At 40.6% G+C, this 121,896-nt stretch overlaps 7 protein-coding genes and 1 long non-coding RNA gene across 18 annotated transcripts; 5 read left to right on the top strand and 3 right to left on the bottom strand.

The window, feature by feature from the left end:
• The first annotated feature begins 1,108 nt into the window (after positions 1-1,108).
• On the top strand, positions 1,109-54,846 carry nfatc3a (nuclear factor of activated T cells 3a). 2 transcript variants are annotated; one of them, XM_034557963.1, is made up of 10 exons: positions 1,109-1,684; positions 15,995-17,177; positions 21,401-21,563; positions 33,608-33,807; positions 34,286-34,458; positions 34,964-35,104; positions 38,780-38,835; positions 38,974-39,100; positions 41,010-42,104; positions 51,614-54,846. In XM_034557963.1, the coding sequence occupies exons 1-10, from the start codon at positions 1,594-1,596 to the stop codon at positions 51,688-51,690; spliced, it is 3,306 nt and encodes a 1,101-aa protein (XP_034413854.1). In that variant the 5' UTR covers positions 1,109-1,593; the 3' UTR covers positions 51,691-54,846. The 2 variants fall into 2 exon arrangements, with proteins under 2 accessions (XP_034413854.1, XP_034413865.1); XM_034557974.1 differs by lacking the exons at positions 38,780-38,835; positions 38,974-39,100.
• A 2,271-nt stretch (positions 54,847-57,117) lies between these two features.
• esrp2 (epithelial splicing regulatory protein 2) lies at positions 57,118-78,540 on the top strand. 4 transcript variants are annotated; one of them, XM_034529244.1, is made up of 18 exons: positions 57,118-57,197; positions 57,371-57,523; positions 58,084-58,212; positions 65,037-65,150; positions 65,637-65,751; positions 66,034-66,129; positions 66,708-66,762; positions 67,267-67,377; positions 67,852-67,984; positions 68,178-68,220; positions 70,142-70,443; positions 71,068-71,301; positions 71,779-71,977; positions 72,872-73,073; positions 73,172-73,370; positions 74,368-74,496; positions 74,950-75,050; positions 77,110-78,540. In XM_034529244.1, exons 2-17 carry the CDS (start codon positions 57,392-57,394, stop codon positions 75,034-75,036), a joined length of 2,280 nt encoding a protein of 759 aa, XP_034385135.1. In that variant the 5' UTR covers positions 57,118-57,197; positions 57,371-57,391; the 3' UTR covers positions 75,037-75,050; positions 77,110-78,540. The 4 variants fall into 4 exon arrangements, with proteins under 4 accessions (XP_034385135.1, XP_034385133.1, XP_034385136.1 ...); XM_034529241.1 differs by having other exon boundaries at positions 57,121-57,523; positions 67,270-67,377; XM_034529242.1 differs by lacking the exon at positions 74,368-74,496 and having other exon boundaries at positions 57,120-57,523.
• A 1,859-nt stretch (positions 78,541-80,399) lies between these two features.
• LOC117751377 (C3a anaphylatoxin chemotactic receptor-like) lies at positions 80,400-82,063 on the bottom strand. The gene has a single exon (XM_034563205.1). It carries the CDS (start codon positions 81,971-81,973, stop codon positions 80,888-80,890), a length of 1,086 nt encoding a protein of 361 aa, XP_034419096.1. The 5' UTR covers positions 81,974-82,063; the 3' UTR covers positions 80,400-80,887.
• A 1,068-nt stretch (positions 82,064-83,131) lies between these two features.
• Positions 83,132-84,383, bottom strand: LOC117751722 (leukotriene B4 receptor 1-like). The gene has a single exon (XM_034563694.1). The coding sequence runs from the start codon at positions 84,191-84,193 to the stop codon at positions 83,132-83,134; it is 1,062 nt and encodes a 353-aa protein (XP_034419585.1). The 5' UTR covers positions 84,194-84,383.
• A 793-nt stretch (positions 84,384-85,176) lies between these two features.
• LOC117749043 (E3 ubiquitin-protein ligase AMFR-like) lies at positions 85,177-93,428 on the top strand. Of its 2 annotated transcripts, XM_034559248.1 has the most exons (14): positions 85,178-85,374; positions 86,581-86,877; positions 86,971-87,063; positions 87,186-87,350; positions 88,914-89,069; positions 89,526-89,566; positions 90,187-90,319; positions 90,589-90,722; positions 90,862-90,972; positions 91,216-91,412; positions 91,517-91,620; positions 91,769-91,903; positions 92,011-92,201; positions 92,583-93,428. In XM_034559248.1, the coding sequence occupies exons 2-14, from the start codon at positions 86,647-86,649 to the stop codon at positions 92,737-92,739; spliced, it is 1,848 nt and encodes a 615-aa protein (XP_034415139.1). In that variant the 5' UTR covers positions 85,178-85,374; positions 86,581-86,646; the 3' UTR covers positions 92,740-93,428. The 2 variants fall into 2 exon arrangements, with proteins under 2 accessions (XP_034415147.1, XP_034415139.1); XM_034559256.1 differs by lacking the exon at positions 86,581-86,877 and having other exon boundaries at positions 85,177-85,374.
• Positions 93,429-94,632: 1,204 nt separating this feature from the next.
• On the top strand, positions 94,633-98,438 carry gnpnat1 (glucosamine-phosphate N-acetyltransferase 1). 5 transcript variants are annotated; one of them, XM_034559295.1, is made up of 7 exons: positions 94,633-95,090; positions 95,578-95,730; positions 95,920-96,081; positions 96,184-96,246; positions 96,488-96,615; positions 97,234-97,295; positions 97,475-98,438. In XM_034559295.1, the coding sequence occupies exons 3-7, from the start codon at positions 95,928-95,930 to the stop codon at positions 97,620-97,622; spliced, it is 555 nt and encodes a 184-aa protein (XP_034415186.1). In that variant the 5' UTR covers positions 94,633-95,090; positions 95,578-95,730; positions 95,920-95,927; the 3' UTR covers positions 97,623-98,438. The 5 variants fall into 5 exon arrangements, with proteins under 5 accessions (XP_034415186.1, XP_034415179.1, XP_034415158.1 ...); XM_034559288.1 differs by lacking the exon at positions 95,578-95,730 and having other exon boundaries at positions 95,917-96,081; XM_034559267.1 differs by having other exon boundaries at positions 95,578-96,081.
• Positions 98,439-99,047: 609 nt separating this feature from the next.
• On the bottom strand, positions 99,048-104,432 carry styx (serine/threonine/tyrosine interacting protein). Its single transcript, XM_034529571.1, has 11 exons — positions 104,239-104,432; positions 103,837-103,869; positions 102,372-102,425; positions 102,168-102,265; positions 102,023-102,083; positions 101,883-101,919; positions 101,763-101,802; positions 101,558-101,608; positions 100,778-100,850; positions 100,174-100,267; positions 99,048-99,622 (listed from the first exon to the last, which is right to left on the bottom strand). Exons 1-11 carry the CDS (start codon positions 104,296-104,298, stop codon positions 99,549-99,551), a joined length of 675 nt encoding a protein of 224 aa, XP_034385462.1. The 5' UTR covers positions 104,299-104,432; the 3' UTR covers positions 99,048-99,548.
• Positions 104,433-105,871: 1,439 nt separating this feature from the next.
• LOC117725960 lies at positions 105,872-109,230 on the top strand. Of its 2 annotated transcripts, XR_004608954.1 has the most exons (4): positions 105,872-106,620; positions 107,590-107,907; positions 108,050-108,188; positions 108,717-109,230. It is a non-coding gene; the product is annotated as an uncharacterized LOC117725960 (long non-coding RNA). The 2 variants fall into 2 exon arrangements; XR_004608953.1 differs by lacking the exon at positions 108,717-109,230 and having other exon boundaries at positions 108,050-108,451.
• The last annotated feature ends 12,666 nt before the right edge of the window (positions 109,231-121,896 follow it).

The following is a 121,896-nucleotide window of genomic DNA, read 5'->3' as shown; positions in this document are numbered from 1 at the left end:
TAAAGTGTTAGAGTGCAGCAGCCTCTGTGTTGCTTACCCAATAAAGATTGACCTGAGTAGATTGATGCTTTGGATAGGGCCTCAGAGGAAAGGCGGTGGAACAGCCCACATACAGATGGATTCACCACTGTTTTATTCTTGCCACAGATTAACTCTTGCTACCCTTTCTCTGGTCAGAAATTCTAATGAACTGCATTGTGATATACAATGTGAGTGAAAGCAAAACTACTCATTAGCTGTGACCTGCAAGTGACAATTGCAGGTCTAAGGAGCAGCTTAAAAACATGTATATGACTAGCCATGTAGATTTACTTTCGACATTTTGGTTGGATCACAATATATTGATCTCCTCAACTTTTGGCCAATATGTTAGTGTAGTGTCCTGGTAGGAAATACCCACTCAGTCCCACCAAGTGCAATACCCTGTAAAGAAAAATACCATTTTAGGAGGCAATAAGTGGAGAATATTTCAAACTTTCCTTTCAATGGCCAGAATTGATGTGCTATTTAGGCTGCATCATAACATAAATAATCCAAAAAGCTATGCTAAAAATCTTCCAGTACAGTCCCATTCACAAGACCACATTGTTCTGATTAGAGGCGAGGCGGGAGGGGATCTGTATAATGTCATTATATTTACCAATCCTGGTTTGGATTGGAAACACACAAAGAGGCATAACGTTGAGCGCCAGGTGCAATCGGATGTAATCTACTGATGGGTGGTTGAAAGAAAATAGAGGGTCAATTAAATAGAGCAAAGTGTCTGTAAGACCTGGTTGTTGCAAGGTCAAAAGGTTTGCCATACGCAATTTCAAATGTTAGTACACTTTGTTTTGCCAAAACAGCGTATGAACACAGTGATAAGACTATATCAAAGATATGATTTAAACATTTTTTAATTTTTTTTAATGTTTCATATGTAGCCTATTCTATGGGTATTATTTTTGCTTCACGCTGGACAACACCTTAAAAAAACAGTAAAGGCTATTTCAGGCCTGTATATTGCCTGTAGCATTTTCATAAACTGATTATTAACTCCATAGCCGAGGAGCGGCGCGTGTGCGCGTGTGTGTGCGAGCCCGTGTTGTGTTGTATCTGCTGACGTCACCGCTGGAACAGCCTTGTCACGCGGTGTTAGTAAAAGTTGGGATCGGAACTCCGGCGAGAGCGACAGAGAAACCGACAGGAGGAGAGATAGAGAGCAAGAGGGGGACGGGACAATTAAACGGACAATTCATCAGCTTTATAGCGGACATTAAACGCTGGCAGAGAAAGCGCTTCTTTGTTGTTTACACATTCGTCTGACAGACAGAACTGTGAGGAAGAGACACAGGACTTTTCTCTGAAGTTGAAGCCACAATCTCACCAGTCAACTGAGGAAGAGGAGCTAACGACCTGTATTTGGGATCTTTTTTTGTTGTTAGTCAAACCAGGGGGGGGGGGGAATACTATTTCGTGCATGGCCAAAACGCGTATGAGTTAAAATAACTAAAGTTGAAGTTTGGCGTCGTGGCAGTCGGTAAATGTTGTGACATTTTAGGAGAGCATACGTTGCTCCAGCGGTCGACGGTCGACCCCGAGCTGTCAAACCCGATGACGACTGCGAACTGCCCCGGGAACGAGGAGCTGGACTTCCGACTGATTTTCGGAGAGGACGGGCAGCAGCAGCCGTTAGGCCCCGCAGGTCAGTGGGTTTCCCCGTGAATTGGTAGTAAACTTGTGACACAGTAACGCCGAAGTTACTCACCCAACCGAGCTAATATTACCGCTGGCTTAATTTAGCCCGGCAGCTTGATACTGTGTGTGTGTGTGTGTGTGTGTGTGTGTGTGTGCTCTTCCTGTAAAAGAGGAACCGACCCTAATACGAGTGTTTATTTTTTTTAATTTTTTTTGGAGAAACGGAGATATTCAAATATCACGCTTTCTATCGTGGTGGAGCTGCAGTCCACAACACCAGCTGTCATTAGCTAGGCATGCTAGCAGGTTAGCACAAGTGCAGTCATTGCCATGTGCTAGTTAACTATGAACTCAGTTAAAATACCTCCTGCAATGTGTGCGACAGATAGCTTGTCGACTGTAAACGTGGACGCCGTGTGTGGCGGGACAGTTAGTTTGATACGTAAGTGGGGAATGGTGTAAGGAAGAAGACACCTCTTCAATGTCACTAATGCACGTTTCTCAAAGAATCTCATGCTGATATTGTCATAAGCTTTATTCACTAGTTGTTCACACAATAAACAGGACAGACGTTGTTGCGACGTTTTAATAACCTAGTCTTGCCATTGAAATAATGCGTTATTCACTGTGACTGCTAAATGTCAAATGTAAGGGACATAAACAAAATAAGGATATGTAAAATCACCAGGTAGTGATTTAATCTGTTGGAAACCATCTTTTTCTCACCCTCAGGATATGTTATCTTTAATGTGCTTCAAGTTCGAAAAGTTAGTCATACATTGCTTTGATTCAAAGTGCCTCAAACTATTTGACAATGCAAAACACTTAAAACAGTCTTTGTCCTGGTGGATCACTGCTCTCAGACCGTGCTAAATGTGTATGATATATATGAGAAATATTCATATTAATTATTAAGAACTTTAGTGCAAAGTAATAACATGTTCAGAGAAATTTTTCAATACTTGGAATTTAGTATGCGCTTGTTATTATCAACTCAGATGACATAATTGTGTATCAATATATATGATTTCATCACGATATGATTCCATTGAAAGATGATAGTTATCGTATTAAATTATCGTCCAATAAGACTATTTGTGAATAACAGTTTTTTTATCTGTTACTTTAATAGACTGATTATTAAGGTTTGGGGAACAAAATCATCACAACCATAAAAATGGTTGGCATGGATTTTTTATATTTCACTCACTGAAAGTGTATTATAGAGGCAGTGAAGTGATGGAACAAGCAGGTATGAATATGGAAAGCAGTTAAACTTTGTCAAGAACATAATGGTACCTGTTAATGGGAAAGTTTGAATTTTTTAATTTATTTGAATTCATGCTGTAAAGAAACTTGTGTTTTTGGTTGGAGAGAAAAAAAATGCCAAGCTGCTTTTAGTTTCTGGCAAGGTATTGACAATTACCAATATTGTTGGACATACAAATGGTCACATCCCATTAAAATAAGCTAATATGTGTCGGGATGCTTTATATATTGGTCATTTAACTGGTATTGTCCAAAAAATGCTTGTAATTACATTATGGGTGTCAGGACTGAAATCAAAATGACTTCAGATAAAGGTTATTCATCATATTTAATATGTGGATCAAGTAACTTGTTTTGTACAGGCTCATGTTTTCATTTAGGCCAAACTTGGCAGTTCCTGTTTAAGCATAATGTCTCTCACAAAATGCGAATGGGTAAAGTTGATATGTATTATGATTGACAGCGGCAGGTCTCTTGAGGTAAACAGGATGACGAATGAATGACTAATGGAAGGACAAAATGTTAACTAATTAATTAAGTCAGGCAATCATAAAGCATGAGTTGGCAGATTTCTGCACCAAACATCATAATGGCAGACATTATGGTGACAAGTCCTTGGTGGAAACTCGGCTGGTTTTGCAGGCAAATGAAACATTTTGGAAGTGGTTTTTCCATGTATTAGTTATCTGATCGCTAAAAAATCCTATAATATCCAGAGTTACTTCTGTGAATGACAGAAGCTGCAGCTTTTTCATGTTTGGGTTGTTTATTCATTTAAAATGTGATAATAGGTGTAAAATATATGATTTAACAAAGGTCATGAGCTGATTGGAACTAACTAATTCATTGAATAAAGGCATCTGTTGGTATTTGCATGGATGCTAAATTCAGCTTCATTGGTTTCTGTCTTTGGCCCATGACCATTGAAACATATGAATTCTTCAGCTATGTCCTTTTTATGAAACTCTGGGAAAAGTAATGACTCCATGAAGGTTTGGCTTGTGCAATCTTAAATCAAATTTTCCTTTGATTAAAGACAAGTTTGATTTGGAGATGGGACAAGGGGGAAAAACTGCAGTTGGTATAAGTGTTGGAATATAAGCACTACTGTGTAAGTGGTTTTAATCTGGTCCGGATCATATAAATTGGGCCAATAGGGGGGCGCCTGTCCAAATTAATTACGGGAGTGTCATACAGGATCACACAGCCAGAGTAACAGTGCACACTCATGAGTTGGTCTCCTTCTCTGGAGGCAAGGATCAAGTCAGGGCTTGTTTTTGTAACAACCAACTTCTAATGTGAATATCTAACCGTGTTTCACTCCACTGAGATTCTTATTGTTGAATGCTGCTTGAACTGGGCTGTGATGTTGTGAAAAGAAAAGGGAAAATCTCAAAATTAAAACAAAACATCATTGCCAAATTTCTATATCTCCTTTTAGCAGAAAGTTACTTTACAAAATGGTCCTGTCATGGTAGCTGGTTGCTCATGTTTACTACACAATTCTTTTATATCTTTGTTTGAGATATTTTATTTTTTAATGAACCTGAGCTGAGTAGTGAATGTTAACTTCCTACACTTTTTCTCTCAGCCCAGTCTTACTTATGTGAATGTGATTAGAACTCTGTGTAATGGTGTGGTACAGTGTAATGCCCTGCCTCTCCATCTGTCTGTTTTTGTGTTCTTCTCTTCTCTGTCTGTTACTTTGAGTGTCTGTGACTTCATTTTCTTGCTCTCTCCTTGTTGCTCAGAAAACAGCAATCTCTTTGAGGTGAAATATTCCACTGTTCTATTCAGAGGCATTGGGCAAGCTAACTGTAAAGGTGTTCCCCTGATTATGTAGAGTGCCAGCTGAATAGAAGTCCCTCTCTGAATCAGTGCAACTACAAAGTGAGATTGGATCCTTTAACATTCAGTACAGAAATTTTATAGATGCAGGATTTAGTTTATTTCTATAAAACCAACTATAAAAGGTCCTGCTCAGTACATATATTCTCACTATATTATGTATTGACAATCAAAATTACAGGGTTCTCAAAATATTTCTTTATGTTGTATGTTTGTGTAAAAAAAGAAGCGTCGGTCAATATATTGCCATTGAGATGTTACATTCTCAAATATCAATATTAGTGTTGGTCACATAAATTGGTTCAGCTCTAGTTTTCTATTCGCTACATTGTGTGATAAAAATAAGTTAATCAGTAAGCGGGTAGCTAAAGGTATCAATAATGTATTGTTAATGATGGCAGCTCACCGCTGTGTGGTTAGCTGAGTCACTATCACTGAATGTTATTTTCTACATTTTGCCAGGGTTTACAGTCCAGATAAAGGTAGTTCCTGTGGTACCCAATTATCTTTTTTTAAAGTTGGAGAATAGGTGGTGCTGTCTGAGCAACTTCTCAGTGGAGTGGAACCATTAAACAAGTAAAGTGAACTGATTGTCATCAGTTTTAACCACCGTGCAGTGCTTTTTCAGTCCTTGCCTTTTGGCCACAAACAGCCAAAAAGGACAAGTTCCTCACTCTGTGTACTGTGACATCAAGAAGCGACTCTGGAAAAATCAGAAAAATAGATACAGACCCAGGAACTCCAGTTTCTCTGCAGTCCTTTTGTTGAACTTCTTTTTTAGTTTTAACATGTTCAACTTGAAAGGGTATTCTTACCTGCTCCTGTACAAATTGTTTTATTTATTAGTGGTCATCAAATAACAACAAAGACTAAAGTTAATTGTCATGTTGTATCCGCCTTGTTCTCAAACAAGCAGCAAATTGCGTAATACATTGGTGGAATTTCACCCACATCCTCTCAAATGCCACCCAACTAAACTCCTGTTTCCAGGATGATTAAAATGCTCGCTCAAGCTTCAGCTAAACTCTCTTTACCCGCAAAGAGTGGCTGATGGGTACTGTGCATGTGCAACTCGCAACCAAGATGAGAAGGAGCGAGACAGTTCAAGTTTCACATTGAGTTTATTTATAGAGAACATTCAAAAACAACAAATATGGGCAAAACAGTCGTAGAGTTATGTCTTTTCGTTGACTTAGTCTGGTCTGTTTGTACCATAAAACAAGCAATTCGAAAATGTCAGTCTGGGCCATGAGAATTTGCGTATGGTCACGTTTCACTATTTTCTGACAATTTGTAGATAAATAAAATAAATTTGTCATCCCACCCTTTTAAGAAACTCAATTAGAAACTCAACTAATTAATAAACTAACTATACAGGTATGACAGACTACTAATACATGGCTATTTAACAATTAAGTAAAATTCCCTGTGCTAAAAAATGTTCAGCCAGCGACACACTGTGTTATGTTTCCATTTTGCTTTAATAACATGTCACTATTGCTTGTTCTCTTGTTTCAGTCATTTTTTGCAGCACTTTTTCTTGTGATAATTGAGCTCAATGCTGTTTTCTTCTTTTAATTCGTCATTTTTGGCAGTTGGAAAGAAAAAACTCAGAATTAACACAGGCAGGGGAAACCACGTGTTAAGAGGTTTGTAAGTATTGTTTTAGGTAGCTTTATGGACAACGGCCATCAGATCTTTTCAATTTGGAGCTTACAGCTAACTATTATTGTGAAACAAACGGCACTGAAAGTGTCCGTATTAGACACGTGTGTGTACATACTAATTATAGAACATATATCCCCTTCACTGTTTTCTATTCTAGTTTCATGTACAAAAATAAAACAATCCATCTTACAATATGTTGGGCTTATCCATTAAAGTACTCCATTTGTGATTGAGTGTTTAATGTGAAGTGGTTGCGTGAGTGGTGGAAATAAGTCATGGGGAGTGAGGATTATGCAGGTGGCCGAAGAAGTGGCCTCATTGGGCGTTAGAGGTGGTATGAGGAAGGGGGTAGAAGTGCCCTTTATGGGTGGCAGAGTAGTAGATCCAGAGTGGAGGTGGCTTTCGGCCCAGACATGCCATGTGGGGTTCAGATGGCAGGGTAGAACCAAGGGAGAGGGGGCACACTGCTCTCTAGCTGCTGGTAAGGTGAAGATGAACAGCTCTTATTGTCGAGGCCTTTCTTTTTTCTTTTTCTATGTAACCCATATATATATATATTGACTTTTTAGTCCTTGCTTTTTGTTGTTTTTGTTGTTTTTCGGTTGCCACCATACCAGCACAGCACATTACCACCAGGACGACTGAGGATTCTTTCTTTTTTCTCAGGATGTGAAAGAGACCACCAGTGACATCAGAGAGACTGATCTAGGCTAATGAAATCTCCAGATGCCAGCAGTCACCACAGCCACTTAGTGACTAGTCAGGTTTGATTTTGTTCTGTTAACATGCTGGAACATTTCTCATACCTGTAGGATTAGGATTGTCTTTGTCATGTTTAGAAATGAAGACATGTCAAGGCACATTTTTAGCATAATGAAAGGATCAAACTGAGCAGCTAGTGGAGAACGAAATTGTGCCAATGGCTATATTGTTGTCATTGCTCTGCTTCACTTAACCAAGAGCACGATCCTCTCAGTCCTTGTCGTGGGAAAGACTGAAATTACATCGCTCTCATGGTGGACTATTTTGAGCTCCCAAAGAGAGTGGCAGAGGGCAGGCGGCAGGTTCTAGTGACTCGTTTGTACTTAGTGCAGGAGAACCCCTCTTGTCTCAGAACGTCTGCAGCCTTCAACTTTTCACTGCTCAATCAATTTGCGATCTTACCGAGGAGAGGAGTGGAAGAATGCTGTGCGCTACATCGCCAGGTGAGTGTGTCGGCACTCCCGGACTCTAGCCAGGTGTGTTTGTGTGCGTGTGTTTGTTTGGACTTTTATGTGGAGGGGTTGGAGCCACTACTCATACAAGCAGCTGTCATTAGAGTACATTACATCTTCCCTAAATTAACAACATACATTTTTGCTCGATAAGCGGTCTCCAGTGTAAAGTTTACATTTATTTAATTTTTTGGTAAACTCTTATTGAAATTATTTCATTTTGTATTCACTGCACTTGGCTCCCACTTTGCTAATGTGCAGTAAGCTTGGGTCATTTTTTGTCCTCTTGATTATGAAGGTAGACGTATAAGACATGTACTGTTGGACATTGATGCTTGTTGGTGTGCATAGGTTATTATAACAATGTCCCCATAAATGATATTCAAAAAACGGTCAAATGGAAAATAAAAGAAGAGAGGAAAACATACAAGCACAGCGAGGAGAGTGGAGTTTGACAGTCAATAAAGACTGTAAGTGTTATAGTTTCAGATTGAGGGCTTTATGTATCAGGAACAAGAGAGTTTATGAACCTACAGGTTCTAATACTTCCCTGAAAATGTAAAAGACAGAGAGGTCAAAGGTCAGACAGTCATGCATGAGGTCCACATGTGGGACTAGATCACCATGTGGGTTCCCCCTAACCCTACTGAACTGAAGGGGTCCCAGCACCCAGTGTGATGAATGAGCCGTTTGTTTCCCGGGGCGAGGCATGAGTAACTATGTGTGGCATCTGTCTAGTTTAAATTTAGTGTAACTGAAGCTACCGCTGGCTGCGCTGTATCAACATGTCAGAGGCTGCATTACACCAGAGAGAAAGCTGTTGAACGCCTGCATCTGGTTTTCTTTTTTTCCCTTTTACTATGAGGCATGGCCTGCTACCCAGAGATTAGTTTGGTTTGAATCCTATTTTATTTTAGGCTACCTCTCAATGCCTTATTTCAGTCAGGCTAATGCTTGGGATTGGCACCTCTACCCCATGATGTTTGTCTTGTCCCACTCCCTTTATGTGTCCTATGATCAGGTGGTTGGACACATTAGTGATTGTTGTAAGAAGATATTTCAATTCAACTTCAGTTTTCACTTTTAAACTTGTGATGTATTAGTTAGATTTTCAAGGGGATGATGGGACACACTTCACTTGTTTGAGTGGACCCTACTACACGGGTCAAAATTGGAATGTGCACCATGTGGACTTTGACAGCTGGGTGGAAAGGGCACACTAATTGTGGATAGAGGTTTTAACAATATGAACGGCTGATCACTTAATGCACCCAAGCGTGTAAAACATGAATTGGACCTGTGCTAAAGAAATTCTATTGATCTTCTAGTCAACATGTATGAACTTTTAGAGCTGTGAACAAAACATAGTGAAGGTTTTCTTTCTTCCATTTATGTTATTGGAGAGGAAATTGCTGTCTTCCTGTTTTTTCCTTTCATTGTTTCCTGTTAGTTTTTTTCAGTTGTGGCTGACTGATTTCCAGAATGATAAAGAGTAGCGTGGCCGTTATGAGGCTCTCCCCCAAGCAGAGCAGATTGACCCTTTACTTGAGGACACTGCATTTCTTTTTACCACCTCACCATATCCTCATCATTACCCATGCTGCTCAAGCAACACAGATGATGTGAAGTGGTTCTGCTGGTACAGTTTAATCAATCTTTGTGAAGGTGGGTCAAGTCCAGGAAGTTAGGGTGGCCATTGTTGACACGCGGAGATTAGGAAGGTGTACAGGTACATTTAAAAACAATCAGGTTTAAACACTTATTTCTATAACTAGCAATACTTTGTTGCTTGGATAATCCAGGAACATAGTATATACAGTATATAGAATAAGAATCTGTATGATTTGTTATGAACTTGGTTGGAAGATATTGGTTGACACACTTGTGCATTCATCAGTGGTGTGTATATACTGTAGTCTCACTACTAAGACCCGCCGTGTGTAAATGTCTCTCTCTCTTGTCGCTCTGTATTTCTCTCAATCACCTTCTGTCGCTCTCGTTTTCTCTCACACATAAAGGGAAAGAGCTCTGTTTCCCTGGATGTCCCACTCTCTTGCTCTGTCTCTCCCTCCCCCTGTCTGACTTTTTTCAGGCTCATGCACAGTCAGCCCTGACAGATTGTTTAAATGTCACCCCTGCTGGCAGTAGCTTCTGATGTTATCTGCTCTGGGTTATTGCAGGCCGTCAAGCAGCTCGTGTTCACCTTTAAGCCAATACTGTCATGCACTGTAGCTCTCCTGCTCCGCTGACAATAAATACATAACTGAAGCATTGGAGACATTGTTGTTTAAATGAAATGAAATGAAATGAAAACAGGTTGTTAAGAGAAGTTGGGGGGGTTGCAGCATGCATTTTGTTTGTGTTTACATGGCGACTGGCTCAGTGATTGAGCGAGTCGCCCTTCCGATGCAGTTCGATCCCCGACTCTGCAGGTCCATGTCAATGTGTCCTTGTGCAAGAGACTTAACCCCAAATGGCTCCTGTTGGCTGCGCCTGCGGCGTATGAATAAGTGTGATTGTTAGTTTGTTCCGATGTGCCGGTGGCACCTTGCATGGTAATAGGTCAATTTAAAGCTTTACAAAATGACTAATCGGCAAAATAAGTTGACTAAGATCAAACTGAAAGATTAGTCAACTCAGAGGGGGCTGCCCTGTTTCTATCAACCTTATGGAAAGCTTGATTACCATCAGGAATGTGGCTCTAGTTTGGTTTTGAACATATCTGTCAAACATGTGTTGTGTGATCCTTACGGGGAATATAATCCAAAGACACGTTGAGTTTATTTTCTTTCAACAATCAGCTGTACGCCTTGATAGACACTTATGTGACAGACATATGCAGTATATGGTGTTTGTCTTGTATTAAGTGCTGGATGTCTGAGAATTTTCAATTTCCAATCCAGCGATCCAGTGTGAATTACTAGTCCTAGCTCTTCCAATTTTAGCTTTGTTAGTTAAGACTTGCCCTTACAGGAAGTTTCTTAACTGCATTTTCCATTCATCTTTGGTGTTCAGGCCCCCGGGAAGTGGAACTCCATGTCCGAGGAAATCAGGCATTCACAGTCAGGGCCCTCTTTTACATCTGTGCTGAAATATCATTCTCATCTTATAGCATTTTAATACATCTAATTTATTATTCATTTTATGTTGTTTCAATTCTTTTAACACTTGTGTTTTACCTGTTAATATTAATTTGCCTATTATAGTTTTTAAAGTATAAATGACATTTAAATATAGCTAATTTGTAGGATCAAAATACAAGTACTAATCTTTGATATCTGATATCTTTTTTTAGTAACCAAATTTGATGCACTGTAATGGCAATTAGTGATGTGTTTTGAAAGGGGTCTTTGTGCATTGGTGGGTATTTAGTTCAGGTGGTTACTTGGCGCTATGTTTATCCCATAATGTTATCTCGGCATGAGATTGTTAATTAGGAGCTTAATTTAGCTGCCGGCATATGTTAACATTGGCTTAGGCTGCCATTATTAAGCCTCTGCTGGCTGGTGAGTCTGCTGTGACGGCACAGGAAGGCTTTTTGATGTAACAAAACATTGGGATAAGACAGTAACAAGGCTCTAGAGATTCAGGTTATACTGAGACCCATGCTTCATGATTCTACTGTATATGTAGTACTATGTACCTAATCACTCTAGAGAAATCGAGCCTGCCTCTTCCCTTAATTTGGATTTGTCTCTAGCTCACTCTCACTTTTAGTACTCTAACCCAACAACCTAAACAGACTGTACAGGGATCATTGGAAGGTTTGGCACAAGGTTTACAGCCACAGGTGTAGGCCAACCCTTACAATACGTGTGTGCATGTGCGTCACAGGCTCTGTGTTTAGAAACGTAGGGAACTAGCCAGCCGCAGTTCTTGGAAAACGCAGGAGGAAGGAATTAAATTTGCTTTTGTGAGCTCTGCTGGGACTCACTGCAAATATATAAATATCAATCGAAATACATTTTTCAAAAAGGGTTTTAGGACCTCTTGTGCTTGAAATTAGGTTATTGTTGAATTATCATTAATTATTTAATGTATTAATCAAGGTATACATCCTTCATCAATTTTATGATTTTGCTTATAGTTTGACGATTCATAAAGTCAGAGCAGGCCACTGACTCAGTTTTGAGTGTGACAGCAATCCTTGCTCTGGTGTTACCTTACCTACAAATTAGCCCAAATAAGAGAGACAAGAAAGTAAATAAGTGTTTATTATAAACAGATAATGTACAGTCTTAACAGAGTCTTGACAGAGTCGTTGGTGCTTGGACTCTTTGCCCTGAGCAGCAAGAAGATACATCACAATGAAATTGTGAGAGAAGTGAATGCCAGATGTATGAGAATTAAACAACAGGCATAGGCATGTAATAGTGTAATCTTCCTGACTGAACTTACTCTGGAGGTTCTCTCTGAGAGACTGCAAAACGTGTGTCTCTCAGAGTCGATGGACTGACTTTTTATACAGACCACATAATACAAAAACGTCAGATTTACTGTTTTTGAGTGTGTTCCTTGATTATTTGTCTGAGGTGTATACATTTTATCTCATACTGTCCATGACGTGTTGTCACACTTGTGCTCTGGTCTGTTGGTCAGCAGCTCTTGAGGAGGGCTGAAAGAGGAGACTGGGCTACACACAAAGCCTTCTGTACTGGGGATGTAAGCAGAGCCGGCTCTAATCAACCTGCTTGCCCACCACAAAGGGAACCCTGACTAAGGTTACCCTCTAGCTCCAGCAACACATGGCGTTGGGGCTACTGGGTAACAACCTAAGACAGTAATATGTGTTGGGGTGTACACACATACATATACACACAAACACTCACACACACAAGGGTACACTCACATATACCCATACAGTAAATGCAAAAAGACACATGAAGGCACAGAGGTACAACCACAGGCACAAAGGAACACACATTCAAATGCCACCCACACTTTTATACCCAAACACATGCACATGTTCACATAAAGAGAGGTAGACAGATAGTGGGCGCACCAGCAGGAACCAATGAGCTTTTCATCTTCTCTGGGAGAGATAAATCCTTCTCTCCCTCAGTAGTACACTGGGCTTTCTCAGAATGTGTCACTGCCGGTCACAGGACCCTGACACACTTTGTGTACAGTGGGAGTAGGAGGAGAGAGGAACAAAGTCTCTGCGGATTATCCCCACAGCGAGAATCCCTAGGCAGTGTGATGGTCAGCCAGAGGCTTGTTGAACTTTGTGTCAAGGAGCCAATGTGGATGCCACCATCGCCGGTCCCTGTGGTTACCACGAGAACACAACGGTCTTACAAAGACGGGCCTCACTGAAACATCTCCCAGTGAGGCAGAGCTATTATTATCTTAGGTACAGCAAAGCCTCTTACAGATCTTTATTTAACCAGATTGGCTGTCTGATGTATGGATACTTGAGGAGTGTGTGACGCACCAGGCTTTCAGGAACAGTGTAGGGGCTTTGCAACCAAGGCCATTGACAAAAAACAATACCACTACTCCTCTCTGACCTCCTGTCCTAAGGGGACTGGTGTTTGGCTCTGACTGGGGGGGTTATACCACTGACCGTGAAGGACAACTCAGCAGAAGGATTTATCATCTGATATCTGAGGAGACAGAAACAGACAGTACAGAGACAAGTTACTGCTCTCATTACAATCACTCGGCCAACGCAGATGTCTACTACAAGGTCCAAGACTCTCACACACATTTAATCTCTTTACCCATTGCTACTGGCAGTGCACAACAAGCATGTTAGCAAAAACTGGGCCTTCTTCACAGTAGTACACTAAACAGGTTGTTTAGCTGTCACCACAGGCTACAAAATAGAACACATTTATAGCACATTTGACAACTCACCTGATCCAGCAACTGAAACATTTCGTTTATTTTTTTCTTCATACAGTCACAAATTCTAAATCGATCATTAGTTGATTGGTAGCCAGTTGGTTAGTGCAGCCCTCATGAAACTTGCATCAGAAGTACTTGTAAGCGTTGGTTGGCATCAGGTGCTTCGATAGACTTGAGGCTCTGTGAAGTTTAAATTGCCAAAGCATATTAATTGAATATTCCATTACTTGTGCCAGAAATGACAAAAAAACAATTGTGACCGTTTAATCTTATCTTTTAAATGTGACAATTTTATTTTATAATATTCAGTTGTAATAAACGAGCTTACCCTCAGGGTAAGCTTCCCTAACAAAAGAATCAAATGCACAAATCAAGCCTCAGAAAAAGGAAAATCTAATGTAAAAATACAGTTCCAGATTTACTAACATAAAAGTTCAGGGAACAATTTGCTGCAACTTTAATTGGCTTGTAAGTAGTACCTAATTTACTAAAGCAGCAGCTAAACACTGACTACTGGTACCTGCCCTGAATTAACCATAATTCTTTTAAATGTGATTCATTCTCCAGGGCTAAAACAAGCTTGTCAACTTGTGTTTTAGCGAAGCAGGAACCCACACTTTTTTTTTTCTTCTCGCAACTTCTTCCCTTCCTATCGACTCCTTCTCTTGCTCCTCGTCAGTCCGATGTTGGGGTCAGGATCCATGGCTGGGTCTTGTGACAGGCAGGCAGGGCAAGTGTGAAACAGGGCAGCTATAAATAAAGCTGCTGCTACTGCCTCTGTTGCTGCTGTTGGGTAGAGAGGATAGGAGGGCAGACATCTTTAATATCTGATTTTACAAAGCTTTCATATTACTGGGATGTGGTTGTCATTTAGTTGGAGGAAACAAATATGGGAACTTAAATTAACTTCCTACCAAGCTATAGTCTATTGATCTTACTGTGCTTGAGAGTTTTTCAATGTAAAAAATGGTATCTAGATACAGATGAAGGTAGATACATTCAAGGAATATGGGAAGTGCAATGATTTCACAACATTCTCCCGAACAGGCTACACTGTGGTTTTAGCCTAGCGAATCGTTTATTGAATGCTTAATCTCTATGGCCTATATTTATTACTTGGTCATTTAGCAATTTTTTGAAGTATATTAACCTTTTTTAAACATTTTTGCAGAAGTTGTATTTATCATAGCTTAAAGGCCAAATACAGAACATGACAGGAAGCCTGATGTTACACAATGCTTGCTTTAAGTATTTTTAAGCTTAGTTTGCTTTTACAAATGACTTACATATGTATAAATATATTTTTAATGTAAAAATGTCTCTGCAAGTGAAATGAAGTTTCACATGTAAAGCATTGGGTTACTCCTAGTGAGAGCAGCAGAGCGTATCCAGTGTAGGTTTATCAATAACCTCTAAAAGAGTAGTGCCAAAGCGGACAGTGGGCTCTTGTCTATTTGTTTGTTTGTGTGTGTGTGTGTGTGTGTGTTGACCTTTGGTATAAATAGCCTGCCGGCGCTAGCTGTGATGACAGCGGACAGCACGCACCGTTGTGTGAATTTGTTTCCTGAGTAGTGCTGTTCATTGGTTATCCCTCTTGGAACAATGCCTGTATGACTGCCTGCTACCCAGCAACACTCTGGCCTCTAATTTCCTGAAACTGGGCTCAATCGCAAGCGCAAACTCAAGGTGCAACCGTATATGGGTCTGCGATCCCATATATATATTATATTTTTTCATGCAATTTTGGACTCAACCGTAGTCCTGGTGACGATGAATACACCACTCGAATGTAGTATCAGCAGGTTGACTTATAATAATGACAAATTACTTCTTCTCCCATTATCCCTTTTAAAACCATGTTTAACAGGCCTGGAGGAGATTTCAGACCACTGTGTTCTGCTTCAGGAGTGCCAAGGCACAAATATACAGCGACCCAAACAGTAATATCCAAATATGCTTATTTTGGCTTTCATTATCTTGGCTACCTTTGCGTTGCCTTTTTTGGATCCGGTGTGTCGGATTGAAGAGCAAACCGAAGCTCTAATCTTGGATGAAAATAACCTCAGTATTATGTTTTACACTGTCTATTCCTGTCAGCCATTCTGACTGATTCAAACTGTGATGAGGATGATTAAAGGCTTGGTTAGATGCAAATGTATCAACTATATGCCTGCTAGTGCTTTGTGATAAACGCAACCTTAGCTGTGCCTCTACAACCCTCAGTAGCTATCTCAAGAATGTGGCTTTAGGAGCTGTGACACAACTAAAGTGAAGTCTTTAAACTCTGAACTCTATTTTATTTTAATCCAAAGTATGTGTTACCAACATAAGCTTTTAAACGCTTTGATTAGAGTAACTCCGGATGTTGTCAAGTCAAGCCAAAGAAAATTAAGGAAAAAGAAACAGTAATAAGAAAATGATGTCCAGATTGCTGTTTCGTAATCTTCCCTTTTGTTTTCTTCTCCTAGATCTGGAGCCTGATGACAACACGTCGTTTTACATCCTAAATGTGGGCCAGCCCCAGTCTATGGTCACCAACCACCAGTCTATTGGCCTGCCTCGTCATGGCATGCAGTCCCACTCCCAGATCATCAGCACTTCCCAACGCCTTCACTCACACAAACCAGGATCTGAACCTCCGAGCTATGAGGCCCAGAACTCCAAGTACGGCACCTCCCCTCTGCTGCCCTCTGCTCCTGTGGAGGCACCAAAGGCCTTTGAGTGCCCCAGTATCCAGATCACTTCCATCTCCCCCAGCTGCCAGCAGGAGATGGATGCCAATGAGGAGGATCTGAGGGCCAATGGTCCTGATGGGGACTACCACGGTGATAGGCCCCTGTCCAGAGACCACCTTTATTTGCCCCTGGACCACTCATACCGGGACTCTTCGCTCAGCCCTAGTCCATGCAGCAGCCTCTCCTCTAGGAGCTGGTTCTCTGACGCCTCCTCCTGTGAATCCTTCTCACACGTCTATGACGATGTTGACTCAGAGCTAAATGAAGCAGCTGCCCGCTTCACCCTGGGTTCCCCTCTTACTTCCCCAGGCTGTGTCTCCCCTCAAACCAGTGGTGGGGTTTTGGAGGAACAGACCCACTGGCAGCACCACCACCCAGCCTTTGTGCACCACTCTCACTCCATCAGCCTGTCACCTCGACAGTCCCCCTGTCACTCGCCACGCACGAGTGTCACTGACGAAAATTGGCTTAGCCCGCGGCCACCTTCAAGGCCTTCCTCACGTCCCACCTCACCCTGCGGCAAGAGGCGCCACTCCAGCGCCGACATCTGCTACCCCGGCTCATTGTCTCCTCATCACTCCCCCACACCCACACCAGGACCTTCACCTAGGGGCAGCGTGACAGAGGACACCTGGGTTGGCAGTCCTTCTGTAGGCATGTCACCCTTCCAGTGTTGCCCATCTGAGGCAGACATCCCATCGAAGACAAGGAAGACCTCACAAGACAGAACGTCTATAAAAACTGGGAAAGGGGAGCTGGGGCTAGATGACCAAGGAAATATGTCTCCTAATCTAGACTCTCCTTCAGACGAGGGCTTGCACAGCCTGAAAAAAGATGGGCCCGGGGAACAGTTCCTTTCAGTACCCTCTCACTTCTCATGGAATAAACCCAAACCTGGTCATACCCCTATATTCAGGTAAATTGGCTGATGTTGCAAAAAACAGTGAAAGATTTGTACTAATATTTTTTTACTAATTTCTTCTAAATCCAGCTTCATCTCACAGATGCAGTCACCTAATTTAGTTAAATATTCATGCAGATGTAGAAGAGTCAGAGGAGAGGAAGTGACCGTAAAATTCCAACGTTTTTATCTTTTCAAGTCAGCGAGGACTTTCTCAACTGGTTGAAATAACTTTCTGTTGCAATCCATTTGTTCTTTTCTACTTCCTGTTTGTATTTGAGAAAGACTTAGTGACAGGAGTAGTGGTGTTCGAACTTGAAAGCATATTTAACTTATATTCAAAACTAGAAAGTGGTGTGGTGATAAGTGGTGTGGTGTTTGTATTTTTGTGAAATATTAATGTAATCCTGGCTTGGCAAGACAACAATTATCGTCAATCTTAAAAGCAATCACTAGGGCACAGCTAAACAATAGACCTCAGTGTTAAATGTTTTTTATAGAGTGTTGTGAGGTGTCATAAAGATTGGAAATCCTTTTTGATGTGCGAGAGAAGTGACAACACTGCAGGGCAGTAAATGTTTATCAAATAGCACGTTAGATAAATAAAAGGCTCGTTGATGGGGTGCTCCAGACCAATGTTCAGTAACAGGGGAACCTTGAGCTTTGTATCAGCAGTATACATCTGATTTAGAAACATTGTATCTTAATACAAGTTTATTGGTGCCGGAGAGAGGATCACAGAGGGCACACTACCAACTTTTTCAAGCACACACACAAACACACTTGCACAATCTCCACATTAAAGAGTGACGGGTGCTATCAGAAACTCATATTGGAGTTGTGTTTGGGAGAGGAGTCTGCTGTCTGCTCTCCAATGTGTGCAGCAGATGAAGACATGGCCTTGTTTGTGTGCACTAGCCCCTAGCAATGTAAATCAGCACAGGGCACATATGGCAAGGGGGCCACGACACACACACACACACAAACACACACACATACATACACACATACATACACAAACACGTGCATAGACATAACACAAATGCTTGCTCACATAGACCTCACATTCCTGAAACAATAACAAGCCAGGGTAACAGGGTCAGCTTTATGATGAGTCACTATTTGATATTTGCATCCTTGTAAGTCAAATGTCCTAAGACCATGGCTAAGACGGTGGCAGAATAACGTTTCCATTACTGTAGAGTTAGGTGGTTGTTGAGTTGCTTGTTGAGTTGTCTTCATGCATGCATGCATATCTGGTTTTGAACAGATGGCCCAGGTGGAATTGGTGGGATTGGGTTAGTAGGTGTGGGTTAAAAATTGGTGAGGTGTTCAGGCACTTGCTGTCTGCAATGAGATATTAACGGCACTCTTATGAGTTGGCTACCAAAAGCTTTATTTATTAACAAAAGGCCAGCATTACTCTGTGGCAAATACTGTAGAGCTCCAGTCAGAAAGCAGATAGAGCTGAGCCTCAGGTAGAATTGGTTAGCAAAATAGAGTCTAACCTTCTAACCACTGGTTTCACTCATATTCTGGACCTTAAACGCGGGAGAGACAGAAAGAAAAACATGTAACTGAATGGGAGTTCCTTTGTGACAAGAAATGCAGTTTTAGTAGCAGAGTTTCTGATAGTATAATTGGTTAGCAGTTGTAACTATGCTTACTGGTATACCACAAGGCAAACCAGTTTCCAGGTGCAGACTATAAAGATGCAGACTATAAAGAAGAAGAGATTAGTTGTGGGACTGGGATTAAGCTGGGAGCCCCTGCACCATGCCGTAGACATTTGAGAAAGGTTATGCTCTGTGTTAGGACAAAGGCCACCGCTTCTGCTCTGCTCTGTCACAAAGCTCATATTTCCTCTGTCCTCCTCTACTCCTGTTACCGTAGCAGCCATGCAAACCCACACTTCCTGGGTGGTTCTGTCATGGCTGTTTTAAGGAAAACATAAGGGTCTGCATCTGTTACACTGTGTAATATCTGAGAGTAATAGCTGCTGTCAGTAGCAAACCTTGTTTGAAAATCAAACTTAAATGGCACAACAACAGACTATACATTCATTATCACATTTAATACAGTGGTTTTAAAGCAGCATATGATGTCAACAATCATGGCAACTATTGGTGGTATATGTATAGATATATAATCTCATGTAATTTGCTCCACCTGGCCAGTTAGTCTTTATGTAACAAGTTACAAAACCCAAGGTGGTTTTAGCTGACATTTTCATGTCATTCGTGTGTCACATCTGTAGAATGTAGCTCAGTTAGATTTTTAACCACAAGGCTGCATTTAGTTGATCAAAACCTCTATAAAATGTCAGACACATGCCTTTTCATTCCAGAATGCAGTCTCTCCTTTGGATTCAGTGCCAGTCTGTAAGGCAGTTTATGAAATGAAATGGCTCCACTGAAAGCCTGACTCACATGTCTTTAATTCAGTCTGATCAGATCGGTCTGCATGTAGCCAGCTCTTGACAGGCGTTTGGAAAGGGAAGAATTAAGGGAGTCAGCAATGTTGGCTACAACTTTAAAATCTTTCCTCTAAGAATTATTTGTACTGTCAAAGATCTATCATGCAGTTTAGTCTCAGTGCGTTTGAATGCTAGGAGCCTGTATCGTCTTGTGTAGAGCCAAATAAAAGCTTATGCCACCGTGTGACAAGGTGCACAAAGAGCCTACAGTGGCAAACACTGTGGTAGAGATCAGTGTGTAGCATAGGTTGTCTTATTTCTGGCCCATGACACAGCATATACTTGCAGCTGCAGTCAATTGACTGACTCAGGCCTGACGTACACAGCCATTGAAATAGAGACACACATGTATAGACGCAGTTTAATTTATGATTGTGTATTCTGCAGTGCTGACAGAAAACAATGTCACTTTGTAACTGCTGCCAGACAAATCACCCGGATGACACACATCCAGCATACATACATGCAGCTTGTGCTGCCTTTTGTATCATGAATAATTCATTGTGTACACAGTCAAGATGCGACAAAGGTTGACATTGTGACTTTGGCTACAATTCAAGTACCTCTTCAAGTTAAACTGTACTTTAGTATTTCAGTACAGATATTTCAGACAAGAAGTACATTAAACATAAACATAGTAAACCATTAATCTAAAGAAAACTTAACAAACAGAAACCAAACTACGGAGGAACCATCTTATGGAGATTTGTTTTGGTAAGATTTTAAAATATATTCTTGGACCAGATTATCATTTCAATATGGGGCACGATACTCCTCACCTCTCAACAATAGATTCAACAACATTTGGAAAAGGTTACTGCTTGGTGGTTGTTCATGGTTGATGTCAATGTTTACAAAGTGTTTTGGAGATAAACTCCTACAATGTACTCAGATGGACAGACCCCGTTCCTCTGTGGAGAAGGCCATGGAGGGTTTTATTTGTTAGTGCAGCTGTTCAAATATGATTGTGGCCTACACAGATTTAAAAAAAGAGGCAGCGAGAAAAAACACAATACAGACAGACACACACACACACACACACTAATGTACTCACTGTCTGACACACACACTCATCCTACCACCCATTCACACTACACTCACAATAAAGAAAAAAAACCTTAGAAAATGATTCAACCGTAAACGTCTGAACCTGACCTATGACAAGTGTTATGTTTAAAAACAGGATTAATGCATGTGGGCATTCCAATGATTCACTGTCTGGTGGGGGGAAGACAACTGCATGTTCTACCCCCATTTTACACCTATTATGCTGTCTCAGACTATGAAAGGGAAATACTTATTTTTCAGCTTTTGGAAGTTTTCAGACAGCCATAAGATTGTCTTCCCCCATAATATAGAAAGAGGGGTTGTTTTTGGTAAGAGAGGTTGTCTTGCTTAACCCACCCTTTAACATTTCGAAATATGGTAAATGTGAAGGTGTGAGTATCCAAGCGGATTTCTTTTCAGGTAAGTGTTACTGTCAGGGTTGTTAAAATTTTCTTTCTTCATCATTCATCAAATTCTGTGCGTTCAATCTTAAGTGCCACTGCATTTTTTACCAGTTACTACAACTACAAACAAAGCACTGTATGTGATAATTATTTCATACCAAAGCTCTAATCTACTCTTCCTCTCTGTGTGTGTGTGTGTGTGTGTGTGTGTGTGTGTGTGTGTGTGTGTGTGTGTGTGTGTGCATGTGCGTGTGTGTGTGTGTGTGTGTGTGTGTGCGTACGTACGCATGCTTGTGGTATTCTCTCACCAGGACCTCTTCACTGCCTCCACTAGATTGGCCACTGCCAAGCCAGTTTGGCCAGTACGACCTGAAGATAGAGGTCCAACCCAAAGCCCACCACCGAGCGCACTATGAGACTGAGGGCAGCCGGGGAGCCGTCAAGGCAGCATCCGGAGGCCACCCAATCGTCAAGGTAACACACTTTTTTGGTACTTACAGCAGCTCCACCAAAAACCTCCACCATTAACCTTGAAAGTGTGAAGACCATTACCCAAATGCTAACAAGCTTGGTAGTGAGAAACCTTTGTGCTGACATTAAGTGTAAACATGACTAAAATCTCTTTTACAGAATATTAACTTTTGGAGCTTTTGGCTCCATCAAACAAAATATGAGCACTGCTGTCTCTGCCATATTGAGGATTACATTACTGTCTGAGGTCAGGACTGATTTACTCTCTGCGTTGACATAATGCTAGCATGCATGCATTAGTTAAGCGAGGCACTGAGCGCTTCTCATTCAGCGCCCACTGCATTGACCACACAACCAAGTCCTCAACTCGTCTAAACTTTAGTGATGAAATCCAACATGCTTTCTGCGTGTGAGTGACATTTATTCCATCCTCACAGTTTATACAGGAAAACATCTTCTACCTCCTCAAAAGTTGCACAACTCCAGCACCCCCATGTCATCTACTGATAGCTGTTACTATGACTAATTGGACTGTAGATAGGTGATTGGTCAGCCTTATTACTTGTTGTTGGGATGTGGATTACAGTCAGGGTTTCATTTTACAGATTTGCCTGTGGATTGTCACGTGGATCCTCCCCCACAGCAAGACTGACAGTCAATCTGTTGAGGCAGGGAGACAAGCAGGCAGCCAGGAGAGTTGCCACTATAGCCCAGTCAGCTGCTTTGTAATTCGATAGCACCTGTGAGAGACTAGGTGAGCCTGCACAGAGCTTCGGCTGCTTTTCTCTAGCGAGTGAGAGAGAGAGACAATGATAGACAGAGAGAGCAATAGTGGAATATTTCAGTCCCATTAATATTTCAAGAAGACCGTGACAAGCTTCCTTTGTGTGTATGATTAGGATATGGCCGTAGAGCTAGACCATGACCGTATCGTGGAACCCGACAATGGCTACTTTAGATAGTTCGGTCAGCTGTTCAATCTGCCTAATAGGATTGCCACATGCTGTCGAACATCCTTTGTATTTTCACACCTGCATCTATACTCTACTAGCCTTGCAGTGACTTGTAGAACTTAATAAGCATTTTGTCTTAAAAAAACAAATGTGTAGAAACATTTTTACCGTCATCTTGCTACCACTGTTGAGTTTTGTTTGTTCATGGCTTTAAATAGAGTATATTATTAGTCCACCATAACCCTTCAGGAAATCTGTAGGACTAAATATTCTTGAAAATGCTATATATTCTTCCATGGTAAGATAATGCATTGGAAACACAGTCTAATTTGTGAATACTTCTTGTGATTAATAATGGTTTTGTTCTTATTGGTTGTGGGGAACATGTGTTTTCCTTGCTTGGGACTACAGATGGGAAAGTTAATCCTTAGGCAAACTCAGTCAACACTCATCATGCACAATACACACAAGATTATATAAAAACATTTGTAAAATGCAACAATCGAACAGCTGTGGACACAATATTTCCTGAAAGGACCACGAAGCCAAAATGTCTGCCATTTGTTGCTTTAGAAACAGCCTATGTCCTCATGCATTCAGTCATGCAGGCTCCCTCTAGGCCAATCATTAACCATTTCAACCTCAGTTAGACCAAGATTCTATCCTGCCATATGTGACGATGCATAATTTAGCTGTCAAATGTTTTCAACCAAGCGTTTGCCATGCTTGCCCTCATTCATCACCCCCAGAGGGAATTGTTTGTTGTTATGGCAGTGCATTTGGTCTTACTGCACTGTGAAGACAGCTTACTCTGATTTGTTTACTCCAAACATTTAACTTTTTGAAGTTGTACGTTATATTTTTTGAAGTTATTCATTTTCGTTGGGATACATCTTGACCAAGATTATAATCCATCACAACTCCAATAACATCTAATCGCTCTTTAGGTCAAGGTGGCAAAACAGATGATAAGCCACAAGAGACGATACGTTTACTGATACTCACATACTTGTTTTAGATGAGCAAGGTTTACGAATAATTGTTTTCTGTTTGCCAGACAATACTGTTTGCTTGGTGCCACTACCGGTGCTGAAAGTGTAAATGTATTTCTGCTGAAACGCACTTTCACATGAGCAAACTGCTTTGTGTTGTCACGGACAGAGCAAGAGAAGCACACATACAGCATTTCCTTGTCATGAGCAGCAGTTTGTGGAGAGAAAACATGGGGCGCAATGACTTTTGTGTGGGAGGGAAGAGAGCGCGAGTGATTGATTATATGGTATATATGATATAAAATCTTTACACCATTCTGTATTCAGCTAATATACTTATCACACCACTCTTTTTGGTGTGGTGGCAGTTAATCGTTTTAATACTTCAATATTTATATAGTAATTAAAACAGACATTACAACAGATTTCCTCTGTATTGAGCATACTGCTCTTATCTTTTATAGAAACCTTTATGCTCCAAAATAATGTATACAATGTCACAAAATGATACAAGTGGTCTGGTACACATACACACACAAATCTGTATAATTGTGACTTGAGCTCTGCAATGGGATCTCCTCAGTGGCTCATTTGCCGCCTATTTTCTGCGGCTACACTTCTTAACAGCTCCTACATCCTGTGTCTGGGGCCAAAAACCACAAGTTAGAAATCACTGACCCTAAAACTGCTTCTCAACTGAGCCAATAAATTCTACACAGACGCGCTGAAAAATTCACAAGACACTCAAAAACAATCAACATAAAATGAACAGCTGGCTTGTGCTATGTGATAGTATCAGTACATGTTCAGCAGGTCTAACAGTCAGTTTTTGTTTACCAAATACAGAGTCCTCCATTGTTGGTGTTCTTAGCCTTTTTGTGATGCTCTGTGCATTAAACTACTATAGTGAAAGGTCATTTCGTCACCCTGTGATATCATTATTGTTACAGAAACACAAAAACCAACACACACATTGTGCTTTGTGTTATAGTTTGTTTGAGGTTATCAGAATAACACAACTTGACATGCTGGATATACGGTCAGAGCTATGGTTGACAATAAAGAAACACAACAAAGCATAAACAACAACAAGACATCGAATAACATTGGAAGTGTCAAAGTTCTTCAGCCACTGTTTTGACCCAGTATTTGTTGGATGTAAGAGGGTCAGAACACTTACAAGTGTGGACATGCTTGCACATAACAGGTTTCCCAGGTGCACTGTAGGTGTGAAGTAAGCTCTTCCCCGCAGGCCAAGTGGCACTGGCACTGGTGTGAATGCAGCTTACCTGCTGCAGAATTGTAATACATAGATTGAACATATTTTACTATATTTCCGGTAGAACATTCCGGTCATTAACAATATTGATGGGCAACCTAACTGTAAGAAAAAGCTTTTCTTTGTTATTATGTTAAATAGTGGTATATAGTTAGAGGTTTAGATCAGCTGCCGATACCACATCAACTGCCATTGCTACAGATTGTACTTCTACGACTTATCATTCTCCTTGGGTCTTGACTCTGGTAGTGTGATGTCACCAAATGACGGCATAGCTGCCATCTGGACATGGTGAGGACTTCCTTTTGTGGCCATGCCCAGATCCTTGCACCACTGAGCTTCTGTGTTAACAGAAAAAACAGCACAGACAACTAGTTTACATGTTTGAGTTGCTCAGTTAGTGTGTAAGAGGAAGACTAGTGAGTTATTACGATGTCTTCTCCATGTAGTTAATTCATATTTTTTCAAACACTATTTGTTATCAGGCAGAATAAGGGCTGTGTCTGTTTTGTCTCTGGATATATTTGAATTCATCATCTGGCCTTTTTGAAGTATGCAAACGAGGATCACTTGGCACAGACATTTGTGTTTTGGTACAATATCCTACAAGTACACATTTAGTGCAGGTGGAGTCTTCAGTAGCAGTTTGTATACAGTTGTCTGTGCATCTTTACATGTCACAGGTGGTTAGAAGGATCGAGGTCACTTCTATGACATGTTTCCAGGTTTCCTCCTTGCTGAATGCTCCTCTTTGAAAGTGCTCTTGTAGCTGCAATGCTAAAAGTTTTTTTCAAAAGTTCAAGTTTTGGAAAGTTTACTTCATGGACAGACGCATCGCTGTCAAAATCAACTGTGTGCTGTTACTGTTGCATTGCATCCATTGCATATTCGTCAAAGTAAGCAGCTTCTTGGGGCACCTTGAAATGTTTCTGGATTTAAACTAAATAGTTCTCTTTTGAGAGGTGTGTATACTCTATTTTGAAGTTCACACCGATCTCCTATAGCAGGTGGAGTACTGGCTTCAAGTACTGTCTCACAGTAACATAATCTGTACATGATGAGGCATTTGCAAACTGTTGCAAACGAGCCCAGGCTTTGTCTACAAACACAAGGATGTCTCTTTCCTGCCATGTAGGCACCAATGCCTCGTTTTGCTGTGTTCGGCCAACTGACTTTTATCGCTTAATCCCTTTTTGGTGGGAGTCCCAACAGGTGTTTTATTGATCAGATTGTGGTCAAGCGACCTGTGAGACTACTGGCTACTTGACTTTGTGCTCCGTTTGCGGCCAGGTTTTGAAATTTGATTACTGGAAAGCTACTTTCAGAATGTTTTAGTTTTTGGCTTTAAAGAAGCAAAATTAAATAGCAGGGCTACAAGAATCAAAAATCAAAAAGGATTTATCTCATCTTGTCTTCAATAGCGACAATTAGACACACACACACACACACACACACCATACATACTATACTCACAATGAACAGTTTCCCTATATGAAAACAACCCCCTAGAAATATAACGGTGCATTCGGAAATGTTAAATTGATATGTTGGTTTAAAGTCATTAGGAATTCAGTGCTTTTTGACAGAATTGTAGATTGGTATATCATTTTACTCTATTTCTGTGAGAAGGACATATTCCCATTTCTTTTAGTGTCTGTTTAGGCGCCTGATAGCTTCAGTATCAAGCAGTTAGTTACTCATATACCTCTCACTTCGTGGCTCTCATCCAGATTTCTCAGGGAGAACGGTCTTGTGAATTTTTCAGCGTGTCTGTGTAGAATTTATTGGCTCAGTTGAGGAGCAGTTTTAGGGTCAGTGATTTCTAAATTGCGGTTTTGGGCCCCAGACACAGGATGTAGGAGCTGTTAAGAAGTGTAGCCGCAGAAAACAAGTGGCAAATGAGCCACTGAGGAGATCCTATTGCAGAGCTCAAGTCAGAATTATATAGATTTTGTTTTAAATGATTATTGTTATACTCCAACAAGCTGATGAGGTGAGCTGGTACTTTGTATGAGTGTGTGTACCACTTGTATCGTTTTGTGACATTGAATTGCTTTCAATGTCACAAAACGATACGAGTGGTCCGGAGGATAGTATGTCGGGCAACATAGCATACTGCCTTTGAGTTCTCTGTCTCAGTAACTTGTACTAAGATGAGACTGCATAGTGTTGAGCGTTTGTCTGCTAATACCAATAAGACTTGAGGGTGTTGACCAGCAGTGGTTTAAAGAGAGATGTTTGTCATAAAGCCTTGACTAGCTATTGTCATAGCAGCCAGCTCTTTTTCGGTCTGTATGTACGGTAGCCAGACAAACAAAGGCCACAAAGCGTGACAGTGTTTACATTGAATTGTTTTGACAGACATGTTTCATAGGTCAGGGTTCTGTGAGGAATGCTGTTTATTCCTATGCAAAGACTAACACTTGGGGCCAATCATATTGTAACTAGCCACAGAGTAGAAAGTCAGCGATGTTTATGAGGCTTTTATCCATTAGAACAATTTCCACTCCTTCTTTTGTAAAGCATAACAAAATGGCAAAATAGGAACATCTTTGATGGTTGAAAGTTGTTTCTACAAAATACATTCTACAAACTTGAAACAAGCATTATGGTTTTGATAAGGATATGTGCAAATGTTAGAAACATTTTGGAAGTTATTTCTAAAAGATTCCTAATTCTTTCTGAATTTATTGCAATATGATTGACCACCTGACCTTTTTGAAATGATTGTACATTGGCCGGCCACCTCTTTGCCGGCTGACTAGTTGTTTTAGCCATTCCTCTGGGGCTAGCTGCAGACCATAATCGGTACACCTGTTGCTAGGAGACATGTAAGTCCAAAGCCTCTCTGGCTTGCTGAGGTATCCTTGTCCGCATTTAAACAGCTTAATTGAGTGCTGCTGCACCCACACAAATATAAGGAGCCCCTCTGGTATTACCTGCTGCTACACATTGAGGCAGCCAGACACAACAGAAAAAGGCTGTCAGATACAGTGAAGAACCACATGCAGTACACAGATGAATACGCACCATCCTGTTGCAACAGTAAATACAACTGATTGAAGCCATGGTTGGTAATAAGGATTTGAAAGAGAATATGACAGAGGCTATCCAAGATTTCAACTGGCTTAGATGCATTACATGATTTCAATCCCAGCGCTTAAATGCATGTCCATGACCCCATTGGTGTCTGTCTCTGTCGTTAACCCTCACATTTTCAGTGTCTTTAACCCTTGTCTTGTCTCTTGCGATTGCCTTGACAGGTCTCACTCATGCTGACTTTCTCATTAGACTGGCAGCCATAATTGGGAGACACATAGACAACAATGCAGATTCATGCGGTTTGCACTGTGTGAACTGGCTGGAGCTAGTGCTGCTTTGCCCTAGAGATGTATTTCATATAAACATGTTGAAAGCTTGGCTCACATTTGTTGTAATCAGGCTTAGCGCACAGCGAGGGGTAGTGAGAGGGGAGGAGAGAGACAGAGGTGTGTGTGAGAGTGTGAGAGTGTGTGTGTGAGGGTGGGGGAGGAAAGAAATAGGAATAAGAAGAATTGAGTTTGGACCAGTCTAGCAAGGCCTTATACAGCCCTTATGCAGTATACAGTAAACGCTCCTGTGTGTGCGCATGTATTGACCTTGTTTAAACAAACAGTCAACCGGCCCCCCTGGCTCTCTCTGCCCTCCCCAGTGTGCTGGGCAAACAGCAAGCCTGTGTGAGCTGCGCTGTGTGTGTGTCTGTCCATAGATCCCAGGTCGAGGTGCCACAGTGCTACAGTAGGGAAACCAATGCCAGTTAAAATGGGCCTGTGACCTTGACCACCATTGCCCCTGTTTTTTCATTTGCTACTCTCTCTCTGTCTTTCTCTCTGTCTCTCTCTCTCTCACACACATACACACACACGCATACACACACCTAAAGAAAACCTAAAGTTAGTGTGCTTAAAACTACACATTCTCTCACAGTCACCATCCAACACAAGCTTCAGGGCTGTAGTTTACATCAATGTGATTGTACGTAGCTGCTTGCTAATTACACACAAACACACACACACACACACACACACACACACACACACACACAAACACTCCTGCATACGCACAGAGGGTCTCACCATGGCAACAGTGGAGCAACACAGGGAAACAACTTGGCAGAGTCAGGCGCTCGCTGTGAGAAAGTGTCGAGTTACGGCAGAGGGCTAGAGCTGAGGTAGGTGAGAGGCGAGGACAGGGACAGAGAGGAGAGAGTGACACAGGGAAAGAGATGAACAATGGAAGTTTAGGATAGGATAGGAAGAGTAGGAGAATGAGTGATGAGGAAAGAAGAAATACAGTAAGGAGAGGATAAAATGAGAAAAAGAGAAACACATGAAATGATTGGGAGGAGCGATGCTTGCAGGTAATTGTTGCTGAAACACAGTGAGGAGAGGCAGTGTTTTGCTGCAGGGAGCAGGTGATGTGCTCCATCTTAGCTTTGCTCCTGTAAATACCCCATTATCAAAAGTCCTAAAGAGCACAGATTAGTTCTCAATAATAATAATACCGCTGTCATTTTTGTACTCTATTTGTAAAAAATACGTTAAAACACTGGTGTTTGTATGCATGGTTGCCTGTTTATGTGTGTGTGCAGTGATGGGAGATATTTTTCCCCTCGGCTTGCTAGCCTTATTACTGGATCAGTGGAACAGATGAAGGCCAAAAATAGGTGGGGACTTTATTTAGTGGGAGCTGAGAATGTAACCGTATCCAGTGGTTTTATTTTAAGGGAGGGATCCTAAATTTGATCCACAGTCAGAAGTCAGTTACAGGCTTCAACGAGCCCTGGGACATGTGACCGGCTTTAATGTCAGTGTGGTTTAATATAAGAACTGATCTCTATCAGGCCACAGTTACTTGGGCTGAACTCTGGACAGGCAGAAAGGTGAGGAGTTAAAAGTGAAGAGACCACCCTCCTGTGGTATTTCACACTCAAGTATAGATTTAGGAGTTGGCGGAGGGGGTGACACAGGAATGTGAAACGAGTCAAGGGTGTGTGCCGTGTGCATGTCACTGCCGCGATGCCTCTGCCAGGACCATGGTACTATCCATGTGTGTTTGTTTACATGTCCTGCCAATTTCTGAACTGACGGTGCAAATAGGCCTCTGAAGTGTGCTTGGATAGCTATTTGAGGAGCTCATGGCATCATTTGCACTCAGCATTTGTTCCACTGTTTTAATGTAGTCTTAGGGTTATAAAGTGTATTGTTCGGGCTAGAAAGCTATTACATTGATTTGAAAATGTGGGATGAACTATGTTCTTGGAGAAACTGGTACTAGCAGCTTCCCACCTGCTCGGAGTAAAGTAAATGTTATTCTCTGAACCAGCCACGTGTTGTAAGGCGTACATGTGTAATTGTTGACTGAATGTTGACTTGTTACTTTTTACAGTTTACATTTGTAAGCTACTCAATTTTTTTTCCAATCATCTAAATTAATCATATTGAAACCAATCGAGGGAACACCAAACGGAAAACATTTGTGTTGTGACTGTGGCAGAGTGACTGAATTAGACCGGCTGTGTGGTATGTTTCTGTGACGGTTGATTCACTGGGACTGCTAAAGTGAGCTCTTTCTTTCTGGCCCTCTAATCAGGTTTTCCTGGTTGATTATTTGATATGAAAAGAACTTCTGGCCTGCCAAGTGTATGTTTGTCAACACTCTGGCTCCACACCAAAGCCCTTATGTGCAGAGACGGAGAAACAGAGAGAATACAAGAGGACACAAAGAGTCGGAGATGAAAGGGGAAGAGCTTGGTTTATACTCGTCGTAGCGAGGTGTGCGCACCAGAAAGTGACTTCATCCAGGCAAGGGTTTTACAAAGATGGATAATTTGCTTTTAAATGCTTTAGAAATTGGAGGTCTAAAAAAAAGAAATATTATAATGCATTTAATGGTTGGATTAATTCTTTACAGGACTTGTATATGCATACGTGATGCTGTATACGCTGTCAATGAATATGAGTTTACAGTTAATTACAATTCCTCCTTCCTCCATTCCATTGTGGGGTTTCTTTCGTGGCATTTCGCTGGAAACACTCGCCTTCCCGTGCTTCCGTTTGTTGTGTTCTAAGGTCAAAGCTTTTCAGTGTTTTACATCCTTCTCTTCTCTCTTACAGATACATTCCTCCAGAAACTGTTAACTCATTCTATGCTGTCTGGAACACACATGGTGCTGTGAATAAACATGCCCTAATTTATTAACACACACACACACACACACACACACACACACACACAGCAGTGTGCACACTCTGTGTGATAACTTCCACAGTGTGCAGAAATTATCATAAAACAAGCAACACAACCAACAAGCCTGTTGATTCATGTGACCCAATGTTTCTTTGAATCCAGAATAATGGTGTCATTTATAGCCATGGATCCATTCAGACTGGAGTGCATAATTACCCGCTAGCTTGTTACTTGCTAGATTTGTACTTTCATGTGGCTCTTATGATCTAATGCGGTTTTCAAAGATGAACACATTACTGGTTGTTATGGGAGACTCGTGCTGTTTCTTGGTGCAATTTCCTTCGGAATACATTTCATGTGCCACATAAAGCAGTTACATATCAGAAACACACTGTCTACGTAAGTTTGTATGTACTTTGTGTGAAGAGGAAGCTTCTCTCTTTTGTCGTCATCTTTGGGGTTAGTGTGAGAGGTTTAATTCAGCCTCCTCACAGCACCCTCTGCACTTCAAGAACTAACAGCAGTGTCCAAAGCACAGAAATGCAAACACACACCCAAAAACATAGTGGATTACTGGTCATTCATTCTAATTCAGACACGTCTTCATCACTGAGCAGGTAAAATACATGGAGGATGTTTTGGAAGAGTATCAACGTACCATGGGGATGGAAGTTTTTGCATCAAAACAAAGACTGGGGGCTGGATATTACATTTTAAAAGCCCCCACCCCTCCCCACATGGACCTGCACTTCTCAGTCCAGACTGTAGCCTGAGACACAGGGATAATCACACTGGAGAGGAATATGTCCTCACTATTTGTTAATAGTTGATAATCATTCGTCTTCAATCTGGCAAAATCATAGGCTACACATTAATTAACACATTAATCTAGTTATGTTAAGATAACCATTGGGCTCTTAACTAACTTGTTGTTAAGTAGTAACAACAACGTGTGATTGTGAGTTTGTTTACTGGCTAGTCATAGATTTTCCCCTGTACTATTTTAAATTCAACCATCTCATGGGAACCAATGGGTCTTTAATGAGCTCAGTAGCTCAACCATCTTAAGATACAAGGTTTTTATTCAGTTGAACAGTGAAGCATTATTCAGATTTAAGTATCTGCCTCTGGAGGCTCGTCCTCTCACATAACCTGCTGTAAACACAGAATATTTCAGTTTTTACACAGCTCAGTTCAACAAAGGTGCCCCATACCTTAACTTTTTACACCACGGGGGGCCGTCAAGGAAGTAAGAGGGAAAGACGGGGAGATACAATCATGACCACAGACGACCAGTAAATCCAATGACAGATGTTCCCGTGAACACCAATTAAACCATTGATTTCAGTACACCTTTTACCAATGTTGGAAATAAGTTGCATTTAATAATCCTGCTGCAAACCAGGAGAGTTTAATAAATAAATAAATATATTTTTAAACCAAGCACACATTTCTTCGGTAGTGCTTGCTCACTGTTTTTCTCAGGTACATATGTTTCCAAGGCCTGATTGTGACCAATTTAATCCTTTTTATTTTAGCTGGTTTTGGAACAGCACATGACAAATCCCAAGCTACACCCACTTTTTCACCCACCACAGTTTTGTACCAAACATTGACTGAGTGTGTGACGCAAAGCTGCTGGGAGGAAAGGGTCAGTAGCCGGCTGTGGTAGGGTTGAGGCTTGGCAGTTTCTGGGTTGAAACAGCAATGAATGGACTTGTTCTTTTCTGTTAAACTCGATGGGCTTGCGAGGGCAATATGTGCGGGGGGAGGAAAAGGAGGGGGATGGGGGGGTCTGCCAAGTACAACATTATAACAGTGGTGGGATTGTGTGGCCTGTGTTTTCTGTCTCTCTGAGGAGGAAAGGTTCTGCTCCCCTTTCCATCTTCCTCTTGTCTCTACCTGACACGCAACACTTTTCCTCCATCCAACATCTCACCTGTGTAAGTGGAAACCAGGGTGGCAGCACTCAGTGACGAATGGGGGGCCTTTTGTACTGTCCTTTTTTTAAATGTTTTACTTTTAGCAACAGTGTATTTTAAAAGCCTTTTATGTGTACGAGAATTAGTTAAAGATCATGTGAATTGTGCTTTTTTATAATTCAACATCTATTTGTTGTTAATTGATATGATGAATTAATACACAAGCTATTTGTTCTTCTCAGAATCTCTTAAAGTCAACTCAGGTCTCTCAGTTAGTTTATTTTTTGGTAACCACTGTAGAACAACTTTTATTTGGCCTCGGAACAAATGACCAAAACAGGTTTAGGGCTCTGGTGAGGTTTGTGGGGGTAACAGTGCACAGCATCCTGTTAAGGGACAGCCGTGCAAGGGGAAAAGATTATAAGTCTATTAGTTGAAAACATCAGTGACGAACTGGTTGGAGGCCAAAGTGGCAGATGAATATCCAGTGGTCCTGCCAGAAATATCGCAACACCCTCAACCTGACATTTAAATTCCCTCCAAAAAAAAGTGGCCTTCTGAAGGCAGTGGAAATGAAGAGAGTATTCCTTTGTTCACACCTCTCATCTGAACCCCAAGAACTCACATCTGCTTTTGTTTTGTTTTTTTCCATCACACTCTTTTCGTTTCTCAGCTCATTGGTTACAGTGAGAAGCCCATCAACCTGCAGATGTTCATCGGAACAGCAGACGACCGTTACTTGAGGCCGCACGCCTTCTACCAGGTGCACCGGATCACCGGGAAAACCGTAGCCACAGCCAGCCAAGAAATTATCGTCTCCAGCACCAAAGTTCTCGAAATTCCTCTCCTGCCTGAAAACAACATGTCAGCCGGGTAGGTGTCGGAAGCACTTCACGGTTACATTACTCAGTTTTTTGCTTACCAACACGAAGGAAGCCCTGTTTATGGTCCTATTGGGCAGTTACATCTTCAAAAAGAGATTTAATAGGTTTTCCAAATTTAAACAAACAGGAGAGTCGGACACAGAGGAAAATCATACTCATGGAGCAATAAAGCAACCTTTATTCAAATATTTAAGATTATAAATCATCAGAATGTTATATATAATATTTAATTAAATAAGATCTGGTTTCATTACATTTGAATTCATAGGAAGGATTTAGACTTTCTCATTTATAGTTGTAATACCTTATATTCACAGGCATTTTTTATTTTGTGAATTCAACACTTAATTTGCTTCTCATTGCCAATCCCCTGCTGGGCTTGTGGTTGATTTTATCACTCCTAGGCCTACTTATGCATGTCTTAGTGATTTTCGTATGGGGCCAACTATTTCCCCTCTACCTTGCAGTATCGACTGTGCTGGCATCCTTAAGCTGCGGAACTCAGACATAGAGCTACGGAAGGGGGAGACGGATATAGGAAGAAAGAACACGCGGGTTCGCGTGGTGTTCAGGGTGCACATCCCTCAATCCAACGGGAAGGTGCTGTCGCTGCAAGCAGCCTCTATTCCTGTGGAGTGCTGTGAGTGTCAACTACCCAGTGCACACATGCAATCACACCAAAACATATTCATTCAGAAAACTTCTCACACACACACACACACACACACACACACACACACACACACACAAACCTTTCCACACTTCTTTATGTGCAAGCTTTCAATCTGGCTATTTTATGTTGTTTTAATCTACTGTTTACTCTCATTGAAAGTCACTTTAGATAAGAACGTCTGATAAATGTTAATAATGTTAATGCGCTCAGTTTTGTCTGTGCCATAACTCTACAATGAATACTACCTTTTTTGCTGAGGCTGTCAGAGAGAGAGTGTTGATAATACTCGGTGGTCATTTTTGAGGCCATATATTTTGACAATTTTGTATTATAAAGTGCTCTTCTTAATGTGTCTGCTTATATTGTCGTACATCCATAGTCCACCCTAACAAATAGACTGCAGTGTGAATATACATAGCTCAGAAAATGATCATCTTCCTTTTCCCCTCAACCCCTTCTGCGTCTCTCCCAGCCCAGCGCTCGGCTCAAGAGCTGCCCCAGGTTGACAAAACCAGCCTGACCAGCTGTCTGGTCAGCGGGGGAGAAGAGATGGTCATCACCGGCTCCAACTTCTTCCCAGAGTCCAAGGTCATCTTCCTGGAGAAAGGCCCTGGTAAGTGTTGTGTCTTCACAGCAGCTTACCCTTGAACCACCTCTGCAGAAACAGCTTGTGTCAATTGTAAAAAATCATGTTTCATGTTTGTCTGACAGATTCTTTCAGAGAGGAGTCTGTGAGTTAAACATGACACGTGGCATTCATGTAGTTCATTGCACAATCGTGTTCTTTAGTGTTGCAGATTTACATACACTTGAGGTTGGAATCAGAAATGTGTAGATCTGGCAAATGTTGCAAAGATCTGCATAAGGTTATGAAGATGTTATAGTAGTCATGGCTGATACGTGTCTGCAGGGATATAAAAAAGACATGTATCATTATCTTAGCCTCAACAAGTCTCCTTTTCCCACAGGGCATTTTGTCGAATGCAGAACAGATTTATGTCTGCTAGTAATACTGTCTGTCAAGCAGGCATGAGGCAGTAATAGGCACGTACTGTAGAGTGAGGCAAAACAACAACAACAAAAAACAAAAAAAAGGTACATATTTTTGATTATCATCCACACTTAGTTTACTTACTCAAAAATGTCATTAAGAACATGCAAATGTGTTTGTTTGAAATAGTTTAATTTACAGAAACATGTATGTAGAAAATACAATATACAAAGTGCAGGAAGGCAATTAGTTTGTTATGTCATTGCTATCCAACAACCACAATCACAGACACACATTTAACAAGACAGGCTAATATGAAATGAAATACACAAAACAGATGCATGCTTTCTACTAAATTGAGTATTTGCGACTTTAGAAGATGCTTATATCAGTTTAACAAATGCCAAGGCTGAAGAGATTACTTAGTTAAACTCCATGTGCTAGTCATCCGGTTTCACTTAAGTCTCTTGTCTTTCTCTGCCTTATCTTTTTTCACTCTGTAATCAAAACACAGAGATGGAAATTTTAAATGGATAGCATTCGTTGAGCCAGTCTCTGCCTGCCTGAGCTACCTTTGTGATGTAGAGCAACAGAATCAAGTTCACACATGGCAGAAAGTTGAGTGGTGTTGTCTTTGCGAGTGCGAGTCATTCTCTGGGATTTTGTAAGGGGGAAAAAAGCAGCGCGGAGGAATGTCTTTAGCTCTTTCATGTGAAGCATGGCATAGAAAAGCAGCACGGGTGAAACAACTCGCTGATGGTCAAGTCTTTACAGCACAGCAGCAAGTGGAAAGCTTTGAGAGGTGCATCTTGGGTAGGGAGGAAAGCTGGGCCTCATGCTGCACGAAGGCAGCGGACTGTGGGAGGAGACAGAAAGAATATTAAAGGAGAGGGGAAGAGGATGTTGATTGGGTTTGTGTAAAAGATCCCCCTCATCATGACTAATCCGCCTGCTTTAGTGCAATAAAGCACTGATTGGAGTAAGTATAAGGAATGGAAGAAAAAAAAGAAAGAGAGGCAATGACAGATATGTTTCCACCATCTCATAATTGAACAGTAGATTCACAAGGAACTGGAGACCGGACTATTGTTGCTAGTACACAGAAGAGATTATTGGATGGTACTATACATTACTTTACTATATAAAGAAATAGAGATCCTCGCATTTGTTCATCTGAGATCCTATTTTTAAGCACACCCATGTCAAACTATAATGCAGTAGTTTATGTTTGCTATTTCTTGGTGTGCATAGCATTGTAACCTTTACTTACGTCTTCAGGATTGTACTCATGGCAAGTGGATAATATGCTGAAAGCGTACTAACTGAAAGGCCTTTAACAAAATAAATACGGTTTTAAAATCAGTGATAGATGTCTGTTTTCCTCACTTTCTGTATTGCATAGTCTTTACTTAAAACTAAGATTAGTGTTTCAGAGTTACTAGACTCCATCAGACATTAAAATAGGTCCATAATTGGTATAAGTATTTCAACTTTACAAGGATGATTGTTTATATAAAGAGTGGACTTTAAAGGCAGTACCACTGACCACCCTGAATAGTGATGAATACAGCATGTGTACTCTGTACAGCCGCGGGCTTTTACAAAGATGTTACAACATAAACAGTAATCACCCTTCTTTTATCATCTGACTGGCCAGCGCAGGGTGTCTCGGTGATCCGAGACATTGTCTTTGCGCGGTATGAGGTCCCTGTCGGTGCTTATTGTCTGACGGAGCATGTGGGGCCCTTGCTCCTGCCTGTTGAATGTCAACAAGCTGCACTGCTATAATGCACTGCTGTCAGCTGCAAAGACATTCAAGGTCACTTGCTCATTGGAAAAAAATATATTCTCTGTCATCTTCACAATAGAGAGTGTCTCTTTACGGTTATGACTGCCTAATGTGCCAGGGGATTACTATGACGAAGGATAATATTAGGGTGAGATTAGAACAGGTAAATCACAGACTTAAAGTCTTACAGACTTACAGTAGAGTGTGGATCTTGGTAGACCGCTTAATAGCCTAAATGTTACAAGTCTTACAGTTGAATGCTTGTTAGAATCTACTCATATAGGCCAGTCCTCTGCAGACGTGTTGAAGATGCCTGACTAGTATTTGGGAGAATCCTTTGGGTTTTGAGGAAGAGGCAATGCAGGTGCAGAGTATACTTGCACCGTGGGCACACCATGATATAGGCAACTGCAAATGTGTTAGACTCCACTAAGAAGCTGTCCTGTCCAAGTTAGTTGTTATTCTTCTCGATGCTGAGATGACTGTGATTTCTTCCAACCACACGGCAAACCTGTCGCCGTTTTCCCCCCAACTGCTTCGCTCCAAGCAGCTGCCCCTAAGATGTCTGGCCAGACCATTAGGTCCCTCATAGGAAAACTGGAAAGGATGCTTTCTAGCCAGAAACGCGGAAGTGTCTAAATGCATTTTAATTACAATTATTCCACTGCTCTCTCCATAATTTTAACCAGGCAAGACAAAAAGCAAGATATTTGGACATTTGATTGCTATTTAATAGCTGCAAGGATTTTCTCCATTCGGCTTTTAGTTCTTTAAAAATGACATCATTTGGATGTCTATGGTTCCCCAGAACAAAATTAAATTGTGTGCTTCACTGGACCCTCGTGTGGTTCTGTCTGTTTGAGAAAGCACTGTACAGAGAGTGCAAAGAGAGCCACTCCGGTTGAGGAAGTTACTTTAAAAAATAGCTAACTATAATTCGAAAGGGGTCTAAATGATAAAACTGTAGTCATCAGTGAACCTGTGTGGCCTGGGTTTATAACTGCCTCTGTGTTCGTCATTCATTTCAATTTTCACTCCATTTGTTGGTTTTGGTTGGCCTATTTTAACAGTGTATTTTGAAGTTGCTTGTATGAATGATGACAGCAGGTTTTGTGTTTGTCCAAAAAACTGGCTAGTACATTATGTGAGGATGTGATACAATGGTGATACAATGGTGATACAATGGTCCTGTATTCTGCTTCATCACCCACTGAGCCCTCAGTTCATTCTTCATTGAACAGACGGGCACTACTCTGCCTGTCTTTAGCCAGACCTGCACTCCAGAACTGTGAAGTCTTTTCTGATCTCTTCGTCTGTCAAATGTGGCGATTTTGAGGTTTAATGTTAAGAGTTACAGGAAGGATGACAGTATTTCCTTAAGTATCTAGAGTAAACGTTTCAAATTGTAATATGTTGTGCAATATACAGTATGTTTCTGCCTGCTTATGGCAGTAGGATTATCATTGGCTTATGCAATTAGCTTTTTTATTCTTTACCATTCCCCCTAGATGGACGACCACAATGGGAAGTTGAGGCAAAAATATTACACGAGAAAACTCAAGGAGTAAGTTGTCAGTTATTAACAAATAAACATGTCTGTCGTACATTTTTTGTGCTAGTATTTGAATTGTTGGGTATGCAAATTGAATTGTATTTTGATGGCAATAAGTGTGTATTAATAATGTTCAATGTATTTTTGTAGTCGTGCATCATGGTGGAGGTCCCTCCCTACCACAGTAAGTCTGTGGGCTCAGCTGTGCAGGTGCAGTTTTATGTCTGCAATGGCAAGCGGAAAAGGAGCCAATCCCAACGCTTCACTTACCTTTCAGGTGAGATGAGAGGTTGTCATGACTTTTAGAAATTATCGTTGACCATCAATAACAGGCTTTTTGTGACGGCTGGATTGGTGGGGCGAGGGTCAGATTTACAACTGCTCCATTAAAAAAAGTCTAGGGTACAAAACAGGCAAGGCCTGCACAATGTTGCTAATATTTTATATATATATTTTTTTTTATTGCTGTTTTTAGGTGCTAGTATTATTATATTAAGTATTTGAGATTCTAAGTAATTTTTCTGCAACTTATTTCACAGACATTTACACAAAGAGATCCTCTCAAGCTTTACTTTGCATTCCTTTGAGTGTACTGCTTCCTGCTGTTGTTCATCTCCCGCGGTCATGACATGTGTTTGACTGACAGCAGAGGCAGTTGTAGCGTGTTCTTCATGTTGCACACTTCTCCTCAGGCGTTTCACTAACCCTGTTTCTCTCATGCTCTCGCCAAAGGAAGCATTGCTCTTCCACAAACAATAACATTAACACCTGCAAATTGTTTATTTTTGTGAAGCCTACAAAAACTACCACGCCAACCTTTTCTTTCTCTCATTTACTGTACATGGGCTATTAGGATGCTAATATATTGCTATCCAAGAAACTTTTACTATACATCAACCTTGTGTTGTGGTTTGATATACATTTTTTAGTAAGGAAACTCGGCATGATATTTTGGAAGTTTTCTTCCAAAATGTTTTTCATTAAAATCACATTCTTGCTATTTGATATTGTTTTGTTATTTTTCTTATGAAGTCAAACTGAAAACACCGTTGGCAGAATATAATGAAATCTCAGCATTTTGTGCAACATATCCAAACCACAACTTGTGTATGTTTATGTGTGTGTACGCACAACGGCAGCCTTGCCCCTCCACCCACCGAGCCTTTCTCTTTTGCAAGCACGCCCACTCGGCACTGACAGTTCCTGTTTTCAGCATTGACAGATTAGGGCAGCCAATCAGAGCAGAGTAGAGTAACCCGGCTGTCAGTCAAGCTGACACCACTAGTGTCACCACGGACACCGCCTGCTTTATTGTGGCAAACGGAGAAACAAAAAGGTTCATCGTGGGCTGCAGAGGCCCTGGCCCCATTTAAGGATGCATTCTGAGAAAATTAGCTTTTTCAAACATAAGGAGTTCTTTGTTGAACCTCACATATTGTAGTTATGATCAATTTTGTTACTAAATGAATGTTGAAAATGAAAACATCCACACTTCAATTATGTTCTACGTTTTATTATTCATTATGATTCCATTTTCTTACCCTTGATATCCCTCTGGCTCCATTTTTAGCCAGAACTGACTTGACTTAAACACTGTTTGGCCTTTTCGTGCCCTCTTCCCTCTCATGATGGCGTGAGTAGAGGGCATGAGCATTGAACTTGTTTGCTGTCCGTCTGATCAAGGCTGCAGGGCATTCAGCTCCTCTTCCCACATAACATTTCACATGATGGCACCCGGACGGACAACATATGCTCCCCCTCTAATTCAGAGCTGGATAAAAATAAAACCCACTGTCACAAGGCACCAGATTGGGAAATAGGTTACCGATTGGCAGAGCAGGGCTGTGAGCTTTCACAGTAAAAGGGAATGGCCCCATTTACCATCACAATGTCACTTGCTTTTTTGTTGTTGTTTTTTTCATTTGAAAGGAGACCCATTTCATACATTTCAGATACTATTTTCTCATGACCTCGTTTTACTGAAACATATTTAAACTTCAAAGCTACAGATTCAGGGAATTACTGGGGGTTGAGAATGAGGAAAAACTTAGCTGGTTGAAGTCACCGGACTTCTGTACCTGAAGCAAAAATAGCAATGACACTGTAAGTTTCTTTTTTTTCTCTTCAGTATTTTATTGATAAACGTAACTGACTTCCTCTCTATTTGTAAACCTCTCCCCTTTTAGTCATGGTGAAACAGGAGCACAGAGAAGAGCTGGACCTAGGAGCAGTACCCCCTATGTCCATGCCCCTGGCACATGCTGCCAGTCTGGTGCGCACCCAGCTGCCTTCTCCTGAGCAGTGCCACCCATCGGAAAACCTTCTGTCCAGCTCCCCTCATGGCCTGGCCACCGGCTCCGGACCTGGCCTGCTACCCCTGCAGACCCCCTGCTCCTCCCTGGGCTCCCCGTCTTTCCAGCACCTGCCTCACCTCCAGGGTCGCAGCTTGCACCACCCTCCTGCAGACTGCCACATGACGTTCCACCCGAGCTCTGACCCTGATCCTCTTCCTGCTCCTCCCCGGCCCTCCTACCAGTCTATGCAGCACAGCCACAGTCATAGTCATAGCATGCCCTTCAATGGCCAGTCCAGCCTTCCTCCTCAAGGCTACGAGAGGATGCCCTTTCAGCACAGCCCCAGTGCAGCGTCACACCCAATAAGCATGGGAATGGTGTACCCTTCCTCCCCTTGCTCCTCACCATCAGCTCCCTCCTCTTCAACCACCAACCATATTGGTGGGTCTCCCCAGAGCCAGCAACCCCTGCTTGCCCCCTCATCCCCACACCTGCACACACTCGGAGGCTATCACTGCTCCCCAAATCCCACCCGGGTGCCCTCTCCTGGTGGCCACCCCCTTGTAGGACAGCACTCTTCCCAACTGCATAGAGCTATGGGCTACCACCCAGTAAGTCAAAGGTCTGCCTCGTGTCCCACACCGTCCAGCGCCCCTGCTCCAAGGATGATCCCCTCTCCCCACTCGGGGCCTTCCTCCCCTCAGCTCCACTCGCTGCCCTACCACTCTCCCACCTCATCCTCCCCCACCTCTGGAAGCAGTCCTCTGGGTCTCATGCAACAGCAGCATTCAGGACAGCCCTCTCCTCAGGCTACAAGCCCGGTCATGGCCAGCCTGTCCCCGGTGGCAGCAGGGCCTCTGGGTCACCCTCTAAGCCCTCAGGGGCCGTTCCCCTCGGACGAAGAGGGGCTGACCATCAAGCAGGAGCCTGAAGAGAGGGAGCCCACCTTCCGCTCCATCGGCCTGCAGGACATCACGCTGGATGATGGTAAGATATTTATTTACAATATTAATCTCTGTGACATTGAGAGCAATGCCGTCAACCTGCCGTTTTACTGCGATTTGTCAGTTTGGGAAAAGAGACAAAGAATAGCACAGTATGTCTGACAAGTCAGAAAAGGCAAGGCCAAATACTTCATCAGATTTGGTTACAAACACCCTCAAACAATTCAAATGAGAAGTTGGCCCTTTGAAAAAGGTATGGAGTGAATCTTTTACTTTGTTTTGCTTTGTCTATGTAATTACACATTTCTTTTGTTTTTGCTCTGACACTCATTCTCCACTTTTTTGTCACTACAGTCTTGCTGCTCTCATTATTACATTTTACTTCCTCGTCCTGTCCTTTTGCACAATATATATATACACATCACACCCATCTGTGAAAAATCAAATTTTCAGTCTAAAACAATGGACCACTAAGGGAATCAATGTACCCTACAAAATGTCACAAGCAAGATACATTTGTGTCTCATGATGTAAAACAATACCAGTAAGTGGATGAAACCTTGATGCCTGATTATGGTGATAGCCAGGTTTATTACTGAGGGGTCCTGTGACTTAGTATTGGGTAACATAGACACAAGAGGACTGATAACTGTAGTATCATATTAAAAGGCATAATGGTAAAACTGCTAAGCATCTGTATCTTTGGCAGCAGTTTTTGGAGGTTAATTACACTTTGCATTTGTTGGCTTCTTGGAACTGGGGAGGGGAGAGGATTGCATCATTTTGTGCTACTTGCAAAGACTGTAGCTGAAACACAGAAACTACAGTTGTGTGCCTCTGCATCCTGTGTGCGCTTCTGTGTATGTGAGCGTGTGTGTACACGCATTAACAACTCTAATTAGCATGCTAAGCAGAACTCGTTGACTTAACAATTGGCCGTGAAGTCAGCACATGTTTTCAGCAGCTTTTGTCTCCCTCACATGAACTCTACATTATTTTCTTAAAATATGTGTGCCCAAGCTATTACCAATCATCTACCTCCTTATCGGCTGTTCAGGGCCTTGCTTGGGTTTGTTAACCCCAGTGCCATAATCAAATGAGGGTCCTAAAGATTTAGGGTTAATAAATAGCCTGGCGAGGCTGTCAGGGAGGTGTGATATTGTGTGCTAGCAAGGGTCAGCCTAATTAACACAGGGCCATTGTCAATAAGTCATGTGTGAAAGGCCGACAACCAGGGAGGTTTATCAGTGCATAATACTTATGCATACACACGCTAACACACATTTAAACATATGCCTGGGGAAAAGAAAAACTCTTTTCTGTCTTTCCTCATTATAGGCCCACATGTGCACTCAGAACATCTGATTACTCAGAAATGTTTTACCCAAAACTGAAACTCAGATTTAGTCGGCCTCTCCCCATCACACATGCACAGACAGACACACACACATGCTCTGAAAGTAGCTGGCTGTGCTCTCACCAAAAAAAGTGTGAGAAAAGTTTGTAAATGACACGGTTCAACTGGGAATGTAACCTCCCCCTTTGAGCCAGTGGCTAAAAATAGCTTTCTGTGCCAGCCAGCTCTGTAGGTCATGTTTTGAAGTAGCAACGCAAAGCTTACACCCCAGTTTTAGGAGGTCACACTCTCTTAAGTAGACCATATTCAGCCCAGTTTGACAGACAGACTAGGATAGGCATTAATGCATAATGAGAGAGTCATATAACATAAGTACACGCATAAATCACACAAATACAATACATAGCTATTATGTATAATTAACTTTTTAAGGCTAATCTTTGTGATTATCTCTGTTAACAATGTGTTTAGACCATGGGAAATCTGCTTTCTGCTCAACAATAAAGAGCAACTGCCCTTTAGAAGTTTGAGAATGATGTTGCATCTACCTTTCACCCTTCAGCTCATGATTTTCACTCACTCAATATTATTTGATTATTTCTACTGTTATCCACTATATGTTTTACTTTTTTTGTTTCGGAAAACGAGTTTTCTGACCTTTAGAAAGCTGAGATTGAATTATTATTTTTATCTTACAGTCTTGATACATGAAATTAACGACTGCAGTAGAATCACAGACAGCCAGAGGACGGACAGCGAAAACTGCTCTGGTTAGCAAGCAGATGGCCCTTGTGACGCACACCAGAGCATGCTTGAGATGTGTGTCTTTGTGTCTGTGCGTTAGCTAGGGTATTGTGTTTGTGTCTATCTGTTTGATGTTGTGGTGGTTTGTGTGTGTGTGTGTTTGTGTGTGTGTGTGTGTTTGTGTGTGCGCTCGCGCGCGCGCGCGCATGTGTGTGGGCAAAGCAGGAGACACAGGGGGTGAGAAGACAGACTGACAGACAGATGGACAGACAAGGTCAGAATCCAACCCCACTGCAGGGTGAAAAAAGTATAAACCATATATTTTGTTTTGTCCGTATAGATCAAATTAGGTAGTGTAGTTACCGTGTAATTTGCCCTTTTACAGATATATAAATTATATAGAATATATATTCAATATACAATAGTCTCTTTGAAATCACAGCAGATAGACAGCAATACTTTATTTGTATTAGATTTTGCAGTGAACAAAAGGAAAAGAAGATGTTAACAATGAAATTGAAAAAAAAAAGGGGAACTTTTCAACGAAGCAGCACAAGACATAACTGAATGTTGTTAAGATGTGCAGCTTTGTGTATTTCTACTGCTGCGATGTCTGAATCAGAAGAGTACAGTTGGGTGTGTCATCATTACACGTTAGTAAAGACAGGTTTTTCATGGCCACTGTTTTGCACATTCAGTGAAGAGACCATGGCGTGTCAGTACCTCAGTAAAATAATTACAGGCTATTTTCTCTTTGTTCTTTAGTACAGGACTTAAGAATCAACAGTTAGAGATGATTGATGGACCTATTATATATGACTATATATATAATATTCTTATAGTAATTAATATGAATCCCTTGCAAGATCATCAACCATGGAGCCAAAGCCCTGTAAAGTGTGTGTTTGGCCACAGGAGATGAACAATAGGCCCTCCTGTAACAATGATTACAGCCGCCATGGTGACAGAATATGAAGCCTCTGTCCTGCATTTCAGCAATTAATCAGCATGTGACGATCTCCATGTTTACGGATCATGGGATAGCATGTGTGTGTTTGTCTCTGTGTGTGTCTATGTGTGTGTGTGTGTGTGTGCATGTGTGTGTAAGCAGTTACTGGAATGTTGGTAGTGTGCGCAGTGTGTTCACATCAAAAGCTGGTCTTTTGTTGGCCCTGCTCAAATCCACAGCTGCCTCAAACTGTGAGCACGGCATGGAGGGTTAATAATAATCCGGGCCCTGCCGCCAGTACTCCTTATGAAAGACACAGACTCAGCAATGACACACATTAATACACACAGATACACACAAGGAGTGACAGCATTAAAGATGTCTTAGTTGCATTGCTGTTACTATCAACACTGCTTTAATTATCATTATTATTCTACCACATCTGCTGCTGCTATTATTAGTGGTAGTCGTAACTTTTTCATCGTGCGTACTACTCTCATTATATGAATCACGTCTGTCATATGAATATGAATTCAATGCGTTGTTCATTCTATACACATGTCCTCTGGCACTTCTGATCCCCCCTCTGGGGGGGGGGATCAGAAGGGGGCGGGGGGCGTATGTGTACAGATAGTGAAGCCCTCTGAAGCAAATTTATAATTTTATAAAAAATAAATTATATTATTAATATATTGTTAAACAGGTGCACAATATGACCATCGCTGTGATCTAAAAGTGTTAAAATGTTTTCCATTCATCTCGTCATAAGATACCAGACTGCAGCTCGTCAGCGTTGCCTGTCCCACTGAGAATCAACAGTCTTCTCAGTTGGAAGTCTCCTTCAGCTCTTGGGCAGCTGCTTTCTACCCACAATCTGACTGCACGCTTCCTGTATGTTGCAAAATGGCAGAGAGACGTAAATGAGGAAAACAAGTGAGTGCTGAGGAAGCCAACATCTAGCAATCCAAAAAAGACTTGGATATATTTCTCAGGAGTTGGCCGGCCAGACCGGGAAAAACGCCAGTAAATATTGGATTTACCTTTTGACAGGTGCTGAGAAATACGACTCCAAATGAAATTATACATGAAATTAAACTTGTAAATGACCTTTGGTTTTTCAACTACCTTTGTAAATGATCCTGGAATAGCCTGAAAAGTGTATTTGAACTGGCCCAATTGTTTTTGTACTGATAAGGTGTAACTGCCTTATTTATTGTCATTTAATAGCTGCCATCGCAAAGATATACAACCATCATTCAATGTGTGTGTGTGTGTGTGTGTGTGTGAGAGTGAAACAACCAGATATAAATCATATTGTTGTTGTTTATGCACACAGACATGTGTATATGGCACCATCTCATTCGGAGGCTTTATGCTGCCATTAACAGAGTAATAACACAGAGCTCGTGATTCGATGGCATGAAAAAACAACCGTGGAAGGAAAATATGTTTCCATCAAATGCTGCTGCTGCTCGTTAAAAACAATGGCAAACATTTGCTGGTCTTTTCCACTGAAACAAGTGGAAACGGACTTTCTGTGTCATCTTTCCATACAATTAAGGTCTTAGAGAGTGTAATGCAGAGGTCTTGGCAGAGGCTGGAGCCTGCTGCCTCTTTCTGTGGACAGAAGGAAGGGAAGCCTGGAAATCCCTCAGTGGGGATGAGAGCAACATATTGACTTTGAGTTCTTGATTCTGACTATATACTTACCAAATTATTATGAAGATTAACAGCGCCGTCTTCAATTTAGCCAAGATGTTGTTGGTTACATAGTTGGCTTCTCCTCCTGAGTTGATTTTGTGCACGTCAGCCAAACTATCGGTGTTTGACTGGAAAATATATAACTTCTCATGGCGCACAAGTCAGGACATGGCAGTGTAGTGAAGGATATTTCACTCTCCCTACTAAATGTACAGGGGCTGAAATGTGTGGATAAAAGTTTACTATTATAAACACAAATACTAATAATTATCTAATTTGAACTACTCAAATGTGAGGATGTGTTGCTTTTCTCTGTGATAGTGACTTATATCTTTGTAGTTTGGGCTGGAAAAAAATGCTTTTTGAAGACACCTTGGGCTTTAGGACATTTTAAAAGGTATTTATTTTAGTATTTTCTGACATTTTGTTGACCAAACAGTTATTTCAATTATGAAAATAATTGTTGGTTGCAGCTCTGCTGCTGTATACGTCCCTCATGCAACAGGAGTAGAGGGAACTTTAACCAAAATGAAAAAACAAATCTATTAACTTCGATGGGTTTGCGGATCCTGACCACAACCTATTAAATGGCTGGAAAAGCTTTCAAGTTCTGATGTTTTTCTCCCAGAGACTCATCAGCTTCGTGCCCTCTGCTGATAAGACCTACAGTATGTCCCATTATTAATCATTGTAATGAGCTTTGCTCCAGTGGTTTCCTTCCTGAAGCCCAGTCCTGTGCTCATCGGCTGAGTGGAGCCACGATTCTGTGTCCCGGATCAAAAGGCGCAAGTCTTTTGAATCACTTACCGTCGGATCAAGATGGGAAATCCAGCGATGATTCACAGGAATGAGTGACTTTGAGAAACTTTTTAAAGATCTATGTGCCTTCACCCACTCACTCCAAAAGTGAAATTAAAATCAAACAGATCACAGAGCAGCAGCGGAGTTAAACGAGTAAACCAGAGAGAGCTCCACTGAGTCGATTTCAAGTTCCACCAAATGACCGTTTCTTTCCACCGTGTGTGTGATCGCTTCTCGTTTTCGCCCGTACCTGGGGCTTTGTGAAGATGTGGACTGTGCATGTCATTACAGGGACCTGCAAATGGAAACTGTGTGCTTTGATATTCCCTCTTGCAGGCAAACCAAAGCCTTGCCTCTTTTTCTTCCCTTTGCATAAATGTTTTTCCATTGTGACATGTTGTCTTCATTTGCTGGACTCAAGGATCAGTCAATCTTTGAGTTGTTCGCTTAATATGCTCTGCCAGAGTAATGTTTTTTCAAATTTTTCAATGTGTCATAGAGGGTTATGATAATTACCCAGTTTCCATTTGACAGCAGACATGTTTATTGTACTGAATGCCCATCTGCTTATTTCACTTCTGTTCTGCATTATGGAAATCTTTTCAATATACCTTCTTTGACATGCACTTTAGAAATTGAGGCGCGAGATTACCCAATCACAGTAGTCTCCTGTGAGATGTTGAACTTTATTTAGGGAAGATTAAAGAATCTCCTGACGACAATTCATTCAGCATATGTAGATATGACCAGATGTTTATTTCTCGAGCAACGATTTCTTTTTTTTTCAACTGCAAAAACTGTGACCGTGAGGCAATGATGCTTAATTCAACAAATGACTGTAACTAGTCTAGTTTACAGAGATTTAAGCCTGTCCTTGTTGTCCTTGCATTTCCTCTGAAAACCTGAAGAAGCCTCATCCTGAAGATTATATGAACATTTAAGATTAAACATTTAAAGCACACTACAAGAAGCAGTGTTGACACATGACTGCAGGGGGAAAGAAGTACACACATGCAGCATTTAATGCTATTAGCACAGAAAGGAAGGATCCATCTGATGTGAGCCTACGTTAGAGTAGTAGTAGTAGTAGTAGTGAAGGTTGGCTGACTGCAGATGTATATTCTGATTAGGGAGCCCCCCTCTCAGTCATATGCAGAGGATCTTCCTCACGCTGTCATGACTAATACCAGTAAATCTGCTAAAACACTATCAGCATATGAAACTCTTCATAGGCCAGGCTCGACTCAAATTCTCTTTCACTTCTGCATTATTGATATGTGGACGTAGATTATTACTCACTGATATAGGACAATACACCGTTGTTTCATGTAAAATACTTATATATATTATATATTGCTTGTGTATTTTGTGTTTTATATTTTGTGTCTTTATTCCCACATTACACAACACTTATTTACACAACACTTATTTACACAACACTTATTTTTTTCTATTAGGTCTTCTCCTTTCCGTTGATTGTTTTGAGACTGAGATGGAAATTCAGTTCCTGAAATAAGATTCAATCTTTCTCCAAGCGGTTCCAAATCAAGTAGTCCAGATTTACATAGAGCGCAGCCGTAATATCAAGAGTGAAGCCCCACAAGAAATGTTTCTGACAGATTGTGTGGGGAAACCTCGCGGCACATTTTTTGAATGCGAAAACCGAGTGAATCAAACTGAGAGGAATTTAAATAACGACACACTTGATTTAGTCACGGGTTTTCAGATTGTTTTATGCCAACGGCACTCGTGTCTCCCGATTCATCAGACGATAGGTTCACGTTTGCCTATGCAACATTATCTAAACAGAACAGCGGAAAGTGAAATGTTTTCGGCAGACGCCCACTTGGTCTGTCGCACTTCGCACGATGTTGCTCATATTCCTGTGGTGTTCGAGCAGATTCACTCCCGTGTATCAACAGAGCTACACAGTTCACCACAGAACACTTCAGCTGTGCACGAGTCTAAGACCCGTAAACATCGCTCTTTGATTGACCCACTCGTTTTATTTATTAATGTTTAAATTAGAGCAAATGGTAGACTCATTTATGATATGTTATATATTTATTCTGTGTTAAAAGAAGTCAAATCTAGAGTATAAGAGTGAAATCTAAAGCATTTCCCAGTTACATTTCAATAAATCGGTGTGGCGCTTGGACAGAAGAAGCACAGTTACTGTGCCAGCTTTTTAATTTTATGTATGTATACAGCTGCTCTGAGGGTCCTTTGACAGCAGTAAGATGCTCTTTATTTCAAGCACAGTCGCACCACTTGTCTTTCGAAAGGTCGTGGCCTTTAAAGGAAATCTGTCGTCTTCCATCACGGTTTTATTTCAACGATGGAATACTCTGACCAAATCAATAAACTGGCCAACTTGTTGTATATTGTACCTCAGTGTTATATATACAAAGGTAAATGTTTGTTTTGATATTCACATTGTAGTCGTGTGTGTGTGTGTGTGTGTGTGTGTGTGTGTGAACATGGTTGACATGGGAAAGGAAGAGCCTCCCACGCTAACAGGATGATGTGAGTGATGGTGGCCAGACACAAAAGCAAGCAGTAAAAAAAACACAAATATAACAGAATGTAAATGTGAAAAACAGACTCAGAACGCACTGTAGTTTGAGGAGATTATGGAATTGTGAAACAGATATGAAGGTAACACCACAATATGAGGATCATTAATGAAACACTCTTGGCTGGGTTCATTTTATCCCCTGCCCCTAGTTTCTAGTTTATACATGTGGTTATCATGGCCTGAGCATGGTGCGCTTTTAAAGTACAGTTTTGTGGACTGAGGTCGGTGGAGGAGAGAAGAGCTGTCATGTACAGACATGTCGACGTAGAAGTCTCTGCTACACCTTCCCAAACCAGTTTGCCAAGCCTGTTTCTGACCCGTCAACAGCAAATTAAAGACAAGAAAAATCACACAAAGGAGTCGCAGGACAACAACTGAATCGTTTTGGTAAAGTGAGGGGAAAAAAGAACGTTCACTTCACATTTTCCATGGATAGCTTCTATCTGTCCTTGTGTCTTCCTCACCACTAAGTATTTGAAGTTGATTTACTGCACTTTTTACTAGCTCCCTGCTGTGTCTCTTGTGGTCCCAGTGTGAATACTGAATGGAGGCAGCAGATGTAAAACAATCACACGCGCTGGCTGAAAAACAGGCAGCAGTGCAGAGAAAGAGTTATCTGTTGTTGTTTTTAAATCAGGCTTTAACTGAGTCAGTGGAAGCCCAAGTGCCACCCCGGGCTCCACAGTGCCTTTTTAACAATTAATTGGTTTTACTCGGGGAAACGTACTGAACCACCTTTTAAGCTCTAATGAAATAACGGACAGCCCCGCTGGTTGGCCGGCCGTAGAGCACTGTGTTTATAGGAGGACTGTGGTAACTGGTAACATGTCTTGGACTCAGGCTAAGGTTAGACATGGCACATTTATCGAATGGAATAATTTCTCTCATTTGATATGTGAGGAGTGATTATATCTCATGTCAGAGCTGTGACTTTGTGACCTTTGGGTCCGCCAGTTTGTGTGAGTTGTTCCACTTTGAGCTCTGTTGAGGTTCAGTTTTTGTGAGGAACTCACTGTGGAACAACATCGCCCTCTGCTGGCCAGGAATATGTACTTCAACTGCACTTAATTTCTCGTGATGGGCAGATGAAGCCAGTGGCTTCAGGGCTTTCTGTCAATTTGTGCCGAACAGATGTGGAGCTTTGGGGCTTGAAACTCAACTTGCACAGCGACATCTGGTGTTTTTTATAAATCTAATAGCAGCACTTCAAGTCAACACCTCATTGATTTTATATAATGATTGGAGATTGGTATTCGTTAAAATTTTGCTTTTATTTCCTTATTATTTCATTGTACATCGTCCTTTTCTTTATAAATCATTCTCATCTGTCATGTTTCCACCAATGTGTGCATCACTTGAATATATTTGCTTTCTGAAGCACCAATGACATTTCAACTCAAATATTTTGTTATCTCTTCACAGTGAATGAAATCATCGGCAGAGACATGTCTCAGTCCCCCAGCACTCATGGTCCTCCATCAGCACACAACCAGTCATAGCCCAGCCCATGCTCAGGCCCTGACGCAGCCTTTTGAGTCATGAACCACCGAACCCAACCCCGGACCCCGGTCCTGGTCCTGATCCTGATCCTGATCCTGATCCTGATCCTGATCCTGGTCCTGGTGCTGGTCCTTTTTGTGATAGGACAAGAGGGCAGGGAGAGGCCAGGAAGGCCGTGGGCGAAGACAGAATATGGTTGCAGATTCTGTTAAAGCCTCATGGACCTGCTCCACCACAGATTGACAAGAAGACACTCTCATTTGTCTCCTCTGATTTCATTTGAAACTATTTCTATTATTGAGAGATATAGATACAACCCACACAGATTAAAGAGAAAGGTGTGCAGGAGAAGTTACAGCCAGGTTGAAATGGTTGGAGAATAAGATGTGACCCGCCCCTCTTCATCAGGTGTGTGCCTGCCCTGTCAAAGCACCGCTGTCTTCCTGACCAATCGGCTCTCCACGACTGTGGAGCACTGGCTTTTTAAATAACTCTCTCTGTAGTGGAGGCAATGCAACAGTGTCTGTTGTCGTCCCTCTCTCACCAGCATAGACCTTCATGAACGAAGATGTCTTGAGAGATATAAGAATGAGAAAACAGCATGAGTGCACAGTGCTCTCACAGCAAGCCAGAGCTGGGATCCCAAACTGTTGTGAAGGTTGTTTCAGTCCTCTGCAGTGAAAGAGGCAACACCTTTTGAATAAACTTCAGGACACTAAAACTCTACAAAACATGCTGGGTTTCTCTGAGCGAGCGTCAGCAAAAGTGTGGTGTGGCAAAACGAATTGGAACACTTTGAAGTTGGAGATGAAAAATGAATTATTAGTTGTAAATTTGTATTACCACATTCAGATCAAACAACAATGAGGGATCAGAATTTCAATTATCAGTAAAAACAAAAACAACAACATTTGAATTTGAATATCTGGTTGAACTTTCCAATCCCAGTTTTTTCTCTCCTGGCTCCTTCATGACAACATTGTCCACTCCTGGATCCTTTCCCTTGTTAGATGATAAAATCATTCAGGTCTGGAGTGCAGGGACCCGGCAGGGAGGTCGTGCTCCTCAGACGCTGGTCTGGGATCTGCAACCTGCAACATTCCACAACTTTTAGTAACCTTGCAGCTGTGTAGATATCTGTACATGAATCAACTTCTCTCTCTCTCTCTCTTTTCCTTCTTCTGTCTATTCTGTTTCATCACTTACGTCCTCCCTCTCCGGTATTTTTTTTCTCTTCAAGTTGAACAAATGCCTTATTTAACACTTAGCAGCTTTGAATGGTAGCTAAAGCTTTTTGTTGTTGTTGTTTTGCACAGCTGGCTTGGTGTGTGATGATAATATTGTTCCAGAAAGATGATTTTATGAATCCTGATGAGGGTTGGATGGGTTTCGGTTTTGAGTTAGCCTTCTAATTTGTATTCAAAGATATTTGAAGATGCCCGTTATTTCCACGTTACAAAGAAGTGTTTTTATTAACCCACAGACGTCATGCAATAACTCCCCATATCTCCCAGGGGCCCTTGTGTGCCTTTGAATTCCTAACAGCCACCGTACCTGTGAAGGTATGACATTTAATGGGAAAATGATCTGACTAAAGTTTTGAAAGAATGTTATACATAAAGATGTTTATATATTGCATATATGTATTGTTCCCCCCTCTTTAATGAACAAGGTAAAACAAAAAATATCCCAAAGTCGAGAGAAGAACATCTGGATGCACTTTCCCTGTTTGCAACAATCAATGTTTTCTTTCCACAATCAAACACTTCTCCTTAATGGTGTCTATTCCCAATGATGTATTCAGATATGCAATAACACCGTCTCTTCAGGCAGGTTTCGTGGATGTGAACAGACAGATTTCCATTGGCTTTTTAATTTGTTTGCCTTAAGCTTGACAATGACGCTCCTCCATATGAGAGCTGAGGAGTGTCGCTTATGACAGTTTGAAGTCAGTTTCCAGGTGAAAATGATTCTGCTATGCATTACAATTTCTGCCTAATGCCTTTAAAAATGAGGAGGAGAAAAAAAAAGACAAAAAATAAACCTTGATGCCTCTAGAAGTAGTGTAGATGTTGTAGATGCTTGATTAATTATGTTAGCATCCAGGAGTTGTCCACCAGCCAATCTGCCTTGTTAAGGACGCAGTGCAGTGTGTGTATGTATGAGAGTGTGTGTGTGTGTGTCTGTGTGTGTGTGTGTGTGTGTGTGCGTGAGTGAGTGAGTGTATGGTTGACGTTTGTACCAAATATGCTGTACAGAAGACAGGAATTGAGTCCTATTTTCAACAACAGATGCAAACACACGTATTGAGGCTATGCAAACTATAAGAGCAGCAAATGTGAGATGACATTGAAAATGAAAAAGAAGATTACAAACTATTTGTAATGTTGCTTATGAAGAGCAGAAAAAAAACATTCAGATGAGAGTATCATGTCACTATGTAAAACTATTAGAATGCCTTAACTCTTGTTCGAAAACCAGTTTGTCAGTGTGTCTGCTCTGGGTGGATTTATTTTTTGTTCCATGACTAAAGACATAAGTCGGTAACTATTGTTATTATTTTCGTTTGTATTTTTTGGGGGTGGGGTCGGGAGGGACACATAGTGGACATCTTCTTTTTTTTGTGCATATAAAGCTGGTTCTGCAGCTTGGAAGACTTGAGTCAACAAAAAAACTAAAACAAAACCAGCATTGACAGTAAACTCTGGCGGCCGTCTTCGTCTGTCACAACCAAAGACTGAACAATATGTTCCTATTTTACATTATGGTAAAGCAAACAGAGACTGTACAACTCTATTTTTGATACTTTGAAATGGATGTCATTCCGAAAAGGTTGGGGACATATATGAGTGTTGAAAATATACGTGTGTATATATGTATATATGTGTATATATATACATATATATATATATATATACATACATACATACATACGTATATATACCTACATATATATATTTGTTTTGTAAAATAAAAGGGAAATACAGGTTTAGCTGATGTTTACCGAGCCTTGTATGGTCATTTCTTGTATATTTTGTATGTTAACATTTTTGTAATTTTTAAGACTGCAGTGCTTTTTGAAATTATTCAAAGGGAATACCTTGCATCATACTGTAGGCTCTAAAGTAGTGTATATCAATAAAACAGAAAACTCAGCTATTGCTTCATGTCACTTTTTTCCAAATCTTTGATGCGAAGGCAGCGTTTTCTTTGCTGCGAACATGAAGTCGTGTGTCACTGCGGTGTGTAGAGGACACCGGCTCGGTGCAAAGTTGTGTCACTAAAAGGTGATTTGGATCATCTTCAGCAAAGACGGCTTCTATGAAATGGCTAATATGCACGTATGTTTAGAATATGAAAACATCTGATTTGGCGGCCTCTAGTGGTACTATCAAAGGACAAATAGCTGCGGTAAGCGATGGAACTTTGTTCAAAGTCTGTGATGTGTTGTCTCATATCAAACTGTAAATGTATCTCTTTTGCCTTTGAAACCTGCCTTTGCATTTTTTTGCAATCAGATTACTGTAATCCCTTTTAATGTAACCCAGACTCGAACCAGCCAAAAGTACACCACAGGACGGGACCTGCCAAAAGGAATGACTGAGCTTTGAATGCTGGTTATACCTAAAGGTCACTGAGAAGTGCTGGTGGGCACGACCGCTTTAGTCACTGACTTGTTAGAAGAGTTGCAAACACTACTAACAGTACTGCAGCTGACACCGAAGCTAAATTGCCTTCTCAATTGTACAACCTTTTTAGCAGTTACACCTGCTGAAACAAAGAGTTAACATGCGATGTTGGTGCCACAGGCGTGCATAAGCATGCCTATGTTGATGCCATGGAGATAAATGTTCTTGTTGTGGCGGAATATCATTACGTGTCCAGGGTTTTAGCCGAAATGTCTCCCAGTTTATCTCTCAGCTAATCAGACTGGTTCAGCTGGAAAGAATCATTTCACTTGAGGATGGAGACATTGAGAATTACTCTTAGGATTTGGGGGATTTAAATGAGTGAAAGGAGGTGATGAGACAAGAAGCTTTGCATTCACTCCAGTCTACTAGCCGATAGCGAGCAGAGATGGGAGTGTCAGGAGTAACAAAACATTGCATTCTGGGAACCAGGCCAAAGACCAGGCCAGTAAGAACCTGTGAAGTTAATCAAAACTCCAGGTTGTATAGTGTTATTGGTGCCCAATTGTATGTCAATATCAAAGCTGCTCATAGATGAAATATAGCAACACAAAAGAGTGTGAGACTGCATAGATCTGATCAGAAAAAATATATATAATAATAATAATAATGCACAGTAAATTATAATCTATGGATTTTTAGAGGATGAATAAGGATCGCTTGAAAACGCGTAAGAAACAATCAATTAGATGCTACTTTCTGTGATGTACAGGCTGATTCTACTATTCTTTATGTGTCATCTCTGTCTCTCTATGTGTCTGTGGGTTTGTTTCTCTTTTTGGTGAATATTGGCCTGATGTGGTGCAGGTGTACAGTTTGGCATCTACATAACATTAGTGAAAACTTAAAGAAATAGATGGTTTCCAACTCCTCTATACCAATGAGTACTTTAGACTGTTGCAGAACATTGCATTGAATAAGCCAGAGTTGATATAGAATCAGTGTACAAAATGCTAGTTTAATGTTTAATGCAGCTTAGTTGCAATAAAACACTGCTGCCGGCTCCCACAACATGTAGGCATAGTTTTTAATAAACCCCTGATATTCCCCAGCTATTAAGTTATGTTATATATATATATATATATATATATATATATATATATATATATATATATATATATATATATATATATATATATATTGGGATACAACGTGTGTGTGTGTGTGTGTGTGTGTGTGTGTTTATGTAGCCTACTATTTTTTATCAAAAAATTGTAACCTTCACATTGTAACACAAACAAAAAGCTGGGTCAAAAAGGATGGGACAGAGGACAAATATTAACAAGCTACACAAATGTGACGTCTCCGACTATTTACACAAGCTCAACACATCTGCAATAAGAAGTACAAAACTAGGCTAATCAAACCTTCTAAAACACAAACACTCTCAAAACACTTTTTTTAAAAGTCGCTGTATGTTAGCAGGTGTTTTTGCTTTCATGAGCTCTGTTCATTTACTTTCCCCTATCAGTGTGAGTCATAGGTAGGCTGCGTGCCTCATGGAGGTACTGCATTACCGCCCAGTTTTGCTCGACTACTTCCTGATTCAAAAGCTCTGACCAATGAGATTATAGCACTCGCCACAGCCTCCCACCCTCACCTTTCCGGACCAGCCAATAGAAGAGGCCCGTTGAGCTCCCTCGCGCAGAGGACGAACCACACAGGTAACTCAGAGGGAAAAAAATAGAAAGGAGAGGAAGAAAAAAAAAACCTCCAGGGCTTGTTATGGAGTTCGTGTGAAAGAAACACGGATTACCAGCCTTCTTTACCAGTTAAACCAGTATCTCTGGATAGAACACACTCAAGTACTTCAACAGGTAGAGTCTCTGACCGCAAACTCTTTCGTGGCTCCTCTGAAAATAATCTCCCACCTTTTTCCTCTCTCCGTTTACCTCAATTGAGTTTCCAGCCCTTTTGTTCGCTCTTCTTATCACTTGGAAAAAGGTGAACCCTCGTGTTATTTTTATTTTAATCTGTGCTTTAATTGTAGTTTTTACCCTTGTGGTCCCTGATGGCTTCGCACAGTGATACTCTGGTGGTGTTCTTTGGGGCAACAGCTGGTGCAAATGGGGGTAAACTGGGTTCGGATGAGAGGGAAATAATTCTCTTGGTGTGGCAAATTGTGGATCTACATGAGAAAAAGGTACGGACTTTTCTGACCCGCTCGTTCGTTGTTACGGTTTCTTGTGTATCCAGAGTGTGTGTGTGTGTGTGTGTGTGTGTGTGTGTGTGTGTGTGTGTGTGTGTGCGCGTGCGTGTGTGTGTGGCCGAGTGTCGACCTGTAGTGGACCAGTTAGTTTGACATCCAAACCAACATGGTGTGCTCCCTGAAACCCTCCGCAGCCCGCTTTTCTCTCACGCTAGCTTACCGCTGCTTCAATTCTCCGTGCAGCCGCCTCGTTAGCTCACCTTTTCACAGGTGTGCGGCCAAAAAAATGTAACTAGCAGGCGAGGACTTTTTTTTTATTTTCAGGAAAAAAAACACAGCGTTTTGGTTTGGCATGTCAGCTTATTGATATAAACACCGCTTTATTGACAATTAAGTGCATTTTTACTTATTATTTTTTTTTTGCAACTACATTGTCAATTGTAGTTTTTTCGTAAGAGTTAATTTCCTGAATGTGGGTGTATGAGTCTCTACTATTGCCTTGAATTCAAACGCGTTTCACGCTGCATTCTGCGCCACGAACCGCTGAATCACAGGTCGGGAAGCTTCACAGATGTCTCGTCAAGCCGGACACGTTGGAGCTGACGGATCAGTGTAAAGAGGACACCGGGCTGACTGCGGAAGACCTCGTCGAGGCTGAGCCCCTGGACAAAGTGCTGCAACAGGTGAGTCTCCACGGGAAACTCGAAGTGAGGTGCAATTCCCCATTAGGGATATTTAAGAAGGTGGTGTACTCCATCAATACCTCTTCAATCCATTGGCACACATAAACGCACACAGGACCTGTAGACCTGCATTATTGTTCTGGAGAGATGAGTGATTGGCCAGCAATAGTCTGGCGCCTTGCTTAAGGGCCCCTCGGCAGGTGCCAGGTGTTGTACTGGGCAACAATTCAGTTTATTGCAATGGAATCATATCGAGATATCATGACACAGTTTGTTGACTAAATTGATGGTAACAAGCAAAAACTAGCACATTATTTTCATAACATCTGAGTATTTTAATTTGTCAATAGTATACAAAACCATGTGGTTATTTCATATACCCTATTTATTTTAATTATTTATTGAATTACTAGGAACATATGCGATATCATGATATATTTTATACATCTCGTTATCGAGATGTGAAATTACCGACATTGGTTAGAGGATTTCGGCCATATCGTCCAGCACTACTCAGGATGTCAACTGCCATCTCTCCAGCTACCAGTCCTCAGTTCATTCCTGGCATTGAACTAGCCACCCCCGAGTCCCCAAAGACTGAGCTACTAACGGCCCTAAAATCCTTCCCTGTGTATGATAGACCTTGCAAGGCCGTACATCATGTATAAAATCTCTGTATAAACTCTTTATTTATACATCATGAAAATCACAGCAACAGCTTATAAAATCTCTCATCCCTTAGTAACATGGCGAGAAATTCAGAGGTTAATTAAACGACTTTCCTCCTGACGGTTAATGCCCAGAGCAAGATGAGACGTGTCAAGCCTGACTTTGTTTTGAGCTGTAAGTTAATGTGAGGTGTGTCAAAATGTTCAGGTGCCCTTTAGAAAAATGGTTCTCCACCTGGTTGAGATATGTCATTGGTTTGGCTCTGACAGTCAAACTCTGCTGACAGTTTGTAGAAGCTAAGGGGGGGGGGGGGGGGGGGATGGGCAGAGCCCGGGGCATCTGCCGATAAGGAGGAGTCACAGGTCTAGTCTTGTTTCGGCCTGATGCATGCTGCAGACATCTGGAAGGCGGAATGTTTACCTGGGACCGCACCTCCGTTTTAGGCTGCAGGACAGACAGGAGGGCAGGCTTTTCAGATCTTAAGCTTCATCCTTCTTTTTTGCTATATTTGCGTTCTGGTTCCTCCCTGTTAGGAGGTGTGTTTCAACGGAAGAGTTGCCAAACATGTTTTTCAACCACCAGCTCAAGAGTGTTTGTTTCCACTGGTTGCACCTTTCCCATCTCTCTAATGTCATTACCATGCTGGACCAGAGTGTTTGGGTTGATGGTAGCGCTCCTGTGGTCTAAAACCTTGCATACACAATGCGTTTGTTTTCTTAAAAAAAAATTCTGAGGCTATTTTGCCATGATGCTGCTGGGGTTATGACACTCAATGCATAGCCTAACACAGTTTACATTTCATTGGAGTTTGATCCGAATGCTGAAGCCATTTATTCCTCATACGGACCTGTTAACACTTCAGCTCCACTGTAGGTTAGTTTGTGTGCTGAAGCTTCAAATATTAACCCAAGCAATCAGTTTGTTGTGGTCATACCCTTTGAGTCATCAGTTACTTTCTCTCGCTGTTGGTCGTTCTAAGATACATTTAGTCTTTATTGATACAGAAGTAAATGAAATGGCCATTTAAAAAATTTTCTTTAAAAATGTCCAGAAGGGTGTGTTTTTTAGATTGGGTAGCCTATTGTAACTTATTTTCCAATAATAAAACAAGCAGTTGTCTCTTTTTGGTGGTGCTTGTCATAATGACCTGTGTCGTCAAGGACATCTGTTGGTTTTATTTGGTGAACGATTTATTTATTTATTTACGTATTACCATTTAAAAAAACTGGGGAAATAATTGTGATTGTATTGTGTTTTAATGCATTGGTCAATTGTCCTACTGACATATTTTGGCCAATGCTTTTTCCTTCCACAAACTGATCCACAATATAATTTGACATGTGTGTCCACTAAATATTTATGAATTGCTGAGCAAGAGCAACATTTGCCAATTTCCATGTTGAGCCATGTTCAGTCCCATTCCCTCCCAGCTCAAGTTTACAATGCCGTAAAGATCATACACTATAATATAATGTCTGCAGTGATGAATACCAGAAGCTCCAAAGCTTTTATTGTAATTAATTTAATAAACATAATTTTTTTGTTCCTAGATCCTTAGTTCCAGTACATGAAACCAGATAAAGAACAACCCAGCAATATTCCATTTTGTAAAAAATAAATAACTTTTTAAAGCCATTTTAATGTCAGGGTTTACTGTTGGGATCCACAACCTCTGCAGTTCTGCTTCCACTGAGTAGAAACAATATCTAATCTGTCTGAAACTATTATGATACATGTGACTACACCCAATAATAAATAAATAAAATCTATAATACTAAATCGCATGTATCGGAGCGCTGTCTCAACATATCAATGTGTTAGATGATGATTATAGGTGACATGCTAGTACTTGTTTTTATGACTAGCTGTGAAACATTATGGGGTGTGTCATGCCTGCAGTTCAGTTCCTGGTCGTGAGCTGATGGATGGTTTAACTGTTGTCAGGCTGCTGCTGACTGTACAGACTTGGCGTCAGTCATGAACACTGACAGCATGTCGCAGCCTGTTGGGAGCTGCATGTGATGTTGTTGTTGTTGTTGTTGTGGGCCCGGCTACTGTTGTAGACCACAGTCAGAAATACGGACTACTGGCTTCAGCATTACGTTAAGATACTGCTTTGGTGCTTGCCAAAGGGAAATTTATTGTGACATGGAAAACATGATGAATCGCATCTAAAAGAGATTCACATAAGCTGGATTTCACAACTATGGCAAAAAGTTGGTTAAAGATGACACACAGACTATTGACTCTGATTAGAATGAACCCTGAGCTACGGTGATGTAGTTATTGTTGAGTGGGTCCAAAGAATCACAAGACCAAACCGTAAGTTAATGCCATGTATACAAAGAAAGGAAGCTCATAGAAGATGTTTGGTGCCTTTTGCTTCTAGAGATCAACCGATAGTGGATTTTTAAAGGCTGATATTGTTGACTGTTTGGAGCAGGAAAAAGCCAAATTAATCAGCAGTTCCTCCCATTTTCTAACCTTATTCCCAGATCTCAAACTTTCTAAATAATTCATATTGAAAACGTAATACAAAAAGTCTTTAAACGTTGTTTAGATTATTATTATTATTATTATTAGGAGTTGATCGCATGCCCACAGATATTTGCAGCAAATGGCATTATTATTATGTGTATGGACCCTCTTAGTTAAACGGTGCCAGTTCCGCCGATAGTGATATCTTTATAAAAAAGTCCAATTGGAGACAATTGATCGGCCAAACCGATTAATCAGTTGACCTCTAGTTGCTAGAATGAACGTTTACATTCACACAAGAAAAGAAAGTTATTGAGTTATACTTTATACTAAGTTGTACTTTTTGTCATTTATCTGTCATCTGTGTAGATCTTTGCACAATTGGAAAGGATTCTGAGCAACATACAACACTTTAGTGTTGTGATATGTGCCAATGTGCTGCAGGCAGTGTGTGTGTGTTGACTTTAGGTGCCTTAAACGGCTTCCACAGGGACTGCCCCGACACTCCCTGCTGCTCTTATCGGAATTTGCTTCAGCCTTCTCCACCCCACCCCACCTCACCTCTGCATGCAAACAGTCTGGCTGCACTGGAGAGCAAACTCTGATAGGGCCATGTTCAAAGGCCACTTCCTCCCCCTCATTTGTGGAAAAGCTTTTCAGAGGCTATAGTGAGACCAAAAGTTGGTTTAAGAGAGGATGTATGGGTCCTAAAATATTGAAATGGGAAACGGGTGATTTTTTTAATTGAACTCGATTAAATTAATTTTTCTTCTTTTATAGTAAGATGGCATTATCATAGAGAAGGTTGTGATATGTTAAAATTTAGCAACAGGTTCCAAAGAATCAATAACGGAAAATCGTGGAACACTTTGCTCATTAACCTTTTCATGTAAAGACCTTTATTTACCACTACTACACAGTAGATTATGTTTATGAGCTGGGCTCAATGGCCTGTTCTCTTTACCTATATTTTATTACTATGAGATTTGTCTTCTGTTCAGCTTGTTTGCTCAATTTACAGTGTGGTTTTGACACAGTGGCGAAAAGGAGTGGGTGTGCCGCTACGTCATCTAAAACATTTGCTTTATCTCGGTAATCCGGCTTTAGTAATTAGCCAAGGTGGAGCTGTATGCACGGCTATGAGCAAACATTAGTCCTGTTATCTCTGTAAACATGAAATTGTGCAGTGTGGCGGTGCTTACAATGTGCTGCTTAATCTATGCAACAGTGGAGTATCATAATTTAGAATTTTACTGTTCGAACAATGAACGTTTCATGTGTTAAGTTGGATGAAAGAAGATACCATATTTGTTTTATTGCTATTGTGAGCATTCAGAACCATGCAACTCACTAAGAAGAGGAAGAAAAGCAAATGTATGCACATTCAATGAAAGAGGGAATTAAAACTTAAGGACTTTAATTTCCTCAATTGTGTCCTTTCGCCCCTCTTGTTTGCCACTTGCTTTGACTCTTAAAACTACGTCAGTGTCTATCGTTGCAAAGGCTTTAATACAAGTTGTGCTGCTGAGGTGGTTGTTGATACTGTGGTCAATACTCTGGGAAGTGTGGTTACATCAGCAGTATAAAATGCTAATTGGACTTGATTTGGATCAAAACATGAAGGGGCGGCTAGATTTGATGTTGCCAAAAGTTAAATCTGTTTTGTATTATGAGTTTGATAATTAAAGCAGCTGGAATAGGTGTGAGCCATAATATTGTGGTGTAACCTTTTTCTAAAATGTACCCGTTTCTTTCACATACAGTTTATCATAACCGCCCTTAATACAGAAGATAATTATCTCTGGGATTCAAGTGACTGCTAACATAGCAATCTGTCATTCAAATATACACTGTTGTATACCCATGGCGGTCATGTCCAGTAATAACTCCTGTTTCAGATCCGGGTCACTACGGCAGCATTTCCTTATATAACAGCTCTTAGTCTTATAACCTGTTGTCCCCAATCTGAAATGTGTGTTATTGTAGGATGTGTAATTCCTGCTACAAGGACTTTTATACTTTAAGTTTTAAACAACATAGTATATCCATGTAATGCTGTTTGGCAGCTAACATTTTAGAGCTTCCCACCGCAACACGTTGACCCTCTGCATTTCATGTGGCACACTCACTTGTAACCATGTAAACCACCATTATATAACTTTTTGGTGTTTTATCTGCATATGTTGCTGCTTTCTTTCTGAACTGAGCAATGGCAGCGTTTTTGGAAATTGAGTTTACAGCTTGCTTTAGTTTTCCTGTTTTCACATGACGTGACCCGTAAAACGGCAGACACATTTACGGTGTTCAAAAATAACTTTTATATACAGTAGGAAGACAACATAGGGAGTTCTGCACTGGGTCAAGAAACTTGAGGGTTCTTCAGGGTAACTTTTATGGATCTTTTTTAAATTTTTATTAGTGAAGTGACCAGTGATCTTTTTTTTTTTGGGGTAGCTGTAAAGAAACCTGAAAGAATCAGCGATGTGAGAAAAAAAATAGCTTGCCATTTTCAGGGGGCCCATAAACACCCACCCCAAAACAACCGTAATCTAACCCAGTAGCACTTGTTCCCTTGTCAGCAGTTGGTTAGCGTGCCAAATAGCCCTGCATTTGTCTCTGACTGTTAGGTAGCATGCCTCAGCACGCACCTCTAATACTTTCTCACTGTCTGGGGATCAGTCACACATAGCCAGTGGCCATGTGAAACAAGTCGGTCATTAGGTTTTAGCCGGCCTCACACGCAGATGGTCTAATTTTTCTCTGAGACGAGTGACTTTGAGGATTCAGGAAAGAACAAAGGAGAAACTAAAATAACTTTCTGGAGGCAAAAATTGTCAGTCTTGCATGAGAACATTGAGCAGCAAATTAATACGAGCAAGATTGAAGTCGATACGCCATCGGAAATTATGGAAAGCAATCTCTCGGGATGTGATCCTACATTCCCCTTTTATGTCCACACGTCCTCTCCAAATAACCTATAACAGCATAGTTGTTGTTTTTACTTGGCTGCACCTGAGGATTAGTCATTTAAAATCATAAGAAAATGATGTCAAACATTCTCAAAAATGTACTCATCACTGGGCGTTGATATTGAGGTCATGGCCTCTGACAGTTGAATGCTGCCAGTGACAGGCCTCGGGGCTCATTGAACATGTAAGTTATAAATACACATGTACATATGTGGGAGTTGCTGGTATTTAGGAACCATCAGAGTTTGTCAAATGGAGGCAGGCAGGTTAAACTTGTATGGGTTGTTTTTCCTCTTGTCTGGCTGTGCTCAGAGAAAACTGTGATCCTGATGATTAGTGGGGTGATCATTCCTCCTTTGTCTGCTCCCTTCCTCGCTAGGCAAACACTTAAACCTGTTGGACGGGCCTCGTTCTTAATGTGAAAGAAACGCACAACCAAATGTCAAACAACACCACCGTCACTCATTCTTACTTTCATCTAGTATGTGGTGTTTGCACAACAGATAGTTGAACCATATTTGATCCATCTATCATTTATGCGAGAAAATTAATCGGTAAAATAATCCAAAAGAGAGAATTTTAGATATGTTATGTTCAGATTTAATAATGGATTTCCCGCCTTTCTGTGATGGGTAAAATGTCTACAGTATTCTTCTGGAAATCCACTTTTAATTTCCTTTTCACCTTTCTCTCTGTTTCATTGTGCAGTTCCAGCAGTCGGTGTCATCAGAAGTGAAATGCCTCGGCAGAAACTCCTTCACACTTTGTGTCGACAGTCCCCATGTCATCCGACAGGCCCTCCACCCCGAAGCTTCCAAAAAGGTAACGGCTCAAACTGCTGTTTCTGCTTTGTTAAACAGAAAACAAAGTCACGTAAATAGGTGTTTTTCCACCACGCATTTCTTATTATATTTTTTTACACTAGCATGTCATGCTCTGCCTGAAAATACCAGTAATCCCTTTAAATAAATCAGCTATGGCTTCCTCCACTTATGGCTCGAATTATATTATAGTGTCCCATATGGAAACCTTTAACATAACTAGTACTTTAAAAAAAAAAAATGTATGTCCTTTATTTAAATGCTTTAAGGGTAGGATTTGTTTCCGTCATGAATATGGGCATTGACTCACATTTAAGAAGTAATGCATTTCTTTTGGATGATCTTTTCCTCCTTTTTGGGTTCCTGGTTATAAGATAGTGTCGGCATGTGCATACTTTTTTCTTCTGAATTCTATCTATTCCATCTCTTTGTCTCCTGGTCTAATGTGTCATACTGAATATTGTCCTTTTGTCTCTTTCTTTTTTAGAATCTTGTCCTTCCTGAATGTTTCTTTTCATTTGTGGACGTGAAGAAGGAGTTTCACAAATGCTGCCCCAATGCCAGCCCTGTGCAGAAGCTCACATTCACCTCCATGTTGGAATGTATCCTTAACTATTAGTCACATTTCATTGATACTCTATGCTGTAAATACTCTTTTTTTAAATTGTATATGTCAGAGGAAATGCAATGATAGTGTTAATGTTTAGTAAGCAGAATTGTATTTACAGAGTTTATAGGTGTTTCTTTGCTGATTTAGATTTACTGATATGAGGAAGATTTACTGATGTAAGGAAGTTGGCACAAAATCCTTGCAGCATGACTCATCAGCAAAGTCAAAATAACAGGCCGCTTTAACAGGTCAGTGTCCTTAACTATGTGTATAGATGTTGGTCTTCCTGCTGTGTCAGAGCAGTCAATGGGGGAGATGGAAGTGAGCAGCATGGTGCAGCTGACACTCCAAATCCTGGCTGAGCCCTACAGTAAGCAAACCGCCACACTTTCTACCTGAAATTATCTGAGCTGATCTTCAATTCTGAATTGCCTTTCCGGAGGAAGCGAAGAAAGGCATATGACCACCAAAGAAGTAGCATGCACTGTTTGCCCCGGTGACTTTGGTTTATAAAATTAGCACTGTAACTGCAAAACTGAAGTCTTTGTATTGTACCACTACCGTTCTTGCCTTTTTTGTTATTGTATGGAAACTGGAATGAACAGTAAAGAATATCTCAAGTGTATTATTGCTAGTTAACCAACCAGAAATGCCTAAATGTCAGAACTTTAGATGATTTACTGAAGTATGGATGGTTGTAAAAAGACTCCAGAGATGTTGCAGTGCATATAAATCTAACTTTAATCAGACATCTTCTGTCTTGGTTGTTGCAGTTGCCTCTGGGTCTACCCTGTTAATAACAGCCATGTATGTCTTTGGGTGTGACAAGTAACAGGAATGCACATGACACAAAACACACGCTGCTCGACAGGGTGAACGTGTTCACTGCAGTAAAGAGCATGTTGTTTTGGACACTCAATCATACACTTATTTTATTTTTTTTCTCAGACCACAAGTTCTCCTGTGTTGAAACTGTGAAGTACAAGTTTGATTCCGGCACATGGTATGTATGAATTTTTCAATAGATGCACATGTATCTCACTCCGGCTTTGTTCCCACCACACCTGTCTGTTACAGTCTGTTAACCCTCCTCTAACCCTCCTCTAGCCACACTCGTCTCTCAGACCTCAGGCCCTTAGCATTGATTACAGCAACAAGGAAACCGCAAGCGTGTCTTTAAAGCTGTCCAACTTTGCCATCAAGTGCTTACCTGGCTATCTGGTAGCAGAACACCAAATCCTGCTGCTCTTAGGCAGTCAAAAGCCTGTCACCTTGACAACCTCCTGACATTTAATCATAGGAGTGTGTTTCTGTGTTAAGCACTTACTGTGAATGGCCTCTGTGTCTGCAGTCGGTGGAAAATCTGTTAAAATGGAACAGAATCGATATTGCTTTTTCTAAAAGCTATAGTCGTCTGTGGGGATCTTTTTAATAATTACTTCCTATTATTCTTCCTGTCTAAATATGGTCAGTATGTCGTTAATGTTTTCTTTTTGTCCTCCTTCAGCAGCAAGACGGAGCCAGTGGACAGTGAGACAGTGATCCGAGCGCGAGGGCTCCCATGGCAGTCCTCAGACCAAGACATTGCTCGCTTCTTTAAAGGCCTCAGTATTGCCAAGTATGTTGAACTTGGCCCCATTATACTTATAATGTGTATTCAAACTTATATTGCAGCAAAACTTTTCTATGTGATTTTTGGAGCTTTCAACCTGTTTGGTCAGGGTGCAGATTTGACAAATTGTTTGTAGATCAAGTTCTCTTTTAAATATCAAATGGAACCCTCCAAGATTATATGTAAATCTTAATGTCATTGGTTTAAATGCTCTTATCATTTTCGGCTAGAATAGTCATCACAAAACCTCAATGGGATGTATTAGAAAATGATTGACACTCTGCTTTAACCTTTTATTAGCTAAAATATGATACTAAATCAAATATTAAATAAAATGTATCATAAGACAAGTATTTGAATTCAATATAAAATTAAATGAATCATATACCTAAACAATAAAGGCTTTAGGGGGCTCTAGTCTGAAGTTGTATCATTAACTGTGTTCCTAATCATGAGTGTATCTGTGCACCTGTGTGTCAGGGGTGGCGTGGCCCTTTGTCTTAACGCTCAAGGCCGGAGGAACGGTGAGGCCCTAGTTCGTTTCATCAGCTCTGAACACAGGGACCTGGCCCTGGAGCGTCACAAGCACCACATGGGCAGCCGCTACATTGAGGTGAGATTCAGCATTAACCTCGTGTTCATTATGTTAATTGTTTTGTGTGTTTTGAACTTGTGCCTAACTGAACACTAGACTCGTCTTTAAGTCCTAAGGTAGTTGATGTGAGTCTGTAAAATGTCTTCTAAACTAAATGACGATTACATAATGCTCTTCATGGCTAAACCCAGTTTTCCTCTTGCCTTTATAGGTCTACAAGGCCACAGGAGAGGAATTCCTCAAGATAGCTGGAGGTCAGATTTCAGATGTTTTTTTTGTATGTCTTCTCTCTCTTCTCGCCGTGTTTGTATGAGGACTCGTGGTGAAAGGCTTCTGTTGGTGTGAGGTACACTTTTATTTCATGGCTTTCCCGCATCTTTGAGAAAAAACTAAAACACATTTGTAAAAGAGCCCCCCCACACACACACACACCCTCCCTCCCTACCTACCTGTGTCATTGACTCATCCCAGCGACTCTCCAGCAGCTTATGTTGGACTAATGAAAGACTCTTTGTGAGGAGCTCCCCCCACTGCCCCTCATCTCTTCCTCACCTCCCCATCCCCTGCCCAACTTTACGGAGGCCTCTGGGAGAGAAATTTCACTCTCGGCTAACAGCAGCTTACCTGTTCAGTTCAGCCTCGAGCTGCACTCCCCCTGAGGGAGAGGCGGCTGCTGGTCGGTGAAAGGACCTGCTCAGTGTTGATACAAAAGGGGTGTGAAGAGACAAAAGCAGGGCCTGGGGTCTGTGGAGCACAGAGCAGCAGCCACTAGTAACACAGGACAGAGATAGCAGACAAAGAAACAGTCACACAGAGCAGATAACTTACAGTGGGCCCCAGTCTGACTGTGGACTTTATTCAGATGCGTTAAGATCAGTATAGATTGACAGCACATTGGACTTTAAGCAGACAAGTCGGCTGCATTTATCAAAAGAAAATGAAGCAGTTCACCGTAAACTTGTACATGAAAGTATAATCCAAAACATTTAGTCTATCGACATCATTACTGTTTTGGATAATTACATTAGTGTTGTAGCTGTTAAATTTGACCTTTTACAATATAATACAATAAATACAAACAATAAATAGGTGCTGGAGTCTCCTGGCTAGTTGTAGAAGGAAAAACCAAATAGAATCTCTTTAAAAAATGTGTGTGTGTGTGTGTATATATATATATATATATATATATATATATATATATATATATATATATATATTCTGGCTATTCAGTTTAACAGTTATTCATCTGAGCAGTAATAAACAAACCATGAGCCCCTGAACTTTATATCCAGAAACATGTATTAACTTGATTACTGGATAACAAGTCAATAATTATATGTTGATCATTAAAATGCTCTTAATGTCTGAACATGTAGTTTGATTTGTTGCATCTACTGTTTATTTTACAATTGTTAAGAAGCGGTTTTTGAAAGCCATTTAGGTGAAGCAACGCTTGACTAACCATGGCACTTTAGGTAAACATAATGTCTGTTTACATGTCTGTGACCTGAGATCAGTTTAAGGGATGAGGATAGTTGCAAAATGCAGGGTTGACTGTGAGATGGAACAAAACAGTTTTGTTTTTTTTAGTCCCTGTTTGCTTGTTCATACATGTGAACGTATCCTCTTACTTTTTGCAAGTTTCACAACATTGGAGAACAGATGCAGGTGATTGTGTGATGGGGGTCAGTGCATACAGCTGTGTGAAAAACATCTGACTTGGTTCAGCTGGCTGGGCGAAGCCAATGTGACTCTTTGGTAGCAAATCAGCCATTTAATTTGCTGGATTAACCAAACAAAGGCCAAACAATATACTGTGGGATGCCAAAGGGCTGGTTCGTCAATGAATCTCTTTGGTTCAAACTGAGATCGCTCAACAACTATTGGATGGACTGACCATTGAAATTTATGTTAGTGTTTTGCTGAAAGCTCCACTGTACTTATTTACAGCCTCACAAGCTGCCAACAGGATTAAATTATTCTTTAGATTCTTTCTTGTTTCAATAAAAATGTTCTTAACGCAGTATAAAATAAGATTCATCCTGATGGATGATTTTAGCCATATCGCCCACTGTGAGTGATGTGGTGTTGTTTTGAAAGCGTCAATGAACTGTGATCACTGGGATGGTCCTAAGATGGCCAGGTGTTTAATCATTGCTATCCTCTTGACCCTAGGTACGTCTAATGAGGTGGCCCAGTTCTTGTCCAAAGAGAACCAGGTGATTATCCGGATGCGGGGGTTGCCGTTCACTGCCACACCCCAGGAAGTGCTGTCCTTCCTTGGATCTGAGAGCCCAGTTACAGATGGTGGTGAGGGTCTGCTCTTTGTCAAGTACCCTGACGGACGGCCCACTGGCGACGCTTTTGTCCTCTTTTCTTGTGAAGAGTACGCACAGAACGCCCTGAAGAGGCACAAGCAGATCCTGGGGAAGCGTTATATCGAGCTGTTTCGGAGTACTGCAGCTGAAGTGCAACAGGTAAATGATGTTGTTTGTGTGGGAGAAGTCTTTGAGCTGTACATTTGTCATGATGTAAAAAAAACAAAAAACATGTCAAATTCTTAAGACTTCTGCTGGGAAAATGTGCTTAAATAAATAATTTAAGAACTACCTTTTGGTGGCGTTTATGTAAGGAGGTGGTCCCGTAAAGGAAACGTTTAGTTTCCAGCTCCCCTGTGCAAGATGCTTTATACATGTAGGTTTGTTGTGTAATTTCTGTTAAGACATTAACATTAAGACTGAAAATATGAAGATGGGATCTTGTGACTTTGGCTTTCTATTTCAGTCAAACATGTTTTCTTTGGCACAGTACTTTTTTTGGAATGTCTTGGAAAAAACAAGTTGTCATCAATGAAGTAAAAAAAGTTCCCTTTTTTATTTGTGATACCAGTCAACCTGGACTGACCACAACAGAGAGGTTGCTAAGTCAGATTGTTGAATTTGCACAACTGAAAATAACAAGTGTTTCTTATCATATTTTTTTATTTGTGTACATTTTGGTTTTAAAATGTTGTGTCTAATTTGCACATGCAGAACATTTCAGTGAGTGCAGTCAAGCTTTCTATTGACACAGCAGTAATCAACATCCTCTTTGTTTTCCAGGTCCTTAACCGCTATATGTCCGCACCTCTGATCTCCACACTGCCCCCATCACCCATGATGCCCGTCTCCGTCCTCACCACGCCCCCTTACCTTCCAGCGGCAAGCAGCACCCGCGACTGTGTCCGCCTCCGTGGGCTGCCCTACACTGCCGGCATTGAAGATATCCTGGAGTTCATGGGAGAGCACACCGTTGACATCAAACCCCATGGAGTCCACATGGTCCTCAACCAACAGGTCAGACTGGTGGACACTCTCAGGCTGTAAAGCACCATGTCTTAAAACCATTAAAAAATGTCATCCCCCTTCACGTCTCTTTATCAGAAATCACGAGACGGACCATACTGTCGTATAAGTATAATAGAAAAAAACAAGAAATTTGGAAAGTAGCCTACTTTACTGTTTTAGAATTATTGCTTTCCCAACAGATTTCTTTTTTTTTCTTCAGACAAAATAACACTGACACTGTTTAGACTTTCTAACTACCACATGACTGCAGCATTATAGTCTGAAGCAATTGGGTTGTATTGCAAAGGGTATTGAAGATCATACAGATTATATAGAATTGACTTGATAGCTTAGCCCTAAACTACACAAATGTTCAGCCAAATGCATTATTGTTTGGCACTAAAAAAATAATTTGAATTGTTGGTATATTTTTGCTGTATTCTTGTTCTCATTGTCTTTCACTTATTCTGTCCGTCGTCTCTGCAGGGTCGGCCTTCTGGTGATGCTTTCATCCAAATGAAGTCCCCTGACAAGTCGTTTATGGTGGCCCAGAAGTGCCATAAAAAGACCATGAAGGACCGTTACGTCGAGGTTTTCCAGTGCTCCACAGAGGAGATGAGCATTGTGCTGATGGGAGGAACCCTAAACCGCAGCGGCCTCTCTCCTCCACCCTGCAAGCTTCCATGTAAGTGAACGCTAAACGGTTTATCAAGCCAACAATTAACTCTGCTCTCATTTTGTCGCTGTATTTGTGATTTGGATTTTAGGTTTTTTATCATGTATTGGGAGACTTAATTTAGAAATGCTGCCTGAGCTAGCAGCAGACATATTTCATACTTGAATCATGCCACTGACCTCCAGTCAATTTGGGTTTAATCTTCTCCTCTTTCATATCCTTGAAGTCTGTAGTTGCACTACACAGTTACGTCTCTGCCGCCCTTTGAATCAATGATACCAGTTGAGGCTGGACTGAATGTAACTGTACTTTGCTCTGTTTATGGCTCATATCTGTCTTTGGCGCTTGAGATTAGATTAGGATTGTCAGTCATTTTATTTGTGTGTGTGTTTCTTTTTATTGGTAATTGTTAAACAAATCTTTACCCTTTTTTAGATTAATAGTTTCCTGAGAAAGGAGCCTTTAACTTACTAGAATTAGAGTGATGGTGATTTATTTTTGCATATAGTTTCAACCTGACTAACCTGGAAACACTTGAGCCCCCACAAGGTCAGCAGTGATGCGTGTCACTGTGTTGGCACCGAGGTAGACCACAGCTGCCCACAGCCTCATGCTCATAGTGTCTGTTTGTATGTAAACACATACATATTGGCATTTTAGTGTGTTTACATTGTAGGTATGACATCCTGAAGGACACAGTTGACGCAAGTTTGGGACTGTATTGGTAGTATAACACAAGGCCCATGGGTTGTTTGTAGCCTGTTGAAATCCCCCATGCTGCATGTTGTAACTAATCATTTATTAATTGTCCTTGTCCTACACTTTAAGACTATCAGGACTCTGCATGCACTGAGCACAATATGAAAATGACCCCACTCTGAATGTCTTTGTCTGTTTCTGCAGGTCTATCTCCCCCCACAGCCTATGCTGCCTTCCCCACCCCGCCTTCCATTCTTTCTGAGGCCCTCTACCAGCCCCCCCTACTGGCTGCTCCCAGACCACATCAGACCATCACACACAGCCCAGCTCACACTCTGGCCTACTACCCGCCTCAGCCGCACATGTACATGAATATGAACATGAACTACACAGCTTACTACCCCAGGTTAGTACACCATCAGCTACAGCTAACTACTAGCTCATTTGTACCTTCTGCTCTTTTCTAAAATCTCCCCTCCTTCTCCTGAAATACGCTCTCTCCAGCCCCCCAGTTTCTCCTTCTACAGTTGGCTACTTTGCAGCCCCACCGGGATCAGTGGCAGCAGCAGTCGCAGCCCAACCCCATCCTGCAGCAGCCGCCGCCTCTTCTGTGCTGCCGCAACACGGTGCACTGGTCAGGATGCAGGGCCTGCCCTACAACACCGGAGTCAAGGACATTCTCAGCTTCTTCCAGGGATACCAGGTCAGCACATGTTGCACTGAAATAAAAGCTCTAAAGGTTCTGTTTGTAGGGATGTAATAGAGTGGTATTTGTATTCAACTGTGAGTGATATTACTGGGGTATTGCAGTAAGTTGTGCCAACCAGCAGCCAAAGATGGTCATTTTAAATGCTGACCAAAATAACAATAGGCAGTGTGTTTAGCTTCATCTTGTTGATTGTGAACTCTTCCCTCAGCTTGCAACCCCAGTTTTTAATGTCTAGAGCTGTTGGACTATGAGCTGTCAACCCTGCAGCTAGAAAGATTCACCCGTTACTATTGGTGCATTTTATTGCAACGCTCAATTAAGAGACATGTGTGCACTTGTGCTCTCCTCCCTTCTCTGTGCTGCCCATATTTTTCGCTGGCAGTCAAAATTACGTGGCGTCATCTGAAGCAGGTATGAACCCTGAAGGGTGAGGCTTCAGCTGGTTTGGCATATCGGGGTGGGAAGAGGGGCGGGGTTGAGCTGTTGTGGCAAAGAGCTTAGGGCTGCTATTGGTCTTTACGGCTTATGTCATGTTGTAGTGTTTAAACCCCTATACTTTGGTTGTGTGTCTGAGAGCCTTACAGTAGGCCAGCATCAAATTCACACAATAAGAACTTCTTTTGTCTTGCACTGCGTGTGTGTGTGTTAGTATGTTAGGCTTGCCACCTAATTTGGCGTTATGGTGTACAGGCATACATCGATTACATTACTTGTCGTTTTTCTTTTTACAGAAATAAAACCCAGTTAGTTCATATCAGTTTTTAAAAAACAACTCTACTTTGTAAAATACTTTATAAAATACTAATCAATTCTTAGTCAGACGAACTCTACATACAGTTTATAAGCATCTGCTCTGTACAGCAGCACAGAGTAGCGGGAGTCAGATATCACTGATCACGTGAAAGCAAAGGTGCCTATTTGGAAATTCGTATTTAAAACAAATGTTATTAGGAAACCTGATGATGGCAATCTGCACACTTTTGTTATGAAGCAATGTGGAGGACGGAATGAAATCGAGGGGTTGCAGCTGGAAGGCGGCACCAGGTGGACACCTGTGGCCCCGCAGCAAAAGCTTAACTGGAGAGGCCAGACGCACAGCCATCGAACATTAAATATCAAAGTAAGCGCTCTTCCGATATTGAGCTTCATCAACAAATATCTTTCCCTATAAAATGTCCAGTGTAATCGGTAACACTGGAGTGTATTAATCGTTTAAAAAAATGTCCTCCCCTTTGTGTTTATTTTTATTTATTTGTTACTATCGTAACTGTATCCTTAACAGATTAAGTGTTTTTCTGGCTGCAGTAGTGTCTCTCACACTGGCCCTGGGTGAGAAAACAGTTCCCACACCAGTACTGGTGTCATTTACCAGACAACCCCATGCTTAATTACACCGATTGGGTCAAATGTAACCTGTCCAGCCAGGATTATGTCTGTTTCTGGTTGGTTGATTTTTTTAAGAGTGTATGTACCTCTGCATCTTGTGTGTACCTAAAACTGTTTACTGTTCATTTGTGAGACAATGTGGAGGCCTCCCACCCTGACTGTCCGTTCATTATGATGCTATCTGTAGTACGCCCCTGACGAGTACAGCGGCATGGTTCAGATGAGCGAACAGGCCAGGAGTCTGATTCAGCCCAAAGAATGGCTCTGTCTTTAGGGACTCGCACCAAGGTAAGAGGAGCCTCCAGACCAGAGAACCAGTGTGGAAAGAGCGGGCATTTCCTGCACTTCAATAACATCTATACGTTTAGGCTCATACACAACATGCAACAATGACTAGCATTATACTACCCAATAAGCACTAAGTTGGTGATTTGCTGAAAAAGGTTATGGTCGGTTGAAAATGAAGTGTCATTTTTATTTTTTCAATGCACTATGCAAAAAAATATGAATGACTTCCCATTTATATGACGGTATATCTTTTAACCCACAAATCATCAAACCAGTGTTTATCATGAGTTTGGTCACACTAGTAGTGAATAAAGATGAAATCAGATCAGAAGTTATGTTTTTATTTGTTTTTTGTTGCAATCTACACATTTTGGAGAAACACTGCAGCTTCCTAATTAAGGCTAGCATGAAATCTCACGTGGAAGTTCTTGCCATGAGAATGCGTCACTACACGTGAGCCTTTTTATACAAATTATACACTTTCTACACATTCTACATTCTACACAAACGGGAATGCCCAATCTAGCCAACAAGGTTCTGAGCTCCGGACCCGGCATGTCGCCCTCCTGCTTCCAACGAATCTGCCTCTTGAATGAAATCTCTCCTGTAGGTCTGTTAGGAGTGCTGAGTCTGGACACTTAGTGGATAATAATAATAATTAGTGGATACACATTACACAGAATGTATGAAATATTTTTAATTGTTTGCTTATTTGTTAAACCTTTTGATGGAGTGACTGCAGGCCACAACTGTTATCCCTCAGTCATACATTTTACCACCAAGATTCATTATTGTAAATACTAATTGGTTCTGTCTAGTGCCTCCCACATATTCATAAATGTGGATTATCAGTTCAGTTTTATAACTTGGACTTGCAGCCTCGCCTCCTGCAGATCATTTTGCAGAAGATGATATTCTATGCAGGAAGTTTATGATTTAAAAGTGTTGCGCAAAGTTGTCATTAGAGATAAAAACATATTATATTAGGAAAAGATAATAGAAAATCTATATCTTATGTTCAAATAATTGTGTAAAAGGTTGTACGGCTATATTGGGAAGATGTCTGTGATATTTTGTCCTTCCTGTGTCTGGTGGACATTGTTCTGCAGCAGAGGCACATAATCTGATTGCAGTGTTTTCATTCAAAGGGAACATTATCGTATGTGATTTCACTCACGAACAAAACCTGAGCCCCAGATGAGGAATTAAACCGGTATATTACTCTGGTTTCATGTGTTTGATAGAGAGCCTGCAAACGCTCTGCAGTGACGTGGAAACTTTGTATTCTTCCTTTGGGAGAATTGAGACTTTCACAAACAATTGGGCTTCTTAATAGTGATCATGTGGTATTTTACCAATTTTTGTTTGTATTAATTGTCTCAGCATTGTCAGTTAAAGTGTTTAGTTAAAAGCTAGATATATTTCACCAAATTACAGAATAATTAATTTAGGATCACTGATGACATCCATATTGTCAGTCTGTCTTGATTCAGCACTCGTCCGACACTGAACCGCCCCATGAAAGTGGTTTTGAACCTCAACTCTTTTCCAGTGAACGTCCTGACTGCATTGTCCCGCTAACATCGTCTCCCTTTCTCTTGCATCCTCTAACTTTTTGACTAAAGGGACTTAGAAGTTGTTAATGTGATCAGTGAGTTGTTTTATATCTGCATGTCCAAAGGAAACTGATTTTTTTTTCTGCATCAAACTTTGATGCAAGATGTGGTTGCATGCAAACTAACGGATGATTACTGTTTGTGTGTGTGTGTGTGTGTGTGTGTGTGTGTGTGTGTGTTTGTGTCCTCACAACCTGCCTTGTGGGTTTCAGGTTCTCTGGGAACAGCATGTACTCTGCTTTTTCTCTTTAAGCTCTACTCATTCATCTTTTTTTTTTTCTCCTTTTACCAAATTGGACCGGTTTGCTAAGATGATCTTTTCAAAGGGCATTGTTCATCCTCTGCTTTGTGGGCTCCCCCTGGTGTTTAAACGGTGCAGCTGCATCAGAACAATGACGCTTATTGTCTCACGTGTTTGAGTCATCTTATTTCTTTTTCTGCAGCTCCAGCCAGACGGCGTCCTCATCTTGTACAACTTCAGCGGCCAGTGCAGCGGCGAGGCCTTGATCACCTTTCATAGTGAGGAAATTGCCAGGCGGGCCGTAGCCGAGCGCTCCAACCACTCCTTCTACGGCCAGCAAGTCCACTTGGTCCTATGTAACTGACCACTAGCCCTTCATCTCTCTTCTCCTCCCGTGATTTAAGCTCACATTGAAGTGCCTCCAACTGCTTTTCCAGTTGATCCCAGAGCCACTTTTAAACTGCTCACCCTTTTCCATAACCTGCCATTATTAACACAAAACGGACACTGCTGGCCGTGACATTCCTGAAGCTACTGTTTGAGTTTGGACATCCACTGGTGAAGCAGCTGAAGTCAGTAAAGCTTATTGTTGGGTTAATGACTTTGTGGATGTCATGCACAGCATTTCTGTGTATGTGTGCCTACTGTAATAGCTGGTTAGATTGTGTAGAGCCTGGACAAACATGCATGTATATTTAAGTGCTTTATCTATGTGTCCACTGATGCGACTGTACAGATGTTCATCCTGAAATGCTTGAGGCTGTACAAACCCCTTCTGCACACATTCTTTTCTGTATATTTCAAAATGTTCACTCTTAACCACTACAACATTTTGACTTTTCAGAGTTTATGATCCTTTGTGTTAGCTCTATGCAAACACAGATGAGTTAATGCGCAATGTTTGAGTTGATGGCCTCAAAGTGTAGTTGTGCCATTCTGAGAGAAGGAGAGAGAGAAAGAGGCCATAAAGACTGACTGGACTTCTCAACTGTCATGGATTCATTTGAACTAACTTTAAGCTGCAGCGACTGTTGATTTAAAACTACAGCAACACCACAGATGTGCCAGTCTACCATCTAATTTGTGACTTCTTTTTTTTCTGTAAAAAGCATTTATGCGCGACACGGTATGTCCTCCCCATTTAGATATTTTCCAAGCACTACAGATTTATTTGTTCCAAAGAGTAAAGTGACGGAGCGTCTTTAACAGAGTAGCATGACAAATTGATTCTAATTTTATTAATCACATTTCCGTACAATGTTTTTGGAGATGTTATGAAATATAAGGACACAGTCATATCTTGAAGCCTTTTCTAATGATCGACCGCAGCTACTAGATCTTTTCTGTTTTGGTTTCCAGACTATAATCGGTCTATAGCTGATTTAATTCCTGCTTATGACCAGAATACTGTGTAGAAGCCGCATGAGTTTTTTTCTGTGACAGGCCTGCTGACAGCTGTCTTTGTTTGTTGCCCCCTTTGCTGTGCCTACATTACCCAGAGTGCAATACTGGCCCAAACAAGGCTTGGTTAACCTCTGGTGGCAGAGGAGATGTGTTTCTTTTGTTGCAAGTTTGACACTTGTATGAATTTAGATCTGTGTATAAGACCAAACAATAAAGACTGTTGACTATGTTTCATGTTGTCTCATTTAAAGAGATTAATTCATAAGGCACCAATACAATCACTAAATATCGCCCACACATAAAAATATATATTTTCTTTTCATAAAGGAATAAATCGAGGGCCTGGAACCAAAGGGACACAAGAGTCATTTAGGGAGAATATGAGTATTAAACATCAAATAAAAGCTGTCAGTGAGATACTTTGAGTGACAAAGTGCCCAACTGAACTGTTACCCTATAGCTCGTAATTTAAAGAAACCCAAAAAGACGTAAAAGTGGGGGTTGGTTGGCTCTAAAAGGACGTAAGCGCACTTGTGCCCTTTTTGGCTGAATAAAAGCCATTTTGATCAAACATTTATGAGCATAATATTTGATCTTTTTGTTTTGTCAGATTGAGCAACACTATGAAAACAATATTGCTCCATTAAGTCGAAAAATAATTATTACAATTTTTTTCTTTTTAAATGGCCAAAGTGTGAGAAAGGCCTTTTTGGCACAAACATTTTCCCAACTAAAATGCAGAATATTGGCATATAAGTAAACCGCATACCACATTCAATTGAATTAAAGGTGCTCAATTCCAAATTCAGAGCATTAATATAGTAGCAAGCAACTATGTGCAATGTAAAGACATAGTGAGTAATAGAAAAACAGAACTGAAAATAGTCAGCTAATCAGGACTCTACTGTGCTTTGTATACACAGCCGTGCTCGAGTTTCAGTGCACGTGAGCTGGTGGGCCTCACTGTCTGTGCACTGTGGGCATTACTGATGCACACGGGGTCTTCATAAACATGTTAGCGCCTCAGCTACCTCTGTTGAGAGCCACGTGGAGGCAAAAGGTATGCGCTGAATTCCTTGCTAAAATGCAACATTAGGCACTTACCACATTGCTGATGTCTCATACGTGTCGCTTCCTCATTCTGTGAGAAAAGGCCGAGCTTGAGTCAGTTATGTTTTACTTGTGTGATCTCGTATCGAACATATTTTCCACTGTCACAGTTGAAATAATCTTGACTCACTAATATTTAAAGATTCCAAAGAGGTGACGAGCACTGTCACAGTTCAACCCTGAGTTCAAATCTATATCCCAATGAGCCATCTCATAGAATCTGACACATAAAAATGACACCGCATGGGAAAATCTTTAGTATAGCTTCTTAACTTTCTCCAAAACGTGACATTTGTGCTCCCATTTGTGTCAAAATATACGTCCCAGAAAGCCTGAAATAGTTTTGGGTCCCAATAAAGTAAAATCAATGTTAGATGTCAGGCGCAAAGTGAATCCTACTCATATTCGTTATATTATTATTTGCCCAATTTTGTAAACTATATAGAAAGAGCCTCGACTGTAACTGTTGTAGCGTAGCAGCTGATAGTCAACACACAGGTTATACATGTTTGAAGGTGCAGGAAGCAAGGCAGTTCTAAAAAACTAATCTCATCTTGACTATTCCCTAAATATAATGAACACATACAATGGGATAAGGAAATTAAAATATGACGATAATTATGACACCACACTGAAATTATGTAAAAACTAAATTATTAAAAACACAGTGCCACTGCCATCTACTGGTGAGAGCACATGGCAACAGACACACCTAATATGCTATGATGAGAGTACTTGTTGGTTTTTTTAAGTATGGGTTTGTTAGTTTTATAAGCTTGTGACAAACTTTAGACATGATTCCGCTTTTTGCTGCTCAACAAAGGGAACATGCAGTTTTTCATTTTGCAATCTTTTCGTCTTGAGGAAGTTGAAAGCATGACGTTTTTAGTGGTATTTGTTTGCAATTTCCTCACGAGTGAAAAAATGTGTTTGCAGTATTGTAAGCTGTGGATTCTATGATTAAGAAAACACATTGAGTAAATTGACAGTTTTATTAGCTCACAATCAGATGATGTTTCCCAACACAGAACGAGAACGTATCAGAGACAGCCAAAGCTGTCAATTAAACATTTCTCTGTGGCACAAGTGTAGACATAAGACTCTGGATTATCAGATGAAAACATACTGTGTTCTATTCCCACACTTACAGGCATTTACGACAACATATTTCACAGAATCAATTATACCTAATCAAACAAAATTATAAAATAACGTTTCATTCATGTCATAAAATTATGTATTGTACTCTATGGCATTTATCTAAGTACATAATATATGTCATATTTATAAATACATGGTCACCATTTTAAGAAGAAACAACATAACTTGTAGATAATTTACAGAGTTGGTCAAGTATTGTACAGATAAGCTCTGACTTCCCATTTTTGTGTGTTGTAATTTCATACAAAATTCTTTATACACATGAATATCTACACACGGCACAGACATTACATATAATTTCAATATCAGGATGGATTATTTTCACACATTTTTATTAATATGTCCATTTGGTCTTTTGACTCCGACACACACTGAGAACTGTTGGTCTGATTGCTCTGTCTCTTGGACACGAAGGACAACTCCTTATTGCCCTCACCTGGGGAGGTGCTGGAGATGTGGCGGAAGAGCTTCTGGATGCCGGTGTCACGCAAGGAGCTCCTGAAGGAGCGCGCGGCGTACATGTAGAGGATGGGGTTAACAGTGCTGCTGATGAAGACCATGGCTCCAGCGATGAAGGTCATGGTGCTCCTGACGCTCTCCAGATTCTCTGCTGCGTCAGGGAAGGAGTCGTCAGTGGCCAGGATGACGAGTGAGAGGACGTTTCCTATGTGATGAGGCGTCCAACAAATGGCGAACACAACCACCACACTGGCAATGAGGACCGTGGACTTGCGCTTCGACTTGAAGGTCATCTGAGTAATCCGGCTGCACAGGCAGCCATAGCAGACCACGAGGATGAAGAAGGGTAATATGTAGCCCACCAGTGTCTCGAGCAGCACACACACCAGTTCCTGGGTCATAGAAGTGTAGAAGCGGTACAGACAGTGCTCCTCATCAGAATCCGTCCCTACAACCTGAGTTGGGATGACAGGTACGCTGAACAAGAATGCTGCAGTCCACAGAGCCAGCAGAACTTTATTCAGAGCTTTTTTCCTCTTCCAGCCAGCTGAGGCAAAGGGATAGCGCACGGCCACAAAGCGCTCCACGCTCATGAGGGTAATGAGGAAAACACTGCTGTACATACAAGCGTTGATCATGAACACCATGGCTTTGCAGAAGGCTTCTCCAAACACCCAGAAGTGGACCAGGGAGTAGATCCAAAGAGGCAGGGTGATGAGGACCAGCAGGTCTGCAATGGCCAGGTGCAGGATGAGCACCACAGTGTGGGAACGCTGCTTGACGTGTCTCAGGATAGTCCAGATCACCAGCAGGTTCCCCGGAGCTCCCACCAGGAAGGACAGGCCCAGGATCACACAAGCCACTGCTGTCCCGCCGTCAAACTCCTCAGGGGCCATTTCCTCTGAAGAAGACAGCTCAGTTGAGTTGTTCATGTTGAAAGTGTATGTGCTGACTATGGCGTCTGCATGAAAGGAAAAACAAAGTGCTGTCCAAGCAAGTCTTCACTTCCCTTTAAAAGTACAGGAAAGGGTTTTCTCACTATTTGAGACATAGAGCGATGATTCATTTATGCGTCATACATCCATTTGTCCATTTGTCTCCTCTAATCATGGATTAAAAGGGGGAGGTACAAGAGTATCAAATAAATTAAAGGACCTGCAATGACCAACTGAAATAATCTTTGAAAATGATGCTCCTCACGAGAGTAAATGTGGTGGCAACTCATGTATAAAATAACATGAACAGAGGCAATTTATATAACATTTATTTGAAGTTACTTCCATGATTTACAAAAGCTTTCAATAAGATGGAAAACAACAACAAAATATGTGAATTATTTTAATGAAACAAAAACTTGCTTGTCATACAGGTACTGTGACATTTTTAAATCGGTGTCCTCAGGTAGATAATCGAGTGTATGAACCTGTTATGTAAAGCAGCCCTGTAAAGATCTGGCCTGATGATATTTTGTTCCACCATGAAGAGAGCCTTTGTATGATGATTAGGGTCTGAATAATGTTTACAATTATCACTGAATTGTTTAGAAGGACAGATGAATACATTTTAGTTTAGCATAAAGTTTTTATTTACCTTAACTGCCATTACGAGGGCATATTCCCCCCAAAGAAGCAGGGAATCTAGTCAAGTTGTTCTAAGTTAACTCAAAATAAGAGAGAATGAGTTTAATAAATTCAATTATTGTAGCAGTTTCCAAACTCATTGATCTCGATGTATTCCCCTTAATTTTTTCAAGTCAGAAAACAGATGCCTCATTAATTGTAATAAACAAAACACATGACACAATACAGGAGTGTATCACAGTTTTAAGTATTCACATTTTTTTTAACTATATAGCAATAAATTATCATCAAAATTGAGAGACATCTAAGATTGCGATCATGTGTTGGCTTGCATTGACATCTGAGGGAAAATGTAAAAACAAAGAAAGGAGGGTACGATGAGTGTTAATGATGTGAATCACTACACATGAACATTAACAGCACTATTGTACATGCAGGCATTCAAAGCCTGAGATCATATATGTCTTGATAATAAAGTATAGTCCCTTAATTAGCTACAGAAGAGAAATGTCACATGTCCCCGTCATCACAGTTTTTTTTCTCCCTATCAGACATCAGCTCTATCTGTGTATTTGCTGCCCTCTGTCCCGTCTGCTGTTGTACTACCACATCCCTGAGTTTGTTGGTGTGTGCGGCCATTTCCTGGAACAGCCTGACCAGACGGGACTGCTGCAGACTCTCTTGGAAGTTCCTTGCAAAGAGGGCGTATAATACAGGATTCACTGAACTGCTGACGAAAACAACGGCACCAGAGCTAAAGACAACACTCTCCGGCACACATTCATGTTCTGTGCCTGATCCTAGAATGCAAACCAGATCAATGATGTTGATGATGTGGTAAGGCAACCAGAACAGTGTGAATGCTATCACCACGGCGTGAACAAGAACCATAGATTTCTGTTTGGAGTTGAAACTCATTTTCCTGAGCTGCGCCGCTACGAGCAAGTAACAGATACCAAGAATGATAAAAGGAACTACAAAGCCCCACAAGGTCTCCAGACATAACAAGATGATCGCTTGCGTCACAGAGGTGAATTCAGAAATAAAACACTGCTCACGTCCATCACTTCCATCCAAAGGCTGGGTCAGTAAAGAAGGCACTCCCAGAAGCAAAGCAAGGAGCCACAAAAGTACCAGACATCTGTTCATAACACTCTTAGTCCTCCAGCGCATCATCACAAATGGATGACAGATTGCTAAATAGCGTTCCACACTCATAAGGGTGATGAAGAAAATGCTACTGAACATGCACACACTGACAATGTACACCAAAGCCTTGCAAAGGGCTTCTCCAAGCAGCCAGGTGTGGACCAGGGAGTAGATCCAAAGAGGCAGGGTGATGAGGACCAGCAGGTCTGCAATGGCCAGGTGTAGGATGAGCACCACAGTGTGGGAACGCTGCTTGACGTGTCTCAGGATAGTCCAGATCACTAGCAGGTTCCCCGGAGCTCCCACCAGGAAGGACAGGCCCAGGATCACACAAGCCACTGCTGTCCCGCCGTCAAACTCCTCAGGGGCCATTTCCTCTGAAGAAGACAGCTCAGTTGAGTCGTTCATGTTGAAAGTGTACATGCTGACTGTGGCGTCAGAATGAAAGGAAAAACAAAGTGCTGTCCAAGCAAGTCTTCACTTCCCTTTATGGATGAATTGAACAGGAAACAGGTTTCTCACAGGACCATTCGAGAGTCACAGGCAGGTATAAGCACCAAAAGTAATCAGTGCGTTGTAGACAGCTGATCTACTGTTAATCCAAATAACTTTCTGTTTCTGTTCTGTGACCATTTTTATGACAAGTCAGGTAGACTACAAATTAGCTACATACGTTTATTTGATCGCTATGGAATGACACACTTAATTTACTGCATTGCTAACCAAACAAAAACAGATCCTTTCTCCGATCACTGACTAAATCTAACTTTCCTACTTCTGAAGGGATCTGCTCTTACATTTGTGTAGTTTTGTGATGGTTTAGATCCAGAATGCTGTGAATTACTGCCACCTTCTTCTCCAGAGTGAGCATCAGAAATAACATTATTCTCCACCAACAACCTTTGTAAATGCATTTGTAACATTACTACCACACACTGACTTTGAACTCTCTGTCCACTCGATATTACATGAATGGCAACCATTTGAACAGTTAATTATTATACAATAACAGGTTATATGGGTTCTGCTGTTTCAGTTCCGAGCCAAAAAGTTGAGATATGCAAACAACTGTTCAACTCTCAGTAAAACTACAATGGATATACTTCCTGACTCTGACATATCACATTGCTTTCCAAAAAGATGAGTAGTTATGATCAGAAGCCCAAGGAGAACCTAAACAGAGGAAACAATAATGTTGAGGTTACAGGATTCAACAGAAAATAAAATAAATAAATAATAATTTCAAAAGACATGCATAATACAGGAAGATGTGTTTATTATCAGGAATAAACTTTAGAACATTAATTATATCTTATATGTTTTCTGAGTGAATAGTGTTATCCCAAACCACACCCGTACCAGTTAGTGGCGGAAATGCGTCATAACGTTGTTAACCAACCGCCGTAAAGCACCACGAAGAAGTAGAAGAAGAAGAAGAAGAAGAAGAAGAAGGCTGCTCATCAGCCAGCTCAACTGCTTTCTCGATGAAATAAACATGACGATGTTGACAACTACGATGGTCTCAGTGCAGCTGCACTAAAAATACAGCACTGGCTACAACGAGGGGCGTTGGATATTGTGTAAATCTAAATTTGTGACAAACTGTAAGTGACGCTACAGTAATACAAGCTTTGTGTTTGGAGCTCAACTGCTGCTCGCTGCGTTGTTCATGTTCGCTAACGAATGAGGTAACGTAATGGCTAACGTTAGGGGCGTGAACTCGTATTAGTTAGCGTTACCTCTAACTAGAGATATTGACGCTAGGTAACGTTGACGTTAGCCAGGTCGACCCCTGGCCCACGGGGGTTCACGTTGTTTGGCTGATTTAACCTCTAGCATTTCACCAAAGACAGTCCAATTCACGAGTGCTTTGCACCTTTACTAACTGAGCTAGCTAACGTGTTAGCCTTGCTTTAGAATTGAGAGCAGGTTAGCTCGCACAGGGGCTCAGACCTCCTCGGTTTGAAGTTAAATTTCCCTACAGCCTGGTCAGATTAACGTTAACTCACGTAACGTTTGCGTCAGTCACATATCCATTACTTTTAGCTGACGTTAACTGTTAACTTAATACACTGAGCTCAGATCAGGCGAAAGTCATTCTTCGAACTTCGAAAACTAGCAAGAAAATTGAAAATGATTACTAAATCCCTTACAACACATTAACAATATTTAGCCACGATCCTAGGCTAACAGTTGTGTCTGTTTCCTGTACATAGGCTAACAGTTGTGTATGTTTCCTGTACATAGGCTAACAGTTGTGTATGTTTCCTGTACATAGGCTAACAGTTGTGTATGTTTCCTGTACATAGGCTAACAGTTGTGTATGTTTCCTGTACATAGGCTAACCCGTGTGTATGTTTCATGTACCATAGGCTAACAGTTGTGTATGTTTCCTGTACCATAGGCTAACAGTTGTGTATGTTTCATGTACATAGGCTAACAGTTGTGTATGTTTCCTGTACACATAAGCTAACGCGTGTGTATGTTTCCTGTACCATAGGCTAACAGTTGTGTATGTTTCATGTACATAGGCTAACAGTTGTGTATGTTTCCTGTACATAGGCTAACCCGTGTGTATGTTTCATGTACATAGGCTAACACTTGTCTGTTTCCTGTACATAGGCTAACACATGTGTATGTTTCCTGTACATAGGCTAACACTTGTGTATGTTTCCTGTACATAGGCTAACAGTTGTATGTTTCCTGTACATAGGCTAACAGTTGTGTATGTTTCCTGTATTATAGCTAACAGTTGTGAATATTTCTTGTACCAAGGGCGAAGGTTAGCTAACTCACTTCTACCTTCACAGGTTTTTTCTTTTGGATTGATATAAACACCAGTTTCACACGTTGAGAAGTGGACCTTAATCACTGCAATGCCTCTGCTTTTTTTGGAGAGATTTCCGTGGCCCAGCCTGCAGACATACACTGCACTTAGTGTGGCTTTGCTTGCTGGCAGCATCTTTAGTGCCTACACCACTGTGACTGATCCAGGGTTTGGGAACTTGGAAACTGAAGTGGAATTTGAACATTTAAATAATGATATTAACACAGAATTGACCACCACTGTCCTGTGGTATATTGCCACTGACAGTCTCTTTGTTTGGGTGAGTTGTCATCCAGTGCCATCATTTGCAGTTATTGATAAGATTATGTTGTTATGAAAACTAATTGTCTCTTTATTCTCTGTTTTCTTCTAGGTATTGGTCAACACATTCTGCTGCTTGTTGATGTTAATTGCTAAAATGATTCAGTATGTAGTGTTTGGCCCGCTCAGAGTTAGTGAGAAGCAGGTGAGTCTGTGTCTTGATCAATTAATACAACTACTTTCATGCCCGGGGTTTAAGCTGCTCTACTTAAGTGTAGACCTATCAGGAAAAAAATGCATCTGATTTGCTATGTGTTTATTCCACAGCACCTGAAAGATAAATTCTGGAATTTCATCTTCTACAAGTTCATTTTCATCTTTGGGGTATTGAACGTGCAAACAGTGGAAGAGGTGGTCATGTGGTGTTTGTGGTTCTCTGCCTTGGTCTTTCTCCACCTCATGGTGCAGCTCTGCAAAGACAGATTTGAATACGTAAGTATTATTATTTTTTAATTTTTTATTTGATACGGGACAGTGCACATTAATATAAACATTTCTGTAAATGTGCCAGAGTTAGCCAAGAGGCTATTTTTAATCTGTAGTCCCAAGAGGCTGATATGAAACAAACCTAAAAACATAAGATTACATATACAATGTACAAACAAGCAAAATAAAATAAGGGAGAACTATGTTAAAATGGACAGAATAAAAACATTCACGTCAAAGACAAAACATAAAAGCTTACAGAGTAAATTAAATATATAACCAGACAGGCAAACAACAACAAAAAACATACATGCAGGTGGAGTGAATGGTCGACCAGCAAAGTCAAGACAAACAGACAGTCAACAATATGAGCTACACTTTTCTTTTAGTAACTCATTCTAGTATTGCTGTCTATGGTTTATGACTGCCTTGTGTAATTTGTTTTTATTTACATTCTGAATCTCTTAATTGTTCCAAATATACTCTTGTTTTTTAATACGATTCAACTGAGAATAGCTACAACAACTTCTGATATTGTACTAGATGTTCAAAAAACCAGTCAGTTTACAATACAAAATCGCAGTGTTATCAAGACAAACATATCAGAAAAAATACAACACCTGATGTTTTTGGATTGGCCACAAAAGGATTTTCCATACTTTGGAGGTTTTATAATCAGCTTAAGGATTGTTAAAAGTGTTTAATTTCTGCTTTGAAAACAACCATCTCTAAAGTAGATTTGTCATGGGAAAGGCCACTGTTGTACTGGGGAGCTACAGAGCTCTTATTTGTTCAGACAGTTTAGTTTAGGAAGAGGCCTGGCAATTGACGTCTGCATGCACTTTCCAACTTTATACAGTGTTTTTTTTTAAAGTTGTGGGCAGTCCCCCCCAAAAGTGAGAGTAACCGTACTCTTCTCAGCTCCACATCTATTAATAGTTCTTGAACTGGCATGTGACGCTGCTGATTGACACATCCCCGTATCAGATTTTAGTCTGCATGTTGGGGTAAACAAAATATCTAATTGAATCAACTCACTTAGCTCTTCAAGGCAATGACATTTAAAATGGACATTAAGTTTGTTTGTTGTCTGTGATGTAATGCTGACTGGCATTGTGTACCAGAGGGTCATTTCTGCCTGCCATGCTGTAAAATGTACCAGTTTGTTTGCTGACTGCAAGTCTTTGTTCAAGAGACTGAAAGGAAATGATTCCTCTCAGTTCATAATACATTAGAAATGCCCTTTGAGTACGGTTCTGAGCCTGATGTTTTGAGCCTGATTTTTCTTAACAAAAAACCTTGTTCTTTGGTCGCTGAATTAATTCTTTTGATTTAGGAATATTTCGTAAACACATGCAGAATTTGCATTGTTTCATAATTGATTTTCTTTAAATGACAAAACGATCTGTGCTATTAGATTATGGGCATTAAAACCAAATCGTTTCAACTTATTTGTCCTGTGTACCCCACAAAAACTCTTGTAACCAGAAACACCTACCCAGAAACCTTAAGGGAAACAACTTTGATAGAGCAACAATCCACTTATTTTCCACATTTTCTTCCCTACAGCTATCCTTCTCACCCTCCACTCCCATGAACAGCCATGTACGAGTGCTTTGTCTACTGGTCTCATTGCTGTTGGATTGCTGTGGACTGGCTGTGGGCTGTGGTGGGCTGCTTGGAGCGTCCCATGGCATGCACACGTTCTCCTTTATGGCAGCAGAGGTAAGAACCTGGATCACAACGGTATACAATGGGTCCCAATGAATTTGTTTTACTTTTCTCTATTTAGCATGCTTATGGTTTGGGGTAAATGTGTTTAATGTCCCATATTGTAAACATTGCTAACTTCTTTCATGACAGACAATTTATCATTAAAGCAGGAAAAGTACAGTTGTAATAAATAACGTCTCCAGGGCACCAGTATTGTGCATATGGCTCACAGGCATGGCTTACAGGGGCTCTGTGATCCACCCTGACAGTGCTTATTCTGCTCCAAGTCAAAATGACTACTGTGGGGGGGAAAAGCATACTTATTTGATACAAAAACTACATAAATGGAGGTTTAGTCTAAACCTGCACCATTTAAATATATATTTTTTGGACTGTTATACATATTTCTAATACAAAAGGTCGATGAGAATTACATTGCATTGACCTTGTTTCCTTTTTTCTCCTCAGTGTCTGCTGGTGACTGTGCGCACTGGGCATGTCATCATGCGGTAGGTTTCTTTCAACGCCTCCTTACAAATGTGTGCACATTGCAGCATTGCGGATGACAGAGCAGATTTATAATCGGGGGTTAATGTTAGTAAGACCATTTGTTTTTCTCTGGTTCCATTACACCACTGTGATAAGCTTATTTATCCCAAAGAGAGTGATTTGGATTTATACAAGCAGTATAAACAACTCTAATCAGCCAACACTCTCCTATATTATATTATATTATATTATATTATATTATATCATATTATATTGGATTATGGATTTTACCTTGGGTTTGTGTTTAACATGTGCTGCTACCCACACTAGATTAAGAGTTTATCAGTGTTGGCCTATTTCCATTCCTGTTTTCTAATCAAGTATATTGACTTAAAGCTATTATACATTTGTGAAATGATAGGAAACTTGTGAACTTTGATTCTCTGTCATTACACTGGTGTTCTCTTATGTTATCTTGATTTGTTGCTTCTCATGGCAATGCTACCCGTTTAATTGTACCATGATACTTTTACACCATCTTTGTATCAAGCATTTTTTATTTCCAATCCCCATCCAAGTTAAGTGCCACATCATCCGCCATACTGTCTAAATATCACCTGTGTTTTACATATCTCCTCAGATATTCCATTCATCTTTGGGATCTGAACCATCCAGGGACCTGGGAGAGTAAGGGAACGTATGTCTATTACACAGACTTCGTCATGGAGCTGTCTATGCTCTTCCTGGACCTCATGCACCATATCCATATGCTGGTAAGACGCAGAGGGAACGGTTCACACACATGTTATTTGTATAGTTTAATATCAAAAATACAACCTTTAACAGGGAAAAGGGAAGAGAATTAAGAAGAGCAACTGAGGAGGGATCCTTCTCCCAGAATGGGCAGAAGTGCAATAGATTGGACAGAATGAACAACATAGTAAAATTGCAATATAGTCACGAACAGGTGTCTGTATGTGGTGATATGAAAATGTAGTCTTTTTCTACTCTTTAATCTTTTTGTCCATATGTCCCTCATTAGCTTTTTGGAAACATCTGGCTGTCCATGGCAAGCTTGGTTATCTTTATGCAGCTGCGGTATCTCTTCCATGAAGTTCAGCGCCGGGTCCGCCGACACAAGAACTACCTTCGTGTCATTAACAACATGGAGGCCAGGTGAAAATATATTTTGAGTGAATTGTTTCCCCCTTTTTACCTCCATTGGTTTGTGGTTCATTGTTTGCTTGATTCAATTATTGATCATTACTTGTTTCATCATTATTTATATATCGACTCTGAACTTTATGTTTTGCAGATTTGCAGTTGCTACTGCAGAGGAGCTGGCAGCTAATGATGATGATTGTGCCATCTGTTGGGATGCCATGTTGACAGCACGCAAACTACCCTGTGGCCATCTCTTTCACAAGTAAAGTGTTTTTTTAGCAGCAATCCCTGCATGGACATTATTATGTAGTCAGTTATTTTACTGGTACCACTGACCCGTGGCTCAATACATAGCCTTGAAAAGGTTACATATAGATGGTTGAAGGTGAGACTGTAGAAATAGCAGGCGACCAGATAAAGTAGCCTTGAATGCAGTATCCTTTATTTTGCTAGGGCCCAAAGTCTTACATAATTTATATATATTTTTGTGTGTGTGTGTTTCCAGCTCATGTTTGCGCTCATGGCTTGAGCAGGACACCTCGTGTCCAACATGTCGGACATCCCTGAACATTAATGCGGATGGAGGCCAGGCGAGGGGCCAGCAGCAGGGTGGGGGCTTGGAAGAAAACATTGGCCCAGCAGGGGCTGCTCCAGATGCTATACCACATATCAACCAACACAATCACTTCTTCCACTTTGATGGTAAATCTGTCAGACAGTAATCTGAGGAGGAACCTTGAGTCCCCTTACATCAGCTGCTGTGTATGATTATGAATAATACAATCCATACATGCATTCTCTTACAGGATCTCGCATTGCCAGCTGGCTGCCCAGTTTCTCAGTGGAAGTAATGCACACCACCAATATCTTGGGCATTGCTCAGGCCAACAACTCCCAGCTCATGGCCATGGTGAGTTCATGTATTTTGAACGGTTTTATAATTTTTAAATCACTGATGCTGTGTGTTTAAGACCTTTTTGTGTTAAATTTCTAAAATTGTTTCTCTAAATCCTTTCTCTATCGCTGTCTTGGCTTTTGATGTACCTTGTGGTCATCAGGCCCATCAGATCCAGGAGATGTTCCCTCAGGTGCCATCATACCTGGTGATGCAGGATCTGCAGTTGACCCGCTCTGTAGAGGTCACCACTGACAACATCCTGGAGGGACGCATCCAGGTGCCTTTCCCGACGCAGGTCAGTCAACTTTGGGTTAAATGTTAAAAGCAGTGTAATCATTGGTTTACTTGAAAGGCAGAATGCAACAATCTGTCACATATATTTTGTCGGTGTTCCTCCCTCAGGCCATAGAACGTGCCCCTACGCAGGCGAACACTGCGCCAGGTGACCAACAAGGGTCCAGTGGAGCAGCTGAGCAGGGCTTCAGTGAGTCAGACAGCATGGAGGTCAGAGGAGGTCGCTTCTCTAAGTCGGCTGAGGAGAGACAGAAGATGTTAAAGCAGAGGAAAGAAGAGATGATTCTGCAGGCACGCAGGTTTGGACACTGCTGGTTTTCTACCTCACATAAAGTAGTGCTAAGCTATGTTTTATATTCGAAAGAACCTCAATTCAAAATTTAAAAAAAGAAAATGTCCTTGTTTTTGTAAAAACAGGCACATTTTTCATCATAGCTCAACTGTATAAATTGTGCTTTGCAAAAATAGAGCGTTGTGAGATGGGTTTGCCTCGGTATGTGAACAAATACAATAAAAGGCCTTTACTTGGCGACCAGAATATCTTAACGGCCCAGTTGCAGAGAACTAACAAATAGAACATTTGTTCACTAATGGTGGCCTTTTATGGTTGCCTTTTCCCCATTAACTTGCATTTCCTGTTCCCATGATTATAATGTGTGCTTTTCATTTTGTCCCTGTAGGAGATATCTGAACAATAGCCCAGAGGACCTGGATGAGGACTTGCCTGGACTGGAGGAGGACATTGTTCCTGACTTGAACTTGACTGTGCTGAGGCGTAGAACCATGGCGGCCGCTGCAGAGAGACGCATGCAAACTCAACAAGACCCTGCACCTTGAAACACAGATTGGCTTCAGCAGAAGAGTACCACATCATCTTCCCAAGAGGCACAGACAGAGCTATTTGAACCCTGCCCCAGTTGGTTTACAGTCAGTGATCATCACTTATTCAAACAATAATTAAAAAGTATTGCAAACATAGCCTTTGGACTGGATTGGCCTGCCAAAAAAAGGTGGGTCTGTTGTGAATGGCTTCTGCATCACTGATTCCAGAGTATTTGGAATATTGTATAAATTGATGGGTGCAAGTCAAGAAATGTAAGGTTGCATTGCCCTTTATTCATGTGCCACACATTGCATAGCTTTAGTAGGCAGTCAGTTTCTACCATGATTGGGACTGGCTGTCAAAATGAGCATGCTTTGCATTCAGAAGAGTCTTTTATGAGGGTGTGAAGGTGTCATTAATAGAAAAGCTGTTTGGGTCTTTAGTTTGTACTTCTTTTATCAGACTTTCTTTTCACTTGTTTAGCAAATGGCAGAAAGCTATGTATTCTGAATCCTCAGAAACTCATCTGATGTATTTGTGTTATGCTAGGAGTTTCAGCTGTGAATTAAGTGTAGGCAAAATAACATGGTTTTATTTCTTACCATGGAGTAAGAGAGTGTCACTTTAGTATTGTTCAGCTTTTCTGTCAAATATGAATGTTCCTATCAACATAATGCTGCAAACAAAGTGTTTTTGACCCACATGTGTTGTTCTGTATTTAGTGTGTAATGTCACCCATTGGCTTTGTTATTTAACACAAGGGAGTGGGCATGTAAAACTTAGTTTTTCTAATAATAATCACTTGAGATGCATAGGTGACAAAGCGGATGTATTACTTTTGGGTGTCATCCTCTCGGTCTTTCTAGAATTACCCTCTGATAATAAGCAGTTCTCTCTGAGTAAGAGATTGTTGTTTTCCACTGAATATTTTGATGGGGCCCTTGGTCATCTGTGTCCATCCTTTACAATGTTTCATGGTATGTAGAACGTGTTAAGTCTGTTACAACTGTACTTGCTGGGCTGTCTCTTGAAGACCTTGTTGGAACTCATTGAAGAGGCCCTGGCAGGAGAAATGAGCAGCAGCAAAACATTCTCAAGACTTGACAACAAAGACACTTCTGGATATTCAATGACCTGAATAGTTGAGCATAAATGTGCAGGGTGTTTTATTTGTGCAAACTCACATTGAGGAGTACTTATTCAAAATTCATAGCAGCAAGGAACATAATCATCTGCTGCTCAGATCTATATTTCAGTAATGTGTATAACATAGACTGGGCCCTTGAAACGTTTTGGATATTTTCAAATTTCACTGAGTCTAGCTGGTTGAGACATATCAGTGAACAGAAAGTATTATAATTGTTTGATTTCTTGTTAATACGGTGAAAGGGCAGTTTGAGGGGAGATGTGCATGAATCTAGACAAGTGCTTTTGTTTTCTTTCACTTTATCCCAAAGAGAAGCCCACACACTGAAGTGGTGTAATCCTACGTTTATTTAATTGCTTAAACTCTGTTTTGTCGTTGGTGTAAGAAGACGAAATATAGGATTACAATTTCAGATTTCAACATTAGTCAAAATGTTAAAGACACATTGGACATTTTTGTTTTAATTTTTAGATTTTTCCATTCAGTTATTTAACAGCTCTTAATATCCATGATACATTTCCCCATTCTTGGGTATCATAACTATTACTTTATTTAATCAAACTGAAATATGTTCCTGTATTTATGTGCCTAAATCAAGAATGGATAATTATATGGATAATTTATGTAAATCTAGTTTTTGTAAAGTATGTTAATACAAAAGACTCAATAAACGGAGCTTCTACAGCTTTTTAACAAGATATATATATATATATATATATATAGTGATGTAATTGTTCTTGAAACTAACCCACTTGTGTTGCTGCTTTGTCAATGTAAACAGCCTTTGCCTCTAGACTGCTGCTGCAGGCCTGCTTGTGTGAAGAGGACTTTGTAAAGAAACAACAAAGGGAGCCTTTGGGCTTATTAGCCCAATGGACTGATCCATACATATATGTATTTAGCTGCTGGCATGTTAAACCCCGCATTGCACTGTGACAACATATTGGGAGTCATACATCACTCTCTTTACTTTTCGGACGTCCCTCGATGTCATTGGGCAGCGCCCCTTACTTCCAACATCTCTGCCACGTCATACACAAGGGCTCGTGCGCGCGTGCGGAAACAGCTGCTGAAAACACCCACGCTGGTCCCCTCAAGGATGTAGCCCAACCTCTTGCACAACTTGTAGAGCTGCCTGCTTGTCACTGTTCGTTCCCCGAGTCTAGGACTTCAGCCGGACTATCTCTTCTGGCGTGTGTGGTTGTTTTTTTTATACTGGTAAGTTGTTAAGCTCGTTAACGATAGCTAGTTAGCTGCGGGGCCTGGCTGGTGACGGTCATGTTAAATGTGAAGTTACAGCACCGACGCTAACGTTAGCTGGAATGGTTCATTCGCTTGTGTGACGGTGGCCTCATTTAGTCATTAGACGGAACACCCGATAGTAGTAAGACGCTAATATTGCGGTTATATGTATCTGAGGCTTTACAGCGCGCTACTTAATTAACGTGGACTATAGCAACTACAGTACTTAGACACATCATTGTATGCTAACGTTAGCTAGCCACAACAAGACTGTCTGCCATTATTTAATGAACTTGGTCAACGCTAGCATTTTGGTGAATTATAAAACGGGTGAAGTCACTGTCATTTAACAAGACCATTGACAAACACGTGCTGTTATTTAGTGATTAGGGAATAAGAGCAGAAGTGTAAAAGACTTGTGTCGCTGCCATGGAAACGAGAGTTATGACGCGTGTATTTCTAGACGAAGACTACCCCCCACCAACTATTGTAAGAGGACGTGAAGGACCCATTTGAAGGATTGTTCAGCTTCTTAACGGCCAACTGGATTATCAACCACTGAATCACAGCAGTAAAGTCCTGGAGACTTCTGTTACCAAGTGAAACTATTTGTCAGGTCAAAGTTCTGTGTGACCAATCCAGGCTGACCCCACACCCATGTTGACTCATTGTGCCGATGCAGTATTTTAGATGGGCTATAAAATACCTGTGTCTTTAGTGTGTCATGGTATCTGTACTTTGCATACAGGCATGTCTGTGTGTGTGGATTTACCGGTTTGTGTGTGTGTGTTTGTTTTCTAAGCAGATTGTGAAATGCTGCTAAACGAGACTCCCCTGTTTGAGCCCTCGCTGCTTCAGGAGCTAGACTGGAGTAGCAACACTCTCTCCTTCTCCCCCCCCATTTCCCCGTCCAGTCCGGGGGAAGGCCTGGTGCTCAGGCCGCTTTGTACAGCAGACTTCAACAGGGGTGAGACAGAGACTGGAGGGACAGCATAGTCCAGAATGTGAAAGATGGTGTGAAAAGCATGTCTTTTGGTGTCCAATATAGATCTTGGTTTTTGTGTTTCAGGATTCTTCAAGGTTTTATCGCAACTCACTCAGACGGGCGATGTCACACCAGAGCAGTTCACGAGTAAGTTATGCCACTTTTTTATAAAAGATTAAAATTACTATAAAGTTATTTAGTTCATAACGTTAACAGCAACACCATTTAAGTTTTAAATCCCAAAGTGTCCCCAGTCATCTTTATATAAATCCCATTTGAGAAGAAAAATAACCCTCATCCTAGAAAATAAACTTTATATACAAAACTGTTTTATTAAAACATCAATGAAGATAAACAAAACAAAAACATTTTGTCTGTTGGCTTTCAGAGAAGTTTGAGCATATGAAGAAGACAGGAGACTACTACATAGTTGTGGTGGAGGACACAAACCTGGGACAGATTGTTGCCACGGCCACATTGATCACGGAACACAAATTCATCCACTCCTGTGCGCAGGTAAATAACATCCCGGCAAGCTATTCTCCGATTTTAATTTAAAATGATCCCCATTAGCTGATGCCAGTGGTACCAGCATGTTTCTCTGTTGTCTGAAACATCATATTTATCATAAATAAACTGTATTCATCACCACATTTGCAGTATGCTATATTCATCACACGTGCACCTATAATTGTGTTTAGGAAAGTGGTTGTCCAAATTTTATCAAACATTCATTCCAATATCCATAAGATTACATTGCCTTTTAATTAAGTAGTCTGAGAATGTCTATGAATTGGCCTCAAGGATTATTACCAGGCAACAAGAACAACCTGCTACACATGACTAATACTTGACCATTGATCATCTGCTTGAGTAATTCATTCTTCAACTGTATTTGAATAGGATTCATCAAGTCTAATGCCCTGAAGAAGTTACTTATTAATGTAGTGGTTATTAGAATTGTGTCAATTATTCACATAGTTCACTACCGTAAACCAAATTTTGTGTCTATTTCTTTAAAATCCATGCAAAATTCAATTTGCATAGTGAACATACATTTTTACAGATCTTGCAAATGATTGAAATTATATGACTGAAATAAAGATTGTCTATTTGTTTTGGTTTTGTTTGCAGAGAGGCCGGGTGGAGGAGGTGGTAGTTAGTGACACGTGCAGAGGGAAACAGCTGGGCAAACTGTGAGTAGACCTGTGTGAGCCTGACATTTTGTATTGGTCTGATACTTACATCCTTGTCTTTGTCCCACAAATCAAACGGTGCAAAAAGTATTCATGTGACTTATTTAGGAGTTATCTTGTGATTCTTGCTGATTTTTTTTTTTTTTTTTTTTTTCCTATCTCTCTTTATGTCCCTTAAGGTTGGTTTCAGCTCTCACTCTTCTCAGCAAAAAACTGAATTGCTACAAAATCACACTGGAATGCGCACCCAACAATGTGGCTTTCTACCAAAAGTTTGGATACACCTCCTCACACGAGACTTACATGCAGTGTCGATTCTCCAACTGAGGACGACAGCAGCTTTAAACTTCATTTTGGGCGCGTTGAACCACACACACCTTTTTATACACCCGCTGACATCAAAGCTTGCATGGACAAATTGTCTTAAGACTGGCTACCTCATCATTGTAGAGCTGTCATCATCCTCCCCCACCATCCGAAGAAAGAAACGTCAGTCTTATTGTGCTACATTACTTGTGAGAAAATGTCTGTGTACTAAATTACATTTGCTTCTAACCTGCAACTGTCAGAATTTAAGCAATTGTATTTACTATTTCTGAAGCAGCTAAATAACTAATTATTAAAGGCTTCTCGAGTTCACTAATCAGAGTATGCTATTGGTTTAATCATGTTTCAAACTTATTCTCACAGGTCTGTTTCATTGATAATCAAGGGCAAGTCACCAAAGAAAAGTATTGTTTCTTTAAATGTGAAGTTATTACTTTGGGTTTTACTGGGGTTTCATATTTCTATTTGGTACAAAGTGCTTTACATAATTTTTTTCTTTGACAGCAGTGTTGCTGATTAACTATAATGAAGGTTTGAATACTGCGACATGAATTACTACCAAGACTTGTTTACAATGTATAATATTTATAGCGAACAAGTGTATATTGTGAGGCAGAGCTGAACATTTAGGTACTTAAAGTTTTGTATTGGTCGGTATTTGAAATTAGTGAAACATTTTGCGAGGGGGAAATGGCTCAAAATAACTTTGTACATGAACTATTTAAGTTTTATAATTGTTATTCTGGAGAACAGGGGAATATATTTAATGTAATTTATTTCCAACTATGTAAGATACATAAAACATTCTACAATCTGTTTCTTTGCTTCCTTTTTTTTTTTTGTTAAATCAATTTCATGTGTATGACAAAGCTGATGCATACAACACAAAACTGAAGCTACATCACTAGGAGGGCTGCACTTTGGTGTAGTGGATAGCACTGTCAGCTCACAACAGGTTCGATTCCCGATACCGGGCGGTCCTGTGTGGAGTTTGCACGTTCTCCACGTGGCAGTGTGGGTTCCTTCTAAAGACAAGCAGCTCAGGGTGAGTGGAGCAGGTGTGAATGGTCTCTTTGTGCCCTGTGATGAACCCTGCCTTCCCCCTATTCAAAGGATGTTGGTATTCCCGACCAAATTTTACGTTAATTCTAATGCAACTTAATTTACACAGCGATGTCAATGATTCTAATCAGTGTTAATGCAAATTTGTTTCCACAAGAGGTTTATATATTTCCTCCTTTTGGGTAGACACATTCTGCTCCCAGATCTCTGAATATGAACCAACAATGCATGTTGGTGTCTTTTACTGAAATTCACAGCAAGGTCTCCTGAAAGGTTTACTGAAATAATAAAAAGTACAACTTGAAATGCAAAGTGGAGGAGTACAGCATTGTTGTGATATAAAAAACCCCAGCTGAACAGGACTTAGTCAGACTTGTTTTTATTAAGCAGTGAGTTGTTATTTTCCCCCATTCCTTACCATCCCACATTAAGCCTGATATTAGTCCATAATCCTATTACTCCCAAAATAAAGGCATTAGCTATTCCTCTTCTCATGTCCTCCACTGGGCGACGTCTTGGCTACTTTCCCTTTTGCCGACTGCCCCATTCTGGTCATCTACACAAATTCAAGTATCGAAAGTGCATTATTGCAATACTGTCCCGCTGCAAATGCAAAATGCTTTAAATACTATAAAACTGCAAAAAATCTCCCATCAGTGCAATCAGCTCAAGAAAAAAAAAAAAAGGAGTTATCAAATTGGCCCGATCCCCTTCAGTACTCCAGGTCTCGGACACGAGTCGTCCCCCTCCCACCCCAGTCCCTTCCCCTTAGAAAAAGTTCAAATATTTACATTTTTAATCCCATTAAAAATGTGGAAAAAAAATTGAGTGCACTGCGCCACACAGCTAACATATCATTAAAGCTCATCCGTTCTGTGCTGCTGTGACCTGCATTGCTCCAAAGTCCTCATCTTCCTCCAGGCTGCGTTTACGGCTTCCTGTGACAGAAATTTGGATGTGAAAAAGAATAACGAAACGTACTGCAGACATCCACACACCTGGTTAAACAACTGTAAACCTCCCCTGGAATACAGAACTTCTCAAACCTTGGAACACTTCATAGTCTGATCGGAGAAATCACCACCATTCAGCGAGAAATCAAATAGCCTAAAACATGAAATTTGAGGGCTCCAAGTATTTGAATGTCATTGTCTGTTTATGTCTTGTAAATAGAACAATACATCACAAAATACACGAAAAGATGACTATGATAAATTCAACAATGAATCAGCTCTTTTGTGGATTAGAAGAAAAACCTGATCAGCACTAAGTGCTGCTGTGTAACACCATCACTCCACGCTGGTCGATAAATAATGTCAGCCATCTGATGAGTCACACTTAACAATGTGCCAATTATACAACTAATGCTACTCCATGCCTAAATAACACAATGCCCGTCATCACTATATTAATGCATATCTGGAACAAGTCTGGCTGACAAACAATAAGAAATTGAGCAGAGAGGTGTGGCTAAGCATTATGCACAAACCTGGCATTCCAGCTTGTAAGGAAAATGACCTGCCCAACTGCATCGGCGACATCATTTTAATGGTCAGTTTGGCTAGGTAGATCGCTTCATATTCCTAGGAAACAAACATTGCTGTACTCTTATTGTTGTAATAATGAGTATGTATTGGTATGCGTGTTCATCACTGAACATGCTTCAGAAGCTGGCAGTCTTATATTTTGCCTCTGATCTTTTATGAAAGAATAATCTGGCACATGAACATGATGCAGCATTTACGCTTTAAATTGAGATATTTAAAATCACATCTAATATGAATAACATGCCTTCACTTGTGCACAAACATGCTGGTCGTGATTTACAAAAAAAGAAGAGACAACTAATTCTAGTATTGCTTGCGAGCCAGATGTACAACATAATGTATACGCCAGGAGCAGATGACTCAGAACAAGAGCACATCCTGCAAGAAGCCTGACACCCAACCTGTTACAGGGGAGGAGCTGGAAACAAGTTAGTAGTGCATTTATTTATAGTAATAAGGAGTGCTTTGTAATCGTTCACTTGTTGATTGGACTGTCAAGTTGATTAATCAGAATTTGAAGCATTTTGTCTGAAAGTAAAGACGTACCTGTAGCTGATGCACAAAGCCCACATTGGGGTTGATGCAGAACCTCCTCTCCTGGACGTGGCTGAATGCATCCCTGGAGAGCAGATGGAGCAGAAGGTTACAACCACAGCTGCTGAAACGCTGACATATTCTACTGCAGACGATAACAGTAAAACATTATCAATAACATCCGGTTGGAGGCAAATGTGAAAATGGTTGTGCTTCTACATCTTACATTTTTTAAAATTACACCAGTTATATTGCTTCAGGTTCTGAAATTATATATATATATATATATATATATATATATATATATATATATATATATTACTCACCTGCCACTGCGGCAGGTCACTGAACATTTCTACATGTCATTTATTTTTGTCTTCTTGCCGAACACTGCCGAACAGAATTGTTGGTGGAAATATATCATTTAAGATTAATCCCGGACTATTTTCAATTTAGGAATTACTCAAAATATTTCTTCAAAGGTTTTACCTGCCACAGCAAATATGTTCCCTGCATTTGGCAGATGTTACTTTCATTCCCTCTGCGGCCTTCAGTATATTTCTTTATTATACCTGCACACTATTAGACAGCTTATTTTATCTAGTTATTTTTCTTAATGCCCGAAAGAAAACACAAACAAAACTTGAGATGTTTGTGAGGCGTACATGGTTGTCACATACTGACGTACAAAACAGTGGAATGTGCATCTAAATGCTTTGAAGTAAGTTAGATTTGTATTCTAATAATATAAAAGGCCATCATTTAATGTGAGAAAACAAACAAAACACTAACCTGTATTTCATCCCAAATGTTTCCATAAGGTAGGCGATCACTAAGGCAGCACTGAAAGAATAAATAAAGACAGTTTTTGTTGAGGATCCATGGATATTTAAAAAAGGAGTTTTATGAAATGGAAATGTTGTGCAAAATAAGATATAATGAATGTGAAATTAGATAAATTATATAATGAAATGATATAACAAAAAACAAACCTCACCTTCTTGATATCCCTGCATTACCATGAACCAGGACCTTTCCTATAGGAACAAGACAAAAGATTGTAGATAAACAACATTTTTTCCCAACTTGACATTTGACAAACTGCGTGCATCCTTACCTCCTGTTGCTAAGCAGCCATCAATAAATTCTTTAGTCTGTTAGGAGGACAATGAAAGACAGGCAAAACGTAAGTGCCATACCTTTCAGTGAATGAACAACTTGCAAAGAAAAAAGTAAAAAGCCCATATTGATACTCACTGAAGGGAAAAATCTTATTATATTTTCTACTGGATTGTCAGCAATATCTAACACAAGATATCTGCAAAGAAACAACATTAGTTTATTGGTGAACACAAGAATGCAGTTCACGTCAAGTAGAGGAATCATGCAATTTCTCACTTACCTAAATGTATGAGCAAAATTAGGTTTGATAAAATTGGCTTCAATGTCTTGGCGGACACATACAACGTGCGTTACGCCCTGTCTCTCAAGGATTGGCAGCTGGACAAAGAGATGCAAAAGGAGCCAGACAAAATATTAGCAGAGAATGTGTTTGTTTCTCTGCGCTTGTCTCCAAGTATCTGAGGTTAAGTTCTGTAAAACGTACCTTGCTTTTCATTGCAGCAGAGTAGGGACCTAAAAACAGTCCCGGTAAAATCTCCTGAAAATAAAGATGGCGCGAGACATCACTAACACAAGCTGCGAGCATTTCTCAACCCTATGATGTGTTTATTCACTCCATATAACACAAAGTTTCCTGACACACATGATGTCTTACTACGACTATATGTGAATGTCTTATAACATTACATTCAACATCCAATGTCCACAAACAAAGTGGACCTGGATCAAAGTTCTCAGACAGATTATCCATTAATCTGACATGTAGTCTGTGTAATGTGAGCCTCTAAATACTGGTTCTCTAACCTGAGAAAAAGGTTTACTCTCATAATCATTGTTGGTTGATATGGTTGAAATCGACAATAACTTAATATGTTAGGAAGAATATGTTAAAGCAAAATATCACAAAAATAATTGAACTCATATGTATAATAAATCACATTTGTGTTTAATGCATCCAACTGTCAATCACAAAACTCTTCATTGTGTCAAATACCATTTCCAGTAACTTATTTTGTGATTCTTTACTTTGGACGGCAGAATTTTGAACTACAAGATCCTATCATCAGCATAAATCAAAAATCCATCTCCCGCCTCCAACTAGTCCAGAATGCAGCAGCTCGGCTTCTGACTGGTTCTAACAGACGGCATCACATTACTCCAGTCCTGGCCTCTCTCCACTGGCTCCCTGTTCGTTTTAGAATTGATTTTAAGATTTTGCTGCTCACTTTTAAAGCAAGCCTGTGTCTGGCCCCAAGCTACATCATTGAAATGTTAGCCCCATATTAGTCAGCTCGCAGCCTTAGATCCTCCGGTGTTACCTTCTGGCCGTTCCAAAGTCAAGGCTTAAATCAAAGGGTGACCAGAGGGTGCTTTTGCCATCAGAGTCCCTCGACTTTGGAACGACCTACCTGAAGGGATAAGGCTAGCAGAATCAGTAGCTTCTTTTAAATCACTTCTTAAAAAACATTTTTATAGAACTGCTTTTAATTGATGTCGTCCTTTTATGCAGTTCTTTGTTTCCCCAATTTTAATTTGTCTCTCCTGCTTTATTTTAAATTTTTTTCTATTCCATTATTGTGTTCATTGCCTATATGGCATGGTCTCCTTTGCCGCATGTATTTCTGAAATGTTTTTTGCCTTGCTTCCATGTAGAGCACTTTGTAAACCCTGTTTTTTTAAAAAGGTGTTATATAAATAAAGTCATTATTATCATTATCATCACAGCAATAGCTTGGCACCAGAAGTTGATACGTAAATATGGCCACACCCTCAAATAGACAACTCGTGTTTTGACACAATGTCATTTGCCTGGAATTGACTGGCATTACTGTTGGTAGAGATGGTGACACTATAGACAATTATAGATAACTGCTATAACATGTTGGGGAGATGAACGCCTGGGAGAGCAGCGCTTTGGTGCAAAGGGAGCCTCTGCTCATCTCACATACCTGCATTTCCCGTCTCATTGGATAAGCCCAGTCCTGTAAAAAAAAAAAAGGGGGGGGGGGAAGTTACTAGCGAGGTTAGAAAGGTTAGAAACGGGGGGAAGTTGCGTTGATGACGTGACAGTTGCCGACAAAGTGGGGCGCGAGGACCAGTTCACTTTGTGTACAACGTGACATGCGTGGCTAACGCATGAGCGTTGCACAGGGATCGGCATCGTTAGCCAAGCTGAAGAAATGTCGACGACCCGAGCATATTTCACTGATACACTTTAATGTGTCGCACCCCCCTCTCAATAAACGAGCCAGAATATAACTTACTTCCCAGCGTATATGTAAGCTGCTAAACTAGCTGAGTGGAGGCTAGCTGCGGTTAGCCTGACACTCAGTCCACACAGGCTCACTCACCAGAAGGTCCTCCTTGGTCGTGGGCAGAGACGGGAACTGAAGTTTGTTCTCGTCGTCCATGCTGCTGTCTGTTCGGGCACCGCGGGCCCGGCTGCACGCGCGGTATCGATGCTTCTCGCGGCGGTGTTAGCTGGACAATCGGTGCAATTTGTTTTGAGGCTCCACATGCATGTCCGCCATGCTGTCTCCTGACAGATGTGTCACGTGACCGCGCGGCAGACGGCAAACGGACTCGCAGGAAGGAGGAGAAAGCAACATGTGTGCGATCTTTGTTAATCAATGTGTTTATAAAATAAAAAAGGGCTTCATTTAGTTGAAAACTACTGCCGCTCATTATATTTTTTATGCAGTTTTACTTTGGTAAACCCTTTATTTGAACGCATTATAGTTATATCATATTTGGTATAGAACCAACAAAAACTCATGTCATTTTATAAACTCCACATTTGAAGATATTTATAAAAACGGCAACAGTTTGGTTGTGCTTTATTAGTTCCTATTGCACACTGAGGAACCTTCTTGGTGTGCGTGTAAGCGTGGTGACGACCTACGCAGTGCTCTCATTCTCCAGGGTGCCGAGTTTGATCATAACGCTGAGCTGAAGGACACGTGTCAACATTTCACACATCCCAGAAGAAAAGACGTTCATAACAGAGAAACGACTATTTCCTGAGAGCAGGAGCCTTCAATATAAACGGGATCAACATACCCAGGATTTATTTCGGTTAATCTGGCTCAACTAACCCTAAACATAAAAAAGGATGGGCGGTGTTTGAGGCATCCGACCAATCACAAGCATGGACATGTCTGCTGTCAGCAGAGCGGCATGTTTTACAAAAGAAGAGACAACTATAATATTAGACGAATGCGAAGCTTCATCTCGGCCGATCTAGATACTAATACTAATACGTGTGTATTGCTTTAAATTAGTACATACATGTATTCTTATGGTGTATGACAATCTTTTAGCCTTATTCTTTCGTCATCCATTGGTTTGTGAACTTAAAAAGGAAGTTGCATTGTGCGCAGTTTAATCAATCAATCAATCAAACTTTTATTTCAGAGTCAAGGTCCAGATTAGGGTTGTCGCGATACAAAAATTATAACTTTGATACATACCTGCCATAAATATCACAAGACCCGATACTTACGATACAATACCAGAATTCGATACGATACCACAAATACAATACGATACTGGTATATTTATCTATAATAGTAATACATAAAACATCTGTATGGTTCCCTTTTTACCAGCTTGTTCCTTCCCAGCGTTTTCAACACTCAGTGGCAGGCCGTCAGGGCCTTCAAAACCTAAACAGAATCACAAAGTTATAGCTATTTTATTAATTTTTTTTTTTTTAAACATTTTTATAATTAAAAGTTATATCTATTTTATAATGTAATTGTATTTCACAAATACACTACATGTATTATTATCTATTTTTCCCTATTAGCTTATTTTCTCATTGCACAGACAGGAGTCTCATGTGTTCCTCTGCTTCAGGCCTCTGGTATTCCTCATGCATAGGTAGCTGCTTAACAGCATCGTTATCCAATCACATCGCATGTTAATGGTCACGCGGGCCGTGTAACCAATCACAACGTCCAGGCATCTAGAAGGCTCTCTAATATTTTAAACAGGCTTTTTCTTCCAGGTATTTTAAACAGGCTCGTCTTCCCTATGGAAGAAGCCCGTTTAAAATAGTCGAGAGAGCCTTCTAGATGCCTGGACGTTGTGATTGGTTACACGGCCCGTGTGACCATTAGCATGCGCTTTGATTGGTCAATCGGCTACCGTGACTCAACGTCTAACAGGAAACTATAGCACGGTTTATGTTATTGAAACTGTTGTTTCGAGAAGTAATTGAATTCATAGTATTTTAGTTCTTTCATCTATGGCTGAATGAGGAGTAGTAGAACCGGACCTGGTGGCAGATTTACTTGCAAAGCCATTCTCAAGGAGGACGTTTGAGGAAAAGCAGGAAATCGTAGCATATGGCCGCCCTACCCCACAGCTAACAGCCTTGACCCAGCAAGAAAACACATTTATGCTTCAGTTCGCCAACTACGAACGATATTCCTGGATTACAGCATCGGAGAAGAGTTGCCAACTGTATTGCTGGGAATGCCTTTTATTTGCGACTGAGCGTCTTAGTGTTTACTGCCACTGTGGAGCGGACATTCTCAGCCTTAAAACGCATCAAAACTTAACTACTCCAGAAACGCAACTGGAGGCTCGGCTGTCCTCACTGGCGTCCATGGCCATTGAGAGGGACCTGCTGGTGGAGCTCCGCCACATGGACACACTCTACAACCGCGTCATCGAACTCTTTCTTCGCAAAGAGAGGAGAATGAACTTTGTTTTTAAGTGAGCATCTGGTGAGTTCACTGCTTTTTTTTAACATCTGCAGTAGCGTTAATGTGTCTAATGGTGTTGTTTTTATTATGTAGTTAATTAATATTGTTACTTCTGATGTTAATAATATTTGAATGCCTCATTATTTTCAGTGTACAGCGTTTTAGTCCCCCCTGTTTTGTTGATTTTTACGTATGCATTACATTACATTTGAACCTAATCCTACATGTTTTTCGGTGGAGAACATGTAAACTCCAGTAGAGAGGGGTAGACGGCACGTGGACAAGCGGCTGTGTCAGTATGTTGGCGGGAATCGTACATACTGGAGGCACAGGTCTACACCCCTCTTAAAATAAAATGTAAGGTGGCGATCTGCAGAAGAGAAAATATATATATTAGTTTATTATATTGTATTAATACATTGAATTTGAACCTAGGCGGCACGGTGGACAAGCGTCAGTATGTTGGCGGGAATCGCAGCTGTGCAGAATAAAGTCTGCAGAATAAAGTCTGCAGAATAAGGCGTGTTGGAAACCGTTCTAGCAGTCTAAGAGAACAGCAAATTACCAAAAGCACTCAGCAGGATGCACCAGATTGCAATGTGGCCTTGGTGTGCACAGAGCAGCAACTAACTGAAGCCCTGTCTACAAATAATATTTTAGACATCAGGATGTAAATAGTTTTCTAAACAATAAGTTAAAAGTGGGTAAGTATAGAAGTAAAAGAGCCTATCTTTACAGTTAAAAGGTTAGGCATATGTATGCAATATGATAGTGCAGATAATGTCAATCAGATGTAGTACACTGAGTGACTCACTCCAGGCTAAATAGCAGTTCTTATTATTTCAGATTTGAAAATGCACCATGCAGGCCCGTGGACAGTCTCTTTATTGTCCATCTTGCATTGCATGTCTGTTACAATGCTGCAATGCTGTTGCTGTTACATCACATGTCATGATGCTGTTGTTTCAATCTCCTGCTGTTGTTCCACAGTCTGTGGCCTCATCCTCAGCACCTCCTGCTGGTGTCCCCCAGTTCGTGGCCTCGGACTCCGCAAGGCCTTTTCTGCGACCCGCTCTGTGTCAATGGTGGTTTTGTATGAATTATTTTGTATGTGTTGCATCTTCAAATTAGCTCCGATTCTCCTTTCAGTTCGCTAAATCATGCTTTGGTGGGTCACAGTCTGCCTCACTAAATTGACTATAGGACCCCCAGCCATTCTCCTCCTCCTTCTCCATCCTCTGTGAGGACACCTAGCCCTGTTCCTCCTCCTTCTCCATCCTTTGAAACTACAGCACTGCAGAAGATGCTGTGAGTATTGTACAGCTTATTATACTTCTTTAATTTATTGGTCTGGCTTTATTCTAAGAATGATTATTCTATATTTTGGGTAGCCTTTAATTATGTTTACACTTAATAACTTTCTTATTTGTTGTTGTCGTCTTTCAAACAGAGTGAGCCTGGAGGAGTTCAGCCAGCCGCTGTTGGGGCTGCAGCTTCATTCTGGTTGCCGGGTGAAGTGAGAAAGACCCTCCTCCCTGTCCCCCTTCAAACACACTCTCCGGCAAACTGCGGCCAGATTAGAAGCTGTGGTACGAGCCCCCTGTGCTAGCCCTCATCTTCCATCTGATACCAGACCGCTTTTTCTCCCTATTTAGAGCTATAGTCCCATGAAGTCATGAATGAAAATACATCATATTGGGATAACTGTTTTTGATGACGTATAAATAATACAATATATAAATAATGATAAATCCCCATCTTTCTCCTGATATACACACAGCCATATATATGTTTGTCTTATTGAGTTCACTCTTACTTATTTTGTGTATAAATAGAAATGCTTACACTTTAAGGAGACTATTCATTGACTGGAACATTGTATTTATACTTTATATCATTTTGTCAATTCAGTATCATTAAATGTGTAAAGCATGCAAGCTTTTAAGATAATTCAGCAGTTCTCTCCTTCCATAAATCTCTTATTTTTCTGCTCTCACCCCTGTCAAGCATCCCTCCCTGCTTAATAATCAGATAAGAAACATCCCAGATCTAAAACAGAGTGCCTGAATAATTACTAGATTCTTATTTGTGTCATCCGTTTGTTGTTTGTGTGACAGTGATTTCTGTTTACCGTCTGGCCCGTGGGAGGGGACGGCACATTCTTCACAGATCAGAGGGAGATGTAATCTCACAGCAGAACTGCTCCAGTCGGCCAAGGTTTGAATGTGTGTGTTTTTCTATAAGTGTGTATGTTTATGTGTCTGAGTAACATCTCATAGCTTTGCAGCACTACTGTTCAGCATTTCTTATCAGTGGCTGTCGGGGGCAGATATATCTCCTGCTGCTGCTGCTCCTCAATCACACGCTCCCTGAAAATTAAGCTTTGAAGAATGTCAATTACATGCACTTCAATGTGTAACACTTAATATCGATGCACATCTATCTTCCCTCAACTTTATTTCCTCCTTCAAAAATTGTTATCCTGCTGCTAAAAAACAGCTCTTTGATATTCGGTTGTTTCAGGTCGAATTAGAAATTAGCAGCAATGCCAGATTCCTTGGCAGAAGTGTTGTGACGGGGATCACAGAGCAGGAGAGAGTAAACAAAAATGTTGTTTCTGTGTGTTTCATAATATTTTACATTATATGTCATTTAGCTGACGCTTTTATCCAAAGCGACTTACAATAAGTGCATTAAACCATGAGTCCAAACTCAGAACAACAAGAATCAAGCAAGTACAATTTCTTCAATAACGTTAAACTACAGAGTACTATCCGTACGTGCTACTACGGCTCAACCTTCCCTATTCAAGGTATAGTCGAAAAAGATATGTTTTTAGTTTGCGACGGAAGATGTAGAGACTTTCTGCTGTCCTGATGTCAATGGGGAGCTCGTTCCACCAATAAGGAGCCAGCACAGCAAACAGTCGTGATTTTGTTGAGTGTTTAGCTCGCAGTGATGGAGCTACAAGCCGATTGGCAGAAGCCGAGCGAAGTGAACGGGCTGGGGTGTACGGTTTGACCATGTCCTGGATGTAGACCGGACCCGATCTGTTCGCAGCACGGTACGCAAGTACCAATGTTTTGAAGCGGATGCGGGCGGCCACCGGTAACCAGTGAAGGTCGCGGAGGAGCGGAGTGGTGTGGATAATATTCTGCAGTCATCAGCGCTTCATGTGTTTTTATTGTAATTATTTTAATATATATATATATATATATATATATATATTATTATTTCAATTTTCTGTTGAATTATAGTGTGAAGGCACAAAACAGAGGGAAACAGAACAACCAGAAAGGCTTTCTATGTTCTTGTTATTTCATACAATGGCTCTAATCTCAGTTGAAGAAGGGAGTTAATTGCTGAAAGGTCATTTATTTGAATCTTTGATCTCTGCTGTAAATTCAGAAGGGCCAGTGAATGAGAGGATGATTTACTTTTAACATGTTACCTGCCTAACCCTTAAAGGAGGAAGGCTAGTTTGTCTGTACCTCAGTCTGAAGTCCTGTTCATATTTAATACATACCATTTCTTTTCACAAATATGCAGTTTTTTGTGTCTTCAAGCCACATTCTGTCCATATGATACAGAGTGCACTAGACAGTTAAAAAGAAGTGAGGAATGCAACAAAGTTCCCCAACTGGACTTGAATGATGTAATTCCAAGTAACACCTCAATACTGTAATTTAAAAAAAAATCCTAATCCTATTTGTCTGACTATTTTCAGCTGCACGTGTATTGTGCCAAGAGTAATTTAACCACAATGGTGAATATATACAGTGCCGGTGTTCATTGCCCTCTTCTAAAGAAACATGTCACAGTGCAGCAGTGTGGCTCTGTGATGTCTTTTTGATAGTGTTTGGACAACAATAGAGCTCTATAACACAGAAGAATACAATGTATCAGGCTTTGGCTGTACAGATAACACTGGTTAGTAGGACAATTCATTGTTTAGCTTGGTCTGCTCATGGGATTTGTTGACAATAGAAACAAATATAGGCTATCTGCAACCTTATTATTTATTGCCTTGTGGTCTCCTCTTGATCCTCACAAATTGATTACATATAATTACATTAATTTGTTTTAAACGTAAATTGATTGCTTTAATGTTTAAAGTGCGCAATTTAAGGTAATCAGTCGGGTCATTTAATAGACTTTGCATAACATTTAATGTGTCTTTTCACATTAATAATACATAAATAACACTCTAAACAACGCAACAAGGGATTTAAAAATCCATTATTGCCACAATACATCAGCCAACGAATATAAAACAAAAAAAACCCACAATACTATAACTTAGTCATTTATAGGTTACCATAATAATTAGGTCCATCTGCAGGAGAGATAAGTCGAAGTGAGGCTAACCCTTAAGTGGAGGAGATATTGCTGTGACTCACACTTAGAAAGGGAAAGAGCATATTAAAGTACCTGACTCATAAATCAAGTCTTGTGACATCTACAATATATTATAACTTATTCCTTGATAATAGAATTAAATATTTATATGTCCAACGTCCCTTCAAGTGAATGTGTACTTACTAATTATGTTAGCCATTGGGCTGAATAGATTAAATGCATTAAAAGATGGGTTGGCTCTAAAAGAAAATCTGCTGATGGTGACTGTGTTAAATTAATTCAAAACACTTGATTTTTAAAGAGTAAACACAGTTTTACAGACAAGTCGGTATACAACACGTTAACTCTCCAACATATAATTAAAGATGAGGTTAGCATCCATGACAACACAACATCATTTAAAAAAATCACACAAACTTACCTACGATGATGCTGGAGCAATCACATGACGAGACTAACACTAACTTGTAACTTATTCAGTCCTCTTCTAGCCAATCTTCTGTCTGTCCACCAGCATGTTGTGTATCTTAAACCTGCGTCTGTGTCAAGGAGCAGCTGCAGGGTCACGTGCATCACATTGAGGTCCCCCAGAATGCCGCTCTGCCGGGTGTAACCCCTCTGGACGGCTCCAATGCCCCTCCGGAGGGAACAGACTTATTTAAGGGACATAGAGGAAAACAGTAAAGACAGACATAATAAATAAAAAGTGTGTTCTGTAGGTAACAATTATTAAGTGGCAAAATAAAATAACAAATTGGAGCTGGTTGCCCATGAAGCACTCCCCAAAGCAATATACTTATATGATTGTATTGTATTACAAGGCAGCTTTTCTTCCATCATCGACTCATAATTAGCAAGATTCATGACATGTTATTTGGTAAAGATGGCCCTGATGCATTATTATTTATGAATTCATAAACATCTCAGTGGTTTTCATCTGCGTAGCTAATTGTTAACTGGGGCTCTCATTCTGGCACTTAACTGATATATATATATATATATATATAATATATATATACACAACATTTTTTATACATATCTTTCCATGCTTGTCTGATTATTCATCCATGTACCCAATGACAGTCCGTTATATGTGTGGTTGTAGTCCCGTGAGACCTGTTTGCTACAAAGTGGAGAGATAAAGACAAGATTTTTTATTTATTTTGCCAAAACACATTTTTCAGTAGGCATATTGTGAACATACCCCCAGAATCTTTCAATAAAAGGGAGATCCTAACTCATCGAGAAACAGATGGTCACTAATGTACATGACACTGCTTTAGAAAATCTATAATTATGCTAGATAAATTATATACAAATTTTAAATATTTGAACTACTAATATCCAGTGTAGAAGTTACTATTATTCAAATGGCGGTAAGCAGTTAAAAGGGAAATATGGGAAATAAGTACTGTATATTTATCCCATTTGAAGAATTTCTTCAGTTGACATTTTATATTTTTTCCTTCAAGGAATGGTAAACAACTAAATAAAAACATAATTACATTACATAGAAGTCAATCAAAAGTTGGTTGTTTTTGTAGAAGCTTTCAGATGAAAAACAGATATATGTTTAATACAAACAGGAAAACAATAGTACCTTCCCATTTTGCCCATATCTACAAAGGTAGATCTACTGAATCATGCTTTTACAGTCAATAAGACTTTGACAGCGATACTGTACTTGATGAATGGAGCCAGTGGAGGCAGTGGAAGCATTACAGCAATTTGGTGAGCGTAAGATAGAAGACGGCATTGCACACTGTGCCCAGCGGGGCCTAGAGTGGCATTATTTTCAATAAATCACATTGATGGCCCATGATATCAAAAATCTAATCCCTAGAGAATAATAAAAGCCTTTACACAAAGAAATTGTACTTCTTCGGCTATTAAATGCCATCAGCGTTAGTGAAAAGAAACTTTACTTACTTGGGAAACTTTAGTCTCCATGTGTTAAAGCTGATCATGCATTTATCAGTGCAATTGCTTAAGGTGAATGGGGGGGTGTTCCTTTGGATATGGATACTGCAGTAGAGTTCATCCCAAAGGTACTTAATAGGATTGCGACCAGGAGATTGCAGTGGCCACACCATTAACATACTTTTAAATTAATGTTATTCTAGTCATCCTGGATGATTCTCACAGCATTAGCTTTCTGATATGTCCCATCATGTCCTTGGGAATACATGATGGCCACGAATGGATCAAGACAGAAAAGATATGTGTCAGTATCAGACCCAAGTTGGAGTAACATGCTTTGAGGAAAAACAGAGGCATGCTTATGGGTAGACTATTTTATCCAAGGGTCCAGTTCTTACAGGTCCCTTATACATATTCATGTTTCTCACACAAACAGTAGTATCCTCAAATAGCGATGTAGTAGAGCTCGGTGGATGGAGTCCATCTGCCTCTTTGCTACTTTATTAACATGAGGCTGTTGTAAAAAGACAAGAGATCCTTTAAAAGTACCATAATTCCAATGTGCTCATGAAATCCGTTATATGCCAAAAAACACCTAGCCTTTTAAAGTCTTTGTGCTATTCAAAAATGTTTGCGTGTTTGCATGCAAGTATAAGCATCAGTCATGCCCTTGCAAATCTTTCCCACTAGATGGCAGTCAACACAAACATTCAGAAGCGATACGCACAAGCCAACTCAGGCACTTCCACGTCCATCGAGGGGAACTTCCGGAGATTGTAGAGGCTTGTTTTTAGAAAATATGTACATTTTCTTTGTTCAAGACATGATGCTGAAAACAGATCAGAAATGCACGCTCACTCGCTCTGGCCCGCCTTTGCATTTATTTTCAGCCCAAGGGCTCCTGAGTTTAGCCTGATGAAAAAAGGCCTGGAGGGCTAAACATTATCAATATTATAGTAGATTAGCACACTATCTCTGCTGGCCTATATAGCAAAGTATCAGTTTAATGTATTGTTAACTCATGGCTGTTTACAATAAACAGAGAGGTTTTAGATCATTTGAACAAAAATACATGTTATCTTATATATTGGTTTTCCACATACTTTCAACTTTTTGTCTTCATTGAAAAGGCCAGAAGACCTGACGCTTCACCATCACCACCACCCACGTTCACCCTCTCACCGGTTATGGAGTCTGCAGCTGAGACTCAACACATCATTACTAAATTACTGATTACAGGCGCAAAGCGATACAAATGAGGAGGTTACCCCTGATGCTTAATTGGTAGGATATAATAACGGAGCGGTGACATGCAGGCCCTTAATTGTGTGTTTACTGCACATTTATTGGAGAGCGTCCCTCCCCTGGCTGGTCGCTGATGAGGTGAGCTGTGTTTCCGCTGGCGGGTTATCAATCCTGCTTCATTAAGAACAAACAAGATGGGGAGTGAGAAGAACAGTTAGCCTTCCAGCTCGACGTGGGCAGAGCAGTCAGCCCTGTAAATTAATTTCAAATTCCCGCAGACTGGAGGTGCTTGTAGAACGCAATCATGAAAAAAAGAGATCAGAACTGATTCTCAGCTGGTTTACTCTTAATAGTTCAAATTCTAGTCTACATATCTGAGATGAACCAAATATCCAAATGATCTTTTTGGGAACAATCCTCATTCTGCTATTCTGCTGCCGGTGTAGAGGCCAGTGGAGACTATTGGTGACATCTTGACCCTTGCAGAGTGGATACAACTTTTGCGAAATAACACATTTTGAAAAAGTAGAGAATTCAGTATGGGTGCTTGTCCTATCACAATGTTTCATTTTACAGGTCCTCCTGAGGTGAAACATAGATGCATTTAGTACAGTTTTGTTTGTAGACAAAAGAAGTCCACGATTGAGTTAGTGCTTCATTCATAAAATAAACCCCTGGCATTATGAATAAAAATTGTGTTACATGTATTGGCACGAAGGATTCATTTGTTTATTTCCTGGTCTATATATTGAAACATTTGCTTTATTTCATTCTGATTATTCAAGAGAGTATGTATATAACCCTTCTGTGGTCCATTTAAATGAAAAGGATTAATCTTATTTTACGGTAAATGGGTGGTTCCTTTAATCACACTGGACCTTCATTCGTCTCTGATGATTGATGAATGATTTTTTTTTTATTCTGCAAAGTCCCTTTTCGGAAGTGAACACCTTGTATCCGACAGGGACAGCGCAGAACTATATCTACCTCTAATGTCTTATCTATATCTACAGTCTGGTAGCCTATTTGATCAGAGACTCATATCATAAATCATGGAAATGTATTAGGCGTTCATGGAAACCACAATTTTCACTGTGTCTATTTTACGGTTCATACCGATGAGACAGTCGGTGCAGCAGCAATACATGCAAAAAGGGTGGCCGCAAACAAGGTTCATACTGAGCTCTGATACATAAGCCCATGTTACAGTCTGAATTAGCTTCTGCTGAAGAATTTTGTAAGATCTTCAATAAAGTTCTCACCAAAGCTACAACAAGCACTAAAAATCTATCAGCTGTTGAGAAAGTGTTAATTGACACTCTGGTTAGCCTTCACTTGATTTATCTAGTTACTGTTTAGATTCCTTCATGGTATCCTATACAGTATTTAAACATATACCTTACAAAAGTGATTTATTTTATTTTTTATTTCAAACTAAATTCAGAGGCTTTATTGTTGTAAAAATGTGATAATTAAAGTGAAATCATCAGCTTAAAATAAAGATATTAGAGGTGGCCCTAAAATAAAACAGTGGCTCAAACCTCGTACATGTCTACGAAGACAATACTTTTATATTCATTTATAGTTTCTGCTTGTGGGTATTGCACATTTTTGAATTTCGCAGTCTCTATGCGAATGCATAGTTGCCTACGGGAAATCTACCCACAGCTTGCATAAAGTAAAGCCAATCAAAATAAATTGGAAGGGCTCCTGTCACATCAAGTGCAGCTGCACCACAGTCATGATTTCATTTCTGACCTCCCTGTAAAGAGATGAAGCAATACTTATACTGGCTTCCACTTACTTGGTGGCACTGCATCTTTTTTGGGGATCTATTTGTCCATGTAATATTTGAAAATATAGCCATGAGTATGTTTGATAAAAATACATCGTACATACAAAGCACAATATTCAGCATGACATAATTATTATTTGATATATTCTGTCAGTCAGTTACTCATTTACTACTTGAAAGGAAAGCAACTACTGGTCAGTACATTTGCTGTAAGAGTACAATTTTAAGATACTTTACTTGAGTATTTCCATTCGATGATATGTTATAATTCTACTCCATTACATTTCATTGCTCTCCAGTATGAGAAAGGAACATACATGGAGTATGCCCAATAAGAACAGACAATAATGGAAACAGAAGCAGCACACTTATTAAGCTTAAGAAAGACCACTATGCTGCCATAACAGAAACAAGAAGCTGATGGAAAGAATAAAACACATCATTTCTATTTATGATGTTTCTCTTTGTATCCAACCTCATTAATTCTACTGCCTTTTGTTCATTTTTTTTGTCATTCCTCCTCCTCTCCTCTCCTCTCCGTTTCCGGTTGTGTGTGAGTGAGCGTGGTGAGTAGACATCGTGATCCACACTCCATACCAGTTGGTGGCGGCAATGCACAAACAGTTGTTTTCCAACCGCCAATAAAAATAAAACAAGAAGAAGAAAAGCGTGGTGAGTGTGGCGCGGCTTTTGAGTGAATTTGAACTGCTTTGGGGTTATTGTCTGTTCTTCTGTCTACGCACATGATCAGGTAAGTTACAAAGCAGGTATTAGTGCGTCCCTCCGGCAGGGAGTCCGGATAGCAGCGTATCGGTAGAGGAGGTGCTGCTGGCGGTCTGAGAGCAGGTAGGACATGTCAATCTTTCCTTTGCCTCGAGGATGAGTACAGCTGTGGTTGTGTTCATGACGAGCGAGGCTTGTGTTCACAAGCTGGTAGAAAGTGGCGTGTTTATCAAGGACAGCTATGTGCAGGTCTCCCCGCTCTCAGTTCCCTCCACGCGGTTCACCGTCTCCGGTGTTTATACCGAACGACCTGTTAGAACATGAGCTGCGCAGGTTTAGAAAGTTCGCTAGCGGATTTAAAACGGTCAGTTTGGGATGTAAGGATCCCAAAGTGAAGCATGTGCTCTCTCTTAGACGGCAGATCTTCATGTTCCTGGATTCACCGACACAAACACTAGAGGTGTCATTCCGGGTGAAACACGGAGACGGGTTATATAAGGTTATATATGGGCCATTTGCTGATGGTGAGGGCAGATATGAACAAAACACCCACAACACAGGCAGTACACTTGGGTTAGGGTCAGCAACGACAGGATAAGTGTAGCCAGGCTGGACAGAATTTACACCTCGTCAGTTTAGTCTTGATAACCTCACCAGGTGAAAGAGTTAACTACTGGCATTTTAATAATACACTTCTATAGGACAGTGTGGTATATCCTCCGCTTCCTTAGAAGATCGGCTTATAAGATACCGTTCCACATATTTACGGGTCAGTGTCCCCCCCTCAAAGAATGCCTTTTTGACCTGTTGGAGGAAGGGTCTGTTCTTGTGTGACGGCATGTTATCTCCAAATCTTGATATATGATACTCCTCCCTGTGTCCACAAGGTATGTGTGTAGATTGGGGGATTCCTGTGTGATGTTATCTCAAATTCTGGGCAAGACGACTGGCCTATATAACTGGTCGGCTTTGGAGTGTCCAGCAGATCTTCACATTGGCTGAGAAGTCTCCGGGCTGACTAGTCGCCCGTTCCTGACCTGTGATTCCTGTCTGTAATAAACTATTATACCGAGAAAGAACAGTGTCCGCGGAGATTCCTTCATCCTCATTCTTCAACATCACTGCCGCTTGAAAGATACGACAAACTTGCCGTCACAAACTCGGACGTGCTGTGACTTTATATATATACGGTGAGCATTTCTCACTCGATTGGATGCTGCTTCATTCATCAAGCTGTATGTGTAATTGTATGGTCACACCGTAGAAAATAACCTATTTTCTTTTTAAATGGACATGTCTTGTTGAAGTGATGTGTTTGAAGTGAAGCTCCGTGCTAAATTTGATTTTATTTGCGTAAGGAATACGCAAAAGGGGGGAGCATTATAGAGATAAAAAAGTAAAGAAAGGAAGTATGAGAAATACAAGGAATAGTTTAGAATAGCTTCATTGTAACGATAAAGTGAGCTAAATAGTATCGTGCACGATTAATGGAGATTGGGCCCTCAACTCCTTAACGGTAAGACACATGCAAATTAGCCACTGCGTAATAAATTGGCTTGGCATAGTCAGGAATAAAGTTAAAAAGACAAAATTGGGATAAACCTGGATCCAGGTAATTTGAATAAATAAACGTAAAACAGTAATAAGGGACAGAGGAAAGAGAGAGAGATACGATTAAAGGAAAGGATCATATGACTGAGCCGCAGAATCTGGATAAATAAACATGGGCCGGAAAACCTGGACTAACACCGTATGGTCAGTTTAATAACTGGAGATTGTAGAATAAAAGGTCGATTGATCGTTCCCACTCGAACAATTGTTGACAAACAGTGTCTGAAGCAGCGTCTCATCGACCATTTACATCTCAGTAGGTAGCATACATTTTATAAGAATAAGAAGAAAAGAGAGCGGCAAAAAGCATGCTATATGAATGTATGGTATAAATGAGTTTTCTCTTTTTGGGAGCAAAAGTACGAAGCACTGTCTGTGTGAAAAATGTGTGTGCGTGTGTGAAGCGTGATCACTAATGTGTTCCAGCTGTGTGCGACAAAACTGCTTCTATTGAATAGAGGTTGTATGCGAGAACGGAACATTTTAATAAACTTGTAAGGACAGATATTTTTGTTCTATGTATTAAATATACAATGAGCTTCTTTGAGAGGACGTAGGATAACAACAAATGAGTTATTAAATATACAATGAGCTTCTTTAGAGAGGACTAGTATAACAAATGCCTGTATCTTTTCCCTTATTCATTTATGGGGAGTGAGAATTGGGGCCAGAAGACGAGAAGGGCAGCTGGCTGGTACATTACACGGATTGTGGCTCGCTGGTGTCTGCTGTACAGCCCCGGACTCCAGTCTGCTAAAGGCCTGTACAATTCATCCACAAACTCTTTAGCAAAAAACCCTGCATTTTCCACATCTGTATGTGTTCCCAGACACAGATACTATTGATGGTACACATTTTAACCTGCTTTCATTTATAAACTTATAAGAATATTGATCTGTTTGCATACACATGAAAGACTACATGCTGTAGTTAGTTAAAGAAAAGTAACAACTGACTGACCAGTTAATGCATTTAATTCATTAATGGCATATGATTGTTTGGTCTAAACTCTGCTGACAATTGCGGATGTCAGTGTGGTATATTCTCAGCTTCCTTAGAAGCTCGCTTCCAAGGATCGGTCCGTACCTAGTACTATGATCTCCAGCACACAGTTGGTGGAACGTTAAGAGGACAGTATTTACAAACAAGCGATAATTTGTAAAAAGTTCTTCTATAATTCAATTGAAATTTTACCCCAATTTTAGGTTATTTAATTTAGCCAATTCATAACCTGCAAGTAACCACACAGATATACTTAATATTTGTTGATTTAATTTAATTTAATTATCATGAAATAAACTCAGATAACAGAGTGGCAATCATATCAGTGAAACAATACATTTCATAAAAGAAAGAAATTCATTTAACATTTCACATACACATTATAAATGTAACTTCCATTAAAACATTAATCATCAACACACATTCAGTTTAAAAATAAAAACCGTCTGCTGCAGCTGGTTACAAACTATGGACAAATATGGAAGAACAACATTGAACAGAAGTCATTTTGGTGGAAACATTGGCTGAACTTTCCAAATGTTTGTGAGCCACCAAGAAAACAACAACAACAGATTACTTGAACAAGCTGCCCATTGAGAAGCGGACAGCAGACCTCCAGTGGCTATAGCCACGAACAGATACCGCACACATACCGCACACATTGGGGAGGAGTGTTATTTCTGCTGTCAGGTGGAGACCCTGGAACACTTGTTTGTTCAGTGTCCTCGGCTCTCAGCCCTCTTTGAGCTTTTGAAGGGATGGTTTCTGGGTCTTAGAGAAGACTTTTTTCATTTTATTTATTTTTGGGCCAAATTATTGCATAAAAAAAGGCTTGTCCACACACTTGTACACTTTTTGTCTGGTTCTGCCAAGTTTGCCATCTGGCTGACATGGAAGAATTGGGCCAGGGGTGCCTGTAGTGAGGATCATGTGACGGTTCTGAAGGGACTGTTGAAAGCCCGACTCAGGGTGGAACACGCCTTTTACCAGACTGTGGACAATATACAGGCTTTCAGGGACAGATGGACTACTGAGAGCATTTTATGCTCAGTGGGTGCTGGTGGAGAGCTGCTGGTAAATTTTTTTAAATTGTGATTGTTTATTCACTTGATCTTTGGCTATTTTGTTTGTTTGTTGGACTATTATATATTTGTTTTTTCAAATTATGTTTTAGAGTGTTTTCTGTTTTCATTGCAATAGTGAAATAGTGACTGTTTAAACCCCCCCCAAAAACTCTCCTCTCCTCTCCAGGCAGACATGTCTTTGATCCTAAGAGCCCACGCCTTTCACCCCCTCTCAAATCCTCTCGGGTCTTATTAAACAGACACACAGTTCTCATGTTTTATTGCCTATGATAAAACCTTGCCTCTGATCTCTCATTACAGGCCGGCTCTTTGGAAATGGGCCATGCACCCTTCAACTTAATATTGCCTGTAATGGGGCAAAAAGCTAATGCACAATCTGAATATGTCGGGTACACACTAGGTCCCCGGGCATTAATAAGCATCAGTTCATCCTGGGTTTGGCTTGATTCTGGTCTCTCTGCAGATTTGACGAGGGAATACAGTGGTTTCTGCCTGTAAAGTGCGCTGTGGTTTCAAACAGTTATCAAATTCACACGTGTTAATACTGCATATACACATATTCAAACACACTGACACAGATGGGAAAATCATACTACATGTGCACATTTATACTCATGCAAATGTACACAAATATTCACTGGGTGTGTACACAGAAACAGAATTAAAACCCCTTTTTCAGGCTGGCTTCTCTTACATGTTTGCTCATATGTCTTACATGATGCATTTCATGCTGAGTCTGTCGCTCACCTCTCTCGGGGAAAGAGCTATACTCTTTCAGTCTCTGTCGCGTGTCTTTTCAGTCCCTCTGGGCAAGAGATGGCTGCATAAGCAATTACAGTTGTCTGTTCTTCTTCCTCTTCTCCCTTTCTGCTCTTTTTTCATCCCCATAGGTTTTGATTTTATACATTTGTGGGTACATGCATGAAACAAGTACAATTATTATTCACTTTAAAGGAAGGTCATCCATCAGGTGGCCCATTTTTTATTTTCTTTAAAGTCGCCCGGGCAATTTTAATGTTAATTTTGTAATCTTTTTTCCAGTGCATGAGTAAAATAAAATAATGTTTCTTATCCTGTAATCTATTGTACACTGTTGTACTGTGTTGTTGTGACTACATCTGGCCTAACAGTATCGGCTAAAATGTTCTCAATTCAATATTAAGCACCAATACTCAGTTTAACATCCTGTGTTGTTATCTTTGGCATCATTGCACCCACTTTGAACTGTACCCTTCATCTTGCTGTACATCACTTTTCCTTGGTTTCAGTGTACTGCTTCCTTTTTCTGTACACCTGTCATGGTTTAGTCTGTTTCCTGTTTCATTTTGTAAGTTCACTCTCCCCTTGCGTGACGTCTGGTTTTACTTCCTTGCCTTTATAATCGTCTGCTCCGCCCTGATTTGTTCCAGCTGTGTGTAATCACCGAGCTTTCCTTGTGTATGTCTGTGTGTTACCCCACTTTGGTGTCTTATTTTGTAATAAGTAGTGTTATTGTTCCTGGTTTGGGATTTGCCCTCAACATGCCTGCCTGCTTTTTGGACTGCAATCTGTAAGTTT

This window comes from Cyclopterus lumpus, chromosome 3 (genome assembly GCF_009769545.1).
Source record: "Cyclopterus lumpus isolate fCycLum1 chromosome 3, fCycLum1.pri, whole genome shotgun sequence".
Classification (NCBI taxonomy): Eukaryota; Metazoa; Chordata; class Actinopteri; order Perciformes; family Cyclopteridae; genus Cyclopterus; species Cyclopterus lumpus.
The sequence above is the reverse complement of the archived record's forward strand: the minus strand, read 5'-3'. Positions and strand labels throughout refer to the sequence as shown.

Excerpts from the sequence above, each read along its gene's own strand:
- nfatc3a (XM_034557963.1), top strand. The coding sequence starts at position 1,594 with ATGACGACTGCGAACTGCCCCGGGAACGAGGAGCTGGACTTCCGACTG. Across the intron at positions 1,685-15,994 it reads GCAGCCGTTAGGCCCCGCAG|ATCTGGAGCCTGATGACAAC; the intron begins GTCAGTGGGTTT and ends TTCTTCTCCTAG. Across the intron at positions 35,105-38,779 it reads CTTCCTGGAGAAAGGCCCTG|ATGGACGACCACAATGGGAA; the intron begins GTAAGTGTTGTG and ends CATTCCCCCTAG.
- esrp2 (XM_034529244.1), top strand. The coding sequence starts at position 57,392 with ATGGCTTCGCACAGTGATACTCTGGTGGTGTTCTTTGGGGCAACAGCT. Across the intron at positions 57,524-58,083 it reads TGGATCTACATGAGAAAAAG|GTCGGGAAGCTTCACAGATG; the intron begins GTACGGACTTTT and ends GCTGAATCACAG. Across the intron at positions 73,371-74,367 it reads GCTTCTTCCAGGGATACCAG|CAATGTGGAGGACGGAATGA; the intron begins GTCAGCACATGT and ends TTTGTTATGAAG.
- LOC117751377 (XM_034563205.1), bottom strand. The coding sequence starts at position 81,973 with ATGAACAACTCAACTGAGCTGTCTTCTTCAGAGGAAATGGCCCCTGAG.
- LOC117751722 (XM_034563694.1), bottom strand. The coding sequence starts at position 84,193 with ATGTACACTTTCAACATGAACGACTCAACTGAGCTGTCTTCTTCAGAG.
- LOC117749043 (XM_034559248.1), top strand. The coding sequence starts at position 86,647 with ATGCCTCTGCTTTTTTTGGAGAGATTTCCGTGGCCCAGCCTGCAGACA. Across the intron at positions 87,351-88,913 it reads GCAAAGACAGATTTGAATAC|CTATCCTTCTCACCCTCCAC; the intron begins GTAAGTATTATT and ends TCTTCCCTACAG. Across the intron at positions 90,320-90,588 it reads TGCACCATATCCATATGCTG|CTTTTTGGAAACATCTGGCT; the intron begins GTAAGACGCAGA and ends GTCCCTCATTAG.
- gnpnat1 (XM_034559288.1), top strand. The coding sequence starts at position 95,928 with ATGCTGCTAAACGAGACTCCCCTGTTTGAGCCCTCGCTGCTTCAGGAG. Across the intron at positions 96,247-96,487 it reads CACACCAGAGCAGTTCACGA|AGAAGTTTGAGCATATGAAG; the intron begins GTAAGTTATGCC and ends GTTGGCTTTCAG. Across the intron at positions 96,616-97,233 it reads TCATCCACTCCTGTGCGCAG|AGAGGCCGGGTGGAGGAGGT; the intron begins GTAAATAACATC and ends TTTTGTTTGCAG.
- styx (XM_034529571.1), bottom strand. The coding sequence starts at position 104,298 with ATGGACGACGAGAACAAACTTCAGTTCCCGTCTCTGCCCACGACCAAG. Across the intron at positions 102,426-103,836 it reads CAATGAGACGGGAAATGCAG|GAGATTTTACCGGGACTGTT; the intron begins GTATGTGAGATG and ends CTTTATTTTCAG. Across the intron at positions 102,266-102,371 it reads CTGCTGCAATGAAAAGCAAG|CTGCCAATCCTTGAGAGACA; the intron begins GTACGTTTTACA and ends CTCTTTGTCCAG.